The sequence below is a fragment of the Beta vulgaris genome, chromosome 5, assembly GCF_026745355.1.
Source record: "Beta vulgaris subsp. vulgaris cultivar EL10 chromosome 5, EL10.2, whole genome shotgun sequence".
In the NCBI taxonomy this organism is placed as follows: domain Eukaryota; kingdom Viridiplantae; phylum Streptophyta; class Magnoliopsida; order Caryophyllales; family Amaranthaceae; genus Beta; species Beta vulgaris.
Window position 1 is genome coordinate 4,906,764 of NC_079206.1, and position 125,662 is coordinate 5,032,425.

At 34.2% G+C, this 125,662-nt stretch overlaps 7 protein-coding genes and 1 non-coding gene across 12 annotated transcripts in view; all 8 read left to right on the plus strand.

Annotated features, from left to right (window-relative positions):
* LOC104892685 (sugar transport protein 1) overlaps window positions 1–2,957 on the plus strand; it is a 4,206-nt gene extending 1,249 nt beyond the window's left edge. The window contains exons 2-4 of the mRNA XM_010678674.3: window positions 1–279; window positions 1,064–1,690; window positions 2,345–2,957. The exon at window positions 1–279 is cut by the window's left edge and continues 44 nt beyond it. Of these exons, the coding sequence (XP_010676976.1) occupies window positions 1–279; window positions 1,064–1,690; window positions 2,345–2,836 (1,398 nt within the window). The 3' untranslated portion in view covers window positions 2,837–2,957. The remainder of the gene's footprint in view (window positions 280–1,063; window positions 1,691–2,344) is intronic.
* A 9,215-nt stretch (window positions 2,958–12,172) lies between these two features.
* On the plus strand, window positions 12,173–13,329 carry LOC104892349 (dehydration-responsive element-binding protein 1A). Its single transcript, XM_010678254.4, has one exon. It carries the CDS (start codon window positions 12,202–12,204, stop codon window positions 12,982–12,984), a length of 783 nt encoding a protein of 260 aa, XP_010676556.2. The 5' UTR covers window positions 12,173–12,201; the 3' UTR covers window positions 12,985–13,329.
* A 7,675-nt stretch (window positions 13,330–21,004) lies between these two features.
* LOC104892352 (hypothetical protein) lies at window positions 21,005–25,464 on the plus strand. The gene is made up of 3 exons (XM_010678255.4): window positions 21,005–22,246; window positions 24,136–24,259; window positions 24,596–25,464. The coding sequence occupies exons 1-3, from the start codon at window positions 21,497–21,499 to the stop codon at window positions 25,171–25,173; spliced, it is 1,452 nt and encodes a 483-aa protein (XP_010676557.2). The 5' UTR covers window positions 21,005–21,496; the 3' UTR covers window positions 25,174–25,464.
* A 6,749-nt stretch (window positions 25,465–32,213) lies between these two features.
* LOC104892353 (hypothetical protein) lies at window positions 32,214–43,803 on the plus strand. Its single transcript, XM_010678256.3, has 9 exons — window positions 32,214–32,488; window positions 35,288–35,442; window positions 35,580–35,667; window positions 39,543–40,095; window positions 40,275–40,328; window positions 41,571–41,668; window positions 42,439–42,564; window positions 42,683–42,772; window positions 43,291–43,803. Exons 1-9 carry the CDS (start codon window positions 32,432–32,434, stop codon window positions 43,405–43,407), a joined length of 1,338 nt encoding a protein of 445 aa, XP_010676558.2. The 5' UTR covers window positions 32,214–32,431; the 3' UTR covers window positions 43,408–43,803.
* Window positions 43,804–66,286: 22,483 nt separating this feature from the next.
* LOC104892354 (DNA-directed RNA polymerase IV subunit 1) lies at window positions 66,287–89,446 on the plus strand. Of its 4 annotated transcripts, none has more exons than XM_010678258.4 (21): window positions 66,287–66,402; window positions 66,933–66,997; window positions 68,633–68,741; window positions 68,997–69,116; window positions 69,739–69,859; window positions 69,977–70,101; window positions 70,706–70,759; window positions 70,860–71,048; window positions 71,402–71,557; window positions 71,684–71,779; window positions 71,882–73,783; window positions 74,171–74,337; window positions 74,448–74,514; window positions 74,602–74,705; window positions 81,589–81,734; window positions 82,785–83,047; window positions 83,143–83,316; window positions 84,749–84,886; window positions 85,309–85,565; window positions 87,553–87,664; window positions 88,725–89,446. In XM_010678258.4, exons 4-21 carry the CDS (start codon window positions 69,030–69,032, stop codon window positions 88,902–88,904), a joined length of 4,338 nt encoding a protein of 1,445 aa, XP_010676560.2. In that variant the 5' UTR covers window positions 66,287–66,402; window positions 66,933–66,997; window positions 68,633–68,741; window positions 68,997–69,029; the 3' UTR covers window positions 88,905–89,446. The 4 variants fall into 4 exon arrangements, with proteins under 4 accessions (XP_010676560.2, XP_048501084.1, XP_010676559.2 ...); XM_010678257.4 differs by lacking the exon at window positions 66,287–66,402 and adding an exon at window positions 66,448–66,762; XM_048645127.2 differs by lacking the exon at window positions 68,633–68,741 and having other exon boundaries at window positions 66,384–66,402.
* Window positions 89,447–102,556: 13,110 nt separating this feature from the next.
* LOC104892355 (SPX domain-containing membrane protein At4g22990) lies at window positions 102,557–110,293 on the plus strand. 2 transcript variants are annotated; one of them, XM_010678262.4, is made up of 12 exons: window positions 102,557–102,904; window positions 103,428–103,505; window positions 104,150–104,212; window positions 105,508–105,628; window positions 105,717–106,028; window positions 106,148–106,252; window positions 106,346–106,803; window positions 106,978–107,273; window positions 108,382–108,593; window positions 108,818–109,008; window positions 109,579–109,712; window positions 109,800–110,293. In XM_010678262.4, exons 3-12 carry the CDS (start codon window positions 104,160–104,162, stop codon window positions 110,036–110,038), a joined length of 2,121 nt encoding a protein of 706 aa, XP_010676564.1. In that variant the 5' UTR covers window positions 102,557–102,904; window positions 103,428–103,505; window positions 104,150–104,159; the 3' UTR covers window positions 110,039–110,293. The 2 variants fall into 2 exon arrangements, with proteins under 2 accessions (XP_010676564.1, XP_010676565.1); XM_010678263.4 differs by lacking the exon at window positions 103,428–103,505.
* A 3,225-nt stretch (window positions 110,294–113,518) lies between these two features.
* Window positions 113,519–117,266, plus strand: LOC104892356 (protein HOTHEAD). The gene is made up of 5 exons (XM_057395341.1): window positions 113,519–113,609; window positions 114,778–115,419; window positions 115,630–116,021; window positions 116,231–116,796; window positions 117,212–117,266. The coding sequence occupies exons 1-5, from the start codon at window positions 113,519–113,521 to the stop codon at window positions 117,264–117,266; spliced, it is 1,746 nt and encodes a 581-aa protein (XP_057251324.1).
* Window positions 117,267–117,664: 398 nt separating this feature from the next.
* Window positions 117,665–117,745, plus strand: TRNAL-AAG (transfer RNA leucine (anticodon AAG)). Its single transcript has one exon. It is a non-coding gene; the product is annotated as a tRNA-Leu (tRNA).
* Window positions 117,746–125,662: the final 7,917 nt, after the last annotated feature.

Sequence of the window (125,662 nt, forward strand, 5' to 3'; positions counted from 1 at the left end):
TCAGTGTACAGGCAACAGATGGAGAATTCAGGGACTAATCAATACTGCAAATTCAACAGTACAAAATTAACGATGTTCACATCCTCCCTATACTTGGCTGCACTAATAGCTTCTGTTGTGGCATCCACTGTCACTAGAAAATTGGGGCGTAAAATGTCCATGTTTTTTGGAGGTCTTCTCTTCTGTGTTGGTGCAATTATTAATGCTGCTGCTCAAAACGTTGCCATGCTTATCATTGGCCGTATTCTACTTGGTTTCGGTATTGGATTCGCTAATCAGGTACTTATATGTTGTGCGATTGTAAATATTTATTTAGGTTTACATCTAATTTTAGCATAATATACTAGTATCTCTATTTGGCTGCTAATAAATTAGAACTACCGGTCTTTTTTGCACTCAATGCGTGTGTGAATTATTATTTTATCGATTATTATTGAATTTCATTTAAATGTAATTTTGAAGGATGTAATTTACCATCATCATTAGTTCTAATTAAATAGCATGTGGTGTAGATACAAAATATAAAAATTACTTGATGAAGAAGTTGTTTTCTTGGTATTTTTTATTACTTCTTAATGGATATTGGTATATTGTTATTGCACTTTAAAGTTTAGGTAAAATTTTGGTTTTGTAATTGATTTGAAAATTGCTTTATTTATGTTAATTTTTTTTTCAATTATAAACTTCTTTTTCTTTCAATAAACATATTTTTACGAAAATTAAAAAGTCTTTTCAGAAGGGGACACCGTAGCTATTAATTCTTATCGTATGATTATTAATAATAAGAAGATTTCCTTAGGTTACTATATAGAAGTACTAGTTTTATACGCATGAATGCAAAAATATATAAAAATTTTCATATATAATAGAGATAGTGATACGATTAGCAGGTAGTTCACTTTCCTTTTTTTTTTCCTTCCTTTTTTCTATTTTGAGGTCCGCATGTGTTGCCTTATATACAGAGACAACCGAGTTGGCGCGGTATAATTTCAATATTATGCTATACATTTGCTATTAGTTTACTATACCTAATAGAATTGAACGATTTTTAAATATATTGCAGTCAGTACCAGTTTTTCTATCAGAGATGGCACCTTACAAGCATCGAGGAGCTCTAAACATGATGTTTCAACTTACAATCACCATAGGAATTCTCATAGCAAATCTCCTTAACTACAGATTTGCCAAGATTGAGCATTATGGATGGCGATTGAGTCTCGGTGGCGCCGTGGTTCCGGCTCTTATCATCCTTGTAGGAGCTCTAATCCTCCCTGAAACCCCCAACTCTCTAATCGAACGAGGCAAACTTGAAGAGGCTAAGAAAATGTTGCGCAAAATCAGAGGTGTTGACAATGTTGAGACCGAACTACAAGACCTAATTGCTGCTAGTGAGGCTTCTAAGAAGGTTAAACACCCTTGGAGAAGCCTTCTAAAGAAGCAATATAGGCCTCCCCTTATATTCTCTATTGCTATCCCCATGTTTCAGCAACTTACTGGGATTAATGTCATCATGTTTTATGCACCTGTTTTGTTTAAAACAATTGGATTTGGGAGCAACGCCTCGCTTATGTCGGCTGTTATTACTGGTGGTGTTAATGTCATTGCTACTTTGGTCTCCATATATGGTGTTGATAAATGGGGAAGGAGGTCTCTTTTCCTTGAGGGTGGTGTTCAAATGCTCATTTTCCAGGTAATTTCCTTACACTACTCACTCTAGTCTAGTATATTAAAACAATCAACATTATATGAACTGATTTCTTATGTTATGTATTAAGAGTTTGAATAATTGTGCTATGATTAGAATTCTGAACTAGTTTGACTATAATTCCATGAAAATATACACTCAAGTTGGACTACCAACTGTATGCCATACCTATGTAACTCAAATGTCAATTTTAAAAAACTTGAATAACATAAAGTCGTTTTTTATTTAAATTTATTTTACTTAGCATGACTAACAAGTACACATACAGAAACTGATTAGGTAGCAGCTAAAACTGTTAAGGTGTTGAAATTGATAAGTTAGCTGATTGCATAACCTGTTTGGTAAAATTATTTATGACTGTAGCTGAAATATCTTTTTAGGCTTAAAAAGATAAGAAGAAAATATTTTTTAGGCTTAAAAAGATTTTTAAAAAAAAAATCAGAACCTAATCTCAGACGCTATATTTTACTCCAACTCAAATTCAGTCAAATTTTGGACTTCAATTTTATTTAAGTTCCTCCACCAAACACCACTAATAATATAAGGTGACCTAAAATTATAACACCTTATCATTTAAGCAACCTGAAATACTTCCTCCAACAGAGCCTAATAGAACTGAACTGAATAATTGCATTGCAGATCCTAGTGACAATATTCATCGGATGGAAATTTGGGGTGACCGGAAATGCAACAGACTTGCCACAATGGTACGCCCTACTAGTTGTGGCCTTCATATGCATCTATGTAGCTGGATTTGCGTGGTCATGGGGGCCTTTAGGGTGGCTTGTGCCTAGCGAAATCTTCCCGCTTGAAGTTCGATCAGCAGCTCAAAGTATCAATGTATCAGTGAACATGATCTTTACGTTTGCAATAGCCCAAGCTTTCCTTCCTATGCTATGTGCCATGAAGTTTGGCCTCTTCATCTTCTTTGCCTTCTTTGTTGTGGTGATGACTATATTTATTTACATATTATTGCCAGAAACCAAGAATGTGCCTATTGAAGAGATGGTGATTGTTTGGAAGAACCATAAATTCTGGAGTAATTTCATTCCTGAGGATGTTATTCCACCTGAGCTTAAGGTTGAAATGGTTGAGGGTGGAAATGTTTCCAATGATAAATCTTTAAGTTAGTTTTTTTTTTTTTAGGGGATCATCTTTAAGTATAGATACTATATGTATAGTTTTATTTCATTTTTATTGTGTTTGTTCGTGCACTTTTCTAAAAGTAAATAGTTGTTAATTATCATTTTAAGGATTTTTTTTACCATTAATACTATACTTTTCTCTACAATTATATATGTTTGAGAAGAAATATTTATATATGCGCCAATATGATTAGTTCCTCTGTCGAAACCAATTAGAGTAAGTACTCTAACAATCGATTCTAGGGTAAAATATTGTAGTATTTTATATGTTGTTTGTAAAAGAAATTATAAAATTCAAATTTAATATCTTATATTATGCGTGAAGAAATAAAGGATTTTCGGAAGATGGTATCCCTAGTATAGCAGATGGTAGTGGTGAGTATAGGTCCAACCATGGCCAAAAATTACTCAGAAAATAATCAATTTTAGCCTACTACCCAGATTGGAGTTATGTATTGCTTTTCTATGACTTGTAAAAAGAATATAAGTAAGAATCGTACGTATCTAATGGCTGTCAATTAATTTAGTTGGTAAGTCATATGGAGATGACCCCCAAAACTTAGTATGGAACCCCATCTACAGTTTTATTTTACTTTACACATTTTTATATTAGTTATTAATTTACTCATTTTTTTGTTTTTATTGTTGGAATGAGACCATTAACTTTTCATCACACGTACATTCAACTTTAATATATACGTTCCATAATATTGTTTCTTCTAGAACTTTGTGTAAAAGAAAATGGGTAAACTAATAAAGACCGATGAGAGTACTATACTGGTCAACTCAGCTCAATATAAATGAAACATTAACTCCACTTTACCATTGGCACTCAACATCTCAACCCATGTGTTATGGATCCGTCTACTATACTATTTACCTCACTCTCCCACTTTTTCTCTACCTTTCACTCACTATATACTTCACCATTGGCACTCAACATCTCAACCCAATTGTGAGTTTGTGACTGCTATTGCTACTGAACAAGTGCAGATTGAGACCTTGAAAATTGTGCATATTTAGGATGTATCAGTTTTACCTATTTCAAATATATCACATTTAGGGTGCGTTTCTTCAACTTATTGGCCCTGAACTTATCTGAACTAAACTTATTGAATCTGAACTGAACTTATTGGAACTTTTTAAACCTAATTGGGCCTGATTCAACTGATTGGACCTGATTGGAACTTATTGACCTTATTGAAACTTATTAGACCTTATTGGCTCTGATTGAAACTTATTAGACCTTATTGGACCTGATTGAAACTTATTAGACTTTATTGGACCTAATTGAAACTTATTTTACCTTATTAGACAAAAAAAAGTAACCATTAATAGATGATTACAATTTATAAGGGTGTCCAATGGATATCTACAAAAATGTACATTAAATCCTTTTAAAAATATTCAAAAAAACCTTGTTTTAAAAGTGTGTCAATGATATCCTTCTCATTTTATCTCATGTAATAATTCATGTTGATGAGATATTTAATATATTCCAAACTCCTTTTTCGGGTTCAAATTAATTTAATTGACCGTGTTTCTTATTAGAATCTAAAAGTAAAGAATAACTAACGTAATCTATTCTCGATACTCCCAACTTCATATCCAGTTACGTCCTCTTTTTTCTTGCAAAGAGTATGCCAATCATCAACATATATTTCAAGGAAAAACAACACTCCTCATTGAAATAAGCTTCTTGCAAATCAGCAATCTTTTTTTGGTTCACCTTTCTAATAAATTTGGATAGTTGTTGGATCATGGATGATTAAAAACATGTTCCAAGACTAATGGATACACATTCAGAATCCTCCTAAATAGTTAAGCAAGTAAGAGTGCATTGTTTGGGAAATACTATAATAAAACAACCGAACAAAGCCTAGCAACTTGAACAAACTCTCCAAATTTAAGGCGATAGGCTCAAAGAAATAGAAGAAGCTCACTCACCAAAAACAACTTGGTCCTCCTGTGACCTAATTGACATCGATGATAAAACCTTTACAAAAATGTCATTTATGTCAAATTTCGTCAAGGCTGATCTTCATAATTTCCAAAGAAGTGATTTCCCTCACTCATATAGCTTCAAACATGTACCAAAAATACCTTTAAGGTTCTCCAAGCTCATAATCTACTTCAATCATGTTTGCATTTCAAGTTTTCAACTTCACTATTACAAATATGGGCAAAACAATCACTAGTAACACACTTCTTTGATTAACGAGTTAACTTTTCTGTAATTTATTTTAAGTGACTTCGGGAGGAAAAACATGTTCAAATAAGTACATACAAGTTCTAATAATAGGTTTAATATAACCAAATGAGTTTCATTAAGATTAGATAAGTTCGATATGGGTATGAGACTCTTTTTTACGACATTACATATAGATTTTTTTATTTGATAATTAACTGGTCCAAGTAGGGTCAACCCTCGCTTCTGAGTTGGAGATAAGAAGGGGGATTCCAACCCATAAGAAAATTTACAGATATTAGAAACCGGGGATTTATACCCAATTACCATATTATAATTTATTAACGCCTATCAAACCGTCCAAATTGGAACAAGGCGAATTATTACACTTGTAAAGTTGTAATGAGCCATGACAAGAAATTGATTCCCCTAAGCTATACTCGAAGAAGCTCAATTATTTCATTTCAGAAGGGACAGAAAAGTGGTTACTACGGCTAATTGATTTCATGAAAGGAGGTGTGGGCTCACTGGACTCAGGGCCCAAGTATGGGATAACAGAGTGCAGACAGTAAAAAGTGCGTGGGATTTGCGCGTATAATACGCACACTTCACTCTCAAGTCTCGACGTTTAAAGATGATAAGCACAATTATTTCCTGGAGTTTTCTAGTGATAAGTGGTTCAGATGTGAGAACTGAGAACAGTATTTGTCTGACAGCCAGGTGCTTTACCTTTTGGGCTTATATGCTACAGTTTTTCTCGTGGGCTGCTTCGATGTTGCAGAACCTTGGAGTTCTGACGAGGACGTCACTGTTGACTTCAGGTTCGATTTTTTTTGACTTATTTTCAATTTAGTTTCGTTCAACTCATTTTATTTCACTTTGGGTTAAATTTTTTGCAGTCTAAAAAAATCGGGCATAATACTATAATAGTAAATTTTGTAGAACTTAAATTATGACACATGGTATATGTCAAATTAGAGAGAGAAGAGAGAGAATAATATGATGTTATTATTGTTTGTTTTATATCATAAAGATTACAACCCTTTATATAGAGAAACATAACATAAATTTAACCTAACACAACTTAACCTAATGGGCTATAGCCCAATACTCCTAACACCCCCCGCAATCGTAACGGCAGTAACACGAACGTTACGATTGGACAATCATAATTATTAGGAAAAAAAAAACTCAAATTCTTCAATTATTCTTCAAATCTTCAATTCTTCAAGGAAGAAACCTCGTCTCAAGGTACAAGGAGAACCCATAAATCCATGTCGCACGACACATGGAGAGCCGCTTCAAATGAAATCCAAGTCTCATGACACACGGAGATTCGAAATAAGTCTCACAATCTGTTTTGAAACAGATCTGAAATTGAGACGAAAGAACCAATTTTTGTGAAAGTTGTGATGGAATGATCATCATCACAGAAACAAAGAACAAATTTTCGATGGAATGAACATCATCGACATTTCTTTTTTTTTTAAAAAGAAACTGGTCTGTTTTGAAACAGATTTGAAATGAAGATTAAATTAATCAAAGTATCTGTTGACGTTGGCAAATGGAGCTAAACAAAATAAGATTCATTGGCTTTTCCAAGATTTGAAGAAAGTAGTTTAGAAAAAAAAAACCTAGCAATCGCAATCAAAATCAATGGCGATGACAGAAGAAGATTTCATGGAAGCAGTAGAAGAAGGTTTAGAGCTCTCAAAGAGGTTGTACTGCGGCAAAGACAGATCAGTTGTGCCGCTTTTTTTTTTTTGACGAAAAAAAAAATGATTAAGAAGGTTAGAGATAAAAGCACTGCGGAAACAACAAGTTAGACCGGTGGGAGTAATTAAACAGACAGACACCCTCCCACCGGTGGGGGAATTTTTTTATTGTGAAGGAACCCAAGATCGATCAGAAACCCGCTCTTGATACCATGTCAAATTAGAGAGAGAAGAGATAGAATAATATGATGTTATTATTGCTTGTTTTATATCATAAAGATTACAACCCTTTATATAGAGAAACATAACATAAGTTTAACCTAACACAACTTAACCTAATGGGCTATGGCCCAATACTCCTAACAGTATACGTGTAATTAGTAGAGTTTTTTTTATAACTAATTGGTATTCATCAACCAAGCTTGCTTGGTGCAAGTGCTGGGGAACTCACCTTGTAACTTGTAATTTGGAGATCACAAGTTCGAATCCCACTACCTATTTGTGCTTGGGAGTAGGGATTCTTTTATATCACCATATTCTAAAGCGTTGATCTGTGTAGATGGGCTGATTAACCTGAGTGAGGTGTTGCTCTAGCCTCTAATAGTAGGGTTCGTCTTCTTACCAAAGAAGTCCCACACGTTGACCTGTGTAGATGGTATGATTAACCTGAGCAAGGCATTATTCTAGTAGGGTTCTTCTTCATATCAAAGAAGCCTCTAGTGATCCCCCCAAAAAAATTGGTATTCATCTATAGCAGTATTCATCCATAAGTGAATTGGTAACATTTAAGTATATTTTGGCATTACTAGATACTTCTATAATACTTAATTTCGTACCACTCAAACACTTTCTATCACCATTGAGGCTCTATTTGGTTGTATTAAAGATGGAATTATATTCCTTAAAAAAACATATTTTGAAGAGTAGATAATTATAGTTTAGTTTTGCGTTATTTGATTTCATATCTAAAAAGTTAGGGAGAAAAGAGAGAGTATATTAGAATGGGGAGGAAAGAGTGTTTTTAGCTTTTTACTTACTTTGAGAAGGAAAAAGTTCTCCTCCAATTGAAATAATGTTTTCCACCATTTAAAACTAAACAAAGTAACATGGAAAATAAAAAAGCTTTTCTAAAAAAAGATTTTACATGTGAACATACTCTTAATATTTCCTGGGATCAACTAAATACTTCTTAGTATCACTATCAATATAATTCGTTTTTTTTATAAAAAAATGGTATCAATTTAACAAAATAATATATTGATGCAGCTAAATATAAGTTCCTATCATCCTATGGAGTCTTTTTTTTTTCCTTTTTTAAGTAATCCTGTGGAGTCTTCTTTGTTTTTTTAAGAAATCCTGTGGAGTCTTTAGATGTGAGAATAATCATTGTTTTATAAACTGATTTTTCACTAGGTACTCCTTAAGTTTTACGAAATTTATGAAGTAATCCTGCAGTTTCAAAAATTCATCAGCTACCCTTTAAGTTTGCATATAATGTACTAGATACCCTCAAGAATTGATTGATGTTGATTCCGTTAACTTAAATGACTTGAAATCACGTGTACTCCGACCTAATTCGCCTATTAGCCCATATTATGCCAAAAAATTTCTTTTACAGTAATGTAAATCCTATTTTTCATGCGGTCAAAATAGTTTTAGTAATGACCTAAATACCTATTAGAAAAATTTGTCTGCTTTTAAAATACTTTATTGGCGTAATATGAAATATTAGGGGAACTGGGATAGGGGTTAACTGTTTTTTCGATCATTTAAGTTAATATAATCAACACCAGTAAGTTATCAAGGGTATTTGGTACTTTATATTCAAACTGAAAGGGTGCCCGATGAATTTTTGAAACCTTATGGGTACCTCATGAATTTCGTAAAACCTCAAGAGTATCTGGTTAAAAATCCGTTTTATAAAAGATCCAACTTTTTACGTAAGCAAATGGTACGAACTTTTCAGTTTTCACCGTAGCGAATTCCATTAAGGGATCTAATATGAATGATTTTTTTTTGTGTTATGTATGAATGTCACATACCAAACATGGTTGGTGGAGGTGGTGGAGAACTCATGTTGTTACTTTGAGGTTACACGTTCGAACCCCACTACCTACTTGTGCTTCGAAATAAGGATACCCTTATTTCCCCTTACTCACAATGCAAGCTTTAACTTGCGAGAGGTGTTGGTCCAATAAGAGCCTCCTTCTTATCAAGGGTTCCCAGAGGGGGACTGAAAAAATGTATGAATGTTACAAGTAACACCAATGTAAATACTTCCTCCTTTTTCCCACATGTTATTACCCTTTCTATTTTATGAAGTTTCAAATTAGATGTTATATTTCATTTTGTGGAATAACTTCTCTATATCTCTCTCCTATCACATGTTTACATAAGACCCTTTTGTTTTCTTTGTCTCTATCTCTCTTCTCTCCAAAAATTGCCTAACAATTCGTAATTTTAAAAGTGTAACATGTAAAAAAAAAAATACATAAATAGCAAAATGAAAACTAAAAACTATCGGTGTTTATCCGCATGAGACTAATTAAGCTTACACCACTATTATCTCCGTCCCTAGAAATAAAATCCCCATAAGAAAATTTGCACAACCGATACTCAGACACGATCTATTGAGGAATGAATTTTATTTTCACAACTAGAACACCACATGGACCACCGCTTCATCCTCTCAACTTACCCAACTCCAAAATCTCCAAAACACTGTCATCTGACCCTTTCTACTTCAATTCCTTTTAGTCAACTAGCTATCAAATGATCTTCCAACTATTGAGGGTATGATTGGTTGAATGCAAAACATTTTCAACGGAAAGTGTATTTTTATGAAAATCAATTTTCAGAAGAAAACTCAATTTTAGATTAATTTTGCTTTCTTTGATTCTAAGAAAAGTAACTTTTTTTGAACCTATTTTCATTTGTTTATGTTATGTTATTGTTTGATAGAGAGCGGGAAAGTGTGGCTTCCCTTGCTTTCCTAGAGAAAGCAATTTTCCACCCTTATAAAATGAATATTTTCCCTTCCTTGATCTGATCCAAACCAAACAGAGTGAAATGTGGAAAATAATTTTTGTGAAAAACACTTTCCTCCCAACCAAACACACTTTGAATCTAAAAGCGTGAACATCTTATCCTCTCTTTCTTCCCCTAAACGTGTAGCATTTGGCAACATTACAATTAGTAAAATTGGCATTGCAGTGTTAGGAAAAAACATATGACTATGAAGATGATTAAAATTCCAAAAACGACATTAGTGTGAGTTCGTGTATCATGTATAGACTCACTAAGTCGCTACACAACACCATTTACGCGCAATCGTTATCAACTATCATACACAAGTTTGTGAAGAAACCATAAATGCCAAACTTCACAAAAAACGTGTGATAGCCTAACAATTGGTCATGGTGATTTCAATTACTCAAGTGTCAAGATCAATCCACTCAATATTAACTCACAATGTCCTTACTCTCCCCTTTTGCTAAAATAACAACCCATTACAAGTCTCACCCAAGGTGGGATGTGAAAATAATCTCCCCTTGCTATCTAAAGAAGATGGATTCCCCAATCCCCACCAGAAATTGTCCTATTTTAGCATCCTTCCATTCTTTTTACATAATGTGATGTCCCCTGCTACATCCAAACCATATTCATATTGATGGCACAAAATGAAGCTAGAACAAAGCATACACTTCTCCTCTATTCTTTTTGTACACCTTTTCATTTTATCATGTACTAGTGCCTATTTGAAGCAATAAAAATATTAAACACGTTTCATGCTCCCTCAAACTCTCATATGCTTCCTTTCAACCCAAAATATCAACATTGTCTCGATTAAGGGTAGGGCTGCCAAAAGTTGACCTAACCCGATAATCCGACCTGAAAATTTCGGGATTGGGTTGAGATTTTTGACCTGAAATAAAAAATGGGCCGACCCAACCCGACCTGAAAATATAATGGGTTATGTTCGGGTTGACTTTTTGAACCAGGAAATAACTTGAATAACCTGATTTAGACGTCGGGTTATTTTTAGGTCGGGTCAACTTGAAATTAACCCAGACTTTCATAACTTATACAACCTATCTTTTGTTATTCTTATTTGTATTAGACCAAGCCCATTTCTTGGATCACCTAAATTTCATTTCAGGTCATTAACTCATACTTTCATAACTTAGTGTGTATAGTTGAATTTCATTTCAGGTCATTTTGGGATGTTTCGGGTCAACCCAAAATCGATAAGGTCGGGTTTGGGTTATGATTTTCGACGTGAAATTAGAATCAGGTCGGGTTTGGGTTAAGGGTAAGTGACCTAAAATATAAATTAGGTCAACCTGAAATTGACTCAACCTGACCTGATTGTCAGCCCTAATTAAAGGTGTGTTATCTTCACCTAAAAGAACCTGAACTTATCTAAATTAGACCTAATTGACCCTTATCAAAACTTATTATTACGTGTTTTTTTAGACCTAATCAAACTTAATCCGAACACACCTTTACACACTACTTCCTTTGTTCTTTTTCTATTGCAACAATTGAGTTTTCATGCTTGCCAATGCACGACTTAAACTATTAATATCTCTAATTATTTTTTAGTAAAAATTATAAAATTTTGATATTTTGAGAGTATATATCAAGACGAATCTAACAAGACCCCCATATAATTATATTTTTCCTTATATAAAAAATCACGATAAATAGTAAAAAGATAGTGGATGAATAACGTAAAATTCTCACTATTGCAATAGAAAAATAGCAAATAAGGAGTAGTTTTTAACATCTCATACAGAAGATATTTTGCTCCACTTAGACAAAGCTTGCCACTTAAGATCTTTGCTCTTTTTCACATATTATATTTGTACCATAACAAAAGTACGGAATTCAATACTATGATATATCAAATTAACACACTTAAAACAGATGCTTATTGGCTAAAGCAACACTAATGGAAGCCACATTATAATACAAAAATCGACACGTGTAAAGCTACTATAGGTAAACTCAAGACTTGTCACCCTTTAACTTGAGCTATAAATATTTATATTCTTCATGTCCCCATTTCTCCTTCAAAATAGTCGAAAAGATACCTGGATCTACCCACCCGAAAATACTATCCAAAAACAGTACACAATTTTAGGAAACTCATGTCCTTCAATCACATCTCGACACTTGTCTGTTAAAAATACTTCACTTTTCCATCATGGACACGTGGTACATAAACATGAACCCACCTACACTTTAAGGAACAAAGGAAATTACTAAGTTAGAAGGAAAAAGAATCATACATACTACTCCCTATTAATATTATTGAGCTTTTTAATGTTTACATTCCGTGTATCAATTTGTAAACACGTGTCTTACCATATAAATCCACCAAATTAGACACTGATAATAAAATTTGTTACTCCTATATTAATTGTCTCATATTTGGACACTAATATGTATGACCACTCAACAAAAATACTACAAGTCTTTCTTAGTCCCTTTCACTTTTTCAAGTCAAGGAGTAAACAAAAAAAAAAAGTGTTAACTCAACAACAAACTTGTTATCTTTTAACAATGGAGGGTGAAAATGAGCAATGCTTCAACCCAAATGCTACCAGAGCGTCGCACTCAGATGATGAAGTTGTATTGGCGACGAGTTGTCCGAAGAAGCGAGCAGGGAGGAAGAAGGTGAAGGAGACTAGGCACCCAGTGTACAGGGGAGTGAGGCAGAGGAATGGAAACAGATGGGTGTGTGAAGTTCGAGCTCCAAATAACAAGTCTAGGATATGGCTTGGGACATATCCTACTGCTGAAATGGCAGCGCGGGCTCATGATGTAGCTGCATTGACGCTTAAAGGTAGGGCAGCATGCCTTAACTTTGCTGATTCCGCATGGAGGTTGCGTGTTCCTACATCGACAGACACTAGGGATATTCAGAAGGCAGCAGCAGAGGCAGCAGAAGCATTCCGCGGAGAAGAAGAAGAAGGAGAATCTCAGCATAATGTGGGTGAGAGTAGCAGGATAAATGATAATATCATGGAAGTTTTTACAGATGGGAATCAGGTAAATAACCAACTTCTACAGAACAATGCTGAATACATGGATGATGAAGAAGTATTTGGTATGCCGGGTTTACTGGCTAATATGGCTGAAGGACTATTACTCCCACCACCTCATAATCAATATGACACAGAGAGCGACTGCGAAGAATTCTCTCTGTGGAGTTATTCTATCTAAAAGAACATGGAATAAATTCTCGATCATGCAGATTATGGTGAGGACTGCATAAGCGTTCCTTCTTTTTTTCTACGCGTGCTAGAATATCATCAGTTGATCAGGCATGAATTTTCAAGCCAGAATGTAATATAAAGACAAATGTATAGCTCTTTATATTTTTTTTTCCTAGCGGGAAGTGTTTTTGTGTGGCGGGTGGAGGTGGTGACTCTAATCTCCTTGTTTGGGACTATGAACGCCCACATTTCCAAATCACTAGTTCAAGTGCAGTCATTTCTCTATCCTTGTAAATTGTAAGTCATGTCTGCTCTGTCTTTTCTTCATTTATGTATAATAATCTTAATCTCAGTCGTGTGGACTCTTGATATCTATTTAACATAATCAGTAGTTAAACGTAATTTGCTGGAAGAATTGAAAAATTGAAGAAACAAACAGATAATAATAGCCTTCATTAATTCAGTTTTTTCTTCGCATTCAAAGTCATGCCTAAATGACCTACTTCCTCCCTTTGTTGCATTTAAAACGAAACGGAGAAAGTATCACTTAAATGAAGCGCATCTTTAACATGGAAAAATATTATAGTTTCCAAAGCAGGACTAATCTTGTACAACAGCATTACATTCTTGCTTAAACGTGCAGAATATATCAGCTGGAACTAGATTATATCACTCTGACATACTTCTTTTGCATACATTTCAGGGGATCAGGAAGCCATAAAAGGATAGGAGGATTGAGTGATTGACTATACGCGTTCTGATGCATCATTGTTTAGGAGTATTAGTAATGACAACATCAGAAGGGAACCTAAATTGACAAGACTAGTTCACCAACCATGATATGGGGTGCTTACTTCCCCATGTATGTCAATCTTAAGATTGGAACTTTCAGTGCAGGTGCTTTTGAGAGCCTAAATTCCTCATTCTGCAACCCTTGACAACATCATTGTCAAATCCATTTTTGACAAGAAATACGGATTTAGCAGGCTAATTCTTGCCAAACGAGGAGATGTAACAAAACAGAATTGACATGAGCTGTTGTATATAATTTTTTGCAAGGAAAAACAGGATTCTTCAGCTTCTAGCCTTGAACATATATAGCAACTGATCGTAATTTCAGCTCATCTCTTTTGCATGATAATACTCCTTTCCCAAACTTCCTTCAACCATACACCATCTTCACCTCAACACCACATTCTCGCCGAAACATCATCTTAAATTTGACCATATTAATGCAAAAACCCAATTGCATTTCATCTTGAAACACTCAATTTCAATCTAGTGGTTAAAACTTAAGTACATAAACTTGAGGTCATGGGATCTAGTGGTTAAACCTCAACACCTTTTTAGTTGACACTAGTTATTAGGCTCGGGCTATGCTCCGGGTAAGAAAATTTTCATTTATTTATTGATATTGTACTTTGATATGATAGCACTAAATACAACTTGGTCTAGTGGTTAAAACTTAAGTACATAAACTTGAGATCATGGGATCAAAACCTATATTATGCAATTTCTAATTTTTTTATTGTACATAGAATTCATGAACTAAAACTCCCTATGGAGAGCGCCACGTGGCACCGTTCCTGGTTTACGCACGCCTTTTAATATATTAGTATAGATTAGAGTTTTACTTTTGGCTTCTCTATTTGGCCAAGAGCCAGAAATAGTGTTGTTGGCCAAGTATATAAGCCTATTAAGAGTTTTGAGTGGCATTTATCATTGGCTTTTGGCTTTCTCGTTCAAAAATTATCTAGTTTATGCACATATATATGACTAACAAGTGATTTTACCAAACATTTTTGCAAGCGGAAAAAAAGGACATACTTTTCCTTAAAATAAATTTAAAATATATTTGATATTATGAAACTACACATTGAGACGAATCTAACAACTAACAAGATTCCACATGAATATGTTTTTTTATATATACAAATGAAAATATTCGGTCAAAGATTTTAAAGTTTGACCCACAAAAAATGAAGTAGGCACTATATTATGGGACGGAAGGAGTATCTTGTAATGTAAAAAGAGATTAACATATGAACTTTTCTGCTAAAGTAACCAAAACTTATTGTAAAAATAAAAAAAATAAAAAAAAAAAATAAAAAAAGAGGAGAGAGAAAATGTGGATTACAAAATATTTTAGAATGTTCTGGAATCTGGAAGGAAGCATTCAGCACTGAAGCAGCAATCGCAATTGTGTCTCTTTCACTCTCTATCTCTCAGATACTATTGACTAGTGTCCACATAGATAACGGCGAAACGAAGTAATGTTAGAAAATTTTAAACGGGTAAAGCGTAAACGGGGCTATCAGCCCAACATACTACTATTTAATATAGTAATTTATCTCTAGATTCCCAATCTCGGTTTAGGCCCATCTTCAAAGATTTAACCCATATCTTTCTAGGGATTTATGGTAATACTATACTAGGTTTTTCTTAAAGTTCTAAAAGCTTGTACTATTCTTCTGTTGTTTTTTTTTCTCTGATGAAAAAATTCTTCGATTATATTCCTCTCATTTCTTTTTAATTGTTACATTTATATTTTGAAAAATTCAACTACTACCTTTAATCGATTATTTTAATTTTTTTATAAGTAAAAATATAGTCATTCGTGGTCTTGTTAGATACGTCTCGATGTGTAAATTTATAATATCAAATTTTTATAATTCAATATTTACTTAGGCTTTGTTTGGTAGAAAAGATTTAGATGGAAAAGAAAGGAAAGGTAAAAACAAACTTTCTCATGTTTGGTAAAAGAAAATAAGAGAGGTTTTATTGGCAAGGAGAAGAAGTAGAAGGAAAAAAATACTCTTAAATCTTTGATTTCCTTTCCTCCCAAAATCGGAGGAATTTGACAGGAAAGCAAGCTAAGAAGTTTTTACCTATGTTTTCTTTCTTTCCTTTCCTTTATTTTTTTTTTTTTGAATAGTAAAATTAATTCATTAATAAAAAGTCATACGACATCTACATAAGCAATCAAATTAAACAAATACATAAGTTGAATCAAACAAAAATTTCCTTCATAAAAACTACGATCGTCAAACAAATCTTGCAATGTGGAACATCTCCCGCTTATATCGCTGGAAATACAGCCTTGTTGGAGAGACAATCTAATGATCCTTGTAGTCGTGAGGATGATTTCCGTCGGATTCATCTGACCGTATTCGAAAAATTGATAACTTTTGTGATCCCGCATAATTCTTCACCAACAAAATAATTTCACGGCAATCCATTAGATCTAGAATCCCGGATTGTAACCTGTAGAAATTCCCCCTCTAAAAGAGGAGAAAAACCCTGTCTTTCGAAGGAGGTCGAAAAACCTTGTCTTTCGAAGGAGATCGAAAAACCTTTTCTTACGAAGGAGATCGAAAACCCTATCTTTCGAGGGAGAAATCGTTATTGGAAACCTAAAAACAAACAAAAAGCAAAGGTGGGGCTTTCCAACGGTAAAAACCGATGGAAGCCCCTTTAAAAATCAACAATGGAGGCTAGGGTTTTTGAAAGTAGAGAGGAGAGAGGGGAGAGAGAAAAAATGATAACACAACCTTCCGTCGGTAATTTTGAATAACATTTGGTTTCCTTTCCTTTACTTGATGACAACCAAACATGTGATTCCTCTCAAATCCACCAATTATACCAAACATTAGAAACTACAACTACCTCTAAAACCCTAGCCTCCCCTACTCCTTCTTCATCAGTTAGGGGCTTCCATGGATGATTTCACCCATGGTAAGCCCCCTTTTTCCTTTTATTTTCAGTTTTTAGTTAATTTTCTTGTTTTGTTGAATAAATTAGTATCTCTTTATGAGATTTCTTCAAACCTTGTTATGAAGTTTTTAGTCTCTGTTGTGGAGATCTCCTTCTCCCCTATGGGAGTTGTGAGTGCGGTTTTTTTGTTTGTAGGTATGAGAAATTGTTCTTATTGGTTGAAGTTCAAGACTCAACATGAAAGTATTGGAATCTCGGATGCGGTTAACATGACTCGATCAATAATGCTCTTCCAAAACTATGTCAGAATGATAGTCTCTTCAATAGCTGTTTGATTCAGCAAATACAGGGGGGTTGCGATGTATTGCTCGATCTGGTTCATTATAGTTTCTTCAAAGACGAATTTGATTTAACCTTGTTTAATTGTATATTGTTTTTCTTTAATATATATTTTAGATGTCGTTTGACCTTCAATTAATAAAATTTCTCTTTAAAAAAAAGCTACAACTACCTTCTTTTCTCTTCTTTTCCTTTCTATTCCTTTCTCTTCCTTTCTTTTTTCCTTCCTTTACAAAAAAAAACCAAAAAGTGTTAAAAAGAATAAGGGATATTAAGGTTAAGAAATGTCTTGAAAATCGTGTCCAAATAATGTAGCAATTAAAAATAAATGGAGAGAGTATTATGCAAAATCACATATTCGACTAGATCTTACGGAGCCCGTTCAAATAATCCAATGAATCTTTGGTTCCAATAATTAGTCAATTTTTTATTTATGCCACCAACAACAACAAAAAAACTAAGTGATTAAGTTTTTCTATTTACCCAAATCTTTCTAGGGATTTATGGTAGTACTAACTACTAAGGAGTATAAAACCAGCATAAGCTAATTTTTTCTTCTGTTTTTTAAGGAACATAACCCAACGAATTTTTTCTTTCAATTAGTCAATTCATATTATGTTTGCTTTTGTCATGATGGCTCACATGTAGTTCCAACTTACACCATTCTTCTTCAACTGAGGGTCATAAAAGGAATATTATTAGTAATGGAATTGGTATGCATGGAATTTAATTGATTATACTAATGGTTGATTTTGGTGGGCAGTTGTAAATCAACCATGGTAATGAAATCTCAATCAAACATTTATATTCTTTTTCATAAATTTTTATTTTCACACAATACTATCTCTAAGTTGTAATGGATAGTAATTGAATATCATGAACAAAATCACAAATTTGGAGGTGGACAAACATAATCATGATCGTTATTGACATGATACCTATTATACAAAATTACGAATGTAAATATTATTATTGTCACCACTTATTACCATTTACCGGGATGAGCCCTAAAAGTAATTTATGATATGATTATATCAATTTAAAAGATAGTAACAAATTATCAGTAAATCATCAATGTTCATGCTCTAGATAATCAAATGTCTTGGGACTCTTATAAGATATGAGAAAAGCTACCAAGAGATGGGACAAAAAAGTCGCATAAAGAGAGAAATAAATTGTTATACCTCTTATTATTGTTTTAAAAAGGATTTAGCAGGTTACTTATACTAACAAGATACATCTTTCTCTTAGGGACGAAGTTCATTCCTAACTTACTTTGAAGTTAAGTGTGTTTGACTGAATTTTTATGAGTCAAGTACTCGAGAGTAAGGAGAAAAGATACGGAATCTCCACACTCAATAATTCTCCTTTTGAAATTATTTGAACCTCAAATTAGATTCCACACACTCAATCATCCTCCTTTAACAAGATAGCTCAAATTTGTAAAACCTAAGGTGAGAGCCATGTCAAAGTAAACCTAACCAAGTTAAGAAGAAGTGTTAGTGAATTACTTTGGTTTACTTTGAGTATATAATTACGATGATCCTAAGATTTAAACTTTAAACAGTTTCACCTCATAGAATATGGGCCACTGTAGACACAAAATGGATATCTTCATTAAATATCTATTAATAAAACATACGTCATTATAATTGGTCCGGTTTAAAGGAAGAGCGAGTTTGGGTAATTTTTTTTATTATTACGACTTTATATTTGTCATGGTTCAAATTTGGTCAATTTAACATAAAAGATCCACATAGTATGCTCAAATTAATCATGACTATCTAGTGTGTGGAGAATGAGGGAGAAGTTTGGAACCAAAAGAATAGAGCAAAAGTATGTTTGATATAGGTAGTAACTAGTAAGTCCTCATGGACTAATAATAATTCAAATTTAGAATTACTATACAAACACACACCACAATTTTGGAATTTAAGATGTCAATATTTTCTCGAGTTTATTTTATTTACAAATAATCTCAAAATTGGTGATAATCTTCTCAAAATTGGTCATCATTCAAATTTACAAGGAATAAAATACATGTAACATGTACGATTAGGCATGACAGTTTAGCATGCGGAAAGAAGAGAAAAAAGTTTGGATTCGAAGAAAAATTTAATGTCGAAAATAGGTAATAGGTTACAAAGAATCAACACAAAGCTAGTAATGTGACCAAAAATTTAACATCGAAAACAGGATAAAGGTTACCAAGAACCAACACTAAACTTTAGATTATTCAAAAAATATGATACTTGAAATTAACATGAATACTTGATTATTCATCACACATTTTTTCAATAGATGTATATTTATCAACATTTAAAGTTGACATTAATTGCAAAACTCCCCTCCCCCAGGTTCCAACCCATGGCCAATTGACCAGGCCACCATTGTGAAACCAAAAATAAAGACCCGGCATATGCACCATTGTCCTATTTATAATGAGCTTCCATGCACCATTGCTTCGTGATTTTGATTATGCCGTATTACATACTGGTTATGTACTTTTTGAACTATATACTTCATCCATTTCAATTTAGTTGTGACCTTTTATATTTTAGGAAGTTTCACTTTGATTGTGACACTTTTATTTTGGGTAATAACTTCTTTCTATCTCTCTCCTATCATATGGGACCTTTTATTTTCTTTCACAATCTCTCTCCTCTCCAAAAATTGTCTAGGAGTCCGTGATTTTAAAAGTGTCACAACTAAATTAAAACGAATGAAGTATTTTGATTTTTATGTTTGATTATAAAATTATAATCATTATAATATTTAATTATGAACAAATATAATTAGAAGAAAATAGAATTATAACATTTAAGTTAGATAGGGTCAGAATACAAATTATGTAAATTATAAAGTTACACATGAATTATCAACTAGATAATAAATACCATTCATTTGTATTTACTTATGAATTATGATGTTCTACAACCAACTCTTTCTCCTTATTCTTACTTTCATCTTGATCCAATTAAATAGCAAAGTTTGTAAATATTTTTAAAACGTCACTATTCTTCAATTATTAAGGATCCAAACGTTTGGATTTTTCATTCTTAAGGACTTCATATTTATTTTGATCATGTAACTCACCTTTTCTTTCTTTAATTTATTTACCAAAAATTACTAGTTTTCCACTTTTTTCATTATTTTACGTTAAATGAGTCAAAAAGTATCCTTTAAAAAGCTACGAAATAAAATTACCTAAACCATTATACATAACACAATGTAGTAATTAAAAAAAAATGAATGGAGCACAATAAAGTGTCAATTCAAAGCAAAGCAAGTCAATTAATGAGTCAATACCAAAACCGTTAAAGCACGCATATTTGATGTGATTATCATAGTGCTAAAGTTAGTTAAGAGTAGTGCCATGTTAGACCATAAAATTCCATCATACTAGTACCCATTTCACTCAACTCATTATCACATCACCTAATCTAGCTGCCGCAACACCAGTCACCAACCCACCAAACTCAAAAAAGACAAAAATGAACCAGGAAAAGAAAAAAGAAAAAAGAAAAAAAAATTAGACCCCGCAGCATTTGGCTCTTTATGGTCCTATTTTTTTGGATTTATTTTCAATTTAGTTCAGCTCATTCTAATTCAGTAAATTTCAGTTCAGTAGTTTCGTTTCACAATTTTCATTCAATTCACTTTTGTTAAGAGCAAGAATATTGATAGTCTGGAGCATCGAGTCTCAGCGCAGACTTTGGTGAGTCTGGAGTGAGTCTGAAGAATAAAAAGTAGATGAAAATTAGTGGAAAATTGATGTGGCACCATCTGAAGGTTGAGTTTGGATCTGGGAGATAAACTCAGACTAAGCGCAATCAAATTCAATTCAATGAAATTCGATTCAGCTCAATCCAATCAAAAAAATAAGAACTATCTGGCCACACGTGGACTCAACAGCAAGCAATACCATCAGTATTCATTTAATTTATTTAAACCTTCATTCATTAGAAGGTCAACCCTGGTCACATTCAAGACTTGAAGTCTAACAGCCAAAGATTCGTAACTTCTTTCATTAAACAATTCCAATATTTTCCAATTCAAATCAAATCAATCTCAACTAACTATTTCTTTATTCAATCTTACGATTCAAATTTCTGCAATCCACTTCATCAAACGAAATAACGAACCATCCTTCCTTCTCCCTCACTATCACACTATCACTCACTCACTCACTCACTCTTTCTCTCTCCTCTCTTTATAATTAAACGAATTTTGATTCCAATCACTGCAATTTCACTTTAATTTTATTTTAATTTCCTTCTTGAGATCTTCACTTTACCTCCTCGAATCTTCCTACCATATTTTTCTCTCTCCTCTTCCCTACTTAACTTCTTCTCCTTTCTGTTCTCCATCCTTACTTCTTCTTCATCTTCTCTCATTAATGGCAGCAGTCTAATTTATAGCTTTCATTTCAAATATAATTCTCTTTAGTGTTTTAAGTTTCAACAATGGCGCTAGTTGTGTGTGTTTCCGGCGAAGAAAAGGCGAGAAAATCGTCGTTTCGAGCAGATTATAAGAAGCCATGGATGTTAAAAGATTACCTCGGTGGTGACGATATGAGCTCTTGCTCCTCTAATGGCTTCCGATCGTTTCCTCGCCGACAATGTTGCGCTGCTGTGATTCGTAACAACAGCCATGTTAAACAACCACAGCCGAAACGAATGTTTCTTAGAAACCGCAGCTATTCTTCTGCGCTTCGAAGAGCATCAATGGCGGTTATTAACGTCGTTAAACTTCTTCCGTTTAATTCTCCGGCGAAATCGTCGGCAAATTCCGGCGAAAGTAAGAGGTTGCTTTCTAGAAACTTCTCGAAGAAGCTATTTAGGAGAAGCTTCTTCTGGAAGAAAGAGAAAAATGATGTGGTAGATAATGTGATAGTGAAAAACAAGAAGAAAATGAAGGTTGATCATGTTGATGAGATCGAACGGTGGATATCGTCTGGTGTGGTTGGGAAGGAGAAATATCAGCCGTTGGATTTATCGAATGATACGACGATTACTATTAATGCTTCTACGAGAAGTATTAGTAATAGTGACGGTAAAAGTGATAGTAGTTGGTCTGATATTACTTTTACCTCCGATTCTAGTGAAAACGACGTCGTGGAGAGGAGAGAGAAAATTCAGGAGGTGGTTAGCAAGAGAGTTGGCGTCATAGTCGGTGGTGGTATTGAGGATTCCGTTAAACCGGTAGTTGCTAAGGTGAGAAGATGGTTTTTTTGTTTTTATTCACTACTTCTCAATACTTTCTGTTTGCGTGTTCGTTACTTTTGCATTGCTTTTCTTGCCGTTGATTTAGCTTTCTGTTTTGTCTAACATGCAATCTCTGCCGTTTATCTGCTTGGCTTTAAAGTGAGCGAAAATTATTAAAAGAAACTTTCTAATGTTAATATAAAGTAAACCTAATCACTAAATGGATTAAATTAGACACCGAAAGAAATTAACTTGGTCATTAGTGAGCTAATTCTCTTTTTAATATCGGGCGTAATATTGCCTAATTTTAATTTAAAAGTAGGCGGTCTCTTACAAGACAAAGTCTAAAGTGAATATTAGGTGATACTGAACTTAAAGGGAATTAATGAAAATTTATTTGAGTTCAGTTCAGTTCAGTTTTAAAATTTTCAATTTATTTCAGTTTAATAAAATTTATTTTATTTTTCTCTCACAGTTTTCATTCACTTCAATTCTGTTCAATTGAGACAAATTAAGTTCAAATTAGATAATTTCAGTTTAATTCAGCTTAATTCAAACAAAGTCTTAATTTGTCTGATTTGAAATGACATAAACTAAACGTAATTTGTTCAATTAAGCTGAAGTGAATTAAAATTAGGAGAAGAAACTAACCGAACTAAATTTTGTCTAAATTAATCTGAACTTCATTGAATTTTCTATAATTCAGTTCAAAACAACACGTTAATTTGAGCACTTTTTGGTCCTAATTTAAAAAATAAGATACTCCGATTACACTGAAATTAATATTGGCGGCGGGAAAAGAGGAAAATCGCATGAGTCACACGTGCGAGAGTGTATATTTGATTCTTGAGGAACTTTCTGATGTTTTTAAATAGCTAAACAAGAGGAAATCGGCACCGTTACTTCCTGCCACGTTTTACCCCTCAGCGAAATCTACGGCTGTCGGCAATCCTAAATCGCTGAACCACGGAGTTGTCGTACAACTCGAGACAGACGATTACATCTCTGGATAAAAATAAAGTTAAATTTATTCTGATCCAAATATTTTACAGTGGGCATTAATTTTAGCCTATTTAACAGTTAAAATACATTGATGTGGTGTGACCGCATTAAATAGATAATTCAAATTCAAATATACTGAGGGACATTAAATAGTTTGGTAGGTAAATATTAGTAGTTGTTTGTTTATACAACTTGTATATAGTTATTATTTTATGTCAGATATATAAATGTTACTCTAATGCATAAATTAACATATAGTATTAAAAAATGAAATCATGTATAATTAAACGAATAAAGTATTTTATTATGATGAATAAGTAGAGCGTTTTCCATCCCGTATTTCATATACCCCCATCCAATAAAATGTTAAGAAAGAAACATAATGTAAAGTGTCATAAACTCATAGTTAAATTAGAGCAACTTGTAATTATGAATCATTATATTTTAAGTGTAAATGTTTATTTGAAGACTGGTATACATGTAGGTACAAAGCTAGACATCACATAAGTAAATTCGTTAACAATGTTGGGACGAGAATTCGAACTCTGAACAATACTCTAAAATCGGGATGGTACTCCACTGAGCTACCACCACTCCCTCATAAGAAATGGACAATTAAAAGTATCTTTTTTTCACTTTTTAAATAAATAAGTTTTTTTTAGGAAAAAAAAATAAGTTTTAAGTTGAATATGTTCAGATAAATTCAAATAAGTTATGATACATTTAAACACCTCACAAAATGAATCTCAATAAGCTAAGTCATGTGAAATTAAGAAGATTCAGATAAAGAGAACACATCCTAAGTTTGCTTCCGAAATTTGACCGATGTTCTATACACTTGATCATCAATTTGATTTGATTGATGTTCAATAAGCTAATCATCAATTTGGTTACAGGAAAATATGTGGTTCAATGAGGAGGCTGAAAAGGAACAATCAAGTCCAGTTTCTGTCTTGGATTTCCCATACAACGATGAAGGAGGCTCCTCACCTTTCACCCTCAAAGCATCAAGGTTAAAAGGTATTGTATTATGATCTCTATTATATAACGCAACATATGGGACATCAAAAAATAGAAAAAGAAATAAAAGAAAAAAAATAGGGAGATAACTATCTGTTTCATTTGAATGAAAAAGGGGGGAAAGTAGGACATTTAAAGTAAAAACATCAGTTTTTGAAAAAACAAAATGTAAAGACGATTTTTCTACCTAATTAATTTTTTTTTCTACTTCACACGCTATCGCAATTCGCACACATTGCGTGCATGTAAGACTAGTCATTAATATACTCTAACATCATCCTAAAACTAAAATTACGTTCATCCTTAACTAATAAATCAAATGCTTTCAATCAACAGGAACTAATGAAAGGCTTCTGAAAAAGCTCGGGAGATTTGAATGTTTAGCAGGTTTAGAACCTGTTAATCTTGAGAGCTTAATGTCATCAACAAAGATTGAAGATCGAACACCTATGTATTCTATTCAACCTTGCTCAACACCGAGCTATATCTTGTCTAGTTCAAGCGAAGACGAAGATGAAGAAGAAGAAGAAGAAGAAGAAGAAAGCCATGAAAGCGAAGTTGAAAAACTTGCACAACACCTACTTAACATTACAAAGGCCAAACTACCATCCAAAATCAACTGCAATATTGAGCTTGAAAATGTAATACTAGATTTCTTCCTAGAAAATGTTACACAAAAGGCAAATGATACCTTATTGAAAGCTGCTGAAGATTGGATAAATGGGCATTATGACAAATTAATATTAGGGTGGGAAGTTAAGGATAAAAGGCAAGTGTACATTAAGGACATGGAAGAGGGAGGTTGGTGGCCAAGAGATACTAAATTAGAAAGGGAAGAAATTGCATCTAAGCTTGGAGATGAGGTTTTTGCACACTTATTTGAAGAACTTTTTGTTGAATTTTGCTCTTTTTAGCTAGTCTAGTAGGTCTAATACAATAGTATTAGTACTACTATGTGTGAATATTTACATAGAGGGAGGGCTTGTTATGGTAAATTAGTCTTGAATAAGATAGATAGAGATAGCTATAATAAAGTAGTTGATCGTGGTTTTATGTATGTTAGGTTCTTCCTTTTTCTTTATCTCGAGAAAAAGGGTGAAGAAATTTTGGATTTTAATAGAAAAACTTTGACCATATTTCTTGTCTAATTTTTGTGATTTTAGTGGTTGTACTTGTAGTATTATGCTACTTACATTTAGAGTTTGTGTTTCTCTTGGACTAACTTTTAGTTACTTCATTAAGTCGTATAACATGAAACATCAAGATAAAAGCTAATGCATGTAAGAATAAGCGGAGCTTAATCTGTGGAATTTTTTTCACCAGGTATAGATATAAATCTATAGTAGTAGAAATTTTAACTTGACTAAAATAATTTTTAAAAATTATTAAAAGAGACGGTCTAATTTTAATATAAAAGTAGACTTAGTAACTAAATGGATTAAACTAATCACCGAAAGAAACTAACCTAGTTACTATTGGGCTTCTTTTTAATATTGGGCTTATCATTGCCTAATTTTAATTTAAAAGTAGGCGGTCTCTTACAAAAAAAACTCAATAATTTTTGATTCTCTAATTTAAATGGGTGAAGGCACACATACTCTTCTTCAAAAGAATATCCATGTAGTTGAGATAAATGAATTTGTGTTAATGAAAATTTGATGGCATATCTTAAGAGATACTCCATCCGTTTCAAATTATAAGGCATTTCAGCTTAAAAAGTTATTTCAAAATATAAGACATTTTACAATACCAATATAAACTTAAATGCAACTTTTTTTTTTTTTTTGAGGGGAAAAGCATGAAATTACTCCATTGATAGTGAATCCATCAAAACATAAGGAGCCACCTCTCGAGGACAGTGGTTCTCCCAAATTTGCTCAACTCCAAATGGGATGAGTTTGGCTAAATTATGAGCTACAGAATTACCGTCACGTTTCACATGTGACCAAGCAACAGAGGAGTAATACATACTAGAAGAAAGAATGTTGTGCAAGACAAGATCAAGATCAGCAAGAAAAAATGCATTCTTCGAGAGCCGGTGGACAATAGTTTGACAATCAGATTCCACCAAGATATCACGCAACCCAAATCTTCGCCCAAGCCGTACAGCCATTTCTATGGCTTTTGCTTCAGATATTTCAGCACTCCAGTGGGCACGAACCCTTCGCGTGGCAGCAAACAATACATGACCAGTGGAATCGCGTGCTACAACACCTAAGCCAATCCAACCTTCTACAGCAAGAGATGCATCGACGTTAAGTTTAACAATACCCAATGGTGGAGCAGACCAAACTCGAGGGGAACTACCAACATGAGCCACCCGAGAGGGATAAATATGCTTTGCGTACTTTCCATGTTCCTCAACCCATCTTGACACACGAGTTAAAATAACCTGATGCGGTGTCTGCACATTATTAAAAACCAACTGATTTCGTGCACCCCAAATACCCCATGCAAGGAAAGCCCCCTTGATTTTAATCTCACTGGGTAAACCACGCCACCCAACTAACATATCACACATATTAGGAGCTGACGCACGCTGCCGCAATTCATCACACCCACTCTCACGCCATAAATCCAGTAGACAAGGACAATGAAAAATAGAGTGTACCTGGGACTCATCGTGGCCACATCCCCACGGGCATGAAGCGGAGGCTGCTAAGTGGCGGTGCACTAGAAGCCCCCGAACCGGAAGAGTATCCGTACATACACGCCACAAAAAGTGTCTCACTTTAGGGCTCACATCCATACACCATAGATCAACCCAAGCTTGATGGAAATTGTCAAGGTTCCCCCCTTTCCCAAGCATATAAGCTGTTTTAACTGAATAGCAAGCATCTTTAGTGTAGGCCCAGGTGAGTTCATCTTTCATACAATGCGAACTGAGTGGGATGCTGAGGATACATCTCACATCTCGAGCATTAAAGTTTGCTTCAATCACATCAAGTTTCCACTCGTTGTTTTCAAAATCAATTAGGTCGCTAACCATGACAAGCGCATCATTCCGGGCACTAGAGAGAAATCGTCCCCCTTCATCAACAATCCAAGGATCCTCCCAAATCTTCACTTGCGAGCCATTACCAATTCGCCAAACCACCCCTTCTTTAATAAGAGCTTTTGAACTCCATATGCTACTCCAAGAATAGCTACCTGAATAACCCAAAGATGACTCCAAAAAATCACAATGAGGGTAGTATTTTGCCTTCATAACTCGAGCGAAAAGAGAGTGAGGTTCTCGAATTAACCTCCAAGCTTGACGACCAAGTAGGGCATCATTAAACATTTTGAGATCTTTGAACCCCATACCCCCAAAACACTTTAAGGTACATAATGAATCCCAACTCTTCCAGTGGATCTTCCGTTGAGTCTCAGTACTACCCCACCAAAACCGTGCCATGGCCGAATGGATTTTTTGGATAACAAGGCCAGGGATTTTATAGACCCCCATCAAGTAAGTGGGAATAGCTTGAATAACTGATTTCAGTAAAGTCTCCTTTCCTGCACGTGATAATAGCTTCTCCTTCCAACCTTGGAGTTTCTTCCAAATTCTATCCAAAAGAGAATCGAAAAGAAGTTTTTTCGAACGCCCCGAAATAGAAGGGATACCAAGATATTTTTCATGACGATCAACCTGTCTCATGTTCAGAATACCAGCCAAAACTTCTCTCTGCTCAACGCTAACTCCTCTACTGAAAGAAACCTCCGATTTTTCATAGTTAATTTTCTGCCCGGATGCTAGCTCATATTTGTTGAGGATATCAACTATAACAATGCATTCCTGAGGGGAGGCTCTGGTAAAGAGTAGACTGTCATCTGCAAAGAAAAGGTGGGATATCTCCGGACCACTGCGACTTGCTTTCGCCCCATGAATCTTCCTTTCCTGCACTTTCTTCTGTATCATCTTAGAAAAAGCATCAGCAACTAAAATGAACAAATACGGTGATAAGGGGTCACCCTGACGCAGACCGCGAGTAGGGATAACATCACCACAGACACCTCCATTAATAATGAAGGAATAAGAAACAGACGAAACACAATCCATGATTAAGTTCACCCATCTACCATCAAAACCCATTGTAAGAAGAAGCTTTCTCAGGAAACCCCATTCCACCCTATCGTACGCTTTACTCATATCCAGTTTCATAGCAACAACACCTTTACGACTCCGATTTCTATTTTTCATCGAATGAAAAACCTCCAGAGCGATAAGAGCATTATCAGTGATTAGGCGACCAGGGACAAAAGCACTCTGATTCTCAGAAACAATATGTGGTAAGAAACCTTTTAATCTGATCACAAGGGCCTTCGTTACCAGTTTGTACAAAACATTGCAGAGGGCAATGGGACGAAATTCAGCAGCCTTTTTTGGGGTTTTAACTTTTGGAATCAAAGCAATGTTAGTGTTATTAACACAGCTAGGAGAGAGTGAGCCATGTAGAATATTACTAACAAATGTAAAAACATCATCACCAACAATGTGCCAGAAACGCTGATAAAAGATAGCATGCATACCATCAGGGCCTGGGGCTTTACAAGGGTGCATCTGTTGTAAAGCGCTATAGATCTCCTCCTTTGTATACGGCTGTCTGAGAATCTGGTTATAATCATCAGTGATCACTGGGTCAATCAAACTCAATACCTCATCCAGACTACTCTCCAAGGGGTTCGAAGACTCGAAAATCGAGCTAAAGTAATCAGTGAAAATGCGTTCAATATCCTCACCATCTTCGCGCCAAATCCCCTGCTCATCAAACAAACCATGCACATAATTCCTCTTCTTCCTCTGAGAAGCTTTGTGATGAAAGTAGGATGTATTTCGATCACCATCCCTAACCTCAGCCACTCTAGACCGCAAGTACCAGTAAGCTTCGTGCTTGGCGTGAAGATCATCTAATTTTGCTTCCAACTCCATTCGAGACCGACAATTATCATCAGATATGGCTTGATTCTGTATTTCGCTCAACTTCTTCTCCACCTCCGCTATCTGTTTCCCAAGCTTCTCAAACTTCTCACCACTCCATGTCACAAGACTCTGCGCCATATGAGTGATACGCTCGGTCATGTGAGCACCCGGCAGATTCACCCATGCTGACTTAACAACATCTTCACAGCTTGCATCAAGAAGCCAGGTCGTTTCAAAGAAATACCTGCGTTTTTTGCTTTTGGGCCGACGATAGCGGATAGGCCTGAGAATAATGGCCGAATGATCAGACTTATAGCGTAGGGAGTGATCCACAACCATTCCCGGGTAGAGATCAAACCAAGATGAAGTGCCAATGTATCGGTCCAACCTCTCACGGATACAAGTCGATGTAGAATTGCCACGTTCCCAAGTATACCAAAGACCTGCATAGCCAAGATCACGGAGAGCCATATCGTTCATCAAATCTCTAAAACCATCCATCTCCTTCCGTACTCTATTAGCCCCACCCTCTTTCTCATCGTAACTCAGAATTTCGTTAAAATCACCTCCAATAAGAATCGGTAATGTTGTGTTTTCGCACAAATGACGGATAAGAGTCCAAGTTCGATGTTTTTCTTCTTCCTTAGCCCAACCATAAATGCCCACAAAACGCCATCTTTTCCCCCCATCATCTATATCACCACAAATATGGTGCTGTGAATAAGAGACAAGAGAAAACAAAACATCCTCCTTCCAGTACAAACATAAACCTCCAGCTCGACCTCTACTAGCTACACCAAAAGCATTAGAGAAACCAAAACGACTCTTTAAATATTCAATTTCCGATTTATTAATCATAGTTTCAGATAAGAAAATAATAGCCGGGGCATACAAATTACTCCATCGACGGAGTTGACGAACTGACCAAGGGTTGCCCATCCCTCGGCAGTTCCAACATAAAATATTCATAATGCTAGGCGGGATTGGTCAACACCAATCTCCGCCAAAAAAATGGGAGAAGAAACATTTGATGTGCTCTGCTTGAGTCGCTTCGTAGCTGCATCAGAGGCTTCAAAAACCATACCATCACTCTCCAGTTGTCTTTTAGTACCAGTCAAAAGAGGGTCTATCTCCATCTGCTGTAAGGTGCCTTTGTCCTCCATTGTACCCCTAGCTAACCTTTTCCAGGAGTGGGACCTGTTAGCTTTTTTCCCTTTCGCACTTGTAAAAACAAACTGGTCACTGACAAGATCAATAGTTTGCTGGTCACACGTGGTCACAGATGACTTGGGTGCATGGACCCCATCAGAGCTTGTCGGCACATGAACCGACACAAAATCAGGTACATTATTAATTGTGACATCATTAAATGATGTCATGGAAGAAAGTTGGTGGTCTTCTGCAACATGCACATTATTCAAAGCATTGATGGGGGGAGTTATTACCACAGTAGGGAACAAGCTTCTATCATTATAATCATTTGCACAGTCCCCCCCACTTATTAAAGGGTGCCCAGTCCCCATTTTAGTCTCTTTCTTCGAACACAAATTGGAATCAAATAAAACCTTCTTGCAGTTTTTGAATTTAGCTTCCTCTTCAACCTCCTTTGTTCTCCCTTTTCTAGGAGTAGCTTTTAAACCCAGGTGCCATCCCAGTCGCTCACACCTCTCTTCCTCATTCACCAACTGGCAATCTTTTTCAGAGTGCCCCATTATTCCACAAGCAAGGCAAAAATAAGGTAACCTCTCATAAGCAAAATCAATCTGTATTTCATGTCCCTTCCTGTCTTTAATTTTCCTGAAACGTCGCAATGGCTTCCTAGTATCAAGCATAACTTTCACCCGTCGGTAACGTCCAAAACCTAGGACATCCTCTTCCATCTCAATGATCTCGCCCATATTCCCAATTAAGGCCTTGATTACTTCATTCGATCTCATGTTAAAGGGCAAATTTTTCAACCGAATCCAGAAAGGGGATTGATATATAGTTACCTGGTCTGGTGGCTCGTCTCCATCAGCTTCCTTGAGAAGGACCAGCATATTGTCAAAGCACCAGGGTCTTCCATCAAGAACCTTCAACATATCTCTCCAATGAAAAAATTGAAAGGCAAACAAATTTGGGCGAAGAACTCGGATCACAACACCATGTGTCGGTGCCCAGACGGTGGTTATAGTGCGTCTGAAAGCATCGACATTGAAAGAGCGTTCGGTTAAGATACGCCCTAATAGTAACAAAGAAATTTTATTGTTTGGGTTAGGGTTTATTATTTCGACATCGAGGACATCTGATTCTTCAGTGTCGATGCGTAATCGGGATACAATATCTGAGATCTCCTCAGCCATGAAGAGCGGCAGAGGAGGCGGCCGCCGCAACGGAGGGTGACCCGAAGGTAGGGCAGTCTTTCAGGGAAGAGAGGAGGGCTTTATTCTATCAAGATAAGATTATAGGTTACTTTGTATTATCAATATAAAATCTAATGTCAATTCTTATTACCTATGCAAATCAAACTAAAACTAACTAAATTCTTATTATGTATAAAAGTTATTTACATGCTTTATAATTTAAAACGAAAAAAGTAATTATATATTTCGAGTATATATAATTGCATAAAACCTGAGACATCACTCGAGCTAAAAAGCAGTTGTCTTGCACTAATAACTTTTCTTTCTTGCATATCTACTACTTCCTCCATTTCATAATACTCGCTACACTTTTCATTGCGAGAAGTTTCACATTACTTACTACACTTTTTTTTTGGGCAATAAACTCTCTCTCTCTTCTCACATGGATCCCTTTTTTTTACTTTCTAGTTTCTACTTTTTTTTCTCCAAAAATTACCTAGGAGTCCATGAATTGAAAACTGTAGCGAGTAATATGAAAGGAGAGAAGTATATTAGGAAGCAAGAAATGAGTTCAGGGCCCAACTTGCCAATAGGCCAATGTGAAAGTAGGCCGAACAAGACGATCAAATCACTAGTCAGGACCTGGCTCATTTGCGATTTGCCACATAAATATTTGTTGTCATATCACATATGCGCTCTTTTCTAACGGAAAGAAATAATCAACGGCTAAAATTAAAACCTCATACAATCCCAAAATCAACCTTCACCAGCAGAAAAATTAAAAACCCCCAAATTAATTTGAAACCAAATAAAAACCCTAATAAATCCTCGCTACCTTTTTCTCTCTCCTAGTACTGTAAATCTCAATCAATCTTGTCATTTCTCTTTCTCTCTCAATTATCTTGGCGTATTTGATTGCTGAATCCAATGATTGGGACTAAGCGCCGAAGTGTTTCATTGAGTTCAAATGCCGACGATAATCCTGTAAGTTTACTCTCTTTTTTTTGGGTTTTTTTAGTTGAAAAATTGCAGCTTTTATCACATTTTGATATATGTGTGATTTGGTTTTAGTTTATAGTACTGTTTAGTTGTATACCCAGGTTTAATTTTTTAAAGTTTTCGTGGGACAATTTTCTGGGCATTTTTTAATATATTGGGATTTATGGGAGCTGGAATTAGTGTAATTGGTTTGGTATCTGGGTTTCTTTAATTATAAAGTAAAATGAAAAAAAGAAAAACAGAAAAAGTGTATGTAAAGTAGCTTGATGGAATGAGTGGATTTTTTTCACTTGATGTTTGGTTTTTATTTTTTTTGTTGGGTGCAATATAGGGTTGAAGTTTGTAAATGTAGTTCAAATGTAAAATTATGTTCTTTAATTGTATTGGGTTGAGGAAAGATGGTGTTAAGATGTTAAGTGGGTGTGTGCAGTGAGCTGGATGGTGTGACTTATTCCAAGTAGTAGAGCGAATTCGGAGTTTGAACTGAGAAATTGAGTGAATTAGGTGTTAGTTTTGACCTGTTAATGTAGTTGCAACCGTTTTCGTAAGCGTTAGAATTAGTGGAATATCTAGATCTGTTCCTGAAGACTGTTCCTATGGAGAACTGGAATGCAACTCCTTTTTTAAGGGTTCAAGCTGCTGCAAGCGAACCGGACAATTGGACGTTAGAAAATTTTGATTGATCTTGCTTGACCTGTAGTTTATTCCGGGTTCACCCCTAAAATACTGGTCAATAATTGTTGCTTGATCGGCTGAAGCATAATTCATATTCTTGAGCAAGATCATCATGTCTTTTGAGCAAGAGTGCTGCATCATATTACTCTTTGAGATATGCATTCAGTTATGCATGAAGTTGAAGTTGATCATAGAGTTTGCATGTGCTGCGATCCATTTTTTATGTGTTGGGTTTGTATGATAGAAGGCTCATACAACTTATCTTATATATCATGTAAAATGAAAAAATTGCCAGCATCAATGTTTTTTTTGGGGGTCAAAATTCCTATTCTTCTCCCTCCTTTCCACCCACTAGACTGCCATGACTTTACATGGATTATCTTTACCTGTTAAATTGATCAAATTTGAATTGGGACCAATTAAGAAAGGCTATCCCCAAACTATTCACAAATAAATCAAATTTATGGTGACAACAGTTACTAAAAGGAATAGGCTAAACAAGAGTCCTTCCTTTTAATCTTATACTACCTCTGTATTTTTTTAGTTGCACCATTTGCTTTTTCACATTTGCCGAGACGATTCTTTGAACGTTAATATCTCTTATTGGGTGCAAGTAAAAAATATAAAAATTTGATATTTGGAATCCTCGCATTGAGACGAATCTAACAAGACCCCACTTGACTATGTTTTTTCTTATATAATAATGCGAGATAACTTAACAAAGTTGATTGATGAATAGTGCCACCAAACCAAATGGTGCAACTAAAAAAGTACGGAGGTAGTAGTTTTGTTTCATGTAGGTTTTTTTTTTCCGGATTACTCTTCAAGTCATTTATACTTTGACTTTAATGCCTTGACTGTGACAAACTCATCTTTTGAGGGATTGTTGATGAAAGTTGTGTTTAATCTAACAGGATATGTTCTATATGAATATCTAGGTTAGTAGATTAGGATAAGCTGCAATGGGATTATTCAAGAAAACATATATATTAGTGGAGATAAATTGCCTTAGACATTTAGTGAAGGAAGAACCTTGGATGCCGTAGCTTCATGGTAAACGATGAGACACACTGGCTTGCTACAGATAATGACACAGATCGCAGTTAATGCGAATTGAATTTATTGTTAAAATTCACATTAATGGATTTTTGAACCTGAAAGTAGCGGTTTCCAAGTTTAAGAAGTATTCTTTCAACATAAATACATAATATGACCAAACCTATCATATGATGCGATGCCTCGATCTATTATTAATCTAAATAAACACTAACTGATGTACATAACCCAACTTGGAATCCCATGTCACATTCTTCTCTCTTCTTTGATGTGTACATATTTTTTTCTGTAGCAATGCATGTTTTCCCTTTCTCTTTTTTTGATCAAGTCTAGAAAGTATCAAACATAATGGGAAAAAGAACATATTAATGCGGCGAGTCACCGCAATGTAATGGACAAATCGGCAAGAAGGATGTAAATCATTATCGTGGCGTTATGCCACTGCGAAATGGCATTTTCAAAATCGATTATGTAACGAACCGCCGAATTTTGATACTATGCATTTAATCGACCATTGATGTGGAATTGTGCAGAAAATTCATCATCATTGCTTCTGATATTGGGGGTATTGCCTTTTTGTTTGGCGTGGTGAATCTCGTGTATGCAGCACTGGATTGTGATCTACTTTTCAAGCGTATGGCATAGAGGAATTTTTTTATTTCAGCTTGGAGGATCAATTCTCTTAGTGAAAATCGTTTTAGGCTGGATAAGGAAGAAGTGAAGGATTAAAGTTGTTATAGAAGATTTAATTTCTTTACTTACTTTTAAGTTTAGTAGTAGGTTCCAAGTACCAACATTTGAATATTTGATCCCTGGTTATTACTTGCATAGTCAAACTAGATCCTCTTCTCAAACCTGATTCATAAGCTAATGTCTAGACTTCGAGGTGTATTGCGATGAATGTTTTTATGGTAGCTCGTTTGTCTCATAAGATGGAAAAAATTAATGAAATTTATTGGAGTTCCACCAAGAAGGTTACAGATGTCCGTTAATCCTTTGTGTTGCAGTTGCTGCATCATAAAACATGTATTTACACTATGTTTCTTCATGCAGTTTCAAAGTAAAAAAGTCGTAGCAGAAGCTCCTATAGGCAGTCAGGCAACAGCCGTATTGCCATCACCTGAAGTTGAAACAGCGGCAACACCGTCGTTGGATCGGCGTAAAGCTGCTCGACAACATGTGAGGGCTTTAAATACTGAATTCGCAAGGTCCATCTTCTTTCTAATGCAGTTGTTTAATTTATGCATTAATGTTTGAGTTATATTGCATATTCTGTGATCACTAATCTGCCAACGACTTTGTTCTGTACTCTATAATAAGCTGTATCACTTAATACTATCGACAGTTGGGTGCAATCTCAGTTGCGGGATCATCCGGACGAACTTTGGGAAGATGGCGTAAGGGATTACCTAGCTCAGACTTCGGACATACTGGTACGATGTTGTGCCTATTTGGATTAAAATCCACATAGAACTTTTTTTTTTAATACATGATGGACTGAATTACAGATTTGTATTATTAATGATCCTTATATTAGATTAGTATTTGGTAATTTAAGTCCGCTTGTAACAAAAGGGTGAAATCAAATATCTTCGGCCAGACTCAAGTATTTTGTGCTATCAGATCCATGTATTCGACATGCTTTCCTTTTATAAAGGGTGGGGTATTTGGCGGTTGTTTTATCTGGGTTGGGTTTCTCTTTGTAGTATCTGTTAGCTACCCACATGCTTTCTCTTTTCTACCTTCCCTCTTCAATAGAACATAGCAGAGGGGCAGAGAAGAATTTTATGGAAAAAGGGAGATGAGACAAAATGACCAAATAGAAGATTAGAGGAGAAAATTTGTTTAATATTGAGCCAGTTCTGAGTGCTGACCCAACTATGTTACAAATTGCCTGTCAAACTTATCTTTCTTGTACACCATTCGCTTGAGCTTTTTGCTTGAGGAAGCTATATTCCTTTTTTTTATTCTTGTCCTTCTTACATGATTAATATAGCTTATATTTCCTCTATCTTTTGTCAAAGGACTAGTTATCCTCACTTCCCCTATTTTATTTGCACTTTGCTTAATTTACAAAAAGGGAGGGTGGGAGGCGTGGAGCTGGACCTGAACATGAAAAAATGGAGATACCTAACGTAGGCCTAAAAACCAAATAATAATAAAGTGTAAGTGTGTTGCATGCGCAAAAAACAGAAAAGCCATTATGAACAACCCCTAAATGTGGAGGGTGATTGTTATACTTTGTGGCTAGCAGATTTAGAAATATAGATGTGGCAATCGGGGGACTTTTTACTCAATTGGTGAAAATTAATAAGGGTTGTTGAAAATATTAAAGAAGAAACTTCCAACGACAAAATTGGTCGATCAAGAGCTCTGTTGTGGTGTCATCATATGCACCTTTTGTGTCGGAGTGTTCTAGAAGGTGCAGGCACGAATTCACCAACTTACCAAATTCGGTAATAAGTTGGAGGGATCACCTTAGTTAGAAGTTGTCTCATGGCCTTCCGTATAGTTTCAATTTTTGTTTATCTTCTTTTATTTCTCGATTGGCTGCAAAGTTTCGGTTGCTCACGTTTAAATTTTTTTCTCTCAATTAAACTATAGATATGGGCGAGGGGCAAGGCGAGTCACCTTAGTTAGAAGTTCTCTCGTGACCTTCCAATTAGCTTCAGCTCTTTCTGTGATTTCTCACAAAACTTCACAGGTCCCGTTTCTAACTTTTGATTTTACTTGACTATAAGTCAAAGTATAGATATAGTGGAGGACGCGAGCCTGGGATGCATGTTTAGTATATAGAGGGCGAGCAAGCTACAAGCTAGTACTCCTTTGTTATCAATCTGAAAAGCAGTGAGCTCCATCGCAAAAGCTTTGCTTTTTACTCCTGGTGTCCTAAATTCTCTTAGGCAACTTTGATAACCAGAATAATAATCTATTCTATCAAATGGCCTTGTAGTGTTATTTATTCTATGTGTTATATTAATGATGAGATTTGTTAATTTTCTTTGTTACTTACACTTTTCAGGTTACTTAATGTTTAGTAATTAATTAGAGCAAAAAATTAATGCAAAAAAAATACAAAATTGAATCATACATAACCATTTGAAATGATTTTTGTGCGAAATTGTGATTCTTTTGTACAATTTGTGTCTTTCTTGTAAAATATGTGCCATGATGAAAATAATCAACCTCAATTAACCGAAACTGAGTCTAATTAATGAAAATTTTCAACAGATTACATCACAAATGTCATGACATTGAAAATGAAATAAATAAATTTCCTGGTTACCAAATATAAAGCCAAAACATTTTGGGGTTCCAATACGAATTTCCTTTGTTATTTTTGTAACTACTAGATTGTGATCTTATGCTTGATGAATATACTACTATATGATATCTAATCATGAAAGTAAAATAATTGAAGTATCGAATGCGACTAATTACAGTTGCCTTCTCTGGTTCTATAAGACTTTCTAATTATTAGTGCTATTAATGTAAAATCTAGTGTTTCTAGTGTTAATTACTTATTAGGCTCTTATTTACCAATATTGTTATTCATGAAACAAATTTCGACAATATATAAATAATACTTCCTCTGCTTCTTTTTACTCGCTACACTTTCCATTATGGGAAGTTTCACATTACTTGCTACACTTCTTTTTTGGGCAATAAACTCTCTCTATCTCTCTCCTCCCACATGGGTCCCTTTTCTTTTTACTCTCTACCTCTCTCTTCTCCAAAAATTGCCTAGGAGTCCGTGAAATGAGAAGTGTAGCGAGTAAAAAGAAACGGAGGAAGTAGAAATTATCATTGCTTATATTTTTCTTTTCAAATGTAGCTGACCAATTTGTAAATCATTCGCTCATTATTATAATTTACAAAGCCTTAGTTGGATGATAGGAGATATCTATACTTTCCAATATCTCAATTTGACTGTCTAAACATATTGTAAGGGATTCAAGATGAATTTAAAAGCAAAGTGCCCACCTCTATATTCTATCAATTTGGTTAATTAGCCTTATATTAATATGGGTACAAATGGGAGAAAGTGAAAAAAGAGGAAAAATCTGCTGAGGTTGGTATGTGTAGTGCAAATGCCAATTCCAGCAATTTGGGATAATTCTGGCTCATACTTTCTCTGAAATAAATGCAACACTTTTCTCAAAAAGCTCTCTCATGAAATAGAGAAGTTTTACATTTATTTCACAATAGATGAAGTATGACACTGGAGTTACTTTAGCTTATCTATTGGCTAGTTGAGGTGTTTCATTTGCCAATGTGTTAGCGACCCCGTATTCTTACCAATTTTTAAATTGGCTGGCAACTTGGGGAAAAGGGGGTGAGGGGTATAATTTAGTATACGAATTTGTGGTTTGATCTGAACTACTCCCTCCGTTTCCTAAAGATCTTCCTTGAACTGTTCCTACAGATACCAAAGAGGATCCATTTGTGTGGGGTGGGTAAAGTAGGAGAGAGAAAGGGGTTAAGATAAATAAACAAATAAAAATGTGTTAAAGTAGGAGAGAAAACGGGAGTAAAATTGAATTAATGATGTAATGGTGGACCATATGATAGGGACATGAGAGGGTAAAAAGGGGAAAAAAATTCCGAATAAGGAATAAAGTAAAAGAGGGAAAATCTTTTGGAAACGCACTTAAACGGAAAGAGGGAAGATCTTTAGGAAACGGATGGAGTATCTCGTATATTCTGTTATATGTTTACGCCTTTCAAAAGAGGCTTGGTATTAAAGCAAATAATCTCTCAGATACTTTACAATTTACTATAGTGGATGGTTGCCATTATGTTGTTCTTATTGGCTGCATGTCACAATATTAGCCTAATCAAGTTTTAAGGCTAAACTAATTCTTGTTGTGCAATTGGCACAGTTCAATTTTACTTCTAGAAAATCTCTGATAGTTCTTTTCTCTTGGTCAAGAGGGTGATGTGAACGTAGTATAATTGCTTATATGCTCATGCGCCAGCATTACCTTGTTCTAAAGATTTGGTTTTAATTTAGTGAATGGATGATAACTGTTCTTTAAAAAAAAAAATTGATTCAGCTGTTTGTTTAAATCATGTCAAGTGAAACACTTATGGAGCATATTGAATATGTTTTGCTAGTCAACTTTCTAGTAGAGTATGCTTCATTGTTTATATCAAAAATTTTGAAACTACATGTTCTCGCTTTGTGATTGTTATTGTTGCTTTTGATAATTTTTTTCTCTAGTCTTTTGCATTCAATAAATGGCTATTTTTTGGTCTAGTTTAAAATGGTCACTAACAACAGTATCGATTACTCTGTCTGAAACAGGGGAAATTTACTGATGTTGTTAACTGGCTAAAAGCAAATGCTGGTAATGAAGGTAGTATGTCTAGTTTTGGAATCCAGAGCACTGAGAAGAAAAATTCACCACAAACGAACAACAAGGAAATGAAATCTGTCTCGGGGACATTTAAATTTGGTATGCCCGGTGCGAATGCAATCCCCATACCTTCATTGAACTCTGGAGCTTCCAGCACCCAAGCCTCAGTTCCTAGCTCAACTACAAACTCAGCTCCTTCGTGGAGCTTTGGATTATCTGCCAGTACTCCAGCTCTTTCACAAAGTGCAAGCACTGCTCCTGCTAGTTCTTGGAGCAGTGGAGTGGCGTTCGATTCTAAATCATTGTCACAAGCCAAAACGGTTAGCTTTTCGACTTCACCTAAATTTGGAGTATCATCCAATAATCAAGCAGCCTCATCGACCCCCACTGCTAGCTTTATGAGTTCTACAAGTTCTGGAACATTCTCTAACAGTCAAATTCCATCATTTGGTGCGTGGAACGCTGGAACTTCCTCAAACAGTCAATCAGCTTTTTCATTAGGTAGGATTTTTTTTTTGCATGAACAAAAGCATCTGAGATATCTATCAGAACATAATATCATTTTGTTCTCGAGATAGTCCTGAAGAATTTCACTCAGGAATTGATGTTTCATTGGATGTGCACATTATTGTTCTTTCTGCTGATAATTGATATGTATGTTCTTTCTTTTATACTTATAGGGAATCAAAAACCGGCCATTTTACATGATAGTGCTAAAGAGGGTGCTGATGAAGGTATGATATGCATCTTCTTTTCAGTATGACATGAAAAATAATAATGGAGGGGATAGATTGAGATGGGAGGATTATTGGAATGTAGCACCGTTCTCCCCCCCCCCCCCCCCCTTTTCTTCTTATGTGCTTGAGTTTGGGGGACAAAGCAAAATGACGGTGCTGATTTATTGATCTTCAAGGAAAATCCAGTTGTTCCTCCTCAGCCTTAGAAGCTCTTTTGAAGTGTGGAGTTCTCCATATGTTTCCAACTTGAACTTAATGTCTATACTATACTATCTTAGCTTTATTGATCTTCAAGGAAAAAAAACTTTGATGTGGCCTTTCTTATGAAAAGGAATAATAGAATATACTAAGCGTGGTCCATGGCAATCCAATGGTTTTGCTTTAGCATTGTGTTTCATGCCATCTCTTTTGGGTGCATCTCCTTTGAGCTTGATCAAAAATCAATGTGCTTCTCCTGAGCGTATACTTGTTAATCATTATTTTTACAATTGTTTCTCACCTCATATCATCTGAGTTTCTCTTATAACTAAACACGCCAGAGAAGGATGAAATGATTTGCTCAATGTTGTGTGATACGATATTTGATTTGATATGTGGTAAGAGATCATGTAAAACGCAACCTCTGGTGAATCAGGCATGACTGCGTGCAAAACACGTATATGAACAAAACCATGCGAAGTATTATGTATCAGGACTCAGGAACATTATATACAAATATACAGATTGGCTGGGTTGGGTTATGAGCAAGTATAACTTAACGCTGCATTGGTAGTTGTTGTACTTCGTAAGTTGCTGGGTTCTTTACATTGGAAATCCAGATGACATTTACAGGTTGTTGGAATACAGGGAGGTAAGGGAGAGGAGGGACATGCTGTTTTTTGACATGCTATTTTGTTCCTCTTACTGTATGTTTGGTGTAATCATGAAAAATTGGTGGACTTATGTTCCAGCATTCTGTCTATAGTTACTCTGTTTCTAGTTAAAATTTGATCTCTTTCCATGTTTCCTCTTCTGTGTACTTTTGTGGAATGTCTTTGTAGTCTGCTATGTTTTGGATTTTTATCTAGAGAATAATATAACTTCAAAGTTCAAATGTATGTTTACCAAAAAAAGAAAAAAGTTCAAATGTAAAATTTTCATTATTGGATATTTGAATTCCTGTTTTATCTGATTATTCTGTTGAAATTTCATTTAGGTGTACATGCATATCTTTTGTGACTGTTGCTTATAAATCTGCAGACAATGAGCCTGAGCAGCCTAGCAGCCCATCTGTGAAAAGTTCTGAAGAGAAGGGTATTGCTGTGGTGCATGAAACCAAGTGCAAGCTCTATGTTAAGGTACTGTCTGAAAGAAAAGCTTCCCCTGTAATTCTCCTCTTTTGAATGCCTATTATACGCTATTCATCTTAGTTTTGACATATCATCCACATAATTCCTCGAGGGGATTGAGAAGTGGGTTGTAGCGTCGCACATTTTCAAATTAGAAACTAGTATTTGGGGCCGGGTTGGTACTGTTTTCCGAACTTGATATGCATTTTTTTCCATTCCCATGAAAATATATTGAGGAGCACTCAGCATTTGAAAGGTACAAATATAATAATGTGGGCACTTAAAGCATAATTAAAAGTTGATTGAGATGGTAATTGTGTGATTTGTAATAGTAAGAGGTCACGGGTTCAAATCTTGTTGCAAGCTAATTTTACTTTTGTTAATTGACATGACTTGTGTACACATTGGAGAATTCTAGTGGCGTAACAGAGGTGCCACGTGGCTTGTATACATTGTCACGCACGCCTTTTAATATATTTGTATAGATTCAATATACCTGGTGATGTGAATTTGGTACTTGATTGTCACAAGTCACGTGTTTGCAGGATTATTGCTATACTCATTTATACAAGTTGTCAATGTTTTATTACCTAAAGAGTCGATAGAAAAATGATGTTTTATCACCAGAATTTAGGACAGAGAATTGGCTTATGCGTCACAAAGATAGGTTGAGGAGCATATTACTTAATGGAGACTTTAGTTACGCTTTCATTTTATGGGATGTGTTTGGTTTGCTATTTGCACTTATATTAAGGATTGCTTCTTTTCCTATTGATCAGTCAACTGATCCAGCTGATAAAGAGCCCTGGAAAGATAAAGGTACAGGCCAACTCTTCATCAAACGTGAGGAAGGTGCCAGAAAGGGTACCAAGGAATCTAAGCCAAGGATACTTGTTCGTAATGATGTATGTTTCTTATACTTCCCTTTTTGTTCCCAATCATTGAAAGTTTACTGTTTATATGTTTTTTGGGTTAAGCTGCCAATCTACTCTATCTGACTATGATTTATATTGGCGAGTGTAGGTCGGAAGAATAATGCTTAACGCTTCACTCTACTCAGGCATCAAGACAAATTTGCAGAAAAATGCTATCGTGACCATATTCCATACTTCGGTATTGTACATTGATTTTACCTTTTGTATATCTGTTTCCTCGTGGTATTAGTACTGGCTGTTGCACTGCTTCTTAGGTGTCGCTCTAAATAAAGAACACAAAACTAAATGTAGTGACTTCTGAGCTTCCTGTAAGCATGGGTTGTTAAACACATCTCTTTCATATTCAGCTTTTGCATAATCTTCCCTTTTTAGTTTTACCCTTCAATTTTTCCCAACATCTTCTGACATTAATTGAAATTGTTAGATTCCAGTTCTTTGTTAAGAGAAAAGCTAGATATGTAAATGTGAATATTTGGGGGCATTTATGTAACTTCAATTGAAGTGCAGCCTGCCACTCCCTTATTTCACATTTAGATATCTATAGTTTTTCTTTGGTAATATGCATAGCCTTTCTTGGCATCCTTCACGTTTCTTGGCATAGTGTTTCTCCTCTTGATAGTTCATGTTACATTCTCACATGCCATTTTGAGATTGCCTTTTTGTTTTGTTACAAACAATTGATTTCCTTTTTTGCAGGATGATAGTGGAGCAAATGACAAAGCAGTTGCTCGTACCTTTCTAATAAGAGTTAAGAACGAGGAGGAAAGAAATAAACTGGCAGACACTATACGTGAACATGCACCACCTGCTTAAGAACCGAATATAAGCTTTTGGTTGTGATTGTTGTTTCATAGTTCTTTCGGTGGCCCGAGCTGGATTTTTTTCTTCCAGCTGTTATTTTTATTCTGCTGCAATTTTGGGAAGGCGAGCTTGCAGGAGAATGAGTACAAACAAACCCCGTTGCGCCAATATTGGGGTTAAGATATCCTCCACTGATACAGGAGTTGATACACAGGAACGAGCAGGGAGGCATGTATCATAAACAAAAGTGAAGGTAAGAAAAAATGTTCCTCTGCTCCTTTTATTGGTGATTGTATGATACTATTTTGTTAGAATGTTTTATTTTCTGGTTTAGGCTACATATCTGTAACTCGAAGGCGATGTTCAATTCTTGTGCAAAGTAATTAAATGCCGAATGTTCCTTTTTTACCTCTCTATCTCATGGAGTATTATTTCTCATAGTTGATCAATCGAATGTGGTTACCACATCTGAGAATGGTTGCTGGTGTACACTTTCCATTACTTGCTTGTTCGGAATCTAGTTGTCAACTTGTCACATAAGTATCAATTGCTCAAATGGAGGAAGTTTCGATATGGTAAAATAAGTAAATAACTTCTCATGGAATATAAATTCCTATATTCAACCAAACAACTACTCTACTTAATACGTGGTAGAATAAGATTTCCAATGAATATGGTTGCTCCACGACCACGATAGTTTATGTAACTATTGATTTCGAGCAGAGGGAGTATCATATTCTCTTTGTATGTCGTCTCTTTCAATCGGCTTCTGTTAGTGGGATTCACAAGCGTTCGCCGTCATATAATTGGCATCGCAGAATTGAGAATTGAATCTTGCTAATCGAACTCCTCAAAATTGGCTATGTTGGTTCAGAAAGCTGATGCTGTAGACCTACTGATATTAGACATCAATGTGGATTTTTTTTACCTATTAGTGTATTTACTATAACTCACAATTGTAAGTTGGTAGTTGTAAGTTGTAACTACCAACTGTACCCACCTAGTAAATTGAATAGTATAGAGGTATTTCTATGATTGTTATAATAAATATGACCATGAAAATCTAATAGGTTATTTTGAGTGTATTTTTCAAAACCTAAAATTATTGTAAATATTAGATTTTATAATTGTATTTATTTATGATCACCATTGAATCCAAAGGAATCATGAATACTCTAAAAAAGCAGCCCAAAACATGGTCAATAAATTTACCGTAGTCTTATCTCTGATTGCTCTATCTTAGTTGGCCATATAAGATCTATGCCTAAATGCCTATTTTTTGAGATAATACTATTTTTACCTACTTATAATCAATAATCCTAAAGTTATCAATCTTCTCTTACCTTTTTCTTTATTATGTTTTTGATAAGGCAAAGTAATCTCCTTTTTCTTGTTTAAATTATAATATGGTCTTTTTGGCCAAGAAATACATCTGTCATTTAATGTATTTACTTCAAAACAATTCATCGAGTTTATTATTTTATAAGCTCCTTAACAAAAGTAGATACAAAGATAATTTCAACAATTGCTCTTAGGTTAATCTAACGGGCTTAATTAATTAATATTTGTATATCTTGCTTAATGTCAGTTTTTTTTTTTGGCATATAAAATTATAAAAATTTACACTTTTTTCTCTCTATCTTTGTGGCCTTTACTATTTTGTACTTCAACTAATACTCAAATAGTGGTTTGCTCATTCAGACGTTTGAGTGTGTTTTGTAAGAGACCGTCTATTTTTAAATTAAAATTAGGTAATAGTAGGTCCAATATTTAAAAAAAAATAGCCCAATAGTGATTAAATTAATTTATTTCGGTTTCGTCAAAAAAAAAAAATTTATTTCGGTGACTAGTTTAATCCATTTAGTGACTAGGTCTATTTTTATATTAAAATTAAACCGTTTCTTTTGATAATTTTTACAGACTTTTTCATACAAGAAGACCTAAGGTTATTTTTTTGTTTATTTGGTAATTTTAAGAGTTTCAAATGAGCAATTTTTATTTATGCGTTCGTCTCAAACTGTATAAAACGCACTCACGAAAGTGGTAATTGATAAGGTGTTGGTCTGAAACTCTAATTATTTGAATAAGAAAAATGCCAAACAATATGGATAGTACTTCCACTTTCCCGTACATGTTGTTTGCTTCCATAAATTTCAATAATTGCGATCTTAGTATATAAAATCGATATGCAAGTCAAAGATCATGTCCATGTACACATTATCCAGTATCCATAAAAGAAAAAGAAAGGGTTTTGTCTCTCATGATTACGACTTACGAGTTTACACATAAGACTTAAGAGGCAAAAAAGCAAAAGCCTAAAAGAATCAGTGAACACATGTGGTCGAGAGTCAGTATAGTGACGAGAGAATCTAAGTGGTGCTGGTATAGTGGTTGCTTACTTTGTCTTTTAATCAATTGGTCGAAAGTTCAATTTTTAATAATTGGGGATGGAAAGAGATTCTTGTTCAGCCCTTTATCTTTAAGTGGAACATCCGAGGCAAAGGGATTAGTCACTGCGTATACAGACTCCGTTCCTTTGTCACCAACTGTGATGTATTTTTACTTATTGCATACTTACGGCGTTAGTTCTGCCGGAATTTTGAGCTCGACTTCAACTTTTCCTTGGTTCATTTTCATCTTGATTCTCATTTCTTAGTTAAAATATATTTTCTCAAAAAAAAAATTATTTAGTTGTAATATTTTCTTATTTAATTGCACTATTTTGTTTTTGGCATCATTCATGAACCAATTTTGTTAAGTTATCTCGAATCATTATACTTCATCTTTTTTTTAGTTGTAACAATTTTCATTTACAAGTATTTTTATTCAGATGCAACATTTTCTTTTTTTTTGAGGTTTTGGAACTATTTGACCATTTTATCCTTAATTTACCTACCCCACATGTAAAAAATATATGAACAATTGGGTCAAATCTTATTTTATCTCCTTTTTTCTTGATATTTGTACATAAAGACATTTGTTGCAACTTTACAAAATAGATGTATTTATAAGAAAAAAAATATAGTTATCCATCTTTTTCATTTATCTTGATTCTTGGTTACAATATTGCTGCAAATAGTTTTAGCTTTAATATAGAGTATTTTTGTTCTTTGACTCTTATCTTTGAATATGAAAACTAGACATGCTAGCCATCCACTTATCACACCTTTTTATCATTATACCCAATGTAATGCACTTGGCTCTTGGGAGGGAATGAGGGAGCTTGTCTTGGCAACCAACCGTTTGAGTCTCTTAGGGGACTCAAACGGGGTAATTTGGTCATTTTATGCGTTGGAAGATTTCACGCGCGTGTGGCTGACATTTGCTTGGTACCAATGCTAGGTTATAATGGTACCATTCTCCGAAAATATTGATACATTGGTACCAGTCCTGATAACAATTTGATACCAATGTCAGGTTATAATGGTACCATTGTGTTTTATTTTGAGTGTTTGAGTCTTTTTTTGACTCAAACCGTTGGTTACCAAGCCTTTCTCGGAATGAGGTGGGCACAACACTAGCTAAAATGAACATATACAGAAGTATCAGGTTCCTAGCGTAGCATATAGCATGCAACAACTTTCATTTCCGATTAGAATCTTTCAAGTCTAAATATGACAAAAAGAATAGGTATAAGCTAAGGAGTCATCTTTAGGGATAACAACGACAGACTTAGACTGAATTATATATAATTCGATTTCGAGTCTTCAATCCTACAAGAAGTTGGAATTTAAATTCGACTTCAACTCCAAAAATACAATATGATCTGACATAATATTCTAACATCCAACTTCGATTCAATACGATTTTGTTTTTGCTCCATTTTTTAATTGAAAAATCGTTTATAATACATATAATCTAGTAATTAATATTTTTTAAAAACAATCAAGTCTTCAATATAAAGATCTTATATAATATACTTGTCTCATAATCAAAGTCATACTATTTAAGCATAATACGATAATATCAATAACGGTTTTTTCACTAAATACCCCCGAGTTTTCAGAAAATTCAAGAGTTACCCTCATACTTTTGAAAATACAAGGAGCACCCTTAAATTTCAAGATAATACACCAAATGCGCTTAATGACTAACGACGTTAACCGCTATTAGTCTTAATCCTAATTAAATCCTAACCCTAATTAATCTAACTAAATTCTAACTTGTAACCCTAAACCCTAACCCTCTCATCACCCCGTCCCCCACCATCCCAGCAACCCCCCTCCTCCTCTCCTACCCTCCCAGCAGCCGCCCCTCCCCCACCCCAACATCGCCCCCTCCCCCACCCTCCCAGCAGCCCCCCACCCTCCCAGCAGCCCCCCTCTCGCACCCCTCTTCGCCTCCCATGAAAATCAACATTCCACACGCGAGCCCAAAACATCAAACGGGAGCCCAGAAAATCGGTGCGAGCCCAGGTTTTGTGTGCGGCTAAAGTCGCAGGTCGACGGGGGTTAGGGGAGAGGGGCTTCCACGAGGGTCAGGGGAGGGGGAATTCGACATGGTGGTGGGGTTAGGGGGTTAGTGTTAGTGTTAGTGTTAGAAGTTAAAGGTTAGGGTTAGTTATAAGTTAGGCTTTATGGTTTAATTAGAGGTTAATTAGGATAAAGAATAATGGAGTTAACCGTCGTTAGTCATTAAGGATATTTGGGTGTATTATTATGAAACTTAGGAGTAATTCGTGAATTTTGAAAAGTTGAGGGATACTTGGTGAAAAAACCTTATAAATAAATAAAAAAGAACTATTTAGTAAGTTAAATAACCTTAGATGATAACCATGATGGTGATGATAATATATTGAGGTCCTATTTGTTTGGACTTATTTTTAGTTCAGTTTAGCTCAACTACTATTATTACTATTACTATTTTTTATTATTATTATTGTTATTATTATTAATTTAGTTCACTTTAATTCAATTTCTCCTAATCTAAAAGAATGAGACCTAAGAATAGCACCCTCAACAACAATAATGTTGCTATTAGTATCTCCATCATTATACATATTGTTTTTATAATTATTACTAAACACCTCCAGTCTACTACTACTACTTTAGCTAGCTTACAACTCCAAGAACAAACCTTTAGAAAAAAATAAAGAACCAAGGCAGAAATATATTCCCTCACCAAAAAAAAATGGTCTCTCACATGAGATGATATGATAGAGGAAAGACATTCCTTCTTTCACAAGATTCAATGCTAATAAAATGACAAATTACATATAATTAATTAATAATTAAATAAGGTTAGGTTAAGTTAGGCAAGTGAGAAGTCAAGTTTTGGTGCTTACAATGGGATTACATAATCCAAACCCCTATATGTTCCACCTCGAATCTATGTATAGAACTTTGATTATTGTTAGTTTGCACAAGAAATTTGCACCAATTGGTTGATTAGAAAGTAAATACATGTTAATTAAGAAAAAAATTTAGCACTTTTTTTTAAAAAAAAAAGAAATATTTTAGCAAAAACAAGGTGATTACTATTTTGAATAAGATCACATAAAGTACGTTTATTTATTAGTACGTGCTAGGGAGCCATGCATAATGCCCTTTTCCCAATATAAGATGAATCTTTCAGTTTTTCAAGGATGAGACATGACAATAAGCTTTTTATCTAGGGATGGTAAAGGCCAAAACTTACTGAAATTTTATGCTATTACCACAAGATTTGGTACTCTTTCAGTCTTTATTTTGACATGTGAATATGTGATGCTTTTTTTTTTTGTCTTGGGGAAGAGGAAGATCAAACTGTGGAGTACAGAGTACTATAATATACTCCCTCCGTCTTTTTTTATTTGTTATATTTTGCCATTTAGGGGTGTTTCAATTTATTTGCTACATTTGCAAATATTTCCATATATAGTACATAGGTCCCACACTTTATTTACAAATTTGCCATCAATGCCTTCTTAATTTTGTAAATGTTTCCATATATAATACATAGGTTCCACAATTTACCTATTTGCTTTTTTGTTAATTCCATTTATGTCAATGGCATATCTTATGAATCAACTAATCAAATTAGGGTACATTTTTTTTTGCTTTCACTAGACATAACCTTTTAGATTCGAGTTGAACTCAATGAGTCTAACACTTATTTCTTAACACTTATAATTGTTGTGAGTTAAACTTGAGTATTTATTAAATATAAACTTAAAATTATCTTAATCAACTAGCTTATTAGTCTTATATTAAATTTATATGTACTTATTGACCTTGAAAATGACTAGTACTCCCTCTATTTCTTTTACAACTAGGCACCTCTCTTTATTTCTTATTAAAGAATTCATCTTTTTATTCTATCTCACAGTTGACATTCTTTCGATCACTTCTAATTTCTCACCATAACTTCCATCTCTAATAATTTTATATGCTAAAGATGATCATTTCTCGACCTTCTTACGTTTTACTTTCCTACTTTTTGTTTACCTTTATTAGTATAAGGGATTTGGACTATCTAGGAACTAACAAGTGAAGAGGACCTGAACATGTCTCGCTAAAAGGGTTTTGGCGGGGTCTCGTTCCGCATCGAATTGAACTATTCGCCTGGTTCCCAATTTCGGCAAAATAAATACAAAAATGAAACTTATCTCTATGGATATCATCCTAATCTCGGGATCAAATGTGTGTTCTCTGTGAACAAGCTCCAGAAACTTGTGACCACCTTCTAACCCAATGTTGTTTTCATGGAAACTTTGGTCATGGTGGTTTGGTATTTGGGATCTAAGTTGAGTCATGCTGGCAACTTTGAGAGACCTATACGTCCATTGGCATCCCCCCCCCCCCCCCCCGCTTCGGGGTTGGCCTCAACACCGAGGGAAAACTCTCTCCTAATTAACGAGCCATGAAAAGAAATAGCGACATTAACAAGCATAAAATAGTTAGGACGGTAGTGAGAAACGGAGGAAATAGAGAAAAGAAACTGTAATTTAATGCTCTAACTTCCTATTAAAATACAATGCAGCACAGTCCCCTACGAGGGTTGCCTACTTCTCTAGTTCACCCCCAGTTTTTCATGAGGCATTTGAAAATATTTTATGGATTATTAAATGCGCATTTTTAATTTTTCGATAGTTAAAAGAATTGGATTTCTCGATCCTATTGCTACCGATTTCCAACAAGTGAAGGAGTCCTCGAAAGGTGCTCGAACATTTATGAAGAAGCTAGTAATTAACACCCCCTCTCATCGTGCTTTCTTCAAAAAGGTATGTAGGCTTGTTTTTACATAATAGCTTGGACCATTTGGAAAGAAAGAAACTCAAGAAATTTTTGCCAACTCCATCTCTTCCTTATCTCAATTGCAAGAATTGATCCTCCTTAGAATGAGTTGGTGGATAAAGGATGGGGTATCCTTTCCCCTATTCCTTTCACGACTTAATGCGCAACCCAATGTGTCTCTCTTGGGCTGAATTCCGGCAGTGTGAGGTTGCTAATTTGCAGCCTAAGCCTTTGATCCAATGGAGTCCTCCACCAAGTAATAATATGATGAAATGGAATGTAGATGCTTCGTATCATTCATCCCTTCAACAGGCCGCAATATGGGGTGTCTTGCGTGACAACAACGACAACTTCTTATGCGTGTTCTCTTCTCCTATACCTCCTATGGAAATTAATTCAGCAGAGGTTCTTGCCATCCACTGAGCTTTAAAGCCCACCTTGAGTTGCAATCGATTTTATCCAATGCAAGTGATTGTGGAATTTGATTCTTGTAATGCGGTAAGTTGGTGCACGAAGGAATTTGGAGGTCCATGGAACCTCAACTTCATTTTGAACTTCATCCAAAATGCAGCGAAATCAAATTTTCCTTTCATCATCAAGCACAAGAAGAGGGAGACTAATATGGTAGTGGATACTTTGGCAAAGCAAGGCCTTAGAAGGATGGATGAATTTAAAGCTTGGCTTTGATTTCTTTTTCAAAACTGTGGAGTTGTAGTGGCTTGATTTTGTAACAGTTTTGGGGCTGGGGGTTGCTTCTGTGAGAACAACTCTACTGCCACTACTTTTGTAGGATTTTCACTTTCATTAATGAAATGGCTAACAAATTATATATAAAAAAGTGAAGAATAACTTTCGCTCATCTTACATGGTTCCATCTTAAAAAGTGGATCTCTTCTAAACCGGGACTTTAATCAAGCAATTGGGTAAGGGGTTACCTCGACAAGATGTCCAGTCCCTAAGAGGATCATTTCTGATTACCTTTCCAGTTAGCTCTAAATTCTTATGACATTCACATGTGAAGGGGAGTGCTGAATCCCATTAATTGATGCCCATATGTGAGTGGAAAGGTAATCAGAAATAAGGTGGAGTATAAAAGTACCTATTAGTAAAGGATGTATAAAGATTATGGATGTATAAAGAGTACTTATTAAGTCCAACTGATATGTGGAGTATAAAAGATTGTACAAGATCTTGAAACATTGAGTGTTTCAACTTTCAATTATATTCTAAAGTGAAAAACGTAATTTAAATTAGAGAACATGCTCTTTATTAGTAAAGGAAGAGGATGGTAGCTGGCCATTAAAAGATCAAGGTTGCCAAACTATTACTCTCTGTTAAACCATTCTCTAAATAGTCGATAAGTGCTCCATGAAATTACCAAGCACCAATAATACGAAAATAGCCTAAAATTTCATTCTTTTAAACTTAATTTCAGCGCATTTTAATTCAATTTCGTATAGTTTCATCAAATTCAATTCAGTTCAGCTCAATGTGAATCATGAGATTTATTGTAGCTCGGTTCAACATTTTTTGTTAGATTTAATGTAGGTCAATTCATCATATTTTAGCTTAAAAAAAGAGGGCCTAGTCAATATCTCTCACTCCACTTCAGTTTTATGACTAAAGTAATAGAATTTATTTACTTGAAGGTAGTAGGACTCATTAATTAACTCCTTATTTCTCACTCCACTTTTATATCTCACTTATTGCTTGTGAAAACATGTTATCTCTGGTTACTTAAAGATGAATTGCAAAATATTATAATTATGATGATTATTATTGTTAACCTTATTTGACCAAGATTATAATATTTTTTAAATAATAATATAATTAGCTATAGTAATATGAATAATAAAATAATAGATATTAATACAAGTATAATATTATACATTGTGGAACTTCAATTAAAATTTTTAATAATAACATAATAAGCTAATAGTAATATGAATAATAAAATAATAATCAATAATACAAATTTAAATAAAATAATAGACAATAATACGATTATAATACGATATAATCATTGTGGTACTTTAATTAAAATTCTAATAATAACATAATCAACTAATTGTGATATGAATAATAAAAAATGGACAATAATATAGATGTTAATTGATCATTGACTATTTGGACCTTATTGGAAGTTATTGAAACTTATTGGTCTGATTAGACTTAATTAAAACTTATTGCACCTTATTAGACTTGATTGAAACTTTTTCAAACTAATTGGAACTTATTGCCCTAATTGGATCTGGTTGAAAACTATATCGAATTGAACTGAATTTACTTGAACGGAACTGAACTTATTGGACCTGAAACTTAATTTATTAAGGTGAAGAGAACGCACCCTAAGAACATGTTCAATGGAGCTTTCCAACTATTTCCCCAACCAACTCTCCAAGCGAAGAGAAAAATGGAGAGCCACCTCTTACCCAACAATGGAGATCTTGGGTGTGTTTTGGGGGTCTCTCCATGGAGACACTTTGCAAAGTGGCTATTGGGAGAAATACCATTTGGGTTGAAGGAGCAATGGCTCTCCAATATGTGGGACACACATACTATTGCAATTACTTAAGTTTTTTTTAATTCTTGCAACTATTTAATGATATTTTTTATAAAAATAAAGTAAAAGATGGTAAGAATTATTATCCCAGCAACTATAGTTTTTCTTTAGCTATGAAATGAGCTTAATATTGGGTGTATGTCATGCACAAAATTTACTATCTTATTTTAATTTATGAAATTAAATATTAGCATTCAAAATTAGTATTTTTTAGAAAATATTCCACATTACAAAATTATGAAAAAGATATTTTTTTAATTATATTTAATTTACATGAAAAACTTAATTTATATAACTTTGGTCGATCATAATATGAAATGAGGTTCATTTATTGATATCGGGACCACCAAACAATGAAAAGTTGAATGGAGAGTTCTTTAAAGATTTTTATTATTATTGGATGTTTTTAGTTATAGTTCTTGAGAGTAACTTGAAGAGAGAGAATAGATGAGAGAGAGTAGAAAGTTAGTTGGAGAGCCATGTACCATTATACATGCTCAAGCTCTTATCCAACAATGGGCTCTTTAGGTGTGTCTTGGTTGGCAAAGTGTCTCTTGAAGGATATAACATTTGGATTAAAGGAGATAGAGTTTGCAATGTGTTGGATCCACATAGTATTGTAATTACTAAAGTTTTCTTTTTTTCTTGCAACCATTTATGATGTTTTTGTAAAAATTTAAAATAAGTATGGTAATAATTATTATACAATAACTATGATTTTTCTTTGTCTATAAAATGAGCATAATATTGTATATATTCCATACACAAAATCCACTATCTTTTTGTTATTTTGTGAAATTAAATATTAGCATTCAAAATTAATATTTTTTTAAAAAAATTCTACATTACATAAATTATAAAAAGATTAATTCTCTTTGTAATTGTATTTAATTTACATGAATAAATTTATTTATATAGCTTTGATCATAATATGAAATGATGTTCACTTATTTACATGTGGACCACCAAATAGTAAAAAGTTGAATGGAGAGCTCTTCAAGAGTTTTATTGTCGTTGAATGTTTTTAAATATAGTTCTTGAAAGTAGCTTGAAGAAAAAGAATAGTTGAGAGAGTGTGGAGAGGAGTTGGAGAATCATGTACCTTGTACATGCTTTAAGGAAAGTGGGGACCGCCAAGTTTTAGTGGTATTTTATAAAGTGTATGAGTAAAAAGAATTTCGAAAGCAATAAAAAAACTCTAAATTAGGAAAACAACCATTATAGATGAAATATGATAATTGTGTCAACTTCTTTCATATAGTTGTTTTTATAAAGCATTATTCAAAAAGGAGGTTTAATGGTTTGTTGTAAATTTGAAGGATTGAAGTAGAACTAGATTTGATTCAATTAATTGTAAAAGTATATCTGACATACACCGTGACTGGCGACACCAAACGAATTTTCATCAACGAGCCAATTTAAAAACATATCCCCAAAATCTCACGATGAGGGAGATAAGATTCAATATAAGAGTTATATGGGCAGGTATAACCCAACATATAGACAAAAAAAGTTCTACAATAGAGATTGAAGTTTTATTATTAACAAAAACTAAAATAATAATTAATGCAAAAAGATAAGAGTAGGCTCCGTCATCCAACAGGCTAGTGACAACCGTTAGATTGACAATGGAAGAACTAGAGTTCTTTTAAGAAAGAAGAGAGGGTGTGTGGAAAAGCAGAAGCAACTATGGTATATAATTCTCTATCCTCGTTTCCCTCAAGCCTCATAGAACGAGTACTTTTCTCATCTCCCCCTCTCTATGCTCTGACCTCATCACATGTGTTTTCTAAGATGTTCATCTTCCTCTTATTGCAATTATCAATAAAACGTATTGCATATACATAAAAAGAATAGATTTACTTACATAGAAAACTAGTTTATGCTACATTTATAGTTTTAATTTACTTTTTGTTTAAAGTTTTTTTTTTTTTTACTTTGTAACTACTCATATACACTATTTTAGTGATTTATACTCAAGAAAAAAAATACAGACAAATAAAATCTTATTAAATGTGTCTCACATTACATTTAAGATATAGAGTTTTGATAGTTTTAGCTTTTTTTTTTTATCGATGATATAAGATAATATTAAGTAAAATATATCACAAAAATATGAAATAATTAAGCAAAATTTAATTGAACCAATAATATTTGCCCAAACCGTCTTACAAACGGTAAAGTGGCCTAGGGTAACGTCCATTGTTGGTTATTACCAATAATAGTATCTCAACACTTTGTCCTTGACTCCTTGGCTTGGCTCTAAATAAGAGCCTTCTAGTTAATGCTCTCAAGTCCCAAATGAAAATGATATGGAGTTTGGTGCTGTATTAATTCAGCTGTTGATCATTAAATACACCAACCATGCAACAAGTAAACCTCTGTAAAACCCAATTCTTATTTTTGTGGATTCCTTGTATTTCAATTATCAAGGATCCAACAACAAATAAGAGGATCATCAATTATGATATTGTTTTCTTTAGCTTGCTATAGGCAGTAGGCACACACAACTTAACTAATAGCAAGTAATCTCGTCAAATTATACACGCCGGTCCTATTTAATCATATGAATTGCCTCAATTGTTTACAAAAGTAACCGCTTCATACAAGTGAGTAGTGAACCATCTGTTCATAAAAGTAAAATGCGTAGTATTCCTTTTGTTATAAAAGTGACTCCATTTGTTTATAAGACTAACCTCATTTGTCAGAGTAACCAAATTTATTCATATGAGTAACCTCATAAATTTTTTTTTTGTTTATAAAAATAACCCCATTTTTTAGACGTGATCAACATGGGCCCGACCCGAAATGGGTGGGTTTTGGTCAAGATTTTTTGGGTCGTGGTCGGACCAACCCGTTTTTGGGGAAAGGAACTGTGCCACGAATGAATAACATACACATGAAAAATAGGCTATTTGTTGGCCCGTCCGAAAACGGTCTGAGAAACCCGCATGGCTCGACCGGAAACGGTCCGAAAATCCCGTAGGGCCCAGACCGAATTACTAGGTTTTGGTGTGGAAATTCGGCCTAATGATTAGCCCGGCCCAACCCGAGGTTTTGGTTCAAAATGGGCCACCTTTTTTTGCCAAAGTCTGATCCATCTTATGATCACCTCTAATTTATTTATAAAAGTAACTCTCTTTGATTATTAAAAGTAACTGAGTCATGTCCTTTTTCATAGTATGATGAGTAGTAATCCTTAATAGTTAATGATAGTATAGTATTCCAAGTTGATATATAAAGTAACTCAAAAAAAAGGGAAGGAACACATCTGAAAAAGCAAGAGAAAAAGAAGGGAAAAATTAAGTTGCAAGGATACAAACCCTTGACTAAAAGAACATAGAGGTGTATATTGTAACGCCCTGTAATTTATATAATTCTAATAAAAGAACATTCAATGCCAGTACCAGGATCGAACCAAATATTACATCTTTATTTATTATAGGATATAAAAAGTTTACAGGACATTACTGCCGTATTCCTAATAAAAGAAATACAAGGCGAAAAGAACCTAAAATATGATACATAAATTAACACCATATAGTATATTAATCCTAAGTTTTTTTTTTTTTTTCCTCACTCTTGCCCATTTCCATTACTGGTACCTGAAAACAAAACATTTTATAACAGTCAACCCAAAAGGGTCCAGTACATTCTCAATACCATGTAAAAACACCTTGCGGATAATTATATAAAATAATCAGTTATAATTATATAACATTATCTGGTTTAGTTTCTCCGACAAATCTCGTGTGCACACCCCTTCAATGACGTACGTCACTCCGGATAATATTTTCTGGCCTTTAGCCTCTCCTGATACTTCCGTGTGCACACCCCTACAATGACGTACGTCACTCCGTATATAATTCATTTCTCCAACACAAACCACGAACCTCCATTTTATTTTTAAAATCTTTCCTCCACCACGAACCTCCATTTTATTTTATCATAGTAATATCTTTACATAACCTCATTATTACCACATATGATAATCTTTTTAGAATCACCTTTGTATATAAATCATGATGTGACAAATATCATTTGCATTATAACCACATTATTTGCAAATCACAATGTACCTTTATTATTAAGTAAAACTATTTTTCTACTAAAAAGATTAATATAACAACACATTGTAGCAAAACAATATTAAAAAGGGGTATTCAAGAATGTACCTGATAATATTGATGGTACGTACCCAAATTTTCAACTTACTATTTTTACACTCTCTTTCTATTTCTTTTCTTTTTTTTAGTTCTTACAGTACTCAACTCATGTTATTTTGGAAGATTACTGAATAGATTCATGCTATTTATAGTTTATGAATTGCGACTTACGTAAAGAATTTTAGTAGTTTTTGTTGGTTGACTATGTTGTGGCAATACATGCTGCTTTCTTTTCTTTTTTTCCTTTCCTCTCTATGTTACATTTCATTACTCTAGTTCATCACTCTAGTAACCTAGGCTAGGTAGGTGTTCATTTAGTGGCCAAAAGCAATACCATCACGTAAGTATGGTGATTTATCACCATAAAGAAAAATAAACATTCCCTTAATAATGGCCAAGTGTCATGAATGATTTAATCCGAAACCCAGTAATATTGTGTCTTACATATTGTCTTAAAAATGGTAGCGATTGTTAGTCCTTAGGTAAACTTATTAGTGACGATTCTAAAGACTAAATAACGTTAGCCATTAGGTTAACCATTTATAAGTTTGGAGCATTCTAGGTTTATGTGATACTTACTAAAAATCTTACTAGATATATTTGTAAGCTCATAAACTAGTAATTGATAATTTTATTAATCTTTGACCCTTAAAGTACTTTATAAACTATAATGTTAATATAAATGATATATGTATGCACATATAACTTTCCCTGAGCAAATGTACAAAGCCAAGGAAACACATAACTTCACCTAAAATAATCATATAAACGACAAAATAACGTATATAAGATATTAGGGACTAGTTTAACTTATAATAATACTTTAACCTTTGATCCCTTACTAATTTTTTTTTCTGGTTATTACATTATCCCCTCTTTAAAAGAAGTTTCGTCCTCGAAACTTAAAGTTAAATTACCTTAAAATAATGTGGGTACTTGTCTCGCATATCCTGTTCGACTTCCCATGTAGCTTCTGTTTCGATGTGATTAGACCATAACACTTTTACCAACGGAATTACTTTGTTGCGTAGTACTTTATCTTTATGATCTAAAATTTGAACAGGTTGCTCTTCATAAGTCAAATCGTCTCCAACTCGAACAGGGGGTATAGTTATGATATGGGATGGGTCTGGTATATATCGGCGTAAAAGTGAAACGTGGAATACATCATGAATTCGAGAAAATTCACTAGGGAGTGCTAATCGATAAGCTACGCTTCCAAGTTTCTCGATAATCTCAAATGGCCCAATGTATCTAGGACGAAGTTTTCTTGCTTTGCCAAACCTCACTACTCCTCTGGTAGGAGAAACTTTTAGAAATACTGACTCACCTACTGAAAATTCTACATGTTTTCTTTTAAGGTCAGCATAACTTTTCTGACGACTCTGTGCAGTTCTCATTTTCTCCTGAATGATTCGAACCTTGTCAGATGTTTCTTGTATCATTTCAGGTCCGATTATCTTTGATTCATCTATATCGCTCCAACATAAAGGGGTTCTACATTTTCGTCCATATAGAGCTTCAACTGGTGCCATATCAATGCTAGCATGGTAACTATTGTTATAGGAAAATTCTATTAATGGCAAATGCTTTTCCCATGAACCTTTGAATTCTAGAACACAAGCTCGTAATAAGTCTTCTAAAGTTTGAATTGTTCTCTCAGTCTGGCCATCTGTAGCTGGGTGAAAGGCTGTGCTAATGTTTAGTTGTGTACCCAATGCTTTTTGTAACTTTTGCCAAAACTTAGACACATATCGAGAATCTCGATCAGACACAATAGAGCTAGGTACTCCATGAAGTCTAATGATCTCTTCAACATACTTTCTTGCTAATCGCTCTAGATCCCAAGTATTATGAATTGCTAAGAAATGAGCACTTTTTGTAAGCCTATCCACTATAACCCATATAGAATTCATCCCTTGAGGATTGTTGGTAACCCCATAACAAATCCATGGCGATTGACTCCCATTTCCAAGTGGGTATATCCAAAGGCTGTAAAAGTCCTGAAGGGCGCTGATGTTCTATTTTTACTTGTTGACAAGTCAGACATTTAGCAACGAACTCTGCAATTTCTTGTTTCATGTTACTCCACCAAAACATACCACAAAGATCTTTATACATCTTATTTCCACCTGGATGTACAGAGTAAAAGGTATTATGTGCTTCATTCATGATTTTCTTTTTCAAATCTGTCCTATTCGGTACCACAATCGTCCTTGAAAACGAAGTGACCCATCATCTTGTATCACAAAACCAGTCTCTTTCCCATCAACACTCTTTCATGAATCTTCTCTAATTGCGGATCGTTTTCTGCAACTCCTTAATCTCTTCACTCAAGGTTGGTTTGATTTCTAAGGCTGCTAAATATCCTTCCAGTTCACCTACAATCAACTCAATTTCTAATTTTTGAAGTTCTCTTTGGGTAACGGGTTGAATTGTAAGTAAGTTAAGGGTAGTGTAGTTTTTCCGACTAAGAGCATCAGCTACCACATTGGCCTTTCCAGGGTGATATTGAATATCCAATTCATAATCCTTTATAAATTCTAACCATCTTCGTTGTCTCATGTTTATATCTTTCTGAGTGAAGATGTATTTAAGGCTTTTATGATCTGTGTAAATTTTACACTTAACCCCATATAGATAATGTCTCCAAATTTTCAATGCAAAAATAATGGCAGCAAGTTCAAGGTCATGGGTAGGGTAATTCTGCTCGTGAGGTTTTAACTGACGAGATGCATAAGCTATCACTTTCCCATGTTGCATCAACACACATCCCAACCCTTGTCTGGAGGCATCACTATATATTTCTAAATCTTCAGTACCACTAGGAAGAGTAAGAATTGGAGCTGTGGTAAGACGAAATTTCAGTTCTTGGAATGCTACTTCACACTTGTCACTCCACTCAAACTTCGTTGTTTTTCTTATTAGGTTTGTGATAGGTTGAGCAATTCGGGAAAAGTTTTCCACAAATCGACGGTAGTATCCTGCTAACCCTAGGAAACTTCGCACTTCTGACACATTAGTGGGTCGAGGCCAATTAGTGATTGCTTCTACTTTCTGGGAATCTACTTGCACACCTTCTCTAGACACAACATGTCCTAGAAATGCTATTTTATCTAACCAAAATTCACACTTTTTAAACTTTGCAAATAATTGGTTCTTTCTTAGAGTTTCTAGAACTGTTTCCAAGTGTTCCTCGTGCTTCCTCTTATCTTTGGAATATACTAAGATATCATCAATAAACACAATAACAAAATGATCTAGATAAGGTCTGAAAATTCTATTCATAAGATCCATAAATACAGCTGGGGCATTGGTAAGACCAAAAGGCATAACAAGAAACTCATAATGCCCGTACCTGTTCTAAAAGCAGTTTTCGGAATATCTAAAGGTCTGATTCTTAATTGATGATATCCAGATCGTAAGTCATCTTTGAGAATACTGACGCACCTTGTAATTGGTCAAAAAGGTCATCAATACGAGGCAAAGGATATTTATTTTTAATGGTTATCTTGTTAAGTTCTCTATAGTCTATACATAACCTTAGGGTTCCATCTTTTTTCTTTACAAATAAAACAGGTGCTCCCCACGGTGACGTACTTGGTCTAATATATCCTTTTTCCAATAACTCATCAAGTTGTATCTTCAGTTCCTTTAATTCTGCAGGTGCCATCCTATATGGTGCTTTTGAGATAGGTGCTACCCCAGGTACTAACTCAATAGTGAAATCAATTTCTCTTTGCGGAGGCATATTTACAATTTCTTCAGGAAAGACATCTTGGAATTTTCTAACAACAGGGATGTCAGAAATTCAAGTCAGATTTTTCAGTACTAATAACATCACAAAGGTATCCTTCACAACCTTGTCTCAACATCTTTTGTCTTGAAGAAAAGAGATGATTCTAGATTCTAGTTTTGTCTTATTATTCTGAAATGTAACTATCTTTTCTTCAGAATTTACTAAGGTTACAGATTGTTTTTGACAGTCTACTATGGCACGGTGTTTATTCATCCAATCCATTCCTAAAATAACATCAAATCCCTTAAGGTCAAATTGAATTAGGTCAGCATGAAATATATTTCCCTTATGCTTAAAGGACAATTTTTATATATTGTTTGACATGGGATGATATTTCCTGTAGGGAGGCTAATGTAAAATTCTAAATTTGGCTCACTAGGATCCAAATGTAGGTTTTTAGACATGGTAATGGATATAAATGAATGGGATGCCCCGGTATCAAATAAAACATGTATCGGGAAAGAGTGTATAGAAATGTTACCCGTAACTACTTCACTTGAGTTTTCGACCTCTTGTGGATTTATCATAAACACACGACCAGAAGTTGGATTTTGACGTTGGATAGCTCCACCTTGATATCTAGAGGTAGGTTTTGAGGTGTAGGGATTAGGTGTAGTTACTTTTGCATTTGGCATTCTACCTTCTCTAACGGGCAATTCTTTCTTAAGTGACTTGTACTCCCACAAGTATAGCAACGATTATTTGCAAACCTACACTTTTCAGTTGAATGGTTGAAATAACCACATTTGGCACAAGGGGGTTTTGGATAGTGGATTGGAGGTACAAAGGGTTTTGCATTCCCGATATTAGGCCTTTTCTGAAAATTTCTATTTGTAGTACGTGTTCCTTCCCACTTCCTTTTATACACTACATCTTCTGCCTCTCTTTCTCTAATTATTCTCTCAGCATTTGATGCCTTATCATACATCTCTTGGTAGCTATGACAATTATGGGTGGAAAGTCGGTCACGAAGTTCCCAATTAAGACCTCTCTCAAATTTATTCATTCTTAACTCTTCAGTTGCTACCAGGTGTGGTGCAAATCGGGACAATTCCATAAACTTTGCTGCAAATCCATAACAAATATTGCCTTGCTCTAATTGATTAAATTCTTCCTCTTTTTGTCTTTTCAGGGCTGATGGGTAAAATTTTGCTCTCATAAGATCCTTCAACTGAGTCCATCCGAAATCTTCATTATTTCTCCTTTCCTTACAGTTTCCCACCATAGATCTGCCTGCCCAACTAGATAATAAACAGCAAATCCTACTTTCCATTTTTCAGGACAATTTATAGCATCAAACAATTTATCCATACTTCTTACCCAATCCTCAAATTCTACAGGGTTAGGTTTTCCATCGTAGGTTTTAGGATTATAACTGGCCATTTTTCTAAAATATTCACTTTCTTCTTCTTCATGTTTCTGTTGTTTTTAATCATTTCAAAACAAAAGTGATGTGACTTCCTTAACATTTCCCTCTCCGTTATCATGGTCTGGAACTGGTTGGTTTTCTTGTGTAGAGTGGTTATTGCAGATTCCATTATCCTAAATACATAAAAGATTGAAGTTAAAATCGTATTGTAGTTAGGTTAGTATAGCATTTGTGAAATAAATGGAGTATAATAAACAAACAAACACACCTATATATTATGTATATTATATATATATATATACATGAAATTATACATAGCATGTTAGTACATTAACCAAACCTATTTCTATTCAACATCCGATAGGGTAAAACAACAAAATATGCACCCTATATCATCTTAAGCCGAGTGTTAACATATTATAACAGACAAATATTAACACCTAATATATAAAAGAGTTTCTTTCAGCTTGATATCTTCCTTACTCGTCGCCATCCTTTCCTGGTGTATCCTGGTCCTTATTGAGATCAATACTTCCACATGATTCTGATTCATCATCTGAGACAAATACCATGTGGTCCCTCTCATAAGCTAGCAGTTCTCCTGATAATTCTTCAAAAGTCGGGGTCCATCTTGGTCTTCCTAATCCAAACCTTAAGTATTTTTCCCAATTTGGAAACCCATTAACTATCAGGTCACTATACTATTCTTAAAGGAATCCCATGGAGCATTCATTGGAAGAGTTTCAACTAGCAAAAGAAAAGTAAGGTGCAGTCATTCCATATTCAGGGAAGTGAGTATTAAATGCATCTAATGCTCTTGCTAAACGGTTATGTGATCGATGACACTATAGTCAGGATCCATCGTTAGTGCCTGTGGAACAATTGGTCCTGCCATTCTGAGATAATAAAACACATTATAAATATCATGAGATCATTCAATAAGCAATAAACTATAAATACCCACCACCTTTCTCTCAAATAGGTTACTAATGTAATTATTAATATTTTATTCTATTTACTTTTATTTGTAATATTATATTATTTTAGAAGTAGCTCGGATACCAAACTGTAACGCCCTGTAATTTATATAATTCTAATAAAAGAACATTCAATGCCAGTACCAGGATCGAACCAAATATTACATCTTTATTTATTATAGGATATAAAAGTTTACAGGACATTACTGCCGTATTCCTAATAAAAGAATACAAGGCGAAAAGAACCTAAAATATGATACAATAAATTAACACATATAGTATATTAATCCTAAGTTTTTTTTTTTCCTCACTCTTGCCCATTTCCATACTGGTACCTGAAAACAAAACATTTTATAACAGTCAACCCAAAAGGGTCCAGTACATTCTCAATACCATGTAAAAACACCTTGCGATAATTATATAAAATAATCAGTTATAATATATAACATTATCTGGTTTAGTTTCTCCGACAAATCTCGTGTGCACACCCCTTCAATGACGTACGTCACTCCGGATAATATTTTCTGGCCTTTAGCCTCTCCTGATACTTCCGTGTGCACACCCCTACAATGACGTACGTCACTCCGTATATAATTCATTTCTCCAACACAAACCACGAACCTCCATTTTATTTTAAAATCTTTCCTCCACCACGAACCTCCATTTTATTTTACATAGTATATCTTTACATAACCTCATTATTACCACATATGATAATCTTTTTAGAATCACCTTTGTATATAAATCATGATGTGACAAATATCATTTGCATTATAACCACATTATTTGCAAATCACAATGTACCTTTATTATTAAGTAAAACTATTTTTCTACTAAAAAGATTAATATAACAACACATTGTAGCAAAACAATATTAAAAAGGGGTATTCAAGAATGTACCTGATAATATTGATGGTACGTACCCAAATTTTCAACTTACTATTTTTACACTCTCTTTCTATTTCTTTTCTTTTTTTAGTTCTTACAGTACTCAACTCATGTTATTTTGGAAGATTACTGAATAGATTCATGCTATTTATAGTTTATGAATTGCGACTTACGTAAAGAATTTTAGTAGTTTTTGTTGGTTGACTATGTTGTGGCAATACATGCTGCTTTCTTTTCTTTTTTTCCTTTCCTCTCTATGTTACATTTCATTACTCTAGTTCATCACTCTAGTAACCTAGGCTAGGTAGGTGTTCATTTAGTGGCCAAAAGCAATACCATCACGTAAGTATGGTGATTTATCACCATAAAGAAAAATAAACATTCCCTTAATAATGGCCAAGTGTCATGAATGATTTAATCCGAAACCCAGTAATATTGTGTCTTACATATTGTCTTAAAAATGGGTAGCGATTGTTAGTCCTTAGGTAAACTTATTAGTGACGATTCTAAAGACTAAATAACGTTAGCCATTAGGTTAACCATTTATAAGTTTGGAGCATTCTAGGTTTATGTGATACTTACTAAAAATCTTACTAGATATATTTGTAAGCTCATAAACTAGTAATTGATAATTTTATTAATCTTTGACCCTTAAAGTACTTTATAAACTATAATGTTAATATAAATGATATATGTATGCACATATAACTTTCCCTGAGCAAATGTACAAAGCCAAGGAAACACATAACTTCACCTAAAATAATCATATAAACGACAAAATAACGTATATAAGATATTAGGGACTAGTTTAACTTATAATAATACTTTAACCTTTGATCCCTTACTAATTTTTTTTTCTGGTTATTACATATATAGACATGAGCACCACTTGATCAATCCAGTTTTCATTACATTTGTAGTGCGCATGTTGTATGTAAGCTGATTTACAAGCCTTTTGGGTCTATATTTTAATTTGGTGTGCACACATCACCTAGGTTATTTTTGAATAGCATTTATCATGTACCCGAGTGTATCATGTGTAAGGTACAACTAACATTACACTACTTTTGAATCTCTACCTTGTATGATTACATCACCCCCACTGAGCACCGCTACCTCTTCCTCCCTCATTCGCTACCATTTCTTTGCAATCACCACCCATCATTTCTTCGCAAGAATAGTGAGAGAATTTTCAGAACGGGAAAAGGTGTTTACTGTTTCAGGGATGGTCACAAAGGGGTGAGGAGGGGTGGTTTCAGGGAGGCGGGAACGGTGGTTTCGAGGTGTTCATAGGGACGAGGGTGGTTGTTGGGATGGTCGTATGTGGGGGTGGAGAGAGGTGGTGGTTACAAGGGTTGAGTTAGGGTCGTATGGGGGAATTGTTCGCAGTGGGTGGGTTTAGGTTCACATGGGTTGGGATGGTCGTAGGGGTTTGAGTGGGAAGGGAAAATAGGTCTTTTACACTACTTTGATCCACACTCTAACTTTTATCAATAAAAAGTTAGCTAACTTTCCCTCTCATCTAATAAAAATACCTCACCAACTCCTATCACATCTACTTTTAAATAAAAAACAGACACATAGAAGAATTACCTACAATAACAGGTCATGGACCTGCTAAACTCACTAAAATCAAACCTCACAAGCTTTAATTACCTAGAGTTAATCCAAAATCTAACTTATTATAGCCGACCAACCAAATATATACCATACTTATTCTTGACAATTTTTCTACAAAAATAAAACAAAACTTTATACGTAATTAATAACTTTTCGAAAAATAATAATAAATGCGATTACTCTTACAAAAAATAATTTTTTTTCCTTGCCATAACATAAATAAAAAACCCCTCGAAAACAACATCACAATTCACAACTCTCAAAAACAAAAATTAAGAAAAAAAAAAAGCAGGTTTCACAAATCACAAAGGATTTGTCACGTCTTCTTCTCCGTCTTGGACTCGGCGCAACTGTACCCACTTTTGCAAGTAACCGGCGGCGCACCCATCTTTATTTACTCACCATATAGTAGTAATATATAAATTTCCACCCCTTTAATTTACCCTTTTCCCTAATTTATACACTCCATTATTATAATTATTCAATTTCAGCTTAAACTCTATAAAGCTCTTTTCTTTCTCTTTCTCTGCTTTTTCTCAGCTCATCCCCAAACAAAATTCTCCTTTTTTTTTTAAAAAAAATTGGCCCTTGAATTCCTCCCATTCAGTGGGGGGGCCCTTTAATATTTAATTGTCCTGAATTCTCAGTGTCTTTGATTCTCTCTCTTTTTATATGCTTCATATAGTTATTTTTGTGGGTTCTTCTTCTTCATAACAATTTCTCTCTCACTTACTTTCTCTGCAACACCCTCCTTCACTTTACCTATACAAAGTATGGTGAAAAGTTTCAATCATTTTTGTACTTTTTTCTTTTCTTTTTTGTTTTTGCTTTATGGGTATTGAAATTCATGTTGGTTTTTCTTTTGGGTGTGTTTTAATGGTGAATGCTGCATTGCAAGTTGCTGAATTTAACTGGGTTTTTTGGGTTTTTCGTTTTTAAAGGTAATTTGCTGTGGTGGGTCGGAAGAATTTGAGTGAAAGAGGAAAAACCCATCAACATATATCAGGTGATTTTCCCTTTTTTTTTTTTTGTGGTTTTGCTTTGTTGATTTTGGTTTTGTTTTCTGGGTTGTATGTTGTTGTAATGTGATGTGATGATCGTTTTTTGCATGTGTTTGTTGATAACTGGGTTAAAGGGTTTGTTGAGGGGTTAGGAAAAGATGAATTGTGCAATGTAGGTGGGTAAAAAATTCGTTTTTTTTTGATGGGGTAAAGTATTAATGTGGACTTATTATTGCATGCTTTTTCTGGGTAAAGTGAAGCTTATGATTCTATAATTATGATTGTACATTTGTACTTCCTAATTTTGAGTTTTGACCACTTTATTAAGCATTGATCAGTCTACTGATTTTGGGGGGAAAATAGTACGATCAAGTAATTGGAGATTGAAGTTATGATTATGAAGAACATCTTTGAGATTAGTTGTTGTAGCATTCATTGTGTAAAGGATCAGAATTTTTTTTGAGAAGATTTACCCTTATCTTCAGGGTGGGGAGTAAGGAATTAATTAGGTATGACAATGGAGACTCTGTTCTCTGTTGTCATGCAGATATAAGTGCACACTCAACTTCCCACATTCAATGTTCTTTATATTTAGTTTTTTTTTTGGTGGTACTTTAAATTGGGGTGGGGGAAGGGTGGAGGCATGTTTGATACATTTTTCGTTGGGTTTATATGTTTCTTAGTGGATGTAAAACACTATCAGATGTTCAGGGCCTTGATCGATAGGTTTGGATGGTTTATATTGATAAGGAGTTACTAATGTACAGAGTGAATATACCTCTATGATCATAGTGATCAATGTGTGTTACCTATACATTCAACTATAGTACTATACAAGTTTGTGTTCTAGAAATTTGAGTGAGAGAAGTGTGTTTTTCTTTTTTTCAATTTATTTTTCCGTGTGGGGGTTCAGGTGTCAACTTGGTATCACAAGGATTCAAACATAGCTGGATAAACTGGCATTTTGAAGGGGTGAAGTTAGCTACCTGCCTGCTTTTGAAAATAACAATTGCAGCGTTGATATATTCACATCATAGCCATTTACTGATACCAGTACTGAAAAGTTTCGTAGTGAGTCTCCCTAAATATGGCTTGTAGGAGAAGGAATGTGTTTACAAACCTTGGGAGCTCACAGATGTTTCACCAGTTCTCTTCCTGAACTTGTCTCTGGAAAGTGGAATTGTTGTCATCTTTTATTGATTTTGTAACTTCCAATGTATAAATCTATGTTTGACCTCTTGCTTAGGTAATCTATGTAGAAGTGAAATCCGTCGCTATCAATTCTGTTCTATATTCTTCTTTGTTATTTCAGTCATCACTCTTTGGGTCTTAGAATTTAAAACTTGCAGAATTCTGTTCATATAGAAGGTCTAATTCTTCTTTTGAAGATCAGATGTTTTATTGATGAATTTAGCAATTCATTAACGTGGGACTACGCGTAAAGTAGTTCATTCATAATTAAAATCGTCATTCTGATCTTTCACCAAATGTTACCGCCTTTATCGGCCACAAAGTTCATATCAGATCTGTGCTGAATCCATTGCTTGATGCACTTTCAGCTACAAATATAGTTAGATGTTATTTTAATCCATAAAGTCCTCTTAATTTTTAGTAACTAATCTAGGCTGTTTTGTGATCAGGCCTGAGCTGATATCTATGTTGATAAGGAGATTTGAGCTTGGTTTTGAGTTGAGAGCAAACACGTTATATACCGCAAATATAGGATTGTCTTGGTTGCTAAAACTTAAGGTACATTTAGATGGTTGCTCCTTCATAATTTCCAAATTAGTAAAAGAAAAACAAAACATAGACTTGTATCGAATGTGGTTGCTTTTTGTTTTGCTTTGAATATATCCTATTGTAAAAGCATATTTGCAGTTTCTGCATTGTCTATGTTCAGTAAATTATTAATTCTATGCATTTCCTCCTTGCTCTTATTTTTGTCACCTTGTCATGTTTTCTGAGTATATCAACATTGCCAATTGTTTCTGGAATCTGGTTCAGAATTTGAACTTTTAGAGTTAGCACAAGAGTTCCATGGACAATGACATCAGTATTGTGAATGAAGTGCCAGATGGGATTCTTTCAGGAGTTCACTTTAATGTGCTGACAGAATATGATGCAGTAAGTTTGTTTTGTTCTTGCCCTTCTCAGAGATTTACCTTTTTTTTCCCTGACCGGCAAATATTTTAAATGCTCTGTACCCGTCCATCATGGGAGTTTTCTGCACTCATGAATTTGGCCCTACGGTTATGCATTTCGCATGACATGTACTCTCTTTAGCATATGTTTGGATCTTATCTGTTGCCTACTTTTTACCCAGTTTACTATCTGTTATTCTGACACAAATCACTTAATATTAGGTGTAGTTGGAGTGCACACGTAGTATTTTTGTTTTCAATACAGTGCCAGCATATCAAAAAAAATTGTATTTAAGCAATGTCAGGAATTAACATCTCAAGCATAGGCATAGATGTTTTAGATGAAAAAGTGCTCTTTTTTCTATGGCTATGTCACAACCACACAATTTTCCTCTGTTTTTGGGCGACTATTAGTGATGAATATGCACATTAATTGCAATCGTTGGAGAATGCAATATCACCTTCTTTATTAAAATGATAGTTTTTCCTGTATTATTATTTAGTTGTTTCTTTCTCCTTTCATACCTTTGGTGACATACTTCTTATAGTTTTACCAAGAGCACCTATCTTTCCCTTATGTTAAGTAGTAACTTTGGGTGTTTCAGGAAAAAATATCTGTACTGACCATTGAAACACCTGCCGGGGTGACTGATTCAAAGTTGGGATTTCCAAATCCGACATCTGAATGCGCCACTTGTGGCGCAAGAAGCAATAAGCAATGCGAAGGTATTGCTTAGACATACTTCTTCATAGTGCTTCTTATGAAAATTCTACTTTCATTATTTACAGTCACTCTTCTATTGGAGATTTTAAATGTCATTTGAAATGCAAAATATATGGCAGGTCATTTTGGTGTAATAAATTTTCCGTACACGATAATCCATCCATATTTTGTATCTGAAGTTGTACAAATCTTGAACAAAATCTGCCCAGGATGTAAATCCATACGGAGAGAAAGACGCGCTAAGGTTAGATACCTTCCTTATCAGAACTTGGTGACCCTGTGGTTTTGTTTCCTGTCTTAAGTCGAAACTCAGCTTGGTTGGTTAAATGATCTTATAGATTGATTAAGCCAAAACAAACTGTTTCTTTTAAATGCAAACAAGTCAAACACAATTTGTCATGCTTTATTTTGTCTATTAGGGTATGTAGTTTGCATTCGAATCTTGATTATAATGCAACAGGACATGGGAAAGAGCTTTAAGATTTTTTTTTGTTTTAGTGTTAATACATCCAGGACACATTATAAGACATAACATCAATTTGTAATGTTAATCATAATGTGCAGCAACAACAAGAACCACCTTCTCGTAGTAAGACTTTTCCTGTTAAATCTAATATGTTTCTTATCGACTAATTGGTATGTTTATTTGTTCATTTTAAAGCCTTTTGAACTTTTTGAATGGAAATAGGTTTTTTTTTGCCTTCATGATGGGTTCTCTGTAAGATAACAAGTATCGTATTCGTGCTTTGGAGGTGGTAAATGGCTGTGATAGGTTTTCCTAATCATGAGTCTCTATATTTGATGAACTGACGTTCATGACATTCTTTTCTTGTTTTCTGAGCTGATAGGGTGCCAAAGCAGGGGCTAAGCTTGATCAATTAAGGGGTTGTAAATATTGTGTAGTAAGTTTCTCTCCATTTGCATACGAACAACTTAAAACAAAAATTTCTCCAATCAATCTCATCATTTTACTTATTTTGATTTGCTATCTCTTATGTGCAGGGAAGGTCTCCATCTATCAGATTCAGAGTTTCAACCAGTGACTTGTTCAGGAAGACGGCAATTACAGTAGAACTTATTGAGAGGCCACAAAGCAAGTTCCACATTGACGATTTTTGGGATTTTATTCCTAAAGATGTCCAAGTGGAAGAAAGTGTGAACAAGAACAAAAGGGTTTTGTCACCTGCACAGGTATATATCATCTTCTCAAATTGGTCTACATTTCATGTATGGTTTAATGTGCTGAATTTTGAAGATAACTTTGTCCAACAATAGACTTGAAAGTGAAATAATCAAAGTACAAACTTTTTTTGATTTCAATCTTTCATAGATGTATAATTGCATCAGATGCTTTTGGAGTTGCTTTCTGTGCAAGTGTGATTTTTTTCTTTGGTTAGAGAAATGTGTTGTCAATGGTAAAAGATACAAGTTTTGCTCCCCCTCCATAATCCATATGTAAAAAACGTAAGGAAAAGTGTACTACCCAATTGCCCATTGCTTGTTTGCTTGGAACGTGTAGAAATAAAAGACTTCTTCATTTGCAGGTCCATCATTTGATAAAAGATGTTGATCCGAGCTTCATAAAAGAGTTCGTTTCAAGAACAGACGCACTCTTCCTTAATTGCTTTGCAGTGACGCCAAATTGTCATCGTGTCACTGAGCTTGTTCATCCGTTTTCTACTGGGCAGAAGTTAATATTTGTGGGTGATTTTTCTAATTCGTTCTCTATGATTGTGTTTGTTCCTCCCCCCTCCGTCTGTGAGTTAGTTTATCTTATTCTCCTCATCTTCTTAATGATTAGCTTTTATTCTCATATTCTTTTTTAGGATGACCGAACTAGGGCTTTCAGGAAGCTTGTTGATTTCAGGGGTGCTGCCAATGAGTTGGCATCTCGTGTCTTAGACTGCTTAAAACTTTCGAAGGTTGGAGACCTATTCTTGAACTTTTCAAATTTTATTTTTTAAGTTGGATGTTTAACCTTTTCTGGATGCTAAAACTTCTATGTTGGTTGTTTATTTCTGCAGCTCCGTCTGGAGAAGACAAATAATGATTCTGATAACATAGACGTACTAAACACTTCAGCTTCGAAATGGATGAAGGAAGTAGTTCTCACAAAGCGCAGTGACCACATAATTCGCTCTGTTGTTACTGGTGATCCAAATCTGAAGCTCTCTGAGATTGGCATCCCTTGTTATATTGCAGAAAGGTTGCAAATCTCTGATCCTCTTAATTCCTTGAACTGGGAAAAGTTGACTGCAAGCTGCAATTTGAGGCTTCTTGAGAAGGGAGAGGTCTATGTTCGCAGGAAAGGTAACCTGGTTCCTGTTCATGAAATGGAGGAGTTCCAATTTGGTGACCGTATATTTAGGCCTTTGAATGATGGTGATATTATGCTGATAAATAGGCCTCCTTCCATTCATCAACATTCAATGTTTGCTTTGCATGTTAAAATTCTCCCAATAAATTCTGTAGTCTCTATAAATCCTTTATGTTGTGCTCCCTTGCAAGGGGACTTTGATGGTGATAGCCTTCACGGCTACGTGCCACAGGCGATGGAAGCTAGAGTTGAGCTTAAGGAGCTTGTGGGCCTTGATAAGCAGCTAAGAAATGGACAAAGTGGAAGAAACTTGCTCTCACTGACACATGACAGCTTGACTGGTGCACATTTGCTCTTGGCAGAGGATGGTGCTCTGTCCAAACCTCAAGTACAGCAACTGGAGATGTTTTGTCCTCCGAAATGGCTTTCACCTTCCACTGAATCTGGTTTGTGGACTGGGAAGCAATTATTCAGCATGTTATTGCCACCTGATTTTGATTATGTCTCTCCTTCAAATGGTGTTGAAATTAGTAAAGGGGAGTTAATATCATCTCCTGCTGGATCATCTTGGTTTCGCGGGGATGCAGATGGAAACTTTTTTGAAAGTCTTATTAACCACTGCGACGGTGAATTTTTAGACTATCTCGATGCTGCTCAGAGGTTTTTTTGTGAGTGGTTATCATCTAGGGGCTTGAGTGTCTCTCTGCTTGACCTTTATCTGTGTTCTGATGGACACCTGCGTAAGAATTTGGTTGATGAAGTTTCTTGTGGTCTTCAAGAAGCAGAGAAAAATTGCCATGTGAAACAGTTACTGGTCGAGTCTTACATACAATACCTTCTCGATGGTGATGAAGACAATCGAATAGCTAAGCCCCTTGAGGCTGATAAGCTATGCTGTGATAAACAAAAGTCAGCTGCTCTAAGTATTGCTTCTGCCAGTGCCTTCAAATTTGTCTTCCGAGATATTCAGAATTTGACTTATCAGTATGCAGCTGATGATAATGCTTTGTTGGCCATGATAAAATCTGGAAGCAAAGGCAATCTGTTGAAAGTAGTTCAGCAGAGTATGTGTCTGGGTTTACAACATTCATTTGTACCTTTGTCTTTCAGGCTTCCTCACAAGATTTCGTGTTCTGCTTGGAATGAGTTGAAAACCAAATGTTTAAAAGTTGAAGAAAATCTTGAATGCACTAAATCCTTCATTCCATCTGGTGTCGTGGAAAGTTCATTTGTCACAGGCTTGAATCCTCTTGAATGTTTTGTTCATTCTGTAACAAGTCGAGGTAGTTCTTTCAGTGAAAATGCTAATGTCCCTGGTACCTTAACGCGAAAGCTTACGTTTTTCATGCGTGATATACAACTGGCCTATGATGGCACCGTAAGAAATGCATATGGGAACCAACTTGTTCAGTTTTCTTATGCTGTTGAAAAAGGGAACTCTTCTACATGTGGCAATGATGAATTAATTGGTGAGAGCATAAATGCATGTGATGCTGTTGGCGGCCACCCTGTTGGTGCATTGGCTGCTTGTGCCTTTTCTGAAGCTGCATACAGGGCACTAGACCAACCCATCAATGTTTTGGAACCTTCTCCTTTATTGAACTTTAAGGTGCCGTACATCTTTCTCTGCAGATATGAGATGCACGCTACTCTTTGTCCACTTATTTTGTCCATGCTCTTTACTTACGTGTCTACCTTTTCCGTCGTTTTACTTATCTTTTGATTTTACTTGGAGAATAAGGATGGAACTTAAAGCCTTAGATTTGTGGAAATGAAGTATCTTGTTGGAGAAGGAACCTTTCTTATCTGAGTAGGGATAAAGAATAAGCCTTCGAATCATAATCCAAATGCGTATGTGTATATGTATGTGTGACTTTGCACATTAGTTGGGTGGCGGGAGGGTGATGTCAAAATGTTTGCTCTGGTTCCAGTTACCGCATTCTGCTTCTATTGCTTCATTAGAACTTACTTTGTTTGGACATATCATGTTATGCAGAAAGTACTTGAGAGTGGTTCCAGGAAAAGCAAAGGCAGGGCTATCTCACTATTTCTCTCTGACAAACTCAAAAGGTTGCATTACGGTCCAGAATATGGGGCCTTAGAAGTTAAACATCATCTTGAGAAGCTGTACTTTTCTGATATTGTTTCAACAATAATGATAGTGTAAGTTAGTCTATTGTTTATTAGATGATTTCTTGGTTTTTGATCACCACTGTTGTCTCTATATATACAAATGTTTTACCCTATATGATTATGTCATTTTGGCTCTTTAGCTATTCTCCGGAGAGCGACAATCGGAAGCATATGTGCCCTTGGGTTTGCCACTTTCATGTGAGAAAGGTAAATCCATTTGTTGAAAACAGTTCGTTCTAAAATATCATCAGATCCCATGTTTCAATGTTAATTTTGTTTGTCGACACTTTCCAGGAGGTTGTGAAGAGAATGCGGCTGAAAGTATTTTCTATTATTGATGCTCTCAAGAGGAAGTGTGAAACGACTACCTCCCTTGCTAATGTGCATCTAATGAGCAAGTAAGCCTTTCTAGCCTTTACTTCAGGAAACTATTGTTCCTCCAAAGTTATGATGCCCATCAAGGTCTTAAATTCTTAGTGTTCTATTCATTTATTTTCTGTTTCTCTTGTACAGCATGCTCTTCATTACTTTTTTAAAAATTTCCTCTTGCTAATGTGCATCTAATGAGAAAGTAGGCCTTATTAGTGTCTGCTTGAGGAAACAATTGTTCCTCCAAAGTTACGATACCCATCAAGGTCTTCAAATCCTTAGTGTTTTTATTCTTCTATTTTCCTTTTTCTGTTTCTATTGTACCACATGCTCTTCGTTCTCAGAAAAAGTCTCCCCAATCTGGCATGACTAGTTTTATGCATGATGGCATAGATCTTGATCCCCCAATCCTCGGCACTTGTGGGACTGGGATCCGACTGCATGGTGGTGGTGATGGTTGTTGTTGTAGTTGTTCTTGTGCTATCTGAAATGTCATTTAAGAGCAGACTGTTAATAGTTTGGGTGTACCCTTTCTAATCCGGTATGTTTCACACATTAGGCAGCTGAACTAGTGGGTAGTGGCCAACAAAACGAATTATCTTCAGATGGTGCAGCCTTTAATAACTCCCTCCCTCTCATATTTAACTTGTTACTTTCCTTGTTTGAACTGTTGCTGAACAGCTTTTGGATAAAATTAGTTCTCACTTCCTTTTGAAGATTAACAAATATTTCCTCTCCATCACACTTATACGTTCTCTATCTTCTATTTCCTCTATCCCATATAATTGCAGCAATTAGACCGGCAAAGAGTTTTCGTAGTTTTAGTTGATGTCTTATATTATTGTTGGTAGTGACTACGGAGATTTTTTTACATTATAGTTAGTGGATGTGAAACATTTACTTTTGAGGGAGAGTAGGAGTGGGTTATAATCCCTTCATCTTTATTAGTTGTTCTACTTTGATTTTGATGTTTGCCAATGTGCAAATTTGACCTTCAAAGAAGTTGATATTTTTGAAATGAAACATTATGACAAATCTACACTTCATGTAATAACATATTCTATATATTAGTAAAATATATATGATCAAAATTGGTTAATAAATGATCCCGCTTTCCACATTTTGGTGGGTCCAACAATAGGAAAGAGAAGCATTTTGTAGGTCCCCATTCTTAGAAGTGTCAACATGAAGATTATCCCAATTAATATGGGACATAGACTTCTCTAAGAAAAATTAAGATAAGACATGGAGTATCAAACATTTGTTTATATCTTTAATATTTCATCTCAATCCCAGTATCACTTAGAAGTGGGAAGTTAGATAGAGGATACTGGAAGTGCAAACAGTTTTTTTTTTTTCTGGCCAGCCTTTGGGACAAGGGAATTTGAAGGGAAGGGAGAGTAGGAATCCATCTTCCCTTGTTTGGAAATAACATAAGGAAGAAAATTGGAGAGATCCATTCTCTTCCGCTTTTGGTGAATAAAATCCTGCATATGGACTTTCGTAAGGAAGCTCACTCCTTCCCTAGTATGCCCTTACCTCCCCGTCTTCTATGATTGCTAACTAAACACATTGCAAGTGTTTATTGGTGCTTTCACATTCAACGAAATGTAATTTCAAAAGTTAATGCATGATGAGTTAAACATTCTATTATACGTGATTACAACCTCTTTCACGTGTTGTCTTGATAGAAGCCACTAAGTTGTATGTTGAATTTTGCTGTTAATTCTTAGTTGTGCTTTGTGCATCTAATCTAGAGTGTTACTCTCCATTTAATAAAGAAGCAAAAAGAGACAAATGGTTCTCTGATACCATAGAAATGGTTCTCTGATACCATAGAAATGGTTCTCTGATACCATAGAAATGGTTCCCTGATACCATAGAAATGGTTCCTAAAAGTTAAAGATAGAAAAGCAAAATGACTATTAGTCTAATTTTGACCTTGTTCGTTACTCTCCATTCATATAGATAGAAATGATTAGAAAATCTTATGGAATTTTTTGTTCTAAAAGAATCTAGTGACGCACTTATATAGTCTTTTTCTATCATAGGATTAGAATTTTTGTGATCAAAATAAATTTTTGAAAAGTGTGCGTGTTCGCCGTGTTGTATGAAAATAAATGGAGGGGTATACAAACATTTGTATTTTTATATGTTAGTTGAAAATTATGGTCAAAGTGATGTAAGTGAATGGTGCAAAAGTCAAATATTTGCATTTATTCATTACGGCAGTTTTTAAAAAGGAGATATCACCATCTCTATCTAAAAAGTAGCTAGTAGAACATACACATCTTAATATACAGTCTAGGTAGTGATGACAACTTCCACCAAACTCATAGTTGGCATTACATTTTTATAAAGTTCATGGGTATTATTGGATAAGAGGAGATGTCTCCTTGGAAATTCTTCACAATCATGAGGCTTTTTAGGGAGGATGTAGCCACAAATTTCTTGAATATACCTTCCACTAACGTGGTCAATATCTGCATGATTCACCACAGACGTGATATGCACAAATTATATAGGTTTATACTAGGGGAAGCCATAGACTAGGTGAGTCATACACCCTTATATCCCTCCATATACTTGACGATAGAGCTCTCACATTCGCTTCTTGCAACTTATTGTATAGAAGAAACAGAGTATATTTGTCTATGTTTTCTTCCTTGGTTTTGTAGAGGTCTCCTACTCCCAACTCAACTAGATATCCATGGAAGTACACTACTTCTTTCCTACTCCTATTTTTTGCAACTAATAATAAACAAAGTGAGAAGGATACAGGAATATGCTGGAGGTGAAACCTCAGATGCAAGAGGCAAACTATAACAACATAGTTAGGAAACTGTCACTTAGCATGATTTTTTTTGGCAATTCAAAGTTATCATTGATAACATAAAAAAACAGATACAACCTAAGAAAGCAACAAAGGACTAAGCGTAGTAAGCTATACTCCCTCACCTTCTAGGAAGGGTTTGCAGCTACCTTACAACCATTTAGCCCAGAACAACTATGCACCTAAAAGCAACATCAAACAATAAGAAGCTGCCTTAGTTCCTCAGTACATCTACAAGCCACTTTAAACATAATTTGGTTACAACTCTGAACAGGATCTAAGTAAACCCCTCCAAACACAACTTGATTTCTCTACTGCCAAATGTGATATACAGTTTCAGCAAAAAACATCAATAGAAATTTGTTTTGAGGTTTTTTACTATGGCTTTTAGCAGCAATGCCTTTGACTTCATCTTCCAATCCTCTGTGATGATTAACAAGCCCCAGCTGTTGAAGGCACAGAGTCCAAACTTGTTGAGATGTTGGACATTCAAAGAATAAGTGAGAGATAGTTTCACTAGCTCCTGAACATACTACACAGGTACTGTCAACTAGTACCCTCCACTCACACAACCTGCTTTTTGTAGCTAGCCTGTTATGCGACATTAACCATGTAATAAAAAGAGCCTTAGGACTAGCTCTATAATTACATATAATTCTTCTCCAATGCACTGTAGGCTGATCTCCTCTCATGGCCATATAAAGCTTCTTAATGGAGAAGTGGTCTGTAACAAGGAGATGTTGAGTGTGTTGCTCCATGAATACTTCTCTGCCATAGTCTTCTTTAGAGCCCAAGAGAGTCTGGATGGTATGACCATAGTGAGTGGATTGTTGTGCTTGATATAATAGGCATGGATCCACTGGATCTAAAGCCTATCCTGTTTCTGAGTGATAACCCACATGTACTTAGCCACATCTGCTTTATTCCAAACAGCTAAGTCTTTTAAATTCCAACCTCCACAAGATTTCTTCATACATAAGGTGTCCCAAGCAATAGGAGCCTTCTTCCCTTCACTTTGACCACTCCATAGGTAATTTCTACAAATGCTTTGAACTTCCTTCATAACTTTTTTAGGAAGAACAAAGATTTGGCACCAAAATAGCTGGAAGCCTTGTAGAATAGCACCAACAAGTTAAAGTCTAGCAGGATAGGAAAGCTTTTTTTAACTGACCATGCCCTGACCTTAGCAACAGTCTTCTCTACGAGTGGCTTGCATTCTTGATAAAAGAGCTTCTTAGTTGTGAGAGGCACTCTAGGTACTTAAAAGGGAAAGTACCAAGAGGCACCTGGGTAGGGCAAGCTTCTCTTCTTCAGAAACACTAGCAATATACAAGTTACTCTTCTCCAGATTTGGGAAAACTTGCTAAAAGCATCAAATAGCAGCTGAAGAGAACTATGATCAGCTCTGGCAAACATAAGAAGGTCATCAGCAAACATCAAGTGTGTAATATGTAACCTTTCACATCTAGGATGAGAATTGAAATTTGGGTTGTGCTTAAGGCTTCAAGGCATCTTGATAGGTACTCCATTCCTATAGCAAAGAGAAAGGGAGACATAGGATCCCCTTGTCTAAATCCTTTCTTAGCCTTGAAAGTTCTGCAAGGGGTGCCATTTATCAAAATAGAAAACGAGACAGAAGATACACAGGCCATAACCCATCCAATGAATTTGGTGGGAAATCCTAGCTCATTCATCATCATATGCAAGAAAGGCCATTCAATAGAATCATAGGCTTTCTTTAGGTCCACCTTCATCATACATCTTAGCATGATTAGCAACAAGCACTAGCGAATGTCTCCAAAAACGTACGTGACTGCTATCTGCTGATGTTATATGGACCAGGTCCTTGTTTTGTTCATTGTACTACTGTCTCACTAGTAATGTGGAACCTGATTTAATTCTTCTATATACTTTGGTCCTTTTCTTAGTACTCTTAATGATCAATACTGAGGCTCTTGCCTACTTACTGGGGGGAAAAGAAAAACACTGTCACATTTGCTTATGTATGTTCAGAATATTTTGGGCTTGATAAAGGAGATTTAATCTTCTGATTTTTTACATCTGATACAGTATTTACTATCGGGTACTTTCTGAAAGTTTTTCTGTGGAAGCTTGATTTACACTTCTCCCTTTCCTTGCCTCAAATCACTCCAATTTTTCATACTACTCTTTTCAATATCCTTATACCAAACCAAGTGGGATCTTAACCATACTTTAATAGGTGCTGACATAATTATCCTGAATCACTTTAGTTTCTTGACTTTAAAAAATCATATATACACCTGTTTACGAATCATGACTATTTACGAATCATGAGCTATGATTCGTGAACAGGAAATAAGCATTATGATAAGTGCACCGATGCAACCATGAGATTAGTTATGTATGGCTATTCTCCAGTTGGAGAACATGGTCAATTTTAAGTTATGTCGTTTATGTCATTCTTGATTTGTGGTTTATTTTCTGGGAAAGGATCCCCTAATACCACACAGTTCATTACCTTTGGAATATATTTGGGTTAACTGAATAAATTTCTATATTTACATGACAAGTTTATGAGGAGAGAAATAATATGATTTTATTAAGGTGTGCTCAATAATAAACGATGACTACAATATATATAGTACATAAAAACTCCTATCCGGAAACCATCTCTAGAAGATATATTATTCTTAATACTTATCTGAAATAAATCATAAGATAATATTTTCCTAAGATAATTAATATCCTAAATATTACTATATCCTAAAGATATTTATCATATCTTTAATATCCTAATATATCTCTAACACCCTCCCGCAATCGCAACGACACTAATACGAACGTTGCGATTGGAGAAACAAAAAAAATTAAGCCAAATCAAATTAAATAGATATATTGTTGGGAACGCCATTCTTTTCGAACCCGCCAAAATTTTCTTCTTTTTGATGAGAACGCCAATTCTTTCGAACTCACCAAATATTTAATAAATCGGGAACGCCATTCTTCTCGAACCCGTAATTTTCTTTTTCTTGAAGATGAAAACGTCAATCTTTTCGAATCCATCAATCGTCAGTCAAACAGGGACGCCATTCTTTTCGAACCTGCAAATAATTTTTTTTTCTTGATGAGAACGCCATTCTTTCGATCTCACCAAATATTTCAGCAAAACGGGAACGCCATTCTTTTCGAACCCGTTAAGTATACAAGGAACGCCATTCTTTTCGAACCTCTTATCACATATATATCAATCCACGGAAAACATCATTCTCTTTCTATCACTTTTCTTCTGTTTCCCTCCCGCGATTCAAGACCTCTCTTTGAATCGTCTGTTTTCCCCTATCCACGACATAGGGAGAGCCATTTTTTTTTTAAATAAAAATAAAAAAATAAAAAAAATTAAACCAATAGTGTTGACTGTTGAGCTTTCTTGTGCGCCAGCAAGAAGAAATCCAATCCCAACTCCTAAGTCCTAACATACTTAACATCACGGAGACGCTTGATGCACTATGATTGATTATGCATCACCTTCAACACCCATTCACACAATATATCAATCACTTTGAGTCAGTAGGTTTAATCGTTGCTTGACATTTTTTTTTTTTTGGGTTTTTATTTTATTTGAGGTAAAGTTTATAAATCCCACCGGTGGGTTTAAGTTTCTAACCCACCAGTAGGGAGAAAAGTTTTGTAGACGATCCCAAAATCTAACCTGCTCTTGATACCATGACAAGTTTATGAGGAGAGAAATAATATGATTTTATTAAGGTGTGCTCAATAATAAACGATGACTACAATATATATAGTACATAAAAACTCCTATCCGGAAACCATCTCTAGAAGATATATTATTCTTAATACTTATCTGAAATAAATCATAAGATAATATTTTCCTAAGATAATTAATATCCTAAATATTACTATATCCTAAATATATTTATCATATCTTTAATATCCTAATATATCTCTAACATTACATGATAGAAGAAATGGGTTTTGTGGTAGTCAATGTACCTGTATCAACTGTGGAACATCAGTAGTTTATGTACTTTACTTTTTAAAGCTTCATATCCATATTGACTTGGTCAATGACATTCCAGGAATGGTTGTATTTCTGATGCTGGGAATGATACTAGTATTGTGTGCATCACTGCCACCATTAGTGAAAGTCCAAAGAAATCATGTACAAATTTGGATTCAGTTCGAGAGGTGGTGATACCGAGCCTTTTGGGATCCATAGTAAAAGGTCCGTATTTACAGGATTTTGTTTGCTTTATAGTTCTTTATTGATATCTTTCTGGATACTCTTCTATTAGTAGGTCACAACTACCTTAATCAGAACTCTGGTCCAATCACAAAAAAGAATGATGAAACTTTTTCTGGTAGAACAGATTCTTGAATCTGAGAAAATATGTTATAGGAACATTGTGATAGAATTTAAGAGAGATGCAAGAGAGAAAGAGAGAATTTAGATTAACCGATAGTATTGTGTAGCAGCGAATCATCAATACAGTTCCAGAACTTCGGGTGACTGGGTCCTTAAAAGAAAGAGAAAAACATGCTATTCTGGACGACCTCCCTACTCCCCGCTCTAATTTATATTTGCTCCACTCATTACATTATTTTCTCTTTATAATTGAATTGTTTACTAACTTTCCTTGCTACCCTCAGCTTTCTTCTCACGGCAAATTAGAATGAATTTCCTATGCTTCCCTTCCCCTTAGCCTTGTGTCTAGCATAGGTGAATTGCAGGTGGGGCTTAGATTTGGTGTGCTGATCCCTTACAAATATCTTTTGTAAAGTATCACTATTTCTTTCACATTTTAGTACCTCAACCATCCATTTAAAATATGAACGTGAAAGGTGGATTTTGCTGAGTTTCTGCCTCTCATTTACATTGTAAAGTTCCTGAATAGATATAAAATCGTTGTTATAATCTTATAGAATTTCTATGCATTAGTAATCATATGATTCTATTCTAGTTAATAATGGCAAAAGGTGTTTCTATCATCACCATATTCGCTTAGTTGAAATTTCTTTTTCCTAATAATCTCCAAATTAGCAAGTATAGTTTCCTCATGGAGCTCTTGTTGTGTTAGCTCGCCAACAGTTTGACATTTAACACTGGATGTTTTCTTCTCGAGTCATCCAGGTTTGTTAACCTATGGATATGGCCTGCTTATGTGTACCATTGTGAGTATCACAGTTCAGAGTGTGAACAATAAGGTGTGCCTGTGTTTTGTATGTTCAACAATGTTTATCTTCTAGCTGAGCTTTGCTATCACACCTGCTTCAGGATTTGCTGAGGTTGAGAAGGTGGATATATTGTGGCATGATCAACCAGTGGAATCAAGGTTTCAGAGGGTTTTATCTGGTGGCGAACTATATCTGAGTGTCTCTCTCTCAGCAAATTGTAAAAGCAAAAATCTGTGGCATAGATTAATGAACAATTGTCTTCCAATCATGGGATTGATCGACTGGACACGCAGTCATCCTGATGACCTAAGTGAGACGTTTTCAGCTTATGGAATTGATGTTGCTTGGAGATGCTTCCTTGAGGTTCTTTTTATTTTTCTATATAAATCTATTGGGTTTTATTTTTTTATGTGAAATTTTCAACACTGGATGTTGATATTGCTTCATCTACTATGCAGAATTTGAGGTGTGCGGCTACTGATATGGGCAAGACTTTTCTTCCAGAGCACTTAATCCTACTGGCAGATTGTCTTTCTGTAACAGGTGAATTTGTCGGATTGAGTGCAAAAGGGATTGCTCGGCAAAAAGCCCATGTATCTGTTTCGTCACCTTTCATGCTGGCATGCTTTACTGTGAGTTCATCTTTGCTTTTGATTTTAAACTTTTCCTTGGTAGGTACTATATTATAGCAAATTTCGCCTGCCTGAATTAGGCTTGTGCTATTATATATCATGATGAGACAGTTAGAAAAGCTCAGTCTTTATAGAGAAATACTTTCCCCGTCCCAAATTATAGTTCCGTTTCATTTTTCATGGTCAAAGTTTAAAACCTTTGCCCAAATATTTTCATTGATATATACAAAAAAACATACTCATGTGTGATCTTGTTAGATTCTTCTCAATGTGTAGTTTTATAATTTCAACAATTAATCATTTTTATTAATACGTAACTAGAGATATTGATGGTCAAAGATACGTTTTGGAGACTCTGCAAAGATAAACGAAAACTATATTTTGGTATGAAGGGAGATACAACAAATTTTTGGATCCTAAAGAATACGTACTTTCTTCCATATTCTTCACGTATGTACATTATGTCCTGAAGAATAACTAGTCCTAGATTGTAAACCTCGTGCACATTTTTTCACGGCACCTTCCCACAGAAGGATGCATAAGGTTCATATGAATTGGAAGGGTGGTTATTAAATTATTATTGGAGGAAAAGTAATGTCAAGATGAAAACTAAAAGAATCTCTGTATGCTAATTATCTGTTATGAATCATGGCATTGCTATTTTCAAGTTTTGGCTTAGTTTAGTTGCCACCTTTTTCACTGGTAATCCTTTTTTTTTTTTTTTCTTTTTAAGATTTGGTATCCTTCATGAGATTACTCATATTAAAATAATACAGCTTTTTGTATAGCATAACTAGATGCCTTTGACTTTTATGTGATTAAGTAAACTGTATATTTCATATTAACCAAGGTGGCTTGTCCAGTCATTTGAGGTCGAGACTGAAAACTTTTGGAGGGAAAGAATATCACATATGAATGATAACCATCTAATAATTTGATAAAGATGGTTATGTTTCTCCAAGGGACAATACATCTTAAGGTGGATATGTAATACGAAATGCAAATAGTTATAACGACAATTATCTTTCTAGCGAGATGCTATTACATAAAGATGTATGCATGTTGGGTTGGATGATGGTGCATCGTTTATCTCTTGAATTAAGCTTAGTCCCAATGCAGCAAAGCTAGGTCTAAGAATTTGATAAATAACTGGGTCAAAACGATGGCTATATAATATCCATAGGTTTTCAACCTACTCACATTCATTTATCTTTTTTGATTTAGCTGTATCCGATGTTGTTACTATACTTCGTCATTTGAGTCCCATGTTCTAACGAAAACTAGCATGGGACTGAGACCCTGAAGCATACGTACATAACCACTTTTGATTTTTTGCTCCATTTACATACGTTTGTATCATCATGTTATTACTTTTAGTTGCATCCCTATTGAATGTTTTCCTGTATTATGTTTACCCAAAACTCTTTTGCAGAATGCAGGCGCTTCTTTCATAAAAGCTGCTAAACAGGGAGCTGCTGACGAGCTACAAGGAAGCCTAGATGCTTTGGCATGGGGCAAAATTCCTTGTCTGGGAACTGGTGCACAGTTTGAGTGTCTGTATTCTGGCAAGGTAGTCCCTTTTCAGCTTCTGTCTTGAAGTCTTGATGTTTCTGATCCCAAATAGATAGGGTGTGATGTCCTTTTCGCTGCAGATTTTCTGCGCTCAGAAGATTCACTGAACACAAGCATGAATCATTTGTTCATCTTGTTAAGTTCCCTCCATTCCAAAATATTCAACACATTTTGGGAATGGTAACTATAATACGAGGAACATCTTTTCTTGCGAAAATTATCATCTCATAATCGTATATCTTGGTGTGCATAATTTTGACGCAACTTCAACTATTCTTTTATGAATTTTAAATATTTTTGTTGGGATTGCTGTGAATCTGCTGGGAGTTTATGCTCCTATAGTTGTTTGATATTGTTGTTGTTGGTTCTGTTGCTGCTGCAGCTGTCCTTAATGACCTTGTCTGTTGTCCTTATTATCAGGGGCACGAGATCCAGAAACCTGTGGATATATATAACCTGCTAGCTAGCCAAACAAGCTCTGATGAGAGTGCCACTAAATTCAAGGTGCCACCTAATGATCAGTCGTTCATGCCTGAAAATTATGGTGCTCGTCATTCGAATAGATTGCCAAGTGCAAAAGTTTTCAATGTGGCAATACCAAAGAAAGTTTTACAGAAGTATTTCTCTGTGGATGACATTTGGAGGCTCGGTCGGATGTGGAAGAAAATATTGTACAAGTAAGTGGATGTCCTCTAACTTGTTACAGCTTTTAATGCTCTTCTGCACTAAGTTCTGTTTTAGCCTATTATTCTTTTTAAGTGGTTAATCTGCACATTCATGTGAAGTGATTGCTTTCTCCTTACTAAGGACCATCTTTGTGAGGACTTAATGAAAAAGTTATCATGTATCTGTGTGGAAAGAGATGGATCAAATGATGACGAAGTTGGAGTTTTTTCTACAGTTCTCCTATTTAGAGTTTTAGGATTTGAAGGCAATCTAGTATATTATTTTCTTTTTAGGGGTTTCTGGTCAACATATATAACCATCCTCCAATTCTGGCAAAAACGTGCCATGAAGCTTCTTTTCTGTTTCTTCCATAGAGTCAAATGGCTAGATTTTGAATCTTCATTGTGAATGTCGTGTGATGGTAGTTCACTAGTCTGCATACTAGTGAATTGTCTACATGCAGTATGTCAATATCAATTTGAGACGTTATGAAGTTAAAGCTACCTTATATTTGCTACAATTTATTTTGAGGTACTAATTACTTTTTGACGTTGTAGTAATATACCTGGACAATCTGACCTCAGTCATAGTTGCGTTCTTTTCCATTTCTTGCCTGACCTTCTGATATGAATTAAGGAATAATGGCCAAGATTTAACTCCTTGAAGCGAAGACTCGACCTTGCAAAGCTTTTGTGCCAGAAATTTGAACAAGTACGTGAACAATAAAGGATATTTCAAAGAACAAAGATTACTCCTAAACTTTGTTATTCAACCTACATAAATTTTGTCAAAACACTCTAACCCCTTAATGAAGGCTAGCCGTCTATATTTACAAGTTTTAAAGCAAGAAAACTTTCCCTTCAAGTACCTTAACTTGCCTAAATTCTAACCTCGCCTCCAAAGTAAGGATTATTTTATTCTAGAAAAGTACACGCCAGTTGCTTGAACTACAACTAAGAAATTATCAAACTTAGAAAATCGAATTAAGTTTTTCGTCCCTCACCAATAAACCAAAATACTACTTGCGACCTTGAATTGTAAAATAACCAAAACCCAATAATTTAAAAGGTCAACTAATTTAATTATTTTGAGTTGCATTGTCGCATCTATATAACATTATAACATTCCTTGTGGTAAATTTAAACTGACATGTTCACTTTCTCTCTCCCCCGTTCCCCCCCCCCCCCCTCTTTCGTTTTCTTGATTTTATGGTAACTCCACAAGAATACCTGTAATTGCTTTAATGAATACATCTGAGACTTTTTGCACCGACATATCACAGCTCCACCTAGTCCTAGTGAAATATTGATAAATGGATAGCAACTTCAAAGTAAAGCCTTTTGCATATACCTATTGGAAGTTCGCAACTAGAAACCATATTGTTTTCTCTGCTGATGATCATAATATCGGCGAATTCTCAATCATGCATTGACGAGTTTCTTTTGCACTAAATCAATTACAAGATGCTTATAGTATACTTCTGTACGTTTATGAAAATTGTGTTTAAATCCCAGTTCAGTTAATAAGCTCCAGACTTCTCCATCAGTCTTCTCTGTAGTTGATCTCTTAATGATCTTTCCAAATACTGTCAGTATCTTCTAGTTAGCATCCTGTGAACTTCCTTCTGTTGCCTGTGTGAGTCCTGTGAACAGAAATATGTAACTGAATGGGACTGCATCCTGTGACATGATAGTATATTCTGTTGACAGTTTGACTATCCTATACACTTTTTATTAGCCGTCTGTTTTTGCATTGCAAAGCAGAAAAGTATACAAGCTATTAACATACCATCTTAAGTATCCATTTGGTGAAGCAATGTGCTTTAGTTCTGGAATATGAGTTTAGAATTTATTAAGAGAAGTGATTACTCATACGACTCTCTTGCAAAGTACAGATATGGTCAAGCTGACTTCATTCTGTCTCTTCATAGATTCTTGATCATTCTGCTTCTGTTATGCCTATATATTATGTTCTAACATGCCTTCATATTTTATCCAGGTATGCCATTGATGAGAAGTTGAGTGACTTGGACAAGACAATGTTGTTGATGGCTTTGAAATTCCACCCACATCGAGATGAGAAAATTGGGAATGGAGCTGTAGATATTAAGGCAAGCCCTTCTTCCCCCCCCCCCCCCCCCCCCATTTTTAAATGTACAATTGCTTGACGAATCCTTTAACTCTGCATGATCGGCCCCATTATTTATTCTGGTATCCTATCATATCTGTTTCCCAGATGAAGATAAATCTACATTTCATGCTGAGGGGAAATATGCCCTTGCAATTATTTATGCTAGTGCACACAAATATCTCCATTACGTGCTTGAGCCTTATTTGTGAGACGAATCTACACTTCATAATGGGAATACTGTGAATAGTCATAACACTTCACTCATCACGCCCCAACTACTAAGCTAACCCGAGTAAAAGCTCAACTACAATAAAAATTCACTCTTAAATTTGTTTCTAAAAGCCTTGTGGAGGTTGGGGTGCTCTAGACATGTACTCGCAAATAAACAAGAGAGTTTGATCTTTTCTTAGCAAGAAGCTTTTTCAAGTATATGAATTCTTTTCAAAAGCTTAGATCTCAGAATTGGTAAATCATCCATTTCAAAGATGCCGTGGAAAGGAGATCATATCTTGAATAGGGATTGGTTTTCTTGAATACACTTGTAATACGGCCACACTTTGATTTTGTGTCATCTTTAGTAAAAATCAATTGAATTGTGCTAATTATCCATCACTCTCAAAAGTTTTACATCTCCACCATACCAATGCATCTTTCTTTGGAATCATAAGTAATTATTGTCTTTTAGGATAAGGGAAAGTTGAAATTTGAATTCACTAAATCTAGAAAGTAGCCTATCTTTTGGGATGGCCTTAAATAGATATGTGAATGTGACTTATTATCTAGACACAAGAGGATAGATATTTTACGATGGGAGTGTATTTCTTGTTTCTGCAGGAGAAGTAATATAAGTAGCCATCTTGTGATGCATAATTTTAAATAGCTCGCGGAATTATAATTCAAAAATCAAAACATAATTGTTGTACATCTCCGGAAATGCTGAATTCTAGATGTGCAAGTAAAAATGGTTTCTTTTTGAATTCAGATACTAAATTTTGTTTTGAACAATATATTCTGATCCTTGAAGAGCTGTATGGGTACAGGTTGGTTGTCACTCGGATTACAAAGACAGCCGTTGCTTCCTTTTGGAAAGGGATGATGGAACTGTTGAAGACTTCTCGTACAAGAAATGCGTTTTTGGTGCGCTGGAGCTTATTTCCCCTGGTAGGGCAAAACTTTACCAGAATAGATTGGCCAAAAACGGTTCTACGCAGAAGCTCTAAACTGATGGCATTTGGGATTAAAAAATGTAACGACAATAAAATGACACAGAAGCAGAATGAATGTGTATTAAAAGTATAAAAAAAAAAAAAAAAGAATTCGAAGAAGCTGGGCTGCTATTTTTCAAGACCTGAGATGCATGCAGGCATTATTATCGAGGAACGGTTGAGCTTAAGAGCTCTATTCAATTTTTTGCAGAGCGGTCGTGTATTTAAGAAAGTTGTGATGTGAAAGCAAAAGTCTAATTGTAGGATACTAATGATGGCCAAAAGAGGAGGCCTGATTAGTGTTTACTGTTTAGAGAAGTAGTAAGTAGTAAGTTGATGTTGCATTGTGTTGTTTGTATAATTTGGTAGGGGGTTAGTTCTTTCCTCTACGCTTCTTTTTGCTGCTTCTACTTCATCTTTTTTGCCTTTATATTGAATAGGCAAGCAAGGTCTTAGTGGAAGCAGCAAAGAGAAGCTGGGAAAGCTATTATTATAGTTTCTTCTTGTAATTTCTCTTAACACTGTTTACCTCGCAATGCAAACATTTCTTTTTTTTCCATCTGTTTCACTTGTTCACCATATGCAGTTCATCATGTTATAATACTGTTTTTATGCTGTATGCGCATACCAGTACCATGTTCTGGGAAATTTGGTATTTAATTGATCATTTTAGAGAGTGTTTAGTTACCAGTAAGTTATTTTGGTGGAAAACTAGTTTTTCATTTACTGTTGTTTTGTTGGTTAAGGTTTTTTTTTTTTTTTTTTCTGAGACGTGAAAAGTTATTCATTGATTTGGAACCGATTAGTAGCTCTTGATTAAGGCCCAATTCATGTTTTTTTTCAAGGCTTCTGAAATGAGCTTTCTATACGTCCGAAGGTAAAATCATGCAAGTTCAGCCCTTGAAGTCATATAGCATCTACAATAGAAGTTAAGAACTAAAATTGTTTACCTAATTGAAAGAAAGATAATTATAATTTGGGAAAACCATGATTGGCATATTTGGTTAGGAGGAAATTTATTTCTTAGGGAAGTGGCATTTTTCATTTTATATGGTCCAATTTGTAAAAGTTAAAATGTTTCGTTAGGAGCTTATTTTCTCAACAAAGTCACCGACTCGTACGCTTACTGTAATCTAAGTTTCAACCCTACTTTAGTTACTTCATTTATGCAGCGAAGGAAAGGAAAATACCTCAAGGGGGTGTTTGTTTAGGGAGATTAGGGGGTGGGAATGGGATACTATATCTCCATGGGTAGATATCCCATGTTTGTTTGAGGGGATATTTAAATTCCCATGTGAAGGGGAATGGGATTAAACCCCTCTTATCCCACCAAAATAAGACATGGGAGGGGGCAGGTATTAAGGAGGGGGATTATTTCTAGTTATGTTAAAAGACAAATTTACCTTTCATTAAAATATACTTCACCAATATTGTTTGCTTTTCTTTTGCTATTCTTCATTAAAATGGGTAAATTTGTAATTTAGCAATATATTCCTTACTTAAGTACCTCATACCAAACATGGGATAATAATATTCCCAACATAATCCCACTAACATACCAAACAAGGATTGAGATATATTTAATGAATTCCCACCTTCTAACTCCCATTCCCAATCCCATCCTTTAATCCCCAAACTCCCAATCCCTCCTACCAAACGCCCCGCAAGTCTATTTCCTTCCCGAAGGTAGGTATTGGTGACAAAAGGGAACGTTCACTAGTTTCTTTTCCTTTGTCACATAGTAATGTGAGAGCAAAACAAGCTTGTTTTAGTCATTTACTTTCAGTTTGTGTCTTGTACATCTTGATGCAAATTTTTCCGATGTAAAAAAGAGAAAAAGAAAAAATAGAGACTGTTGCCCATAACCTTGCTAGAGTTGTGCCGTTTGGTGTGGAGCAGTGTTGGGAGAACCATTGTCCCAGGGAAGTGGCTCCTTATGTATTGATGGACGTTTTGTCCCTTGATTAATGCACATCTTTTTTCCCCTCAAAAAAAAAGAAAAAATAGAGACTATTTTTACCAAAGAAACGAATACCACAACAATTATTTGTTTTTTTTAATATATGTTATCTTTCTCTTTCATCCATCATCTCACTGCCATCATCAATTTACCCTTTTAATATCTTAAAGATGGATTATGCGCGTACATGATAAGATATTAAGATCTAATCATCTAATACCACCTTTTCCCCTACCCCTCTTTCTCCTACATGTCTCTCTTTTCAGGTTTCCCTCATTATCTTTTAAGAATCTTTTTCGCTACTAACATGTTAATCAGTTTTTCACTAAGGCTCCATTTGGTAAGGCGTAAAACATTTTTCCGGAAAATTATTTTCCTGTATTTTTAGTTTTACATTGTTTGGTTGGCAAAAGAGTGTAAAACCATTTTCCTTTGGGGTAAAATTACTCTCCCAATGATGGAAAACCATTACCCTTTCAAAATGAAGAGAAAACTATTTTCCTTATTTCTCTTGTACATTCCTCTCACTACCTCCTTACTTTCCCTTTCATTTTATCATTTTTCTTACATCAAACCAAACAACGAAAAACTAATTTTGGAATTATGTTTTCCATTGTAAATTGTTTTCCATGAAAATCATTTTACATTGATAATGTTTTACGCCCTACCAAACAGAGCCTAAAACTAGTATTTAGGCCCGGACGTTGCTCCGAGTTGATATTGTTTTACAAATTTGATATGCACTTTTTTCCATTTCCATTAAAATATATTAAGAAAAACTCAACATTTAAAAGGTACAAATATAATAATGTGGACACTTAAACCATGATTAAAAGTTTGTTGAGATGGTAATTGTGTCGTATATAATTGCAAGAGGTCACGGGTTCAAATCTTGTTGCAAGCTAATTTTACTTTTGTTGATTGACATGACACAACTTGCATTGGACAATTCTACTGGAGTGACAGAGGTGCGACGTGGTGTGTACACATTGCGTGGAGGTGCCACGTGGCGTGTATACATTGTCACGCACGCCTTTTAATATATTTGTAAAGATGTTATGAGCCAAATGTTTTGAGAGTAAAAGTCCAACGGCTCAATTAATTAGGAATGACAACTGGTCAGACTTGGACCGGATTATGCATAATCCGAATCCGATCCGACTTAAAATCTGAACATCCGACTCCGACTTTTTATGTAAGAGACTTATATGGACCTAGTCCACACTAAATTAGTGTAGATCTAATGCTAATTCATGTAATTTACTAAAATAAGAATCACTATATTTAAAAATATATAAAAAAGAGGAGTAGGTATAGATAGTAAAGTTTGACCTGTGAGGAAAAAAATATTACTTTGTCACAAAGTCAAAAATTTATAATAAACTAATGTTAGAAAGAATGTTTGTATAACAACATTTGTTACTATTGTAGATAATAATAATAGTGTAGTGTAACTTAAAATTTTAAAAGGTTAATATATGAGAAAAATGGTCACTATGTTATATACTATGGATGGCTTTGGTCCACAATATATTAGTGTGGACCAGGTCCATGCAATACTAACTCTTTATTTATATACATGTTTTCGTAATTTTTGAACAAAGATATATAATACAAATCTCAATCCGTGGATATACTGGTCCCAATAATATATATATATGAAAATGCATACGTATATGAGAAATGAGAATTAATTTTACACGCTATAACTCTTATAAAACAGTGATGTAACTCTAATAAAAAAGTGATGTAACTCCAAAAACTAAATATTTGAATTTTCAAAATTCAAAAAGAACAAAAGTTTTTTTGAATTCAAAATTTTTTAGAGGGTTATAACTCTAATGAATAAGTGTTGTAATTCTAAACCAATCGTATGGTTGAGATTCATTTCTCATGTAAGGAGCATTCTCATGTGATCTTGCCTCTATATATTATATATATATATATATATATATATATATATATATATTATATATATATATATATATATATATATTATATATATATATATATATATATATATATATATATATAATATTATAATATATATTATATATATATATATATATATATATATATTTCACTTAGGAGTCAATACTTGACTCCTTTTTGAATGCCAAGTGTTCCTGATTAATTCACTATAAATTTAATATTCATAGAGATATAATAGGGGCTAAAAAAGGTGTTAGGATACTAATATGTAAAAATAGTGGGATCATAACAAAAAAAAGGGAGTATTTAAGCTAATTTGGGACAAAATTTATTAGAAGTAATTTTAACCACAAAAGTAAAAGACGTGGGGAAGATGAGACCTCAAAATTATATGTTAGGTGATTATACATTGGCCAAAATTCTCTAACGTTAATCATAAAACTAAAAGATCGGAGAATTAAGGTACGTTGAGAGAGTGTAAAATATACTAAAAAGTCGAAAATCAATAAAAAGGATTTTAATTTATATGTAATTTTGAGGGTTAAAGGTTGCACACTTGCACTTGCAATTTGCAAAAATGGTATTGATAGGCAAATTCCAAAGGAAATAATATAATATGTACTTATAGGCAAATTCCAAAAGAAATAATATAATATGTACTTTTGTGCTACATATTTCCAAGATCTTATGTAATGACATAATGAAGATAATAGGTACTTTTGCCTTGTCCAAAAAAACAAGGTACTTTTGTGATACAAATTTCCAAGATCTTGTGTGATGAAATAATGAATACTTTTCATTATAAAGTCTCTAAGTTGAAGGACATGATGAATGGAGAGGGCCCTCTATTATTTGGAAGAACTGTGAAAGTTTTTTCGGACACTTATAATGGTAGTAGAGCAGTAATCTAGCTTACTTTTAGCCATGCAAATATGCAATCAAATTTAAAAATGACCTAAAACAAAAAAAAATGACAGAAATAATTACGGCCCGCAAGTCAACTGTCCCCTTATCAACAAGTGGCGACATGAGCTACATTATTTATGCATGTGACGAAATTAATTAATATTTGTTAATCTTGATCACATTTGGGAATTGGGATAGCATTTTCATCGAAAAATGTTTGAATAACCCTTAGGATTGTCAATCTTATTAGACACATTATAATATAATATTGGTATGTATATAATAAATGAGGGGAGAAGTAATATAAAATAATGTTTTAATGTATTCTTAACTAATAAAAATTCAATAATAAGAAGGTTGACAACCCTTAACGGTCCGCTTGGTTGATGGTCATAAATAGTGGTAATGGTAATGAATTGTAGTGTAATTTTGCAAGAAAATCTCATTCCCACACCCATGATAACGAAACTTCATCTTCAATCATGTGTTTTTTTTCATAAATTTTCATTCCTATTCAATACCACCTTCCCTAATGGTAATGGATGATAATGAAAATTTAGGAAGAAAATAGATTATTTGGGATGGAGTGGCATTACCATAGGCAGTTAACATGAGAACTGTTTTACAAATTTACACTAAAATACATTACTATTACCACTATTTATGATCATCAACCAAACGAGCCGTAAGGGTACTCAATCAATCCCCTATCTCAATCCTTGAAATACGAATCCAATGAGGACGTGCGTTCTTAATAGTAAAACTACTATACTCATAATTATTGATCCTTTTGACCTATTCTTTTTAATCAAAATATATGACTTTTATATTTGTCATAATTGCCAATAAGGACTTTAAGAGCTTTGGTGAATATTATCTATTGAAAATATAAATACATTGAATAATTCTTACATCTCATACATTCTTATTTTTGTTTCAATATATCATAACACATGGTTTGCATATAAGTTGTTGAGTTTATTAATTGTGATCTAACCTTATATATACTATACAAGTGTGTAGTTAGGGAGATAGTCCTAAGTTTTTACTTTGAATAATACCTCTATGTTTTGAGCTTCTATCTATTTCAGATTAGTTTATTATATATATTCACGTTTCAAGTTATATATATTTATGCGGATTAAAGAGCACATCTGATAGTTGGTTGCTGAGATGGTAAAATGTGTATGTGTTATACAATTTCTTGCATTGGTTGCATCTTCTAATCTTACTACACAAAATTTTGTAGTACATATTTGATGCGATTTTCTTTGGTTCTTTCGAACTCTTTTTGTGTTTTTGTGATTTACGATTAAACTAACTATGAAACTTAAAGGATATTACTCTTAAGTCGCGGTTGAGAGCATAGACAAACAAGTCTCGGTTTGTTTTGGTTTACTACTCGGAAACCAATTGCTAGCTTACGCTCAACACATGCAATTATGCACTTTCTTTAATCATCAAAATCCAACTATTATTATGGCCGAAATTCTTGTTTATATAGTACAAGATTCCTAGTTTATCTAGTAAAGCTTAAAAGATAAACACATATAACAAACTAATTTATCCATCTTTATCTTAAGGATAAAGATAAATAACAACCTAAACTTATCTCTAATTCACGCCTATCTTAAAGATAATTATTAAAATAAAACTCCTAATTAGACTCAATGATAAGGAATTAGACTCCTACATATAACAGGATTCCTTTATCACTCACACCACTTAAATTAAACACCTAATAAACAATTAAATTACATAGTCTCCTAACAGAACTAGGACACTACATACGAATCCTAACAGAACTAGGACTACAGTGGCTGGCTCAGTGTCTGGCACAGTGGCTGGCACAGTCATCTCCCATCCGTATCAATATTCCTTGTTATGCATATATATGATATTGAAGCATGTTTTTTTTTAGTGAAAAGGGGTTCTAATATATACTTTATTATGAATGTCTTTTAATATATTAATATAGATTCGAGTGGATTTCTCAAGGAGATGAAATTTGGAATCTCTTTAGAATGCCAAGTGTATTTACATTTTTAAAGAATCTACATTTTATTTGCATGGAAAATATATGACACTACTCACCCAGAGGCGAATCCAGGATTTTAGGTTTGGGGAGTCTTCATCAATACATCAATTGAACCTACTAATTAGGAGCAATATGCCTAATATACCTCAAGTAATTTTATTGCAACAATGGACAATGATAAGAAATTTAGATTCTTCGACATCAATAAATCTAACATTAATATTGGTAAACTAATTTATTTAAAAAATGTTGTATTTAATAATTGTTAGGCATGAATTTGGAACTGAATATTAACTATAGTTGGACACTGTTTAAAAAAATGTAAAAATAATTGTACTTTAAAGATAAGTAGTGACAATAAACTTACAAGATAATTTTATAATAAACACAATAATAGAAGCAAGAGAAATAGAAAAATGGAATAACAAAAATTTCTAAAGACAGAAAGAACTGGGAGAATAAAGGAAGTAAGTAAGAAGAAAATGGCAAAAAGTAGCCTCGAACTTGCGTCTCATGTCATGTGAACTATGAAAAGTTCCAAACGCACGGAATACCACTGAGCCAATATGTTTAGCATTGGCTTCATTGTGAAATTATATATTTATCTTATAAATAAACGATATATAGGTAAAGGCCCAAAACAAAAATTTTATTTTATTTCTAGGGGAGCCTGGACCACCCAGGACCCTTATTGGATCCACCTATGTACTCACCATATACATATTATACGTGATCATATATAGTAGATAATTGTTTTTCAAGTATTATGGAATTACTAATCATATACTATAATATTTCCATAATATCCTCCATAATTTATAACCAGGCCAATTGCTTCTTTAGTTTAATGAATTCTTATAATTATTTTATTTTAAAATATTACTATTTTTCAACAAACAAATATATTATTTTATCATAAATTTACTCCCGTGATTCCGTGAATGATACAAGCCACAAGTCTAGTTATATAATGTGATTAAAGTTAGTAAAGTATTATATTCATTGAAGAGAGGGAAAATTTAATGAAAAGAGGAGTATTCAAACATATTAATTCGAATCATTTCTAAAATAGAAGTATGCAAATTAAACTAAATTTGGATAGATGAAAAAGAAAAATATGCAAACGGATTTAAAATAAAAAGAGTAATAAAAAAAAGAGTACGTTCAATTTCATTGTATCAATTTTTCAGCCTCAATCTGTAAAAATAAAAGAAAACTAACTTTAAAAAAAAACAAGAACCACAATTCATCCAATTTCATTTTCTTCTCAAAAAATGAAACTTTGACCATCTTTAAAATCTTTGCCTAATAATTCCGTAATTCAATTGATTGGTTCCAACTTGAACTTTCTTTGTGCATCCACTTGCTCTCAACTTGCCAAAAACAAAAGCCAAATTTGTTACATCATTATGTAAGCAATTAAGCATATAAAGAAGGTCTCTCAAAAAAAAAACCCTAGCCTCCCTCTTTCTTTTTTCTCTCTAAAACCCTAGCCTCCCCTACTTTCTTCTTCATCAGTTAGGGGCTGCCATGGATGATTTCATCCATGGTAAGCCCCTTTTTCCTTTTATTTTCAGTTTTTAGTTTATTTTCTTGTTTTGTTGAATAAATCAGTATCTCTTTATGAGATTTCTTCAAACCCTGTTATGGGGTTTTTAGTCTTTGTTGTGGAGATCTCCTTCTCCTCTATGGGAGTTGTGAGTGTGGTTGTTTTGTTTTTAGGTATGAGAAATTGTTCTTGTTGGTTGAAGTTCAAAACTCAACATGAAGGTATTGGAATCTCGGATGCGGTTAACATGGCTCGATCAAGAAGGCTCTTCCCAAACTATGTCAGAATGATAGACTTCCTCATCAATAGCTGTTTGATTCAGCAAATACAAGGGGGCTGCGCTGTATTGCTCGATCTGGTTCATTATAGTTTCTTCGAAGACGAATTTGATTTAACCTTGTTTAATTGTATCTTGTTTTTCTTTAATATCTATTGTAGATGCCGTTTGGCCTTCAATTAATGAAATTTCTCTTTCAAAAAAAAAAAATGTAAGCAATTAAGCATCGTTTCATCAGCTTACTCTATCTATCAAATATATAGGCTAGACAAGTTATTCGTCATATGAAATTCAACTTAGAGCAGGCCATTACCGCCACCACATGCTTAGATCACTCAATAAAAATAGGTATGTCCTTTAGCAGGAGTTTACTATATTAAGGCCTGTTATTCCCCAACTTATTTTCATTCCAGTTCAATTTAGTTCTGGACAATATTTTTACTCTCACATATCACTATTCATTTCATTTCAGTTCAGTTCAATTCAGTACAAATCAGTTCAATTCAGTTGTTTTATGCCGAATAGAACATGCCCTAATATGCCTAATCCACAAGATGCATATGTACAAGAATTTGATAATATACCAGTTATCTATACAAATATATTACAAATCATTCTTAAATAAGAAACCGTGCATGTGACGCTATCTCTTAGAGTATTTCATTCATACAATAAAAAATTAGAAAATGCATAGTATAAGATTTAATCCTATAACTTTAAATTTTATATACTAAATTCTTAACAACTAAACCGAATAATATATGGTGTTATAATTTCAAAGTAAAATAATTAAGGCTATGTTTGGCAAAACTGACTGAAATGAAGCTGAAACTGATAAAGTAGCTGAAATTGATTAGGTAACAGCTGAAACTGTTAAGGTGCTGAAACTGATAAGCTAGCTGATTGCATAACCTGTTTGGTAATATTATTTATGACTGTAGCTGAAATATCTTTTTAGACTTAAAAACATAAAAAGAAAATATCTTTTTAGGCTTAAAAAGATAAAAAGAAAATAATAATAATAAAAAATTTCAGCACCTTATCTCAGAAGCTATATTTTACTCCAACTCAATTTCAGTCAAATTTTGGACTTAAATTTTATTTAAGTTCCTCCACCAAACACCACTAATCATATAAGGTGACTTAAAATTGTAGCACCTTATCATTTAAGTCACCTGAAATGCTTCCCCAAACAGAGCCTAAATTACAATTATCCAAAACCTAGCATGGGATTATAAACTTAATTATTAGTCTTCTGGATAATGGATTAATGGTATAATACAAACAAAGTAACAGTTTCATGCCTTTATCAACAACGTCGCATTATTATAAAGGGGTAACGTAATACTATTATTGTTGAAATAATTTTTAGAGCTTATATTTCTCCAATGTTAGATGATTGAAATCTTTGTCGTCGTTGCTTCATAAAAACAAAGATGGCTGTCGATTGTGCAATACGTACACGTTGTGGTCGGTGAACAACTTGGTGTGCCGGTCATTGTCCATGACACTCTTTTAACTCCAAGCTTAGAATCATACGAAGTGAGTCAATGACAAGAAGAAAAAACACAAACAAGAAAAAAGGAACCCTAATTAGACCACACACGTATTCAATAATGCAACTATGCAACTAAATGTATGTAAGCATCAAAACACATGCACGGTTTAGTCTTTAACTAATTATTAGTGGCGTGTTATGTTTCGAGTAAGAAAAAAATTCATTTATTAATATTGTACTTTAAAATGATACAGTAATACTAAATACAACTTGATTTAATGTTTAAAACTTTAGAATATGAACTTGAGGTCATAGAATCAAAAACTATACAATCTAATTTCTATTTTTTTTTATTGTATATGAATTACTTACACTAAAACTCCCTTAGGGAGAGCGACACGTGGCACCGTTCCTTGTTTATGAACTCCTTTTACTATATTTACTAGTATTTGGGCCCGGGCGTTGCTCCGTGTGGTATTGTTTTCCGAACTTGATATGGATTTTTTTCCATTCGCATTGAAAAATATTAAAGAAAACTCAATATTTAAAAGGTACAAATATATAATGTGAACATTTAAAGCATGATTAGAAGTTGGTTGAGATGGTAAGTGTGCTATGTATAATAACAAGATGTTGAAGGTTCAAATATTGTTGCAAGCCAGTTTTATTTTTGTTAATTAACATGACATATGTATACATTGGACAATTCTAATGAAGTAACAGAGATATCACGTAACGCAATTATCTTGTTTATTGGTAAATTTTATACTACAAATATCCATACTTGATAGCAACGTAGACCAAAGTTAGGTTAATGACAGTGAATTAGAATATATTGGCGGGTTCATTTGGTGGTTTCACTTGATGTAAAACCTCACACCAACGCAATTATCTTGTTTATTGGTGAATTTGTTCCTACAAAAATTATAGGCAAGCAAACGGATGAAACACAAGGCCTGTTCGGCAAAAGTAGTTGTTAGCTGTTGGAGTAGCTGTTAGCTGTTCGGGTAGCTGTTAGCTGTCGGCTAGTAGATGTTAGCTCTTAGCTGTGAAAGTAGCTGTTTACAATATAAATGTTCGATAAAAGTAGTTGTTATGCTTATATATGATAAAAATAACATATTTTTAAATTATAATTATATATGATTAATTACTATATGATTCATACTAGTAAGTAGTATGACAGTGTCCTCATCAGTTTGTCCCTTCTTTGTTATTAGATGAAGTCATCTACGTATCTAATATAACCATGAATAATATAAAAATATTAATGAGAATATAATGCACCAAGCCATCTACGTATCTAGCAGCCATATTAGTATACTAATCAACATTGAAAAATATAAGGAGAACGAAAACAAAAGAGTTAGTTGATAAAAAAATTATTATCTTTAATAAAAATGATAAAGTGGGATTTTTTATCCTTAAAAAGTGGGATTTTTTTTCTGTTAATCCCAAATTTTTATCCTGAATATATGATATTCTATTAATTCTAAATTTTTATCCTTAAAAAGTAGAATTTTTTTCCTTTGAAAAAAATAATAAAAAAAAGTAGAAAGCTACCTACAGAAACTGAACGCTATAAAATATAACGTTTGGGAAAAGCTATCCAAAAGCTATCTGAAACTCCAACAGCTACTCTAACCGGCCTCTATTATGCCAAACACTTAATTAGTATTTTGACTTAGTCAAAACACTAAAAGCTAGTGCAAAAGCTGTTGCCGAACAGACCCAAGGAATATGGCTAAGTAAGCATATTTTGCCAATTACAATGAACTAAATATTTTTTAGGGTTTTTGAAATAATTAGAAACTAAGGTTTGAATTCTAAAATAGCTAGAAAATCAACAACTTAAATTAACAAATTAAAATGAACAAAGTAAAACAAGAATAAAGGGACTAGGGCATTAGAAGGAATCTGTAATCAAATAATCCTCATCCAAGATCAGAGGCAAGAGGCATAGGGACCGAGATTTCACACAAGGGAAAAAATCATTCAAATAAGAACCTTAATTACTCTCTCTCGAGATAATTAAGATATCATTGTACCATATCCTTGTTCGATTGCCATAAGATATCCCCTATACAATGTTGTGAATTGTATATGATACAACTAGGGGTGAGCAAAAACATCTAAAAATATGGATATCTTACTGGTATCAGTTTTAATTATCTGAATTATTAGATATCCAATTTGGTTTAATCGGACCAGAAATATTATTCGGAATTCTTTTAGAAATTTGGACCAAATATGTTTCACACAATTTTTGTACTCTGATTTCCTAATCCAATTTGGTTTGCTTTTTTTTTTATCAAATTAAACACTTCGGTTTAGAACTTTGGAAATTTGTAATTTGATTAAAGAAATACAAAAAAATAATATTTCAAAATTTATATAGATTCAATATTAGATAGTTGCATTCTAAACAAAGTATGACATCTTTTGTTTTACCATTCTAATATATGATTAAGGATTTATTAACTAAATTTAAAATATGATAATTATGGTGTATGGTAATCGATTAGCTACACAAAAAATGGAGTTCTCTTGTTGCGTGTAAATTATTTATTTAATTTTGTTATTTTTTTTTTTTTCAAATTGCATTAATTAAAAGGAAGTACAGCCTAATGCTAATACAACCCTACAAATACAAAGGAAATTAAACTGAGCAATACATTTATTGATTTTTTGGCACTAATTTATTACTACATATCATACTCAAAAAAAAATTCGCAAATCACAGTCTTTTAAACACATGAATTGTAACCTACCGTCTTTCAAAATAAAAGTATGTTTTGTTTGTTTAATTAATCAAAAAATTTTTTTCATGATTTGGTTGAATCAATATTTTGATTAGATCCCCTTGTTTAAACTTATAGCCAAGAGAATTTATTATTGACATGAACAAAAACTAAAAAAAAAAAAAAGAATTGGACTCACCATCAACCAAAAGGTTGGTGACAACCTCTAGGCTAAGAAAACTAGGGTTTTGAGGGAAGAAAAGAAACTTGGGTTAGATGTTTGATGTTTGTTCCCCTCCAAAATATAGAAATTCAAATGTTTAATATTTTTGTCGTATTTCTCTAGCAAAAGTACTCCTATGAACTACCCTCTCTCCGCAAGTCAACACCCAACTCAAGGAGTCAACAACAACAACCCTTACTATCAAAACCCACCCTCTTTGTACGAGCCTTAAACTTAGGACAGAGATCAACACACCTATAACTAGATTTCAACTTCAAACTCAGCCACTTAAACTATCTATTTTAATATTCTATAAATAGATTTATAAATACAACACATTAAAATTTAAAACAACATCATAAATCTCGAATCATATGAAATGAAATCAAAATCCCCTCTAAAAACCAATAAAATCAAGCCAAATCACGAGAAACAAAAATTGCTTTAGATCCCCTTGTTTTAAGCCAACAAAACATGGGCTCATTCTAAGCACATCACATACAACTTACAAGTAGAATAAAATGTAGAGATTTGGTGTAACCGTCATGAGATTTATAAGAGAGAAAAAATAGGACTAGTCTATTACTCTATTTCACTTCTTTTGGCGGCAGCTTTACATCTCTCCATCTTTTTGTCGCATGATTTATACTTCTAATATTACTAATCAATTCGTTCAGTTTTTGATGCGTAACAAATTCTTAAATCCCAACACAACAAAAGATAAGCGAAAACAAATAAGATAACAAAATCATTTCAAATTCATCTTTTACTATCTCTGTTTTTCTCTCTCTCTTCAACTTTTGTGCCAAAATCTCCTGATTGTTGATGGTCATCTAATTTTCTCTCTCCTCCATTTTCGAAATTCGAAGATTCTCGACTACTCCGCTCAAGGTTAACTTAACTACTTTTTCTTTTTTGTTCTTAATTGCTTGATGTTAACTTGAATTTCGCAATCAATTATTAATTGTATTAGTTAATTATCATTATTATTATGGTGATGAAATGATTGAGTATTCAATTTCGACTTGAATGTGTGGTATTCGTTGTTTAGAACAGTCAATGTGAAAGGTGACTAGTTTTTTATTTATTAAATTAACATATAGTAATTATTATTATGAGAATTAAGAGCTGAATTATTCATGTTGAGTGCTGATTTGATCGTTATAGATTGTTAATATTGATTCTCGTAATTCTTCTTTTTAATTTATAATTTAAATTATTATCTGCTTCAATTTTCTGCTATTATTTTCGTAATTTAATGCAATTAAACAATAATTCACAATCAGTAACTTAATTGTTGTACTAATTGTCGATTAATTTCAATAATTGAGTTATTATTCATGGATTTGCCTAATTTAGCTTGTCATTTATTATATATTTTTTTTATATTATTTTTGAATTTTTTTTTGAGCAGATTTAGTTTTTGTTATTTTGGAGAGCGGATCTTTAGGAGAGGTCGAGTATCACGTTGACTTGCCTCATATTGTTAGGGGTGAGTACTGAGGACGAGGTGTTCAATTACGTGTGTATATTGAAAGATTCAGATGTTTCGTCATCATAATTCCTTGAAGAACAGTCAATTTTTATTTCATTTAATGTGTTTGAAAGATTTTATATATGTAATTGTGAACTATATAGAATATGACACTGAGGATGGACCTCATGAGGATATTGTCAATTATGGCAAATTCGACGCGAGTTTAAAGCACATATCTAAAAGACTGCTTCAAAAGGAAAGCAAAATATGCTGTACTTAGTGCTTATCTATTGAAGAGTGGCATGATGCTTTCATTGATAAGGATGCCTAATCTTATTTGACAAAGTTTACTAATGCATGGCAACTAAGTGGTTGACAAATCACAGCTTCAGGCCGATATATGTTTTAAATTGCTAGGAGATAGTAATTGTTTTACAACACATCTTGTGTTTGTTTTCTGAGGTGTAGAGTTTTCTTGGGTCGATTAGGCGCTGCTGTGAAGGGAGCAAGGTGTTTATGATTTGTTTAGTTGATTAGTAGTTGTATAGCTTCTTAAAGTTGGTTGATTTGCTGTGCTTTGTTACTAGATTTATTCGAAAGGTGTCAACTTTTTCGGTTTTAAAGAAAAAGCTTCTCATTTATGTTTCATTGTTCAACAGATCATTCACGATGGTTGCTTTTGGGAAAAAGTTGAAAGAGAGGCAGCTTCAAGAATGGCAAGGGTATGTTACTTTCCGCAGTAAATTCTTTTATGTTTTTTTTTGTGTGTTGTAGGGAGGAAAACATTGCTGTAGCCTGTGGTCATTTACTTGGATGTAGATAGTTGCATCTCTCAAGACAATGCAAAGTCCCAAGAACTTGCATTTCGTGGGAAACACGTCATATTGTTTCGGTTCATTGATAGAAGTGTGATCACTATTGGATGTTCTACTTATATAGGGAGGGCTAGATAAGTGACCTCCATTATGTTGTGGGCTATAAAACTTCTCATGGTCCCAACTTTTCCCCTTTTAATTTTTGTGATAGATTTCCAGAAACTTAGAGCCTTTTCTGCTTTTGGTATAACAAAACGAATAGTTGGTCTGTTGATATTTGCTCTCTGTTTAGAATTTAGATTGTTGTACTATGCTCAGATTCTGTAACAAGGATTTCTTTTCAAATATAGGAAGGTATTAATCCTGGTTCTTGAAGCTTGAAAAAATTTGTGTCTTTCAATGGATCAATCATCACTATGATGCAATTGGGAATCTAGTATATGAAAGAGTGAAAAAGTGTGTTTGTCCTTCAAGTCGCAAGTTGCTTTCTACCACATCATTTCAAACGATGTTCTACCACGACTTTTCTCAAATTGGAATCAGTATGGGTTGATTCACTTTTATTTGCCTAAATCCCAGTTTTTAATCTGTGATGGCAATTTGTTGGGTACTTCAAATTGCTAAAGTGGTGCACACATAAGGTCAGGGGAAAGCGATATTGAAGATAAATGAAAGTAATGTCATACGCTTGAATGCAATATTAAAATATCAAACTGTTTTCTCATTACATCTAATGGGGAGGTGCAATAGAAGAATAAGGCTTTAGCTACCTTATTGAATCATCTGACCTTGTATGCTATATACTTGAGGTACAGGATATATAAAAAAGGAGATGCATGGTATTTTATTCAAACTCTGACCAATTGTACGATGAAGTGATGCTTTTAGTTAGGTGCTTTATGGACATTGAGGCTACCGAGAGTGTAGAGGAAGGCAAACCAGCTTTTATATTTTTTCCCATTGCTGACATCAAATTCATGTTATACACAGATAATTAGTGAATCGACATCCAGTTACATATCCTAACCTGCATTGTAATGATACATTGCGATGAATGATTGATGCTTTATTTTGTTGGTTTGTTGGTGTTGATGGTGATCTAGCTGTTTCTGTCTGAACTTTGAATTACCTATCTTATAAAACATATACATGCCATAATGTTGTAAGTTTAATCAATTTGGCTATTGTGTTATCTGTTTCAGGTACTACATCAACTACAAATTAATGAAGAAGAAGGTCAAGCAATATGCTCAACACATCAATAACGAAACTTTGGACCGACGCCAGGTTTTGAAAGATTTCTCAAGAATGCTGGATAATGAGGTAGGAAAAAGGGTTGTTGGAATGTTCTTGTATTGACCGTTCTTTGAATTCTAGTTCAAAATTTAAATGGATTATGTCCTTGTTTTAGATCGAAAAACTTGTCCTCTTCCTTCTACAACAACAAGGGCTACTTGCTGGGAAGTTAGCCAAACTCGGAGAGCAGCATAATTCTCCTGATCAACAGCCAGATATAGCCCAGATAACTCAAATCCGGGAAGCCTATAGAGAAGTTGGACTGGAGCTTCTAAAGCTTCTATACTTTGTTGAGATTAATGCTATTGGTCTCCGTAAGATTCTTAAGAAGTTCGATAAACGTTTTGGTTACCGTTTCACTGATTACTATGTCAAAACTCGTGCCAATCATCCTTACTCTCAGCTGCAGCAAGTGTTTAAGCATGTGGTGCGTTTTCGATGTCGTAGCAAAAGTTTAATGCATCCTTCCATGAAGTACACTAGGTTTTATGTTAGGCACTCACCAATTCCCCTTTTCCTCAACTTTTGAGAATGTATTATGTGCAGGGAATAGGAGCAGTTGTGGGAGCTATAACTCGTAATCTTGGAGATCTGGAGGAGCGCCAAGGAAGCTATGCATCTATATATGATCAGCCTGCTTTACCCCTTCAGGTTGCAGTCTTTAGTTGCTTTCTAAATGTCATCCCTCCTTGGTGAAATCCTCTATGGGTGATCATCCATCTCACTTAGATTGTTTTACTGCAGGATCCGGTGATTGATTCAATAAAATTAGCTGTAGATAGGCTTGGCTACTCGACAAATTTCCTTCACTTCCTGGCACAACATGCACTTATCATGCAGGATGAGATATTACCAACACCAACTGAGGAGCAAATTGATGACAAAAGATACAATTTCATGTCACTTATCTTGAACTTAGCCAACACATTTTTATATATGGTTAATACATATATTATCGTTCCAACTGCTGATGATTACTCCTTGAGCCTTGGAGCTGCTGCAACTGTTTGTGGTATCATTATTGGGGCAATGGCTGTTGCACAGGTCTTTTCTTCAGTGTATTTCAGTGCCTGGTCTAACAGATCATACATCAGACCTCTTATATTCAGCAGCATCGTTCTTTTTGTGGGAAATGTCATGTATGCTCTTGCCTATGATTTTAACTCAATATGGATCCTCTTGATTGGTCGTCTCTTCTGTGGGTATGTCGCAATTGTCTCTCTGTTTGGATCTTTCCAAATTAAATTAGCTTATACTATGTATTTGAAATACGTTAATAAAGTGCTTTTATGTGTTGGAATTTCTTGGTTAGCAAGTGTCGTACAAAGGGAACAATGATTTGAATGGTTAAGTGAAGCTGTTTGTTTGATTTTCAGATTGGGTTCTTCTAGAGCCGTTAATCGGCGCTACATCAGTGATTGCGTTCCCCTAAAAATTCGAATGCAAGCATCAGCTGGTTTTGTCAGTGCAAGTGCTCTTGGAATGGCATGTGGTCCTGCTCTTGCTGGTTTACTTCAAATAAAGTTCAAGTTTCTCAACTTGACCTTCAACCAGGATACTTTGCCGGGCTGGGTTATGGCAGCTGCCTGGCTACTTTATTTAGTTTGGCTGTGGATTGCGTTTGTAGAACCTCCGTTTGAAGATGATAATGTCGAACAACAATCTACAACAGGTATGCTTACGGTTTGGATCAAGATAATTTGTATTGTTAAAGGATCTAATTCATGTTCTGTAGAACTTCAGTTGTCAATGGATTGCCTTGAGCTGAGTAGATGATGATGTTAAAATTTTCCTAGACATCAAATTTTTATATGGTATCGGGAGTATTTGTTAGTTTCTTATGCAAATCCTTGGAACGTTGCTATTTTGAGATTTTGCTTGATGTAATTTCAATCCCAGGTTTTGCATTTGTGTCAAAATTCTAAAGTACTAGAAGTAGAACGGTGTGTTATGTGATTTTCAAAAAGCTTGGGCCTCACCACAACATATTAGTGTGATCTGATGTTTTTGTGGGTGACTTGTACATTGTTGAGGGCTGACTTATATCTATTATATTATGATTGGGTGATTTTCTTTTCTGAGAGATGATTATCTATAAGGTTGAGGAGTAACTTGCTGCACTCACCTGTAATATACTGTGAAGTGTTTTAAGTTCGTGAATTTTTGGTGATGCATGAAGATGATGCATTTTTGTTTTCTTTAACATTTTAGTTCTCCATTGTTTTTCAACTTATTAGTACTAGTACTGATCTCTATGAGTTTGCTACTACTTCAGCCGCCTTTGAAGGAGTTTGGACTTCAAAAAATTTCATATCTGTAGCTTGTCACCTAACAATATATCAGCTGGATTATTTTTTTAATAGAAAATAAGCCTCTAATTTCTTGGACTTTTTCTGTGCAATTGATAAGTTTAGCACGGCGCAACTTATTGACTTTTAATCTGATCCCTTACAACTACACATGCCATATGTAGCACATTCAAATATAAATCTAGTTAGACAACAACACAACTTGGAGTGCGTGATAATTGTCAATGGATTCAAATCCTAATATTTCATGTTCCAGTTGACAGCCTTGTAATGTCTCCAATTTGTCAAAGCATGAAAATTCCTGTTCTTTCACCTGGAGAAGATGAGAAACTTTCATAATGAGATACGGCAATGTTGGGCATATGTATCTATTGACTGGTTCTTATGTTTTGTTGACGGCTTCTATCATTGTACATTTGCATTAAGAAAGTGTGCTCACTGAACTGCTATATATGCCATTTCCTTTGACAGAAACAAAGCAGAATGATGTGATGGAGAGAGGTCTTAAGCAACCTTTGCTTATTACATCAGAAGGAAATGGGAGAAGTCCAGAAGAGAAAGAACAAGATGATGACGATGATGTTGATACAGAATTTGACGGTAGTGAAGAAGCTCCTGAAGAATCCCGGAAACCAGCTACCTCAATTGCATCTGCTTACAGATTGCTCACCCCTTCTGTTAAGGTAGGCAATTTAGATGGCTAAACTTGCTGTTACACGATTCCTATGTCTCTGTCGTACTTCAGTACTGTCCATAGCCTATGCTGTGTTTGGTTTTGGGATTCCTTGTTCAGGGTGACTGAATTTTGAATGATTTGTAAATTTTATGATGAGTATCTAGAATCTTAAAAAAGAATTGCCTTGGAGTCCTTTGTTACTGACATTGCACTTTCCTATTTGATTTTCAGGTTCAATTGTTGATTTATTTCATGCTCAAGTATGCAATGGAAATTTTGCTTTCAGAATCTAGTGTTGTTACAACATACTACTTTGGTTGGTCTACAAGCACAGTCTCCATTTTTCTCTTCTGTCTTGGCCTGACGGTACTTCCTGTGAATATTGTTGTTGGAAGCTACATCAGTAATATGTTTCAAGAAAGGTAATTATTATTGATTTTGCTCAATACTTGGTATACAATCTTGTTAGCTATATAGTATCATCTTTGTGCTAAGGAGTACATACAAGTAAGAGTGGCAAAATGGTAAAGAAACCAATGCATTTAGAACACCTTATTACATCTTAAACTGCAGATATATAATGTCATCAACAGTCCAGTTCAACATTTGTATATGTGCTGCCATAGAACAAACTTGACGATTATCAATTAGAAAAATTATTGCTCTTCTCTGATTTCGTATGAAAGCTTTTCTTAAGGTCCTAATAATGCCAGATTGCACGAATGCATATTATATTGTAGGTTTTAGTAATTCTGTAAAACCCTGACATCAGATTGGATCATGTTTCAGAGGGAAGAATGGTTGGTAGGTCCTTGGAAAATTGCTGTCATTTCTGCATAACATAGAATAGTAGTATTCCTGGTGGTACAGGAGCCAATTGGCTCCACATTGATGAAGCTGTACTGTTTGTTGTCTATTGTATCGGGCTTATTTTTCAGTTACAGTTGTACTTAACAGCCCCCCTATATCTTTTCAATTGTACCTGGTTGCAGGCAAATTCTATTGGCATCTGAGATTGTGGTTCTCATCGGTATCTTGTTGAGCTTCAACTTGTTTATTAAATATTCTGTTCTGCAATATGTCGTTTCGGGCTTGATCATGTTTGTCTCTGCTGAAGTTCTTGAAGGTAAGATATGCAACTTTTTAAAAGTGAAGACTTTGCTGCTGAAACTTTTCTCTTGAAAACTAAAAAAAATTTGATCTCAACTTTTAGGTGTCAACCTGTCGCTCCTCTCTCGAGTTATGTCATCGAGACTCTCACGTGGAACGTACAATGGTGGACTACTTTCAACCGAAGCTGGGACACTGGCACGAGTGGTTGCAGATGCCACAATTACCCTGATCGGGCTCATGGGTCAAAGTCGTCTACTGAATTTGACTCTGCTCCCTTCGTTGTTTATTTGCATAGGCTCCATAGCTGCTACTTGCTACACCTACAATTCCCTCTACTGATTAATTTATCTGCTATCAAAAGCTTAGTGCACTCTTTTGGTGCATCTCTTTCCTTCGCCTTTGTTCCCAGTTCTTAAATTTTGGTTGTTTTCTTCAGTTTTGATTTTAACAATTCTTGCTGTATATTGTAGGGCAAAATAGGCCTATTTGTTAGTACTTTGCCCTCAATTGCGCCTCTGTAGTTAGAATACTTGAGGCGGTTTGCAGTGGGCAGTAATAATGCTTTTAATTTAAATTGTGCCGGTTTCAGCGTGATTTTTGTCCAGCTTTCATGAAATTATCACACACACATCAGCCTCTGTGTAAACTGCGCCAAGATTTGATTCAGGCTGCTGCAAGTCTTGCAACCTATCAAAATAATCCTAACCGGACCTCCTAAGTCCTAACTATAGAGTAGGGCAGGCAGGGTCGAACTTATAAGAAGCGCCTTAACTAAATTCCAGGATTGATTGCACTAATCTACACTATAATAAAAAATTAAATAAAGACATGGGATCATAGTTTGCAAGGCATGTGGGGTGTACAAAGGTTATCATACACTCGATTGTACCGTGAGCATGAGATATTCTAGGTTATGTTTTTGCTCATTGCTCATTGCTCATTGCTCATTGCTCATTGCTCATTGCTCATTTAAGATCATCCAAATTAAATGAGCAAAATGTCCTAAAAAGAAAGTTTTAAATGAACAAAAATTAATTTTGGGTGTACAATGTACATGGTATACTCGGGTGTATGATTAATGAACTCATGTAACATGTAGTCTTTAATGAAAAAGTAACAATGATAACCGGTTTCCTAAAAAAAATTTAAGAATCTTTTTGGCATTCAAAATTTCAAAGTTCTCTCCACTGGCACTTTATACGGATCGGAGTTCCATGATTCAATACAAAATTCGATATTCGATTGTTCTATCTTACTACTGGGAGGAACTTGAGGACTAGCATTAGACTTCTAATAACAAGCTAAGATATTCAATGGTTGATCCAAAAATTTAGATCATCAATTATTATAATACTTACTCTCTCTTTCATCTTACTTATGATCTATTACCATTCGTTTTTATGGTTTTTATCTCCAATGGATGATCTACAATTTTGGGTCTTTCAACTGTTGGGTTGCTCTTGTTGAGGCCATTAGATGGTTGTCAACTCACCATGGATGAGTCCTGCCATTTATTCTCTTTCATGACCTTTGGCTATAATCCAACTTAAGCTTTGAAACTAGCCTTAAAAACCGATCAACACATAAGCTAATATTGTACGTATAAAAGCAAGCTCAGTCATGAATGGGTTTATGATCCGTCAAAACCTCAAAGCTGTTTTTTCTGTGTGTGTAAATGAGCGATTAATAAGCACAACAATGTAGTGAGATTTGATCTCAGATCTTGTATACCATCCCTCACAAAATCAGACGTTACTAATTAAGGTAGATCACATCCACTCAGAACCTCAAAGCTGTCAACAGAAGAGATACAACTTACTTAAAGAATATGTTGCAAATAACTTGGAACATCCTCGAAAGAAAGATATTATAAATTAATTACTAAGAACCAAGGTAATAATTTCCTTTTTTTTTTTTTGAAAAAGAAATTTCATTAATTGAAGGCCAAACGACATCTACAATAGGTATTAAAGTAAAACAAGATACAATTAAAGAAGACTAAACCAAAGTCGTCTTCGAAGAAACTACAATGAACCAGATCGAATAATACAACACTGCCCTCTTGTATTTGCTGAATCAATCAGCTATTGATGAGGAAGTCTATCATTCTGATATAGTTTGGGAAGAACATTCTTGATCGAGTCAGGTTGACCGCATCCGAGATTCCAATACCTTCATGTTGAGTCTCGAACTTCAACCGATGAGAATAATTTCTCATATCCAAAAACAAAAAAACCATACTCACAACTCCCATAGGGGAGAAGGAGATTTCCAAAACAGAAACTAAAAACCCCATAACAGGGTTTGAGAAACTCTCATAAAGAGAGACTAATTTATTGAATAAAACAAGAAAATGAATTAAAAACTGGAAATAAAAGGGGAAAAGGGGCTTACTATGGATGAAAACATCCACATGGCAGCCCCTAATTGATGAAGAAAGGGTGGGGGAGGCTAGGGTTTGAGAGAGAGAAAAAGAGAGGGAAGGCTAGGGTAGGGGAGGCTAGTACTCCGGAAATTTGTTTAACATACTCTTCAATTGAAGTAACCCTCCCCTAAAGAGTTAAGTTTAGACAAAACAGGACTGCGTTTTATTTAAAAACGTTTTAAATGTCATCTCGAGTAAGATTATATTTTTGGCTAAAGTTTCAAGCTAGATCTTTTCGTCTCATGAATCTATTAAGAATTTTATAACTATATTATAATATGTAGAGCCTATACCTTTCATATCTCATATTTAACCAATTGTCCATCGAAACTTTAGCCTAAATAGAGTTTTTCAGTCATCTTCAAACTCTTAACACTAAACTGCAAATTAAACTTGTAAGTTGTACCTTCTCAGTGACATATATTAAAGTGATAGAGTATTAAACTATTCTTGAGACTTCAACCTACCATCAGCTTAAGCTTTTGGTTGAGTTGGTCTTTTGACATGGTATCGGAGCCAGCGTCAAGCCCAATGGGCTCTCACGTGAGAAGGAGTGATAGAGTATTAAACTATTCTTGAGACTCCAACCATCAACGTAAGCTTTTGGTCGAGTTGGTCTTTTGACATAAACACTTACTACATATCTTACAAATATTGTACTCAAAACTAAACTATCAACAATTAATGCATCAAAAGTTAGGTGCAACAATCATATAATTCACCTAGCCTTCCACTCTCTATATATGTCTCCTATCTACCTCTGAAAATGTCTTAGGTTATTATTAAGCGAGAGTGCGAGACAGTGTATATATGTGCATGATAGTGACAAAGCTAGAAGTATTAAAGAAAGGACACAAAAACTCTATCAACTAAACAAATTTGCTACTACTATGCAAAAATGGATGACTCAAGGACCTTCATATTCGATCGCTAACCATTTACTCCACGTTGTGTAAGTTGGCAATATAACATAAAATATTTATGCACTCATATACATGCTGTGAATTGCAGTTACTTGTGTTAAAAAGAGTTACGATATAATTGCCTTAATCTTTTGGGGAGGGTTTATAAACCTTTGGCATGCACAATTGCACATATATCCCATGCACCATCTTTGTAGTGCGTAGCAATTTTAGCCGTCCAAAATGATCGTTATTACTTACTTATTTTAACCCATTTTATTCTTGGAGTTTCTTGTATATAATAAGTTCAGTTATTAGTCTTTTATGTATGTCTTAAGCAAGTTTAGCAATATACAAACAAATTTTCCCTAAGCTATAACATATACTTAATTGTTGTTTTTGAGTACATTAACTAGTTCTATTATCACTACTAAACCAAACAATAATTCTTTGATAAGGTTTTCTGAAACAGCAAAAGTTTAATTTGGAAAAATGAGTAGGTCATTGATGGGAAGCTTTTGTTGGTGGAGATTGCTGATAGCTGCTACTTTCTACTTTTATAGCATGTGTTCTTCTGAGAAAGGTAGTATCTTTGCATGCTCTTTACTTGTAAATGTATGTTTTTATTTAGTAGGCTTTGTTTACTCTAATTGATTTTGAATAATATCTTAGCTTGAGTGAAGCTTGACTTGCTTGATCATGTCATCTAGCTTAACTTAGATATATAGCATTGATAGATTAGCCTTCACTCAAAGAGTGGTACTTATAGAAGACAAGTATTCACTAGAAAAGATTGTCTCGTTTAACTCTTAGCAAGTGAATGCACAAATTAGACCATACACCATTTAAATCTATATATATAGTGAGATATTATTGATGTGGTTCAAGTTTACAAAATTTAACGTTAAAAGTCAAAACAAAATAATACCGCCGGCCCTCTTCTCAAAGTTATAGAACTTACAGAAAATAAGAGATCACTCAGTATAAGTTAGATGTATCGTAAATTGTAAGTTGTATATATCAAAATCCAATGTCAATTTCATTTTGTATCTAGTGTAAGCATAAGTAGTTGAATGAACTAATTCAACTTTTTTTTTTTTTTCTAAATTTATCTTGTTTTATCTTAACTGTAATTATTTGAAGTTTGTTTAATATCTCTTAATTCATATTTGAATTTTTCTTGACTTTTCACCACACTTTCAAAAAAAGTCTTAATTTTTCTAGACTTTTCTTAGTATTATTTTGACCTTTTCCTAATTTTCCTGAATATAAGTAAAATCAAGTTTAACAAATTAAAACGAACTCCAAAAGATATTCAAGCTTCTAAAAAGACTTTTGCTACTTCAATTTAACAGCAACATTAAGTTACATTACATAGATACTTAAAGATGTTAGTTTGAAATCTTATTTTATTTTAGAGGCATCCTTCTCTAAATTTTGTTATTTAACTCCTTAATTTACCTAGATTTCCATTCCAAATCTCTTTATTTTCGTGCCTAAAAACATGAAAAACTTATTAGTACCATAGGCATATAGCATTAGCAACTATCAAGAATGTCTTGACTTAGTGGTTAAGATTGAGGTGATGTGAACGATAGGTCACATATTTGAATCCCCCATTTCATTCTTTGTATTGCCTTCGATTCGTGGCTCATATGAATAAAAAAAAATATATGTAGCATTAGCAGTTACTTGAGGGAGTAATAACTAACATCTTGTTAATTTTATTCCCAATGTGATCTTTGTGACAGCTCCCAACTACAGCTTTCTCCACAATGCAACATCAGCACCACCAACCTCTTACTACGACTACATCATCATCGGCGGTGGAACAGCAGGGTGTCCGTTAGCCGCAACGCTCTCTCAGAACGCAACTGTCCTACTCCTAGAGCGAGGGGGCTCCCCTTATGGGAACTCCAACATAACCCTCCTTTCCTCCTTTGGGTCCGCTCTCTCGGACCTCTCGCCTAGTTCCCCGTCCCAGCGATTTATTTCTGAGGACGGGGTAATTAATGCGAGGGCCCGTGTCCTAGGGGGCGGGTCCTGTCTTAATGCGGGATTTTATTCCCGCGCAGGACCCGCCTACGTACGAGACGTGGGATGGGATGGACGTCTCGTTAATGAGTCGTACCATTGGGTTGAAGAAGTTGTAGCATTTCAGCCCCCTATGAGACAATGGCAATCAGCCGTACGAGATGGTCTTATTGATGCTGGAGTTGTACCTTTTAACGGGTTCACGTTTGATCATATTAATGGGACTAAAGTTGGTGGGACTATTTTTGATAGGGATGGACATAGACATACTGCTGCTGATTTGTTAGGGTATGCTAATCCCAATGGAATTAATGTGCTCTTGCATGCTACAGTTCACAAGATCTTGTTCAAAACAAAAGGTGTGTACTCTTAATATACTACATTTCTTTTATGATAAATCGGTTTTGATATATGCAGCTTTTGGCGGTATCAGTTAGGAATTTATGACAGAATCACGTATCAATCGTTATTGCTTATTATTGTTAATATTTTCATTATAAACTTCAATAAGAACTGCGTACATCATTTGTCATAAAGTGTGAACTATTGAACTGTCTTACAATGGACAGGAGTGGCAAGGCCACAAGCCCAAGGGGTCCTATACATGGACGCAGCAGGAGTCCAACACAAGGCCTACCTAAAGCCCGGGCCCAAGAGTGAACTTATATTATCAGCTGGGTCACTCGGAAGCCCACAACTACTAATGTTAAGTGGTGTAGGTCCAGCAGACCATCTTAAAGCCCATAACATTAGCTTAGTGTTGAACCAGCCCATGGTTGGGCAAGGCATGGCAGACAATCCAATGAATGCAATCTACATCCCTTCTCCTCAGCCTGTGGAGGTCTCCCTCATTCAAGTGGTAGGCATCACCCCCTTTGGCAGCTACATTGAGGCTGCTAGTGGTGAGAACTTCGGCGGCGGCAATTCCAGCCCAAGAGACTTCGGTATGCTCTCTCCAAAGGTAAGAAATCATCGTACAATCTTTTTTTAATACTCCCTCTATTCTAATTTATTCACCAAAAAGTAATATTTTCCAACTGTCCCAATTTATTTGTCACAGTTTTTTTTTATTATGAGCTTGTCCCACCCGCGAGTTTGTTACACATATACATTAGTAACTATTAGATAACATTATATGTAACATTGCTACTATAATGTAACATTTTACAGATAGGTCAGTTATCAATAGTACCACCAAAGCAAAGAACTCCAGAGGCACTAGCTGAGGCCATTGAACAAATGTCTAACCTACCCGACTTAGCCTTCCAAGGTGGGTTCATCATCGAAAAGGTCATGGGTCCAGTGTCATCAGGCCATCTAGAGCTTCGAAACATCGACCCAAACGCGAACCCGTCCGTAACCTTTAACTACTTCCAAGAAGCAGAGGACCTGCAAAGGTGTGTACAAGGGCTACAAACCATAGAGAAAGTGATAAACTCAAACTCATTTTCTAAGTTCAAATATCAAGGTATATCAGTACAAACTCTGCTTAATATGACAGCAAGTACTCCTGTAAACTTGTTACCGCACCATGCCAATGTTTCTGCTTCATTGGAGGAGTTTTGTAAAGATACTGTCATGACTATATGGCATTACCATGGTGGTTGTCAAGTTGGTAGAGTGGTGGATGCTGATTATAAGGTTATTGGAATAGATAGTTTGAGGGTTATTGATGGATCTACCTTTTATTATTCTCCTGGGACTAATCCTCAAGCTACTGTTATGATGCTTGGAAGGTAAAATTTTTTAACTATATTTATCATCTACTTCCTCCGTTTCATAATACTCGCTACATTTTTCATTGTGGGTAGTTTCACATTACTTGCTACACTTCTTTTTTTTTGGCAATAAACTCTTTTCTTTTTACTTTCTACCTCTTTCTTGTCCAAAATTTGTCTAAAAGTCCGTGAATTGAGAAGTGTAGCGAGTAATATAAAATGGAGGAAGTAGTAACTTTGTCTACGTACCGAAACATTTGGGATATTTGAGGTTTTTCTTTTGTGAAACTCTAATCGTTTTCGTGCTAATAAAACTTATTTTCGAAATGTTTTCCGTGTCTAAAACCCAAGTTGTTTCCGTGCTACATAGTATAGTAATATTATCCTAGAGTCCTAGTTAGTTCATTAATTAATGGTGTGCTTCATTTTTTAGGTATATGGGAGTAAGGATCCTAACAGAGAGGTTCGAAAGCCAAGAAAAAAGCTAAGCAATATTCAACAAGGATGATCAAGGTTGACACAATATACTACTTGGTGTTATTAGAGAATTTCATTTTCTTTTGAAAAATTAAACATTGTTGTGGAAATTACGGATCCCAATTTGTTGTTTATTTTATAACAAAATTTAAGACCATAAACTATCAACATTATTGTATCCTAACTTATTGTATTAATCTCTCGACTCATTCTAATCAAAATAATATACAGTTGCACACAATTGTATTATTTTCGGTTATGGTAAAATCAAACTCGTGACTTGAACATCAGCAATCTTATAGTGCGTAGAAAATCACCAATGTATTTACATTTTACACGCATATGCTTTAAAAAGCTTCTTTACTTGGTATCCATATTTGTTTGTTTCACACGCAAAACATTTATTGAAGTTGAGATGGCCGAGTTGGTCTAAGGCGCCAGATTAAGGTTCTGGTCCGAAAGGGCGTGGGTTCAAATCCCACTCTCAACAAAAATACAATATTTTTTTTGACATGATTCAGCGAAGAAGTGGTTTAATACAAGTTTTCTTCTTCCTTTCCTATATTGATAATACTAATCAAGATCCTATCATTACATCATCAAAGTACCAATACCTGATTTAACTGAAAACAAGTCATATGCCACCTCAGCATTCTTATAACTGAATTCTGTTACAACTTACAAGAGTTTTAATTTAATTTTCTATAATGCAGCACATGTAATCATACTATCTAGTCATTAGCAGTAACATTTGTATATATATTATATATATATATATATATAATATATATATATATATATATACACATATATTTATATCTTAGTTTTTGTGATAGTTCTTGCTCAAATTTAATGTTTCTTTTACATTCAAAGGGTACCTTAACAACCATCAAGATAATACTATTTCCCAAGTGTCTATTGGCAAATAGGTATGATAGTCTCTTTATTCTTATCCTATCATTTAGGAATATAATGTTTGTGAATTGCAATGAATTTTTAAATTTTTTGTAGGATTATAGAAAAATGTCCTGTGTGATAGAGACATAAGATACATATTAATATTATGGGAAAAACTATATGCAGTCCTAAGGGCTGTATATAAGAAGCTAAAAATGGAAATAAGTTGTATTAATTGATCATTTATTACGTCGGTTGATGCAAAAATTTTCCATAAATTCACAACTTATTTCCATTTTAAGTAGTGTTATTATGTCTTATATGCAACCCTAAGGGCTGTATATAGCATAACCCTAATATTATTACAAAATATCTATACGTATTTGGAGCGTCAAAGAGATTTAGCATTCTATATGAACTACTACCTCCGTTCCTAAATAATAGTTACACTTACATTTTTCATGCATGCCGATCCACTTCTTTGAACTTTTATATTTCTAATTTTGTATTTGTAAAAAAATATAAAAAGTCGATATTTTTAAAGTACATATCGAGACGAATCAAATAAGACCGTACCCCATATGACTATATTTTCTCTTAACCATAAATCACAAATAATAATCAAATAAAAATTTATGAATAGTGTCAAAAGTGAAAGTGTTACTATTAAAAAGAAATAAAGGTAATACAACTAAAGAAAAGTTGGTGCATAACGCTTGTGGTGAAAATAATGTGACAATATAATTTAGAGAGATGAGATAATATGTTGTATTGATTCGCATAGTGCACAAGCTAAATGAAAATAAATGCAATGCTAAATAAAATAAATCATTTTCTTTATTCTATGAATCCATTAAAATAAAAAAGGTTTGACGAGGTACTAATCAGTCAAGCCGTGGGAATAAAAAAAAGACCCTTTCGGACGACAAAGTATTTCTTTTTCTCTTTTTTTTTTTTGAAGTAATATTCTGTCTTTTTTTTTATATTCGAATATCAATCGTCTATTGTCGTATCTATTGAAAAAGGAAATTAGGAAGAGAATACAAACCAAATCCAGCCTTCTTACTTAAAATGATAAGATTAACTCTGAAAATATTTATAATCATTTTATAATATAATGACATTATCGATAAGACAATGAAACATAAAGCATAATGTACTTGAATGAAAATTGTACATGAAGTATTGTACGAAGATTAGGCTACTAATTGTTTTCTCTAATATCCTATATGGACATGTTCTCATATACATAGACCAAGAGTACGTTGAATGGTTCACTCATAGAGTTGACATGAACAAGCTTTCAATTCGAACAATTCCATCAATTAGAAGAGGATAATGGAAAAAAACCAATGCAAGCCATATATGATATAACATGTCAATATGATAATTGCCATAATACGAGGAGTCAATCATTAAAACGCTTATTCTATTGGCAAGGCTTTTTCGAAAAGAAGACGACAAATCCTAAGAAATTGACATATGCTACTAAATTATATAGATAATAGTATTTTATAGATGTTTGATATTGTCAAATATTCTCTCTTTTATTTTTCTCTTGTTTATGATCATCAATTATACATATTGCTTAATATTCAACACTAACTAAAAAGTATTAAAGAGAAAGAGGATAAAGATGAGATAATTGCCATAATACGAGGAGTCAATAAGCATCAAAATGCTTATTCTATCGGCAAGGCTTTTTCGAAAAGAAGACGGACAAATCTTAAGAAATTGACATATGCTACTAAATTATATAAAATAATAGTATTTTATAGATGTTTGATATTGTCAAATATTCTCTCTTTTAATTTTCTCTTGCTTATGATCATTAATCATATCACTTTAACTTTTATGCTTGTTGAAAGAGAAGTTTGATGATCTTTAATATATTATTGAAAATGGTAATAAAAAATTGATATATTATATATATACATTAAGATAAATTTAAAAACATCTTACATACTAAAATTTTATTTTATATGAGTTAAAAAAACTCCAATCAGAATTAGTATATAAATAGTACAAAAATTTAAGTTTTGCAGCTAAGAGCATTCTTATCAATGAACCCAAATAAATGGTTCATCCTTCTCTCTCCTCTTTTCTCTCTCCTCCACATCATTCTCACAAACCATTTTCAATTTCACTCGTAACCATGAATCCAAAAATAATGGTTCATCACTATTTCTCATTCTTTTTTACTACCCCCACCATATTTTCTCTCTCTTTAAATAATTCTATGAAGTTGTATGAATTAATATAAAATAAATAAATAAAATGTAGCAAAATTGGTGTCTATTTATAGAGAATAAAAAAATATGAATTTTGATATTTTTTTTTTTTTCAAATTGTATTTTTTGAAATATTAACGTTATAAAAATTGTAACATTAAGAAAAAAAGCCAATAAAAACCTGCCACATGGCGTGAGGTAATTGGGCTGCAGTAATTCTGAAGCGCGTCAGAATTTCTACAGGCGTCCAATTTTTTTTTTTTTTGCCTTTCCAGCACCCTTTATTCCAATCAACTAGTGACATGTGGCATGTTTTAGTTTTTTTGCTTTTTTTTTCTCTATCCACATACAACCTGCTGTGATGAATTTAACACACGAACCATTCGTAAAAACCGGATAGGTTCGTCTCGATCCATGAACGAATCATTTACCAGTTCATGATTAAGCAAAAAAAAAAGGTTCATCCTCATGAACCATTTTTTTTTCATTGTTAAGAGTGCTCAACGTAGGAGTATTGAATAAGTAATTATAATAACAGTAATTTGTATGTGCGTGTGTGTATGAATACATAAGGCGCGTTTTCTTTTCAAATATATTTATAAATACAAAAAAGAGGAGAAAGTGAGAGAAATGTACATAGTGCTTGCAACTAATTCAAAGTGTACAATATTTTTCAGCTGGGAAAGTGCATATGCTTTTCGTATATGCGATTGGATCTATCGGAAGTCCTACACAATATGTGTTTATCATAGGTACTTCATTTAATATATTCTTTAATTTCGAGTATAATCACCTTGGAAGATCATAACTTATTAATCGTCAATTTTCATTATCTCAAAGATATTGGTAAGTGGCAATTCCTCTTTATTTTTAGTGTCATTATCTCTTTTTTCATTTTTTTTCGTGTCAGAATATATAATGCATGATATATAATTAACTTTTCAATTATTTTTTCATTAGCAGGTATTGCTTCCCAAATACTATAGAATGGTACATTTCTCGAAACAATTGCAGGAAAGCAGAATCCAAGGGTGGGAAGAGTGAGTACATCAATCTTTAGCAAAATTTTTTTATTCATGAGTCACGAGAACAGTAAAGAAGGGGAGGGGGAATTGGAACCTGTGACCAATCGTTCACAACACCTCAATCTAAACCAGGCCAAGACATCCTTGATATCTTCATCACTTTAATTTGAGCATAAATGGTTGCAGACTTGCAGTTATTGAATGGAGAAAACCACCATGCATGCATGGGTGCTTTACCTAAATGGTCTAGTATCGTTTTGCAACTCTATATGCGCTATATATATAATATATATAGTTGGCCTATTGTTCAAAAAAGTAAGAAAAACATAGTTTGTCAATATGTTGAATAAAGTAGAGGAATTTGAAATGTGATGTTTATTGGCTTAATATTTGGTTATACTACCTCCATAGTCCATATGTGATGTGTGGATTGATTATCCAAAAGATCCATCAGTTGACCCTCAAGTTTTTTTTTTTCTTCTCAAAACACGCCTTATGTTTAGCCATGATTCATGGATTCTACCAAATAAATCCCTTAGATATGTTCAATGTTGTATTGTGTACCTACAACATCAGGCTTGCGACAAAGAAAGTTAGACATCGTATAAACTCAGTAATGTTTCGTGCTAAAACCAATTAGCAGTAGGAGAATATATAGTCTGCGCTAAGATTAAAACTAGTCTCCTCACACAACTTTCCAGTATGGAACAAGCCTTTTAACACACACATGGGGAAATCTATCAACCCTCCCTTCACATGTGTGTTACATGAAACCTCCTTTATTTGATCAAGACACCATGGTACATGGCTCACCACCAATGAATGCAGATAGCTAGCCTTGGCTTCCCTCAATCGTGTTGTTTTACTTTCTAGGAATTGATCATCCCTCTTGCTAGCCGGTAATATTAGGGTCGGGTTTATTGGTTTTTATAACACCTAATTGTTAAGTTATCTCAAATAGTTTTAGAAACTAACTATCCACAAAAATATATACTTCCTCCGTTCCAAAATAAGTGAAACACTTCTCTCATTTATGTGAGAGCTTTTTGAGACAAGTGTTTCACTTATTTTGGAACGGAGGAAATATAAGTTAAAGTAACTAAAAAATGTGGAAGAGCGAGAGAGGTAGTATTGTGTCGATAATATACAGACTAATAGATAGTGACATCTTTTTTAGTGAAAAAGAAAAGGAATGTGAGATAAACTGATAAAGTGCACTAGGTTTGAGTAAAATAGTAATTAAATATATTCAAATATGAGTGAAAAAGAAACTAAAGTGTAACCAACTTAATGAAACATACCCCCTCTGTTTTTTTTTTATCATTCTCTCTTTCTTGTGCGCGTCTTCCAATGCATGTTTTAAAACTTAAATATCTTTCATTATATATTAGTAAAAATTATAACGATTGAATATTAATAAAGTACTAATTGAGACGAATCAAACAAGACCTCACATGACTATGTTTTTTCTTATAAATTGAGAACATTTGAGAAGATTCTCTCTATGCATGAATAGTGTCAAGATTCCAAGTGAGAAAGATAAAAAAAACACAGAGGGAGTACTACAATTAGATGTATAACTAACTTTATAGAAAGGAGGAGCAATTTCGCTTTTTAAAAAAATCACCTAAATAAATTTCTCTATTTGCTACTATTACTATAAAATACAAAACCATCTATTTTCTGTTTGTGGGTTCGACTTCAACTTTTTCCCTAATTTTTCCCAAACTAAATCTCATGCCAAAAGTGAAGTTGAAAAGTAACCAAATAACCTAAATCAAATACCCTTATTATAGGTGATTTTCATTGACCCTGTTTGATCTGAAAATTTATAATTTTTGGACTTGAATTTCGGCTCGCAACTCAGTCTCAGCTTGATTTTCGGCCAAAAAAGGTGATCCGTGGACAAGCCAAATACAAAAAATTTGGCTCGAAAACCCGAAAACCCACTTGCCCTAGCCTTAGCGGGTTTTGACGCGAAAAAGTTAGTCCCAGTTGAGGCTTGGCTCGAAACGGGCCTCTTTTTTTTAGGACAAAACTCGATCATGATGACCTCTAACCCTTATTTATGGTTTTGGGATATTCCACCAAGTTCACAGCCTAGTAACCACATATGATATGGCAATTATCAGTTAATCTCTATTATATAAGGGAAGGGGGGAGCAATGGTGTCCTCTTTTGAAATGCCTATATTACCCCCCTTCTCTTTCTAAATTACAAAAGGAATGTCAAAATCAAAATCGACACTCAAAGAAAACTACTGAATTAAAATTAATTTACAACACTCACTCACAAATCACTTTATTAAAACTTAAAATCAAAATCGACACTCATACAATTGACAAAATCACGTTATAAAAAACACGCAAGTCACTCAAATAATCAGAATACTTTATTAAAACTTAAAATTAATATACAAACTAAAACTAATAACCTAGAACGTCAATACATACAAAAACATTTACAAAAATTTACTTACAAATCACTATTCTCAAGAACCATTCACAATTAATGGTGGGTCATGATAAAAAAAAAATAGTGTATTTGTAGTGAAATCAGAATTTAGAAGTTAGACAAGGAAAATTATTTATTTTTTTATAGTGCTTCCTATATATAATGAAACTTTTACATATATTTGGACCTATCTTTTTCTATTATATAATAGCGATTAATTATCAAGGTAAAAAGGTTTAAGTAAAATATCATTCAAGAATTAAAGTACAACATATCTCTATTATATAAGGGAAGGAGGGAGCTATAGTGTCCCCGAATGAAAAGACTATGTTATCCCCTTCCCATTCTAAATTACAAATTCACTTACAAATCAAAGAGGGTTCAGACAAAAATATAATTATAACAATCACTCACAAGTCAACTAAAATCATAAAATTGCATAATTTACATTATGCAAATCACTAAAATGAGGAAACTTTATAAAAACTTAAAAATTCACTTACAAACTATAACCTATGAAACAATTGACTTGAAATCAAAGTGTCCACTTTCTTTACAAATAATGAAGTATTGTACTTAATTCAAAATCAACTAAAAAATTATAATATTAGAAATCATAAATAAATTCAATAAAATTTTTATTTTGTTCATAGAATTTAACTTTGAGAAGTAAAAAATAAAATAAAAATAAAGAATTGTGAGAGACTTAAGTGACATAAACTAAATCAATTAAATTTTGCAATTAAAAACAATTATACTTCGTATGTTTAATGTTCAAATTTTGACTCTTATGCCGAAGAAAATCGAGTTTATAATTCGAAAAAAATTCAAGCACGCATCGCGTGCAAAAAATTCTAGTATTAATTATATTAAGTGAAATACACCCAAATTGAATAACCTTATATCAAAACTGGTTATATAACCCTAAATAAAGTTAAACCTCTAATGATAGAGCTGATGAGTAAGAGCTAACTTATTAACACAAGTGATGTAGATGGAGGGTTTATATAAGTGAAATCAAAATACACAAATTATAAAAAATAGACGGTCTATCTTTAACATAAAATTAGATAAAATCAAGGTTGCATTCTCCTAACAAGCTCATTCCATCTCACTCTAACCCAACACTATCCCTATGCATCTCACACTAATCTAGTCATCCCTTCTCTTCTTCTTCCTTTGTTTTCTTTGATTCTCAAACTACAACAGACAATTTCAATAAATAACCCGCCAATCGTACTGAACGCATTGAACTAGTCACTAAATGGATTAAAGTAGTCATTATATTAAGAAAGGTAACATATTCTCTTTTTAATATTGGGCGTGGACCACGCCTAATTATAAATTAAAATTAGGTGGTCTTCTTGCTACAAGACGAACTGTTCAAAATAGTAGGAGGATAAATAGGGGAAGATGTTGGGCAATTGGAGCGAGTCCAAATTTAACAGTGGTACCAAAAATTAAAATTGATATAATAGTTAGTAATTATAAGCATAAAAATAATTATTAGGGGGCTTAATCACAAAAGTCGTATTATACTCCATTGCTTGCTTTTTTAATCTACTTACTTTTTTTTCGGTCTAATTTTTTTTAATTTATACATATTGTTTTTTCTATGTTTAGTAACACGTCTCATGCACTTTTTCCTCTTTTTCCATCCATATGGTCCACTTTTTAATTTATAAACCACCTTAAAGTCTCTCTTTCTCCACCATTTCAGTTAATCTCTCACACTTTTGGACTTTTTCTTTGGTTCTTCCCCAAAGTAAAATAAGTAAATTAAAAATAGAAACAGAGGGA

What these genes read in the sequence shown, in the direction of transcription:
- LOC104892349 (XM_010678254.4), top strand. Translation starts at nt 12,202, where the DNA reads ATGTATGACCACTCAACAAAAATACTACAAGTCTTTCTTAGTCCCTTT.
- LOC104892352 (XM_010678255.4), top strand. Translation starts at nt 21,497, where the DNA reads ATGGCGCTAGTTGTGTGTGTTTCCGGCGAAGAAAAGGCGAGAAAATCG. An exon ending in TTAAACCGGTAGTTGCTAAG is followed by an intron (nt 22,247 to 24,135) that starts GTGAGAAGATGG and finishes ATTTGGTTACAG; the next exon opens with GAAAATATGTGGTTCAATGA. An exon ending in CAAAGCATCAAGGTTAAAAG is followed by an intron (nt 24,260 to 24,595) that starts GTATTGTATTAT and finishes TTCAATCAACAG; the next exon opens with GAACTAATGAAAGGCTTCTG.
- LOC104892353 (XM_010678256.3), top strand. Translation starts at nt 32,432, where the DNA reads ATGATTGGGACTAAGCGCCGAAGTGTTTCATTGAGTTCAAATGCCGAC. An exon ending in GGATACTTGTTCGTAATGAT is followed by an intron (nt 42,565 to 42,682) that starts GTATGTTTCTTA and finishes TGGCGAGTGTAG; the next exon opens with GTCGGAAGAATAATGCTTAA. An exon ending in TGACCATATTCCATACTTCG is followed by an intron (nt 42,773 to 43,290) that starts GTATTGTACATT and finishes CCTTTTTTGCAG; the next exon opens with GATGATAGTGGAGCAAATGA.
- LOC104892354 (XM_010678258.4), top strand. Translation starts at nt 69,030, where the DNA reads ATGGACAATGACATCAGTATTGTGAATGAAGTGCCAGATGGGATTCTT. An exon ending in AATGTGCATCTAATGAGCAA is followed by an intron (nt 74,706 to 81,588) that starts GTAAGCCTTTCT and finishes ATGACATTCCAG; the next exon opens with GAATGGTTGTATTTCTGATG. An exon ending in CTTGGAGATGCTTCCTTGAG is followed by an intron (nt 83,048 to 83,142) that starts GTTCTTTTTATT and finishes TCTACTATGCAG; the next exon opens with AATTTGAGGTGTGCGGCTAC.
- LOC104892355 (XM_010678262.4), top strand. Translation starts at nt 104,160, where the DNA reads ATGGTTGCTTTTGGGAAAAAGTTGAAAGAGAGGCAGCTTCAAGAATGG. An exon ending in AGCAAGTGTTTAAGCATGTG is followed by an intron (nt 106,029 to 106,147) that starts GTGCGTTTTCGA and finishes TATTATGTGCAG; the next exon opens with GGAATAGGAGCAGTTGTGGG. An exon ending in AGCCTGCTTTACCCCTTCAG is followed by an intron (nt 106,253 to 106,345) that starts GTTGCAGTCTTT and finishes GTTTTACTGCAG; the next exon opens with GATCCGGTGATTGATTCAAT.
- LOC104892356 (XM_057395341.1), top strand. Translation starts at nt 113,519, where the DNA reads ATGAGTAGGTCATTGATGGGAAGCTTTTGTTGGTGGAGATTGCTGATA. An exon ending in CATGTGTTCTTCTGAGAAAG is followed by an intron (nt 113,610 to 114,777) that starts GTAGTATCTTTG and finishes TCTTTGTGACAG; the next exon opens with CTCCCAACTACAGCTTTCTC. An exon ending in GATCTTGTTCAAAACAAAAG is followed by an intron (nt 115,420 to 115,629) that starts GTGTGTACTCTT and finishes TACAATGGACAG; the next exon opens with GAGTGGCAAGGCCACAAGCC.